The sequence below is a fragment of the Acomys russatus genome, chromosome 23 (assembly GCF_903995435.1).
Source record: "Acomys russatus chromosome 23, mAcoRus1.1, whole genome shotgun sequence".
NCBI lineage: Eukaryota > Metazoa > Chordata > Mammalia > Rodentia > Muridae > Acomys > Acomys russatus.
The window spans coordinates 33,625,001-33,769,179 of NC_067159.1; the positions used below are offsets into that span (position 1 = coordinate 33,625,001).

Here is a 144,179-nt window from a genome sequence, read left to right on the forward strand (position 1 = left end):
AGATGACAGGGATTAAAGAGTAGGAGGGACTTTGAGTTGAGGGGTATTTAAGACAGCTTGAAGAAGTAGAAAGGGTCTTTTGTGCTTTTAGTTCTTGGGCTTTTAGCTTTAGCTCTTTAGCATTTAGCTCTTTGGCCCTTAGAGCTCTAGCTCTTGAGATCCTCAGCTCCTTGGACTTCGGCTTTTTGGGCCTTGAGTTAGCATCCTTTGTCCTTGGGGTTGTTTTTTTCTTTTCTCCTGGGCTGTCAGCTGAGCCTTTTAGGCCTTTTCCATTGGGATGTGAACTGAATAGGAGGTTCAGCTGGGTGCTTTCTCTGACTCTCTAAGCTAGCAAGTTTTTCGCTACAACATCTGGCTCCTAAGTCTTTATTGGTAAAATAGAAGGATCTGGAATTTTCAATTAAACCAACATTAGACCCCTGGCAATGAATTACTTCTTCTTTATATGCGGATGGTAAAGAGTAGTTTATGTCTCATCAGGTCTGATGAATGTTTACCTGTTGGGTATGTGTAAGTTATGCACTTTGCTTATGGTTCACATTCTGTCTAAGTAGAGGCTGCTACCTATTGCTACATACATATTTTAGATATAATTGCCCTAAAGGAACCAGTCTGATATTCAAAAGTTTTTTTCTTGATGTATCTAGGATAAGTAAGTTGAGAATACATAGATTTTCTAATGAAGTCTCTGCACTATTGCTTTTGTTTATTCATCTTAACTTGAGAATTTGTGATAAAGATGAGAATAATAAGTTAAATGTGAATACTATTTATCTCTTGTTTTCAGTGTGTGTATTTAATTTTTCCAGGTATAACTTACTATTTTTTTAAAAAAGATTTATTTTTTTCTGTATATAGTATTCTGCTTGCATGTACACCTGCATGCCAGAAGAGGGCATCAAATTACATTATAGATGGTCATGAGCCACCATGTGGTTGCTGGGAATTGAACTCAGGACCTCTGGAAGAACAGCCAGTCCTCTTAACCTCTGAGCCATTTCTCTAGCCCATAATTTACTATTATGTTAGCACTTTTTCTGATAGCCATAAGACAGAGATGTCCAGATAGATATGTAGGTAGATAACTAGCTGTAAACATACATTTCACAACAAAATAACCAATGATATGGCCATATATTAATGACATCACTAAAATGCCTTTTTTCTACATTTGAGTTGGATAAAAGGACAGAAATGATTTTCACTATATAGAGCTAAATGCTTTTGTAAAAAAAAAAAAAAAAAAAAAAAAAAAAAAAAAAAAAAAAGTAAAATAAAGAAGTATTTTAAAAATATTTAAAAGCAGGCAGACCTCTGTGAGTTCAGGGCCAGTCTGGTCTACAAAGCGGGTCCAGGACAGCCAGGACTATCAGAGAACACCTGGCTCAAAAAAAACGAAAAAGAAAAGAAAACGTTATTTTTAAAGTAAAATGACGTCACACTAACACATTGTTTCTTCAGTGGTATGACATTTTCAGTCACTTTGTAAATTCATAAGTTACGAAGTTTAAAGCAGCCCTAATGTCAGTTGTCATTTTAATGAAGAGATGTCACTAGTTGCATAGTGTCTCATGCCAAGTTAGGAGCAGAGTTCTCTTGACACAAAGGACAAGGCCTGTTACTTTTAGGTAAATAAATTTGGAAGGCACATTAAGCCTTGCATTGTGACATATCTCACTGTTTTACTTATTAACCACGGAACTTTAAGTAACAGGCTGTACATTTGGCTGTCAAGATTTCTGCCAATGGCAATCTTTCTGTTTAAATGCAGAATGTCACTAGTTTCCAGTTCCTTTAGTTCAGTAAACAGTTTTAGCATTGTATGCATTGTGGCTATCCACTGAGCACACCCACATCGATGGCATGCCCACTGTCTTAGAGAGGAACTGGACTCACCACACATTCTTAGGCGGTAACAATTTTAGAGGGCTGTACCACGTCTAGCCTAAAGCCTTCCTGAAATTATTGCTTTCAGAGGAGTCTCCTCCTGCTGTGCCCTACTCACTCAGGACTATTTTTATTTCTTCAGCTCCGGCAGTGTTTAGGTCACTTGTTCTCAGTCAGTTTCCTCCACTTCACTAGGACTTGTACATTTTTAAAACATTGTTTAAACACTGTTACTATTGGAAGTGTGTTTTAGCCCTCCAAAAGCTGAATGCATTGCTTAGCAATATGAAATATTATTATTGTGATATAGAATCATGATATTATGTTCAAATGAAGTGCCGCCATAAAATTCTGGTATAGTCACTTTGCTTGGTATAGTGATTTCACACTGTTAATGAAGGAATGTGTCCTAACCCTTCACCCCCCTATAAAGGGCACATGGATTGCATTGGAAAAATATATCCCCTTTCTCAGAAACTGGATTTCTATCCTTTAAATATATCCGTGGTGGTTTTCTGAAATGATTATTTTAATATTCACCCCATAGAACACAGGGGCGGCTTGACAGGAGTTTTCTCTTGAGGTTTGTTAGTTTCCTGACTTATCATTCTGTATATAAGGAAATTCCAGTCTCTCAGTGTGGGGTCTGAAACCTTAATCTTTCTTTTTTTTTTCCCCCATAAGATTAAAAAACCAAGGGACACAGGTAAACAACACCTGCCTCAATGAGTGAAAGCTTTGATGCTCAGTCTATTTCTGAACTTTTAAAAAGTCCTTATATGATTTAGTGTGTCTGGTTTTAAGTTGAGTTCTTTAATGCACTTGGATTTTAGTTTTGTGGAGGGTGAAAAATATGGATCTACTTGCATTTTTCAAAATAAAGCCATGCAGTTAGACCAATACCACTTGTTAAAGAGGCTATCTTTTTTTTTTTTTTATTGTATGGATTTGGTTTATTTGTCAAAAATAAAGTGTCCATAGGTGTGTGGGTTTATTTCTGCATCTTCTATTGAATTCCTTGATCAACCAGCCTATTTCTATGCCAGTACCATGTCATTTTTATTACTGCTGCTCTATAGTACAGCTTGAGATCAGGGATGGAGAATCCTCTGGAAGATATTTTATTTTACAGGACTGTTTTAGCAATTCTGGTTTTTTTTCTATTTGAAGTTGAGAATTAATCTTTCAAGATCTGTAAAGAATTGTGTAGGTATTTTGATAGGTATTGCACTGAATCTGTAGAATCCTTTTGGTAAGACAACCATTTTTACCATGTTAATTCTCCTGATCCATGAACATGGGAGATCTTTCCATTTTCTGATATTTTCTTCTATTTCTTTCTTCAGAGACGTGAGGATTTTTTCCATACAAGTCTATCACTTACTTGGTTAGAGTTACACTAAGATACTTTATATTGTGAAGGATGTAGTTTTCCTAATTTCTTTCTAAAGACCTCAACATAAATCTAGATGCACCAAATCTGTTAGAAAAAAAAGTGGGGAAGAACCTTGAGCCCATTTACACAGGAGACAACTTCCTGAACAGAACACCAACGGCCCAGGCTCTAAGGTCAACAATTAATACGTGGGACCTCATGAGGCTGAGGAGCTTCTGTAAGGCAGGAGACACTGTCAACAGAACAAAGCGACAGCCTACAAACTGGGAAAAGATCTTCACCAACCCTACATCTGACAAAGGACTAGTATCCTAAATATATAAAGAACTCGAGAAATTAAACACCACCAAACCAAATAACACAACTAAAAATAGGGTACAGAACTAAACAGAGAATTCTCAACAGAAGGAGGTCGAATGGCTGAGAAACACTTAAGGAAATGTTCACCTTCCTTAGTCATCAGGGAAATGCAAATCAAAATCATCCTACCCCTATCAGAACAGCTAATGCCAAATACTCAAGTGACAGCACATGATGGCAAGGATGTAGAGAAAGGTAAACACTCCTCCATCGATGGTGGAAGTACAAGCTTGTACAAACACTTTGGAAATCAATCTGGAGCTCTCTCAGAAAATTGCTAAGAGTACTACCTCAAGACCCAGCTGTACTACTCCTGGACTTATACCCAAAAGATATTCCACCACACAAGAAGGACAAATGCTCAATTATGTTCATAGAAGCTTTATTAGTAATATCCAGAATCTGGAAATGACCTAGATGTCCCTCAGCCAAAGCATGAATAAAGAAACTGTGGTACATTTGCACAATGGAATACTACTCAGCTATTAAAAACAAGGAAGTCTTGAAAATTGCAGGCAAATGGATGGACATAGAAAAGATCATCCTGAGTAAGGTAACCCAGATACAGAAAGACATCTTTGGTATATACTCACTGATTAGTGGACATTAGCCCAACATAGATGTCCTCTGAGGGACTCCACTCAGCGGGGAATCAGACCAGATACGGGGACTCACAGCTAGACTCTGGGGGGAAGTACAGAGAGTTGTGTGGAAATGTGTGTCTGTAAGGGGAGGGGAATGGAAGGACCTGGAGGGGTCATGAGCTCCACAATGAGACCATCAAGGCCAGCAGATATGGACACAGGGGGCCTGCCCAACGGATGCACCAACCAAGGACAGTGCATGCAGAGAACCTAAACTCCCTGTTCAGATGTAGCCTAGGGGCAGCTAACTCTCTACCTGGGGGCAGGTAAGAGGACCAGGGACTGCCTCTGACATGAACTCTAGTGCCAGTGATTTGATCACTGCCCCCTGGAGGGGCAGCCTTGCTGGCCAACAGAAGAAGGGAATGCAGGCTATCCTGATGAGACCTGATAGGCTGAGGTCAGATGGTGGGGGAGGAGCTAGTGGAAGGGAATAGGGCAGAAGAGGGAGGGAAGGTGGGAACTGGAAGATAAGAGAGAGGGGATAACAATAGGAATGTAATGTGAATAAATTATAATCAAAAACTTAAAAATAAAAGTCAATAAATTTCAAAATAAAAAAGTTGCCAGGCAGTGGTGGCACACTCCTTTAATCCCAGCACTCACAAAGCAGAGGCAGGCAGGCAGATTGCTGTGAGTTCAAGGCCAGCCTGGTCTACAAAGTGAGTCCAAGACAGCCAAGACTACACAGAGAAACCCTATCTCGAAAAACCAAATAAATTAATAAGTCATATTAATTTAAAAATATTCTCAAGTTCAATTTTTGAATTGGTTTATGAATTAAGATATTATCATGAGCACCTTAATAGACTGGGAATTCCAGACAGTGTGAGAAATCTATAGAATTGTAACATATGTGCTATGTTACATTTGTTCATTTCATTGACTCTGATACATCAGTTTTCTCTTTCATCTTCGGAAATGGCATCTTTAATTCCACAGCTTCATCAGTACTCTTTTTAGTAGAGATTATTTCAATATGTCACCCTTCAGAAAAAACAGATCTTGGAGAGCTTGAAATTTTTTTTTTTTTTTTTTTTGCTTTTGTTTCCTCCAAAATTGCTTTGTATATTAGGTCATAAAATTTTCCTAAAGCTGAGCCAGCCACATTTGGTTGTGTATAGTTATCATTTCTATGATTTAGATAAAACTATCTGCAGCAATAGGAATATGTTTTAAATTATTTATGATGTCTTGAAAAATAATATCCACTGTAGAATCAAAGACAATTTGGGGTTTTTTTTATTGATCTGTGGATTAATCATGTTTTGCCTTCTCCCCAGCCTTCCTTGTCCTGTCTGCTAAAACTAACATCTCTAAACAATTATCAGAGTGCATGTGTAACGTCTGGGTTGTTACTAAAGGCTTAATTTAATCCCAACACGTACACGTATACTTTGCATTTCTAGATGCAATAGCGTTAATACTGTTGATTTTAAAATTTATAAGTCACAAGGCATACAATTACTTCAACTATGTCTCATGAATCTTTTGAGATACTTACACTTTATTTTATCCTACAATGCAAGCCAAAGTGCTCACTGGAATACATTAGCCACAGTACTCTTTCTAAAAGGTATTAGTATTATCATATACATTTATTTGTTTATTAATTCATTCAATTTTTGTTATGTGTTTGTGTTAGGTTTGGTGGCAAATGCCTTTACCTGCTGAGTCATATTTCTGGCCCTCTGCAAAACTTCTTAAAAGATGAGTTGATGATGCCTTCTTGATTTTTTTTCTCAATATTGTCTTGTGATTTATTCTGTCTCTCCAGGGAGGATGTCTTAGTGTTCCTGTGATAATCAAAATAGTGTTATTACTTCGTCCAGTTAAATAGCATTAGCCATTGTCTTCCTGCCTCCACTGTTTCTATAAAGCACCTTTCTCATATATATATATATATATATATATATATATATATATATATATCCTAACTCTTAGCATCCTATTTGTGTCAGGCATCCCTGCTTCACTATTGAACAGGTCATAAGCTGATAACAAGGAACTTAGACTTTAGAATGATTGGTTGAGTAACTTTGTTGAAACCCGAGTCCTAAGATTATTAAAAGCTATGAATGAGAAAACAATCAAGCTGAAGTTAAAGTCACAGAGTGAAGAAGCAAGGCGAGGTGATGTTTCTGAGGGAGGCGGCAGGGTGAAACAAGTACAGAGAGGAGCCCCAGTAGCCCCTGTGGGCTAGAGCTGGGGCCCCAGGAGCTAGGCTGAGCTGCACTTAGTCCTTTGATGCTCGGGAGCCTGACAGCCATGCTCTTACCGAAGGAGTTTTTTCATTACTCAGTGCAAACTCATTATGCAAAATTCAGAGAAGTTTTACCATGTAACCCTATGAGCCACACAGAGAGATTTATTAACCAAAAAGAGAGACATAAAACACAACCTAATAATAGATATTAAAATTACCATATTCAAAGTATGTGACTAAGGAGACATACAAATCTGTAAAGGAACTGTCCTGTCTTGACATATAGATCTTTACCAGGGAATGATAAGCCTTTGTTTCTTGTCATATCTATCCCACAGTAAGTCACATCAGACACTATAATAAATTCTGAAACATCTTCTCTGAATCACACTTGGATTCTCTCCTGCTTGTTTTCCCCTATGAATGAAATCTTCACTCATACACTGTCTATTTTTTTTTTTTGTAACTCACACCCATCCAGCAGAGATAACTTGGAAGCTCTAGGGACTGAGCCCATGGCATTATGAATACCATGCAAGCACTCTTCCACAGAGCCACACCCCTAGGCCCTAACAAAAACTATTTATTCCCAAACATTTCCATCAATATCCTTCCTTGCTAAGAATCAACTTTGGGGCCCATTATAGAATATAGCATATTTTTTGTTCTTTGGAGATGATGTTGGTAGGAGGTAGAAGGTTGTTCTGTAATGGGAAAAAAAAACAGGCTGCTTTTGCTATAAGGGAGTTGCATGGTACTTGGAAATCAAAGCAAAAGTAGCTCCTATTTCTTCCAAGCTTTCAGCCATTTCTATATTCTTTGGAATTCTAGTGCCTGCCTCAATTTTAACAGTTTTGTTGTTGCCATGGGTTATTGACCATAATGATATCTTCCAGGTGGGATTTACCAACACAGACTCTTTTATCCTATGATGCCCTCGAGAGCTAAAACTTCATGTGTGACAAGACTCAGAGAGTGCTTAGTTTCTCAGACTGTACGGAGATTCACTTGTTTAGTTTGGAGGGTCTAATAGATGTCAAGCTTATTTCTTACTTTATTTTTAAAAGAGTTTTTATTTTATGTGTATGGGTGTTTGCCAGCACACATGTGTGTGGACTGAGTGCCTGTTTGCCTTTGAGGCCAGAAGAGGGCACCAGATCCTCTGAAACTGTAGTTACAGGTTGCTGGGAAACATGGGAAATCAAACCCAGGTCCTCTGTGAAAGCGGTCACTGCTCCTGATCATGAAGCCATCTCTCCAGCCCCTCAAGTGTTTTTTAAATACAAATACCCCCTAGAGTCATAACTTAAGCCACTGAGAGTCGATGTTCTACCAGGGATTACTTGATGGCTCATGATAAAACAATTTTCTGAGGGATGCTGCCCAACGCAGACAGACTATTAAATACCCTTCATTGGCACAGCATCAAAGATTGACCTTCTAATGACATGGTTTTAGTTATAGTTTTCCTGCTTAAAACATTTTTCACGATGCTTCAACTCTAATAAAAATATAGGTGAATTATAAATGAAGAAAATGACAGAAAATGATGTCTTAGTCACAGGAAGTGAGAGAAGTGAAGGGATTTCAAGTGGCAAACCACAGGGAATATAAGGCAGCTGACCATCAGCGCTGGAGTGCATTAAGACTCTTTGTTGGGGAAAGAAAATGGCATTATCTTTATAAAAACACATGTAAAAACAGCAGATGTTGAGATTATAGAGCCATTATTAAAAGTACAAAGCAGCTATATTTACCGTGTGTATTTGAAGAAGATTAAGTCTTCTAGCATGAGATATCGTCTACATGGCAGATACTCATCTAGCTAGGAAAAAAATTGAATCTGGTTAGAGAGTAAACTACATAGAGGGCAGAGGAATGAGCCCATGTAAAGGTGACAAATGAAGAAACAGAGAGAAGGTTCAGAGAAGTAAAGTGCCTCTTGGTTTAGAAGGCTCCAAAAGGATACTCAAGAGCATAAACCCATAGTATATCATTGTATATTTTATATCAAAATGTGTTGTATAAAATGATATTATCCTCTGAGCTCCTAAAAATTTAGCTACTGTGGTTTCTAAAAATATAATTTGGGGAGCTCAGTTGGGAGAATGCTTGCATAGCATTAACAAAGTCCTGGGTCTGATCCCCTACATCGTATAAACAGGGCATGATGGAACACCCCGACCATCTTAACAACACTATGGAGGTGGAGGCAGGAGTATAGGAAGTTCAGCTACTTAGGATATTTGAAGCCAGCCTGGGTTATATGAGACCCTTTCTAAATCAATCAATCAATCAATCAATCAACATTTGCTTTGTAAATACAATTAGTTAGCAATGTCTACGCTATGGTTTGCCTGTGGTAGATGCCCCTGTCTATGTTAATTCCTTGATTTTGATCCCCATTTATAAGTAGCTGTGGACTATTTCCTAAGCTGGTGTTTTCCCTATACATGGTTCAGGAGTAGCCATGAAGAAAAATTTATTTTGTGATGAACGACAAGATGCCTTGCAGTCCCCAACCAGAGGAAGACAGAGCATGAGCACCTTGCTCCAAATATACAAATATGCCTGGAAGTGGGTGAGTGCAGACAACCTCCCTCTAGTGTCCAAGCAGGAAAATATGCAAAGAATATTGCTGGAGCTGGTTGGAAATGTGCTCACAGGCAGTTTGAAATTTACCATTGATATTGGGAGTAATGTGGACCGTTGGTCATCCGAATCTCCAGTACACTCAGGGGCTTAACATACTATGTACTAAAATTCATCTGAGATCAGCTGGCCACCTTGTGCATCTTCCTGTCACCTGCAATTAAAAGGATTTATATGATCACCTGCCACATAAGCATTTGTCAATGCCAAGTTCTCTGTGTAAATCTAAAGTATTCTGGAAATAATGTTTAAGGACAGAAAATCAAAGTTCCATTTCTCATATGTTATAATGTATTTTGGATTTTCTGTTGTAAAATTTTCATCGCAGCTCCATCTCTATACCTAAACAACACAATGTATAGCTTCTGTTTTCTGGGACAGAGTTCATTTCCTGATAGCCTAACTGCAGCATGACAAGGCAAGTCTGTGACAGGAAATAACATGGTATGCTCCCAAGTAGGTGTTACACCATTTCTTCTTTGAGTACTCAATTGAGAATGGGAGAGGACTTTTTTTTTCCCAGACAGGGTTTCTCTGTGTAGCCATGACTTTCCTGGACCTGCCTTATAGAGCAGGCTGGCCTCAAATTCACAAAGATCTGCTTGCCTCTGCCTCCTGAGTGCTGGGAACACAGGCATGCACTACCGCACTTGGGAGAAGAGAAGTTTGAATTGATAGATACATGGGCTCTTTTACTTGATTGTTAAAAAGTCAATCTTTTGTTCCCTCTGGGGCCTTAAGTTATGAGTCAGCATGTACTAGATATTAATAATAAAAATGTTTCAGCACTCAAGTAATATTTATTCGAGTATCCTAACATCAAAACAAATAGAACAGAAGTAGAAAAAAAAGCTGCAAAACATTAAGTACTGCTGAAACATCCACAGTAAAAGGTTGAAATGTATGATTTACTGACCTAAGCTCCCGCACTCCTACCTTCCTGCCATCACAGACCGCTACCCCCACACCCTGCTGTTTGTTATGTGTGCTAGGGATATGATCTCAGGTCCTCACACCGTAGCTGCAAGTCCTTTATCTCCTGGCTTGAGTCATCTCCTCAACCCAGAGGTTTGACTTTTATTCTAAAGTTTGCACTGGGAGCACATATACAAGCATAATATAGCTGGGCTGCATTTTTAGGCATTGGGTGTTTTTAACATTGGAACTAACTGCATGTGGAAATTATTTATTGCTCACTTTATCTCTGTCTCCTACAATTATGCACCTGCTCGCCTGCCTACACATTTGTCCATGTATCTATCCCAGGCTTTCACACTATGTGTTTTACCTCATGTCTTCAACAACTTTCTTCTTAATCTCTTTGCACCTGTTGCGTCATTCTGCATCTTCTTTTCTTGCTCAGTAGCTTGAAAATCCTCCAACCTAGGGTGTCTACATCTGCTTTTCTGTCAAGACCCTAGAAAGATACACTGTTATTCTCCACCAAATACGTGTCTGCACTGGCCTTATGGGATTGGGTAACATGTGTCACCAAACCCATCTTTTGCACTTGGAGAGGAGATAGCATGCTCAAAACATGACAACCAGGCATATTGATCCACAGTCACAAGTACAACGGAATAGCGGGACTCAGGGGAAGTGGAGTTTTCTTAGCCAAGGAATTTTCTTTTGCACATTCAGTGGTCTAACTAGAATACACTATTATATTCAGCTTGGGAGATATGTTTCTGTGAAAGTTTATGGTCTTCTGTAGTTTCAACTCATTCTGTTGTTCTAGAGAAACCTCATAAATTATTGCTTTTTATATTTCATCTTCTGCATTTTAATGGTCAAATACGTTTTTATCTTCTGCATTTATTATTTAAGGTACATCTCTTTCTTTGCTCATGTTTTACAATTTTCTTGTCCTGCTTTTCATTTTTCATTTCGTTTACAGCTTTACACAATTCTTGTTTTTCTAGTTGACTATTTCTGTGATAATTCTTTCATTCTGGTTTGAGGGTTTACTTGTTCTTGGAGCCCCATTGATTGCCCTCAAACTTCTTTCACAGAAACTGTGATCTTGAAATTCATGATTTGATTTCCCTTATATTGCCATAAGGGTTTCTCTTTGTGTGCGGTCTTAGTTCTGTTACCCTCGTGCCCCTTTCCTGGCTTTATGCTGCCCATCACTGTGGAGGTTAGAACAACTATGCCATAATGTGTTCCTATGTTCTAACCATCCCTCCCCTCCCAGGCCCGGCCAGTCTGTGTTCATGCTGCATTCCTAGGTGTTTCCTCTACAGCAGGTATAGGCAAATGGTGTGAGGGGAGGGAAAACTTATTCGAGTTGATTTTCAAAAAGCCAGGATACGAGGATACAAACATCGTGGGGTGATTGACAGCTGCATTGGCTACAGCAGGGTAGGTAGGCTGTGGCCGCTGCTGGATTTTGTTTCCCCCATCCCTGCCAGTAGCCAGAGGAAGTCATCATAATTTGAAGCATTTTCCAGTGTCTCAGGAACAACTTTAGCACAGAAACATTCTATCTTCTGTCTGTAAAGCTTCTTGAGATTAAGGCTGATCATCAATTATTTGAAGACTATTTCAGCTCTGTGTGTGGGAGGAATAACTGGATTTATTCATTTACTCTTTGATTACTGTGATATAGGAATGACCTTTAAAGCACCTTTCTCCAGAAAAATATGACTTGCTCATAATCTCTTGGCATTCCTGCCTTATCTTCACGGGAGATCATTAGTGCATAAACCTGAGGTTCTCACAGCATTTCACACTGTTTAAGGAACTGACAATTTTTTCATCATTACAGTTACCAGGAACTCCTTGGATGCCATAGAATAATATTATAAAGTGTTGCTGCAATTTCCAATCCCAACTTAAATGAATTTACTTAGGGGCATCATATGCAATGAATTGTTTCTCATATTCAACACTAAATGATTACTCAAAGAAAATCACATGACCATGCTATATTTATGAAGAGTTTTCATAGTAAATGTCTTATAAATTAACATAATTTATGAGTCTCAGGATTTCTCTGCACTTGGCTAAAGGAAATGGATGTATTTGAGCTGTTACATAGCTTTTGGTTGGATCTTACATCTATGGAAGTTTTAAATAACCCATGAAGAATCACGTAGACTTCAGTGGTAAATAAAGGAGAAAAATTATTTTCAAGACTAATACACAAAAAGAGAGCTGTTAAGCAGGTCACAATAGCTAATCTCTTTGACCTCAGCACTTGGGAGACAGAGGCAGGAAGATCACCGTAAGTTTGAGGTCAAGATCATGTTCCAGTGAGTTCCAGGACACCAAGGACTACACATCGAGACCTTGTTTTTAAACATCAAAATTTAAAATTTTTAATAATTATATTATGTTCTATGATTGTATTTATATAATTTGAAAGATAAAAGCCATTGATTAAAGATTTAAGAATTTAATTTTCTTATTTAAATACACAAAATTGCTATTGGAGAACAAGGCTGATGTAATTTTAGCAATAATATGAACAGTTGCTGTGTAGTGAAAGATATTATTTGATCTTTGGCACATTTAAATACGCACATGTACTCTCAACAGAAACAATCAACATGCATTTTATGAATTTTAAATGGTATCAGAGCACAAGAACCTAAACTCAATTTGAACTTCAGATTTCTTGATAATTTAAAGACTTAATGGTCAAATGTACATTTGTTAACAAATGATTTCAAGAACAGATTCAGTGAAATTAGATATTCCCCTGGCTTTCACATATTTAGCACTGCCTTGAACTAATTAAAGGTGCTGTGATTCCAAGCAACTATTAATTTACTCAGTAAATTGAACAAATCAAATTAAGTAACTGCACAAATTAAGTTAGTAATAGAATGGCTTGCTGATTGGTAGATCACTCAGTTTCTGATTGCTGCTTCTCTATTCTTTGATCTGCGATGATTTCATTTTTGTATCATGTACTGCTGTTTTATTGTTTCCATCTTTCCTTAACTAGGTACTCTTTAAACAATGTAGAAATGACCTTATCTTCTTAGCAAATAGTTTTCATTATCTTGATTTCCTTTTTAAGGCCCCACTGGAATCTTAAGACCACACTTAGACTCTGCTTGTTGAATTCCAATTTAGTCATACGTCACATACAGAAGGAATCTGAAGAAGTTAACATCAACACTGCTCTAGAAGTCAAAGGGCAATAGAAGGACATTTAACACATGTAGATAGATATCGAACAAAGCCTCTCTATTACATATAGGAACTTGGGTAGGTTGATACATGCATTTTGTATGGAAATGTGAGTTTTCCCTAAGTGCTTTAATATGTCCCATATTCATAATTCCATCTGTTATGGCCTGAGTTGTGTTCTCATCTCCTGAAACTTACATGTTGAGGTTCTAGTCTTCAGTATGTAGTCAGGCTTTGAGACAAGGTTGCAGAAGAGGCAATTGAAGTGGACTCTTTAAGAGAGACCCAGCCAATGTAACCTGCATGTCCTAGTATGAAGGAATTTGAACAAAGACCAAAGCATGAGCATTTCAAGACACAGAGAGAAAGTGATAATCTAAAAGCCAGTAAGAAAACCCTTCAGAGAACTAAAGCTGTTGATCAGGGTCCTTAAATGCTAACTTTTAAAAGAGTGATGAAATAAAATTCTGTTGTTCAAGCAACCATAGCAACTAGAATACTGTATTAGTCAGGGTTTCTGTTGCTGTGACTAAATACTATGACCAAAATGCAAGTTAAGGAGGAAAAGGTCTATTCATTTTCTATTTGCAGATCACAGTTGGAGGACATCATTGGAAGAAGTCAGGACAGGAATTCTATCAGGCCTGGAGCCTGGAGGCAAAAGCTGATGCAGAGGCCATGGAGGGGTGCTGCTTATTGGCTTGCTCCACATGACTTGCTCACCATGCTTTCTTAGACCCCAGGACCAAGAGCGCAGGCATAGCACCACCCACCATGGGCTGAGCACTCCCTCATTGATCACTAATTGAGAAAATACCTTAAAGTTAATCTCATGGAGGCATTTCCTCAACCGAGGCGCCTTCTTTTCTGATGACTCTAATTTGTGTCAAGTTGACACACAAAACCAGCCAGTATAAATACTGTGTTATGGTCATGTTAGTAACTAATCTACCATCCTGTAGCTAAAGGGCCTTTCCCTCCTGTGCATTATCATTTTGCTCTAAGAGTTTTACTACAGTAGGCAAAGTACAATGCTTGTGCTTATCTACATAGACATATGGAGCTTTCATAGGCTGTTACAAAGGCAGAGTCCTTATTTTTCTCAGAAGAACCCATGTTTGGCCCTGCTGTAAGTATACAAAGGCACCAGCCAATATAGCTGGGTGGATTTTCCTGTTTTATGCTCATTTCCACTGGAGGTCATACTCTTTGCTCAGTACTATTTTAACATTGGTTTATATACTTATTGTTTCTGAGGCATGAACTACACTATGGGACATAATTAAGAGATTATGCATATCAGGTGCTTATATTATTTTCATTATTATGTATTCTTAATCAGTTACTTAGAGAATTCCACAGACTAATTGGTGTTATCTTGAGTCTGCCACATTTCAAACCAGTTTTGAGCTTCAATGTTAATAATATATATATATATATATATATATATATATATATATATATATATATATATATATATGTTGTTATAGTTTGAAAAGCTTAGATAAATTTTAAGATGATCAAAGACAAGTTAAATACATTTTATATTTTCTGTTACCAAACCCAGTTATGCTTCAAATACAGGTATTGAGTTACCACTTGGAAGGTTACTAATTTTTTGAAAATAATCTCATTATTTTTCTATTTGTCTATTTTACGTGCAATATAAGTGTAGTCAAGGTATTTCTATACTCCTTACTCATATGTCAGATTACTGACCAGTAACAAACACATTGTCATGGCTGGCTCAACTAAACTGCCTTCCTTCTCTGCTCTTCTCTTCTCTTCTCTTGCCCTCCTTCCTTCTTTTTATATTTCTTACTACAAATGATCAAATAATTTCTTACAGAATAAACTTCCAGTTTGATTAGTTTCCCCATTTGACTAATGTTTGTTTTGGAAACGACTTCTGTAGCAACAGGGCAGAAATCAATCTATCTTGTCACTGACAGATTGAGTTTAGAGTATTTTGCTTACTCACCATGGTTCCTAGATCTGAGCAGTCAATAGTTTCTGGCTAAAGCCACCATCCAACATAGTCCTCCTCCAAAAGAAACAACAACAAAATCAGACATTTAAAACCTATTGCTGCTTCCTCTTCCTTCCTTTCTTTCTCTTTGATACAGGGTTCCTCTGTGTAGCCTTGACTCTCTTTGTAGACTAGGCTGGTTTCAAACTCACAGCAATTTACCTGCCTCTGCCTCCCTGCGTGTTGGAATTACAGGTGTGTGTGACCGCCTGCTTCCTCTTTCTTTAATTGTATAAGAAAGTTATAATTCTTATATTGGTATAAGGTATAGGTATAGGTATAAGTCCTACCAATGAAGACTGACAATCTCAGCTACTCAAAAGGCTAAGGCAGGAGGATCAGAAGTTCAAAGCCTTCCTGAGATACAATTCACAGTCAACCTAAGTTGACTCAAAATAAAAGATAGAAAAAGTGAGACTGGAGATGCGTCTTGGTAGAGTGCTTATGTAGCATGTACTAGACCCATAGGCTCAATATCTGTACTGCACACAAAATAGAACAGATGATAACTCCTTGTGTTTTTGCATAACCTACCAGAGGCCCTGAGTTCTAATGAACTGAATCCAGACTTAATCCTGAGTATCTAAGAGTCATTGTTTACCAGCATGAGATTTCTTACACTGAACTTCACTGAAGAACAGAGTGGTCTTCCTTTTTATATCAAGTCTTCCTTGATACTAATACTTCCATACTGTTTCCTTTTCACTGCTGCTCATTGAAACAAGGTTTCATGTTTAGGCTAGGATAAGTCAGAACTCACTATGTAGTCCAGGCTAGCCACTGAGCTTACAGATGTGAGCCACCATACTCAGCTATAGTATGGTTTCCAAAGATGAGTCTTGAACTAATCTCTGAGAACTCTACAGGAGTTCCACAGGATAAGTGGATTACCAGGAAGGATAGATATGTGGTGTATATAACCAACAGAAAATGCGTATGAGAAGGAGAAATGTAGATTTGAATGTGAGGAGGTTGTTTCTGATTCCAACCTCACTTATGGCCACTTACATGCACAAGAATCAGTACAAGTTTCTCTGCTCCAGTCTTAGAATTTATTGTTTGGATTTGAAAAATGTGTGTGTTCAGGCTGCAAAAGAACAAACTGCACAGTGGTTTTCTTTCATTTGGATTCAGGGAAAACACTGGGAAGATGACTGACATTTCAAGGTTCAAGAAAGTCAAACATTGGCCACGCAGTTCTTTTACTGCTTCACTGTGTAATCTCCTGATCATTTCATTTGTACATGTCTGTGTCAAGCCTGGGTCAATGACTCACAAGTATGTGTGGAGGTCATTTTTTTAATTATTATTATTAGCTCATCGTTTGTCCATTAGATAAAGGCAGGACAAAGCAGCATAAGCTAAAGCAAGCATCAAATGTGAGATTCAGGGTTTGTTCTCATATCTGAATCTATTTTCAAAACTGTTAGTGCTCATTTGCATCTATTAAAATGAGTCTAAACACAATTGATGGGAACACATGTTGCTGTTGTTTAGACAGGATGAGTAACTCCATATACCTATGTGTTAAGAACCCAAGTGTGGGCCCGGAGAGATGGCTCAGAGGTTAAGAGCACTGTCTGTTCTCACAGAGATCCTGAGTTCAAGTCCCAGCAACCACATGATATTTCACAATCATCTATAATGTAATCTGATGCCCTCTTCTGCTGTGCAGGTGTACATGCAGGCACAGCACTGTATATATAATCAATAAGCAAATCTTTATAAAAGAAAGAACCAAAGTGTGGACCACTGAGTGATAGGATCAAGTAGTGTCCAGGTTCACTGGGCTGTAAGGAAACTCTAACCATATTTACAGCTCCTTAGCAACCCCCAAGATTCATCTATGTCACAAAGGTCTTTCATATCCATCTCATGTATGCAAGGTGATTTGGAATCCTGTGGAGCCTGCAGGATTGTAGCCTCCTTTGTTCTTAATGACCATTACTCTGGCCATTTGTGTGGGTTCAAAGTCAAATACGGGGGCAGGGCATGTTGTGTATGTTGTATTGTGTTCTTAAGATATACATGAAAGTACTGTGGGAAAGAAAATCTCTAGGAGATGTCTTTAATCACTTTTATTTCTACAATCACATGACTTTGCCAGCTTGCAAGCAGCAGATAAGCTAGGAGAGACTGAGTACAAAGATTCAAAAAGTTTGACAGTGGGCAAGAATAGAAAAGGGCTCAGAGCAGCTACTCCTGATGGGTAAGAAGCAGGTATCTGGGAGACAAGGGTTTGACAGTGGTCTATAAGGCTCATCAAGCCAGGGGCTCCAGCCTCTAACCTCTGGGTTCACAAGGCCCCACTCACACTTAATGAATGGGTAGCGTTTTTCATAAGAAACTGCTGAAGGAACTATTATAGGAAATACTATGATTGTGGAGTGAAACAGTAAGGAGCTGCAAATGAGAATAAGAAGGGTAAATCCTGTTTCAGGGCTAAGTACTAGAGGGAAATCTGGTTTCATCACAACTGCTGGGGAAGTTGTTTCTTTTTAATGCGGCCAAAATTGGCCAGAGTTCGAGCAGGAGGGAGACGTGGGAATGTGCAGCCTAAGACCAAAGTGTCCACATGCACACTCTTCTGGACACCACAGACTGGATTTTGCCTGTGAACAATCTCCTTTTTATGTATTTGATCTCTAATTATGTTATTGCCAGTGATCTAAAACTCAATCCTCCTGAGTAAAAAAACACATGTGGATTTATGACAGCAGCCAAGGCAAGTGCCTATTCAACTATGGATTTTGTTGGTGTGTATCTCTGCATATGTATGATTTATGCATCCACCAAATAATTGTATAGACAGTGTTTGTGTCATCCATGAAACCAATTTTTCCTCCCTTTTCAGCCTAAAGTGTGGTTGTTTATAATTGTGTTTGATGCCACATATTTTATTTTTGCTTAACGTAGGAGAATACTTATAAAAGCAAATTTTATGTAAACTTGGTTTTGACATATATATTTTTTAAAGACAGAGTCTGACTGTGTATCCTTGGCAGGCCTGGAACTCATTATTTAGATTAGGCTGGCCTTGAACTCACAAAGATCACTTGCCTTTGTCTCCTGAGTGCTTGTGCCACCATGCCATGTGACCATGTGAACATGAAGATTAACTGCATCTTTAAATTTGTTCCTGGAGTTTATATAGTGGTGTTGGCTTCTAGATGTACTCATTATTATGGTCCTATAGGAAGGATTCATTCAATAAGTATACTGTGATCAACACCAATTTTTTTTTATCAAAGTGCATTTAGGAGGTGTGTGTGTGTGTGTGTGTGTGTGTGTGTGTGTGTGTGTGTGTGTGTTGTAATTATTGGATATAAAGCCTAAAGTGATCAAAACAGACAAATATTCTTCACAATTTTCTTCATTAATTTGATTTTTTCTTTCTACATATGGTCAAATTCTATTTCCTTCCCAATGAATACATGGTGGTTTGTTGCATAGGTACTACACTTTGCCTTTTTTTTTCTCAGAATATTTGTCATGGGTAGTTCAGCTAATAATAGAACCCCTGTGTAAGTCTGATGACCAAAGTTTGATCCCTGGGGCCCATGCAAAGGTAGATGGAGTGAGTTAACTCCATAAAGTTCTCCTCTGACCTCCACACATACCATGATACATCTATGCTCCTTACACCTATCCATGTTATTCTTATGAATTTTTAAAAAGTTGAACAACCATTAACTATGAAGACCTGAGAAGAGCAATGGCAGCTGTCTGTAATCTCAGCACTTTGTGAGATGAGAAGGATGAAGATAAGGATGAAGAGGAGGAGACAGGAGGAGCCAGTTTGGGCAACATAAACAGAAAGTGCCCTCAAAAATAAATAAAGAAGCAAGCAAGTAAAATAAATAAATAAACACATTTTATTGTAAGGCAATTCAAAGGTAAAACATGTTTTATTTCCTGTTTGGTTGTGTATTAAAAAAACAAAACAAAACAAAAACAAAAATCAAGGCCACCACTGTCTTGTGTACATAAAAAGTTTCAGAACAGGCTGATTCACAAGGTCAGGAAAGCAAAGTGCATAGCTTACTCTGCCCAGGACATCCCAGCTCTGAATGCACACCTTAGGTCTTGGGCGTGTTTGGTGGAAAATACAGGAGTAGCTAACCTTCCCCTTAGTGCCATGTGAAATTCGGCTCCAGAACAGGCTTGTATACGCCAGAATCAGGTGTGAGAGAGGGAAATTAAATCCAAGAGTTCTAGAGTGTGCTGCTGGAGTCTGCCCCTTCCAGCAGGCCACCTTGTCCGACTCCAAGTTGTGGCTCAAAGACGCTGCTAGTGGCTGCAGCCACAAACTCCTACTAAGGAAACACCCTTTGCTCCATCTCCCGAGCCACCAAACCTCTCCAAAGCTTGTCTCAGGCAGTGTTTACGCTCCTGGCTCACCGCTGCCACTGGCGCCCCCAAGTGCTGCAAGCCAGCCAGCGCGCCCCTAGTCCCTCGCTCAGGCTATCCAGGCACTAGGAGGGAGGGAGTCGCTCAGGAGGCAGGACCAGAAGTTTAGGGGCCACTTCGTCACTCACCCGGTTCCCCATTAGGCTTTTTATTCCTGCCTGGGATTTCCTCTTTGCTAAGACGACGCTTTGGCACCCTAAAGGTGCCTCAGCAAGTGGTGAGGTTGCGCAGCTTGATATCATTCCCTTATTACCGTTCCTTGCTTAGATAAATGTGTACTATGTGTGGGGTGGGGGATGGGGGGAGTGGCAATGAGGAAACCAAAAAAATCCAAACACTTCAAAGGGGGAGGAATGATCTCTTATCTCCCTTGTTCTTTGGTTCTCTCTCCCTTTCTACAGCCCCCTTTTCGTTGGTTCTCTTGGCCCACTTTGTACCCCCCTCTCATTCGACGTGCACCCCAATGATGCACCTATAGCGGGGCAGCATCACACAGCACATTCCCCGAGAGGCGCGGGCTAAAATCAAACTATGCTGTACACCAGCCACCAAGTAAACTTACAGCGTTTTTCCAGCGCGCTCCTAGTTGGAGACTGGAGCTGCGTGGGAGAACTAAGAAGTAGTAGTAGTTGGTGGCAGTCACCACAAACAGGGACAACTTTTCCTCTTCATTTCCGCCTGTTTCCAAACTCCCAATCACTCTCCCAGAGCTGTGATCACCCATGAAGAGCCCCTCTCCCCCGCCACGTCCCTCCTGGGGAGAACCGCAAGCTTTTAGTTGCTGGATGAGGGAGGGATGGGAAGGTAGGAAAGGTGGGGAGCAGGAGGGACAGCTTCAGAAAGAGCGCCTGCTGGGGGAAGGGGGAAGCTGGAGCGTAAGGGGGGGTGGGGAGTGAGAGAAACGTTTTCACTCTTTGTCACTCTTGAATTGGGGGCGGAGGAAAACCCCACTGTGGAAAGCTATAAAAAGCAGAGAGGGCGGGGGAGAGCAGAGAGAGAGAGCGAGTGAGCGAGCGAGCACTGGCCCTCCTCGCCCACGCATCACTGGGTCGCTGACAGTGCTTGGTGGCCTGGTGTGGACCAAGGGACAACTTTTCACCGCACTAGCGGGGGTGCTCGCCTTAGATCTCCAGAGTCCAGTTTAAGGGTGGGCGACTCTTGATCTTGCTGATCTGGAAAAGGGGCTTGAGGGGTGCAAAGGTTGGGAGCTAAAGCGCAGGAAAGGAGAGAACAGCGGAGACGGAAAGAAAAGAAGCTGGGGAGAACCCTCTTGAGCAGTTAAGGAGGAGGATTCAATCACAGAAAACCGGGCGAGAGCGCAAAAGTTGCTGAACACCAAGTAAAGCCAGCGGTGCGATCTGCAGGGCTGGGTCTTCCAGCACCTTGGGTCACGCCTCCTTGGCGAGAAGGCGTCTGGCCTTTGATTGCTTCCAGGGACTGCAGAACTTCCTGCCCGCCACAGAAGCGGGTCTCGCTAGGGTCGCGTTTGCTCTCGGCTGGAGGCTTGAGACTGAGTTCTAAGAGTCCCGGGTGTCTGATCCGGGAAAGGTTGGGAAAATCGTGTCTGTGTGGAGCCCACGCGCCCCACGTGAGGGGTAGAGTGTCGGCGTCCTCCTCTCCTGGCATTCACATCTTTCCGGCTCCACCCCACTCCGGGAACCCCTCACCCGGAGATGGCCGCGCTGATGCGGGGCAAGGATTCATCCCGCTACCTACTCCTACTGGCCGCGGTGCTGATGGTGGAGAGCTCACAGCTAGGCAGCTCGCGGGCCAAACTCAACTCCATCAAGTCCTCTCTAGGAGGGGAGACTCCTGCTCAGGCTGCCAATCGATCTGCGGGCATGAACCAAGGACTGGCATTCGGCGGCAGTAAGAAGGGCAAAAGCCTGGGGCAGGTAGGAAACCCCCCCAAACACACTCTTCAGCCAGGAGAGGTAGGGACCAGAGCTTTTGCTTCAGCAGTTTGCCTTTGCGTCTTGCAAGAGTCAAAGCCTTACCCAAGCCAGGTGTAGCTTTTCTGGCTATTGTGGGGGGAGGGGGACGGGGAGGGGGTTGCATGAGCACCAGGACCTGAGTGATTTGCTGGTCTCCGTACTGCATGTTTGGAGGGGGAGGTCTAGAGGTTGGTCTCATCTTTGCCTTGAGACATGGGTACTTGTAAAGATCTAGTGCGTTTCTTTGGCAAAGCGGCCAGAATGGTCCCTCCATCTAACACGCGAATGGGATGCAATGGATGAGAACAGGAGCTGACATAGCAGCTGGGATGCTTTAGTTATGGTTCTAAGCGCTTTAGGTGTCCACTTCTTTAATCTTCACAACTTTGGAAGCTAGGGCCCGTCGCTTCCCCATCTTCAAATGAAATGTTTGTGTGTGCCCCAAAGTCACAACTGGTTTTAGTGACAGCACGAGATGTGCAGTGAGAATATGCATCACAGGCGCCCAAAACATTTTACAGTGCATAGAAGAGGATTTCCTCCCTTTTGTGCTGTCTGTCTTTCTCTGCCAAACTCTTTGCATGGGCAGGCGAGCTCTCCAGTAGACTGGCAAGTACCACTCAAGTAGAACTGGGAGTAAATCAACTGGGAGGAAGAAACTAATGAGGTGACAATGACAGGATCTTAAGTGCCTGCAACACAATAGGGATACCAAAGCCGATTTTGAGAGAGGGTACTTACTTCCCTTCCCGCAGGCATCTTTATGTTTGTCACACTGGCAAACAGATTGACAGTCATTTACAAAGGCTTACAGCTTACACAAACACCGGGAACGAAGTGAAGCAAAGCGCTCGCGCAAGCACTGGGCACCAAGTGTGGTCGGTACTCTGTGGCCAGGAGAGGGGGCTCTGTGGGCACTGGGAGCCACCACAGCTCCACCTTCCGTTTCTTTGTGGGCAGCCAAAATCGAAAGCCAGTTTGCCAAAACAGCACACGCACCTCTCACAAGTGTCAACCACAGGCTGAGTTCCACGCTCAGCAGATGCGGGTTTTCTGGTTCGCTCAGAGTTGAGGCTGCACCCGCTTTCAGCGCGCTGTCATCAGCTGCAGCTGCCCACAGTCCGGGAGACAGAGGGAAGGCTGGCAGCGAAGGCTGGACAGCCAGGGCAGCCTCAGGCCTGAGCTTGGCCCCCTACTGCCCTCTCATGGTCTATGTGTAGTGTGTGTGCCTGTGAGTGTGCGTGTGCGTGTGCGTGTGTGTGTGTGTTCTCCTGACGGTGCGAGCGTGCAGCTTTTGCAATTTGAGAATGCTTCCCAGGGTTTTGAAATACCAAATGTTTCAGCTCTTCTCTCAAAAGACTGAAAAGTCTTTAATCCCAGGACTTTAAAGAAGTTTAAGGAAAATAAGAATATATATTATATTATATTATATTATATTATATTATATTATATTATATATATATATAATGTTCACATGCATGCATACATACATAATCTTTGAACATCCTACCTCTCACACACACCTCTACACTAACATAGCCTCCTCTTTTGCCATTTCTATTTTCTTAGGAGACACCCCAGCATTTTCAAGAGCAATTAACCTAACTTTCTCCTGGAGGCCCCTCATGAGCTGAGCTAGGGCTGAAAAGACATTTACACATAATCTAATTCTCACTTCACCTGGGTTTCAGAGAGCTTTAGTTCTCCCAAGAACTACAAGGACACAGTGTGCCTTCAGGCTCCTCTCCATCTAACCAGTGCTCATCCTAGCAGTTCCCTCAAGGTGCTCCTGCTTCTGACATAACTGTGGGCCCCAATATTCCCAACCTTCTGTCAACTCACCAGTTATGCTAGCAGCCAGGAGGGCCTTACAGAGCAGACGACAGAACACATCTCTGAGTCTATCTTATATTTTATGTTTTGCTAACACATATCTAGACAGAACAATTAAGTGTTATCTTTGCTGTCCTTCTAAAACCTCCTTAATTATTTTTTTAAATAAAGAGTTTACAACCACACTTGTGCTCTTCAATTTGAATATGTAATTATTTATTTTACAAATAAGTTGAATTCCTGATATTCTCTTCAGAGCTTAACACATAAAATATATTTCATTATAGGTATTTAAATATAATTAAGAGATTCTTAAAATGTGACAGTAGGTTTGTGAGAAAGGCTAAAACACTTGAATTAAGAGTAAACAAAAAAAAATGTCAAGGTAAGTGGCAGGAGGATGGACAGCGTCTAGGAGGACTATGTTGGATCTATTCTGTCTTCTCACTTGTCGTTCAGTCGAACGCATATATTCTCTTGAAAAGCACAGTGCTCCTTCAAAGAAGAGAATTTAATTATTTGAACACGTATTATTCTATCTTCCTTGTTCCATTGGATACATGGTCTTCAAAAGTATTAGTATTCATAATTTCACAAACATGTGTAAGTTAGAAAATCAGTCCAAGAGAAATGATGCTACTTTTTGGAGAGCAAGAGCGAGAGTAAGAGCTAGAACAGAAATGTTGATGCCCAATTTTTTTGCTCATCATGCTAACAAATTTCAGTTGAGAAGAGTGAAAGGAAAGTGCCATTTGATGGAAGCAGCTGCTTATACAGTAACCACCCAAGGCATACAAAGTTTAGTTCTGTCTGTTGTCTTTAGTTGTGACTGATGGCATTGAAACATCTGTCTTTAAAAATACAGAGGGTAAATCTCCAGGATACAGACTCCTATTGGGAGATTAGAAACTTAGAGTTTGGTCTTCTTTTTAGTAAACTGAAGTGTAACAACTATCTATTTAAGAATTTTAGACAAGAGAGCTAAAATAAAAAAAAATGTTATTGCCACTTCAGAAATAATTTTTGTAGAAATTTAATTATTTCTTGGTCCACAAAAGTGAAAATAATCCTAAGTAAGCTCCAGGGTTTCCCCGAATTGCTGTAGCTTGGTTTCAGGGAAGGGAAGCAGTCTTAACATAGACAATTTTCCTGTTCTGTAGGAAAGGTGGGTGGGTTGTAAATTACTCCTAAAAATACACCCTTACATTCTCAGAAAGAATGAGTACAGAGAGAAGTCACATTGCTGAGCGGAGGCATTGTGAGGCACTATTATGGCTAATGGTGGGAACTGACATGGAAAATACTTAGGTTTCCTTTCAAAGACACCATGAAGACCTACGGTGGGACATGACAGAGAAAATTGAGGGTGGTAGCTAGTATGAAATTAACTAGGAAAGTGATTTTGATGAGTTACTCTGTTTTGTTTACTTTAGCTTTCATTTCTGACATTGCAAATGGGTTTTAAAAAACCGTGCATGCTGTCTATGTGTACGATATAAATCAAGTTCCACAACTGATACATATATGATATTTATGTATTTCAGTTCCTAAGGGAAGTATTTAACATATTTGAAACCAAAAGTAATTTTAAATACCATCTTCAAAATCATGGGAGTAAATATATTTTTATGCCGTGGCCTGATAGCGTCTCTAGAGTTTTCCATATTGAATGTTATGGACCACCTTTAAAACAAACTTAATACACCAAAGCAATTAAACAATTGTTTTAGCCTTTATGGTCCACAGTGTTTCTGTTATTTGCATCTCATTTGGTCTTTTTAATAGATGTGTTTAACTTGAATGTGAGCTATAGAAAATTCAAATACTTCTAAAAGTGATAAGTAGATTGATTTCTTAAAAAAATATAACAAATAGTTATATTTAAGATGTTGACAAGCTATTTGGAGCATGTCTGTACAAAAAATCTCCAGCTAGTTTAATATAATCCTGATTCTATAACTTTCTGATACAACTTGAATACTTCAAGGACAGTTGCTTACATGAAATTATGTTTCGAGTAAAGAATCATTGAAATTGACTGAACTTAGAACTTGAGAGACTTAGTTACTACTAATATTTTTAGATTTCATTTTCCTTAATGAAAGAGTGATATTAGTTTGCACTTGTCAAAATTCTTGAGGGCACTCACTAAGATGAACTACATTGTCTTTTCTGTCTAGCCGCTCGCCTCGTTTTCTGAAATTATTCAAGATTTATTTTAACTCTAGGCCCACTTGTCCCTGCTAAGAAATAAATAACCTGCTAACACTTGTAAAGGATCACAGTGTAAGTGTATCATTTTATAGTTAGGGTTTCAAAAACAATTTGAAGTATTTTGAAATAACCTACCTTTATATTCCATTGCTTTCATAAGTCCTACAGAATGGATCACTGACACAAGTGGAAGGGTTACCCATGACTAGCAGGAGAAACATTTTAATGATAATCTAAGTATAAGCATCCATCATTTTGTTTTTATGCTAGACTAGAGAGAGCAAGAGGACAAGGTGACTTAAATTCAGTCCAGCTGTGACTCTGACCGAGTGTAGACTTTTTTATTATTTCCCTCGGATACAAACTTCTGCCCTGTTCCCTCCTTTCAAACTTGTGGTTAGAGTTACATCAGTGTCACAGAAGGGTAGCGTGATGTTCCGTTTTAGGAGGGTATTTGCCCCCGATCTTTTTTATGTATGCAATCATTTAGAATGTATGCTCAAATTAGCTGTGAAGTTTTAGAAGAGATTTATACTAATTAATATACTTACCATTTAAAGTCAGCCCTCTCATGGGTAGTTATTCTTTAATATAAAGGCAACGTAAGGTGAAATACAGTTTTATTCCTCCCTGTGATTCCCTGAAAATGTATTAAAGTTAATTTGCCTAATTATAGCTCTAGTTGCTTGTGTTCATCTATAGAAAGAGATAAACCTGCCTCGTGTAATTTATCTGATCATTGATAAGATTTATGTCGTATATTGTCTGCATGAATCTCTGTCATTTTTATTGAACTATTTTCACATATTTTAGTCATATTTGTTCCCTTTCTCCAATTTCTCCCAGATTCTTTTCAACTTCTTACCCTCCCAACTTGGTGTTCTTTCTCTTTCTTTCTCAACCCTCGCCTAAAAACCAAAGATCCGAAAATCAAAACAAACTGAAACAGAGACTCAAAAGTAAGATGAGTAATAATTAATAGATTGCATTTTACATTATTTGGCATTGCACTTTGAGATTGCATAGAAAGATTTAATATAGAACGCATGACAACCTTTAGCATTAGTGTTTCAGGTAAATTATCAATATTTTCTTCTTTTCCTATCTACCGTGGCCAGCAACTGGAACAGGACATCATATTTCTCCAAATTTTTTTTTTTTTTTAAGAAAAAAGCTAAGCCATTTTCTCAAACTAAGAGGTCAGTTGATACAAAATTTGGGAAGTTTTTTTTTTTTAATAGGAACATCTGTCCATGGGATGAAAAGTCACCATCCAAATATTTAAAATAATGGCTTTTCAAAGCGTGTCTCATGACAACTTTGGGTCACTGCCTATTCTGGTTCCAGGTCAATAACAGGGAGGCCACAAATAGCACCAGAATCTCCAGAATCCTTTGGGAGAGTGAATGCTGTGAACTATTCTCTGGATAATGGTAAATTGAATCAGAGAGATCTTTGAGATTGGTGATTCAATCTGATATTGAAATTACTGTACCATTAATTAGATAGTTAGTTTAAACTTATACCAGTGTTTCACAACCATTGAATCTATATAGCAGATTAGTTTTTGTGGGATATTAAATTAGATTTGATTTAATTGTGGACTACAAATTAGGAAGACAGAAATCAAATCAATAAGACATCATGAAAACAGTAAAATTTTATGAGATTATTAGTTGCCTTGTTCATATAGTAAAATAATGGGACCAATGTACATCAATTATTCTTTCAAATCTTTGGCAGCATCTAATTTAATTAATGTGTTAATATATTATAATTTGGTACACATAATAATTTAAATTAAAGTATCTCAAATTTACACATTAAATATCTCTATCGACAGGGCCCGTATAAAACAAAAAATTTAAAAACCAATGCATGAATCAGTACATTAAATAATTAGGTGAATCAAAATGCCATAACAAGGGAAAGATACAGTAATATTCAATATTATGATTTATTGTGTGGATAAGAAAAGCTTATATTCTTTCTCTTAAAGACAAGAAGAGCTAGTTGTCACCAAATTAATGACTTCCTTAAACAAGCTTGCAATCACTTAGAACACATTATTACATTTTGCTAAGAGATACTATTGATTGCCCATCGACTTTATGTCAAACATGACTCCAAACTCTTAGTTGCATTAACTCTTTTGGTCCGCTAGACAGCCTGTGAAGCTAACTTTAATATCCTTATTTTCTAAATAATGAAGTATTGATATGTGAATAAAACATGATGCTGGAGCAGTTAAGAGTGGTTGGTGCCTTTCAGAGACCAGAGTTCAGTTCTCAGCATCCAAAGCTTTTTTTTTTCTTTTTTTAAGATTTGTTTTATTATTATGTATACAGTGCTGTCTGCTTATTTACCTGCAGGCCAGAAGAGGGCACCAGGTTACATTATAGATGGTTGTGAGTCACCATGTGGTTTCTGGGAATTGAACTCAGGACCATTAAGAAGAGCAGTTGTGCTCTTAACCACTGAGCCATCTCTCCAGCCCCTCAGCATCCAAAGACTTGTTTGGCTTTAGCATTAGTTCCTCGGGATCTGGTGCCCTCTTCTGGCCTCTTTCAGTACCTGCACACAGGTCATACATAAGCACACAAAAATAAAAATTTAAACATTGATTTTCCTGTACCAGAGATTACACACTTTGTACAGTTCATAAAGTGGTAAGTGCAGAAAGCAAAAATCCTGGACCTAGCCTGCCTGATATTTGAGCCAGCATATTTAAATAGAAGGTTCTGATATTAGTATGATAAGCTTATTCTGTATTGAAGAAGAATATGTAGTTGCCTTCCTCCATAGTCTCTTATGTTGTGTAGTGATGTGAGTTTACACACAGTTGTTTTAAAATACACAATGAAACCAAACCACCTATGGCTGCCAACTATTATGCTAAGTGCCCAAAGCTTGTGACTCTAAGGGCAGGCAGCATAGCAGTATATCTCATCTCTACCTCTACTTGCCTCCCCACTACAGACTTCACTAGGAAGGAAAATATATTCACACACACACACACACACACACACACACACACACACATCGCATCACAACACATACCTACATCTCTCCCACCTACTTATAGTGGTGCCATCAGTAGAGCGGGATGTTCTTGAGGAGATCTTATTTTATCATGCCAACAGCACATCTCCTACACACATGTCTCAGAATCTGAACATGTCCATGAAAACAGGCCTCTTCCATGGTGTTTCTTCTAGGGTATCCCTTACTCTCATCATATATGGAGGAACTGTATGTATTTAGACTTTTTATTGCTTTTATTTTTTCCATTGGCATTTCTCTTCTAGCTGCCTGTCAGATTATCAGATGGCCCTACAGTTTCCTTGCTGGTTTTGAGTGGCAGCTCACCACTGCCTAGCTGAATATCTTTGCCATTTAATGTCTCTAGCTCATTTAGGTGTGCAAAATAAGCATTATGATAAAAACTTCCCAGGAATAATAACTATTATTGATATGAATGGGCAAGAAAAAAATCTTAGAAATACAACCACTTAGTTTGCTAATTACTTCAGCCTGAAAGTAACAAAAATAGATGCAATCAAGTGTCCACACACCAAAGATGGGCCTGTTTAATCTTCTTTAACAGGTCAGGAAGAAGTGGCTAAGCTATATGATGTGCATGGAGGGAAAAATAAAACTCATAGAAGACCAAGAATCACATGACAGGACCAAATAAACCACTTCAATATTTCCATGTTTTTCTCATTGAATGCTGACATTGAGCGATGGCACGTCACTGTTACAGAAGGGAAGTCAGTACATTACTGGTTAACTGGTAAAATTATGTAATGAATACAGAAGCAAGAATAGCTCAGACTTCAAGAATACAATCATAATAAGCTGGAGTTTTAATACCCAAGGCAATATTAGTTGCTTAACCACAGGAACCAAAATAATGGAGTATATTTGTAGAGTGTGCTCCAACAACATTAATCTGATGCTGTTTAAAGTTAAGACAACCCCTCAGGAGCAAGACTCTCAACTGCTTTTGAGTGTCTGGGCCCACATGTTGTGCACAGAGTTCTCAGAACACTGACTTTTTTTCTTTTTCTTTTTGCATATCTGTTGTCTCTTTGAGAAGGATCTTAAGCTGGAGCTATATTATTTACACCCCATCTCCTCTAGTTTTGACATTTTTGCTTTCAATTATGTTTTCATAATTTACACAAATAAGAAGTATTCTAATAATGTTGAGAATTAAGTTCATCTCACAGAAGTGGGCAATAAATTTCTTTTAGCATGGAATGTTAGAAACAGTAGTATCTGCTGGTAGTGTTTCTCTCTGGTCAAGGATGGAATATAAGCCTTCATCGAATGGGAGGACAGGGGAGATTTTCAGTTTCAAATCACTTGAAACTTCGTCATCTGCAGATGGTGGTTTTCATTTGCACACCCTTTAAAAGGAGCTTGACCTGCATTGTGGTCTTTTCTTGAAACTTGAAGTCCTTGTTCTCCCATTAATCATCTTTGCACTCTATGGCCCACTGTTAATTCCTTATGCCTGAGTTTTCCCTCTATCCCTACTATTGTGCCATTTCTGGGTTTTTCCCCTCAGCTGATTACCTACTAGAGTCATCTACCTGGAAACATGGGCAATTCTCACAATCTCTTTCTGTTTGTTTCTCTCATATTCCCACTTTCCACTCAATGACAGATAGGATTTTCCATTTTTTTTTTTTTTTTTTTTTTTTTAGAATCATGCACTGCTTATGCCAGTATCTACATTTAAGATGATGAACCCCTTGAGTCACCTCTTTTCCACAACAGTTTTGGAAATCATGCCAGGAATAACAGCAACAAAAAAGACCCCTCAGTAACAGAACACAAAACTTTCACATGTAACATCAAACTGTCAGAACTTAGGCAATCAAGCCTCTGCACTAATAGAGGCTATGAGAATCCACTGTGACTGCCCAGAGAGTTTCTTGTGTTCTGTTCTGTCTTACCACATCCTGGTGATGAAAGACAGCTATAGAAGTACCTATGAAGACAGATGTGTTATTTGGTTTTTAAAATCTCTGCTGTTTTCAAATCTTGAGACTTAAAGGATTTTTACAACTTTTCTCTGTGGTACATATGGTATCAAAGTGTTCTTATGTTTGATTCAAATGCACGCATAGAATTAATTTTGCCTATAAAGTGTTACATATTATAAGTTGTTCAAAATATCTTAAGTAACAGATTATTTATTCTGTATGGCTTGAACTAGATAGTAAAAAAAAAATGACTATTATTTTTGCTATGTTCCAAAAGATCAGTTGTTATTTTTAGTGGAAAACTCTCAACTTTTAAACCAAGTCTTAAAATACGCTTGAGTATTTGATTACCAAATAAGATCATTCTTATGTGTTTAACCATTGTTAATTTTTGATGTCTTTACAGAAAAAAGATCAAAAGAATCTTATCATATACAAACTTAAATGTTTCAAGAACTCACATAAAACATTAAATTAATACCTGGGAGGCACATTGACAATCACTTAGTTTTACTTCCTTATCTTATGGTTGAGGGAGTGAGACTGAGACTTTTGTTAAGATGGGTGCAAGCATCTTCTGACTCTAATATAAGCCTTTCAAATAACTGGAAGCTGTGCTTTCACTGAACTCTGTGTCAGCTTGAGCTCTGTATAAGAATTAAACTCATTGTCTTGAGTTGATTAAAAAAAAAACTGATGGGAGATAAATTATGTGTTTTAGCCGCTGGAAACTTGTGCATGTTCAAATGTGTTATCAAAGATCACAGTGTAGTGATGACAACTATATCCGTGTGTCTTAAACAAAATTAATGAAGGGAAATGGCTGTGACTGTGTTGTCGTTGATACTTTCCCAGGCCTGACACGTCAGTGATTAGCAAGAAGCACTGCCCTAGCAGGCATCACAAAGGAAGGGAGGAAGATGGAGGCTGCAGAGAATGTGGATTGCTTGACCTTGGTCCAAGCCTCACTAGGATAGGGGCCAATGGCTTTAAAACTTTTTCTGCCAGAGTCAGAAATGTATTGCACATTGTGATCCAGCATGACCTCCCACTGTCACACTCCCCCAAAATGTTTCAAGTATAAATCCTATTATGACTGGCAATGAAACACCTTTTAAATTTTCGATCTGCCCCTTTCTGCCCTATTTTTTTTTTATCAGCTCCTCCTTCTTTTCTTTTTCCTCCTCCCTCATCCTCCTCTTTTAGAAATGCTGGTCATTATTGCTTGAATTAGTGAGTAAACCCCACAATTTGAATAACATTGAATGAACGAACCAATGAGTTGTGTTCAGCGAGGATCTCAAGTATTATTTCTGGCAGTCAGCATCACTTTCTGAAGACATTGAGAACGCACCTTGATGGTGTTAGAGACAAAGCCTTGTGAAGAGAAACATCCATCTTGCAAGCTTCTTCCACACTCTTCTGATTCTGCCACCTATTGGTCAAGATACGTTGGATCAGTCACTTACAGATGTGCTTAATCTCCTCCTTTCTCACTACCAGCAAAATGTGAGCTATAGCTGTGAGCCTTTGCTATTTCGATGTTCCTGGCATCTGTAAACCCTGTGTTAGCATCTTTATTGCTATGTACAAGTCATCTGCATTACCATACACTGTTCCCTAGAATTTTCTATTGAAGATGGTTAAAATTCCTTCCTAGGATATCAGGTGAAGATTAGAGAGAAGATTAAATGCATGTCCTATATATTAGCTATATTTGGTAGACCGCAAGGAAATCAGTTAACAGTCAGGGCTTTTTATCAGTACATTTATAGAAGTTTTCTGTTCTGTCTTTGTAAACTAGAATGTGTTGCTTCTTTGCAGTTATAACATTAAAAGCTGTTTTACTGAAAACCTTTTTGGCTTAAAGGTACGAATGTCAACTCTGAGTTAGACAATCAAAAAACCCAAGAGTAACTTCTGATTCTGAAACCATGGCTATAGTTTTCATGATGATATTTTTACTTTTTTGTCGGGCGGGGGGGGGAGAAAAGTGTAAGTATAGGAGATTGGGAATGGAAAGTATTTCTAGGTTTTCAATATATTTGTTTTTTAAATTATGGCCTGTTGGTTTTGGTTTTCTTTTGAAATCTCAGTATCAGAATAATACTTTTACAATTCTGAGAGACATGTAGCTGTTCTTTTTTTTTTTTTTTAATTTTTTTTATTAATTTATTCTTGTTACATCTCAATGTTTATCCCATCCCTTGTATCCTCCCATTCCTCCCCGCCCCCCCATTTTCCCATTATTCCCCTCCCCTGTGACTGTTCCTGAGGGGGATTACTTCCCCCTGTATATTCTCATAGGGTATCAAGTCTCTTCTTGGCTACCAGCTGTCCTTCCTCTGAGTGCCACCAGGTCTCCCCCTTCAGGGGACATGGTCAAATGTGAGGCACCAGAGTACGTGAGAAAGTCATATTACACTCTCCACTCAACCGGATTGAGCTAGAAATGATCATAATGAGTGAGTTAACCCAGAAGCAGAAAGAATCAAATGGTATATACTCACTTATATCTGCATACTAGCCCAAGGGGCATGTCCCACAAAAGCCTTCACTTACCAGGAAACTGGGACAGAGGGGAGGGCATCCTATTGGGACTCTAAATGAGAGACGCATGGGAGAATAGCAAAATAAAAGGATACAGAGGGTCCTAGAAATCTACAAGTAGCTGTTCTTACTCTTGTATCCTACAAGCAGCTCCCGCCTGACGATACAGTGCTCTCTGCCTGTGACGTTTGAGAAGACCCCATCCTTTTCTCCCCGTCATACTATAGCTATAGCTCAGACCTGCAATAGGTCAGAAGGGTTAGAACGCATAAACACCAGAGAAGTGACTCCTTGTAAAGCTGAGCTTCATTAATGTGAAACGGCATCATTGGAGACAGAAGAAATGTGGGTGGACTGAGAAGACGGCGTTTTTCAAAGGTTTTAAAAATATATTACTCTGTTAAGCAGGAATGTTTTCCTCAATAGCCTAATAACCAAGTATGCATGTTTCATGTGCAAGAATCTCAGGGTCATAAACACAGTGGATACACACACGAGAATACCCAGGGTAAAATGTATTTTTAGAAAAATCGGTGTGATTCTTTAAAAAAAATATATTATTAATTTAACAGACCTTACCTTCAGAATGATTTTAGTGTGAAAGGAAAGTAGAGCAGAATATAAGGTGACAATAGTCCCCCAGCCTCTGCTCTCTCCAGGCCATTGCATTTTTCATTCCTCCCCATCCCCTGCCAACTAATATTAACTTTGTGGTTTCCAGAATCTCGTTCAATTGGAATCATACAGTAATTTTGCCTTCATTTTTTCAACCTATAGTGTTTTTGTAAGTTAAAATTGTTCTTGAAAATAAGTAAACGGTCCTAATTTAGTTTACTCTGAGCATAATTTATGACTTCTGGTTTCCTTGTTAAATGAGATCATGTAATGGCTTTTATAAACACGATCATTCTTCAATAAAATGGAAAAAAACAACTTGATTATAATCTACTGAAAATGTATAAAATTTAGATGCTACAGAGGCACAAATAGAAGAAAGTAACAGACTATCTGGTTACATATTTAGATTTGCAGACACAGATCTATGACTTTATTTTCTCAGGAGTTACATATATTTGAACAGTTGATACATGACTTTTCTCTGACAAAGACTGCTCCATCTTATTTCTGATTACTTTTGCTGTGTTCTGTCATCTAGATGCTGCCTTGATTCACAGAATACGAGTATCATTCTCCACCAAATATAATCAATGTTTTAAACTTCTGCAAGATTTATCTCTGAAGTGAGTTTTCTAAAGTGAAAACCTGGTTCTCCATCATCTGCCCATTTCTAGAGCATAAAAACTAATCTTAGTAGTTCATGTAATTATCTTATTCCCCCCCACTTAGTACCTCAGCTTACATGGTACATGAATAGCAAAACTGGAGTTTAAGATCCAAGCAGTCTTATAGCTGAGAATGTATCCAGTAGCTGGGCCTTAAATGCACAGGGTTCTGGGATCAGTCCATAGCACTGCAAAAATTAAACAAAACAAAAAGCCACACCATCTTGTTTGAGTCTGTTCAGTTTATCACTACATCATCCTAGCGCATCTGCTATAGAGGCCAGAGACACCAACTAAACATCTTTTTTCTCATACACTTGAAAATTCAGATGTAATTAAATTCTTTGGATAAATCAGTCAACTTGCTAATTGCTTCCTTTTTAAGTGTATTAGACACTGTGACCCCTGTTAGCAAGCATTTATTAGACGCATATGCTATGCTGGGACCTTTGTATATGTAGCAATGAGGCCAGTGTAGTGCTCTTGATGAATCTGTTGAAATGTTGAGGTTCACAGTGGCTCACAAGATCATGCAGTATAGTAGTGGGGCTGGATAATGTGATAAGTTTTTCATCAAGATTTCTAAGGATGAACACTTAAACTGAAACTTTTAGTTATCTAGCTCACTTTAATGATATAAAACTAAAACGGTTATCTTTTCTGCTATACAGAAGTGACCCAAATCTAGATATTAATCACTGTGAGTAAAAAGACCCTTTAATAGAAGTGAAGCCATGAATGACTAACTGGCAGTGAAGCCGTTATAATCATTCTTGAGAGACTGCATGCAGAGGCGTCAACGGACAGTCAGAATGACCTGTAGGAATAAGGCTGCCTCTGTAAGCAGCTGTGAAAAGCTCTGATCGTGCAGAGTGCTACAGTGAGAGTGTCAGGGAGGGAGCAAGCCCTGGCCATTTCCCAAACATTTTAGAGGAGTTAAAGTTTGATTGTTTTCCTCTCTGTAAATGTTTCACTCTTCCCCCAAGAAAGTCTGATTCTAATTTTATAATTTACAAAATACCAAAGAAACATCAGTGGGAGGAGGCAGCTCACAAGAAATTAGAAACATGGAAAGAAATAGAAAAGATGGAGTGTGGATTTGTTGGGGGACTCAGCGTGGAGCAGTGGAAGCAAGGGCTAGCGCAGGGTCCAAGATCTGAGCACTGAGAAGCGCAGGAGGAGAACTGTGTGTCCGCTGGCTGGAATGCAGTAAAGAAATCAACTTGATAAAAGGCATGTTTAAAACATTGTCACAGATTTTCATAATGCAATTTCACATGTTATTTTGCTAAGTTGGTCACTATGAAATTTCTCTTTTTAATGTAAGAATGTAGGCCTTCGTTCTGAAACTGGCTTGAGAAGTTATCCACGTGTTTATTTTTTTCTTGGCCCTAACTTGTAACTATAACCAAAGTCATGCATATTGATTAGTATATAACATTCAAAATACTTGGCACATGGTGCCTTTTTGTTGTTATCATAAACTCAGTGCTCATACACAGTGAAGATGTATATTTTAAAAAATATAGCATTGTTTCCAAAACACAGTATCAAAAGGTTCCCCACACTATCCCAAATCAAGGCAGTATTATAACTGTAACCCTTTCAATGCCAGTTTATGTTAACTGTACAAAATCTTAAATCTCTGGTATGATCTTTAAACTGGTCTCCATAAAAACAAAACAAACAACAACAACAACAACAACAACAACAAAAACCCTGAGAAGAATGTTTATAATATGGCTTCTATTGCTGAAAGAATCATGATGTTCAAATGTAGGCTGGAAGTATGCTCCCCGCCCAAAGCCCACTCTCCCTTCAAAGAAGTGTCAAGAAGGCACCACACCCAATCTCACTCCCTGGAGTCCAAACTGGTGACACAGGGTACTTCATGTGTAACTGGTTAGTTAAAATGCATGCACTAAGACAAGGAAGCAATGTCTGTAAGGAGGCTTTTTTTTTTTTTTTTTTTTTTTTTTACACAGACATTAAAATTTCAGAGAAAATTCAAACTTTTTGGGCAATTTTTAAAATTATATTTCTTTTTTATATATACATTTATATTATTATGCATAAATAAAACAAACTACTTCCAACAAGAAGAACCACGAAACAATCAGGAATTATATAAATGTTGCATTCATAGTGCTTTTGGCATTTTGTATTTGGCAAGATGGGAAAATTTAAGCTCTTATCGCTGTAAAAAAATATCTTTGCAGTTGCTCAAACTAATATGAGTCTTTCAAATACTTTGGAAGTCCTCATAGAGTTCCTTGTCTGCCGATCTGCTCTACTCGTATCTTTTCCCAAACATTTTTAGAAGGAAATATCTTTCAACAAGAAAAATCTTCTTGAGGTGACATTTCCAAGGACTCTTAGTCACAGCAGCTGCAGGGAACTGTAGCTGAATTTTAGTGTCTGTTGGTTGTTAAAGGCATGAGTGGCCAATGTGCAGGTCTTAGGGCCCAGGCACCTATTGCTTGATTTCATGTTGAATTGTAGTGGATACTGTTATTTTTCTCTATAGAAAATATAAGCTTTTAATACCAGTGAACAACTGTAGCTGATGGCCGAGAGCTTAGAAAATGAAGGAAAAAAAATACAACAGCCATTCATAGGAGACATCAAAAAAGAATAGTGTAGCTCAACCACACCAATAATTCTATTTAGAAAAAAAAAATAGTTCACTTCTGGGAAAGCCAAAGACTGGCTGGAGAGGATGCTTTGATGGTGGGAGGAGTAAATTCTGGAGCTGCAAGGACTTTTGAAAATCTCTTAAGAAAGTGTGCAGCCAAAGCAGTAAGCAGATGATTGATTTCAAATCCATGCTATCAGATTTAGTAAAGTGCCAATAGTAATCATTACAGCGGTCTTGAATGCAAGGATCTGAAGGGGTAATCGTCTGCAGCTAAGCTACATAAAAGGGGAAGGAAGAAAACCACGGACAGCTGCTTGTGACTCAAACACACACAAATCAAATAGAGTAAATGCAAACCATAGTAATTGTTTATCCATGCATAAAGCAGCCTGGTATTAAATGTGGTTTCACTAGAAAAAATCCTGTATATTTTTAGCAGCACCCTCCATCTAGCGTCAGTGTCGTCAGATAGCTGAGAAGTAGATGATGTCTTTTTCTAGAAGTTGTACACAACTAATAGTGGTTGAATACCTCCATTTTACCAGAAATTTTTTCTTTAAATATTGCTTAGTCTCTCTGTGGTTTATTAGTTTCTGGGTGTCCTGCAAAGCATTCACTAAAAATCCAAGGGAAGACAGAAGGAAGGGGCTATTATAAAAGTGACCTTGTAGGTGACATAAAAGCTTACCCTTTGGTATCTGTGGTACTATGGAGGCTCAGCCTTATGGCTGGAATTATTATTTTTCCATTAAAATATAAGATGGTTTTGCTTTCTTGGGTTAAATGGGGAGACCACTTTGTTTCTCAATTTTGTAAAAGTGAAAAGGGTTGTTTTCAACATATTGGGGCTTTGATTCAATTTAGAAATAAATAGCTTCATAGAATTTTGCCTGTAAACTTTGAAAATTATTAAAGTTCCTGTCTTCTATCTCTGCAGACAACTAGAGCCCCCCCCTCTGTCAACTCTGCCAGCAATCTGCCTGCCTCTGCCTCCCTGAGCATTGGGATTAAAGGCATCCAGTACTATGCCTGGTTTGCAGACAATTCTAAAAAGGATGCATGTTCTAAATCTCCATTAAAAATTAGAACAAACAAAACAAAACACCCCAAAGGCTCAATAAATACATAATTACTAGAAAACAGATTATTAAATACAGATATGCTGATATATTGTAGCAAACTAACTCTTAAATTAAAATACATGTATATGTGTGCTGTTCCATGTGTTAGTGTCGTGTATGGTGGGGATTGGCAGTAAGCAGTAACGATTCTGTGGCGTCTGGGTTGTCCGCCATTTTTATTTTTTTCTGAACTTGAAGGTGTGGGCCAAAGTCTTGGTCTGTATCTGAAGAGCTAGAGAAGAGAGTGATTCCCTTGCTGATCTGAGTGCTGCAGCCTCAGCCTCAGGAACACAGAGCATGTTTGGAATGTGCACGTGCTTAACACCTGGAATTTTCCAAGAGTACGGACATACTTCATCCGTCACCAGAGTGAAAAGCCAAATGCCGATCTGAAGGAGGACTTCTGAGGCAATGTTTCTGGAGCTCACAGTATAGCCTCCTTGTCATCTCTCAGACATAAGCCTTTAATCCCCTCTTCCTAAAATTGTTTATTTTAAAATGTGAGAAAGTTTAAGGATGTCACATCCGAGCTGTGAGCTTTCTCTTTAAAGACTCTCATCCTTCAAACCCATCTTCAGCAAGAAACTGGCACTTCATGTGCTGAGCAGATGGAGTCAGGCAGCGCTGGACGGCCCTCGGTGCAGCTGGGCAGATCTGGCACACAGGTGTCCTAATTTGGACCTTCTTGCAATTCTGACACCACGCTCCCCTCCATGGGGAAGCTTGAAGATGATATTTTCCCTGGGACAACAACTTCACCTCCCTTAACCAGAACAGCTTGGACCGACCTAGAGGTCAATGTAGTTCTCTGACTTAGATGGAGGACCGACAGAGTATGTAAAGGGTTTGGTCTAAGACTCGGGGCCAAGTGTTTGGTTTTGATTTCCTCGTTTATTTTTTTGTATTGTCCTTCATGGTTTATCCATTCACCTCTTAAGAGTTTGGGGTGCTTCTCAGAAGGGTGGGGCCATCTCACTGAGAGAAACAATACTCCAGTACTCAAACCAGCGGGACAAGCAAACAGACAAAGCTGAAAAATTGCAGTGGCATGGGTGGCTTTTGTAATCTTGTTTGACGATTGAGCAATCACATGCCCAAGTTGGGAACTCTGCAAGGGTTTCTAATAAGGCTCATTTTTAAACATGGAAATCAGGACAGGTCTGTTAAACATATCATAGCATTTGACTAAAGCTACTGTGAAAGTAAAAGTTTTCATAAATAGAACAACAAAGAGAAGAAGTCTCTTCTGCATAATCTTTTACATAATCACATCAGTCTTACCAAAACTATTTCCCAATGCATCAGAGCCCAGATGTTCTGAACTTTGGCTTTCCTTTTTTTTTTTTTTTTTTTTTTCTTTTAAAGCAATATTGACGAACTTTCCCATCTTTGCAAGAGTTGCTAAATCGCGAGTACGGCCAAGTAGCAAAAAACAATTTGGAGATGCAGAAGGGAGTGGGGGAGCCGATCACAACACAGATATGCAGACCGTGCTAATGTCCTGCCCCTGTTTCTCTCTCTCCTTCACCAAAACACAGATTTGAAAGATACATCTCCTTCTTTAAGCTTATTTTCATTCAGTTATGCCACACAGTCAAGTGACCCTCCTTAAACTAATAGGCAGATAATCAGCCTGTTGCTCTGTAAGGATCATTTACTATTGAGTGACTGGCAATCTTGTCCCTCAGAAAGTATGGGTTGTTGAATAGAAAGATGACCTTGACATTCATTCTGAACCACATTACAGAGTACAGCTTTGTTTTGCAACTTGAGCGCTAAGGGAAATGGAAGCCTAACAGAACAACATAAGCTTGCTCAGAATAAACCAGGACAAACTCATTGCATTTACCATTTCTTGTGACTTAATGATGACTTGGATTTAAATCCTGTATATGCCAAGGACTCTCCTATTTGTGTCTCTAGGCATAGCTCCTCTCCTTTATACCTACGGAGCCACATAGGAGCTACATGAATAGACAACCCTTTCTGAGCAAATCAAAAAGCCATCTTTTTCCTTTACAATCTTGTGCCTATGATTTTCTCTGTCTCAAGTGATGGAAGATCTCCTTTGGTAACTGCTCTGTAAGAATTGTAAATTCATCGATACCCATCACTCATACTCAGCCATTAGGGAAGTCCTTTAGCTCAGTATTAAGGTAAGTCTTGTCTCTGTATCTTTAAAACACATCCTTGGATTTAAAAGGGCGACTATTAGGGTGTGAAATCATAGTAGGCCACAGGAAGATAACCTAGGGATTTAAATTAGGCTGAATGAGAGGCAGACAGGACAAAGATCATTCCTAAGAAAGTAGCCTCGTATAGATGTGAGAAATATCTTTATTTTACAGTCTTGCATCTGTTCTATTGTTTATATTTACACAATTTAAAAATGGATATTCTAGAAACCAATTAAATCATCAACTTTACCACTGCAAAGCAGAAAAAAAAAACCTGAAATATCTTTTGTTAACCATACCCTATAAAAGGGAATATGTGTAAAGCTTGCTCTGAGGTAGTGAGAAAGGGGCGTGTGAGTCACACCAACACCAAAACTCATGCACAATCACCTTCTTGATATTTTCCCAAATCGGTCCTTATTATTTTTATTCTTCTTTAGGTTTTTTTTGTTTTGTTTTGTTTTTTTGTTATGTGTTTTAGTTTCTCTGTATCCTGGGCATACATACAGCTAATATTAGCAGCTACACAATGGTAATTATTCATTGCTAGACTAACACCATGCAGTATTATGGTAATATATGTCTCAGATCCTAAACCGAGATTTTTCAAATGCCTTTGCTTATTTTGACTCATTCAATGGGCAAGGCTTAAGTGCATTCTTCTAAGCATAACCCAGACGAAATACTTGAATATGTTCAGAAGCCAGTGACCAAGGTTGACTACAGAAGAGCTGCTTCTAGTATCAACACAGGAAACTACCTAAAAGTTCACTGTCTACGATGAGAGAGTGTCTACACAGGTGTTGGTAGAGTCACACCAGGCTGTGTTAGGAAGGAGTAAAGATGTATCTGTGAGTTACAGGTAGAACTGGATGTAGTGAGAATCAGAAATACAGTGGTTAAAGCACTATATTCATATAGTATCTTAAAAATCTCCAATCACTTAAAGAAAGTTGACATCAAGGGTAGTGTTCATTTCAGAAGGAGTGCAGGGAGTTGGGATGAGGGATGTTTTTTTTAATTGATACAAGGAGCTGGCACACTCTTGTTCTTGGGTTGGATGTCAGTCTCATAGTCACACTTGATAACCCAAAACACTTCAGCATACTTTCCTAATTTAAAAAAAATCAGCATAAAGAAAGCCTCCAAGACTCACTGGGGGACATGGGCACCTTCCACTCAGGTGAGGTAAGTGCGGATGGGAGTGAGAGGCAAATATCTTTGAGCACACCCTTTAAAGAGTAAGGTCATTGTAAGAGTATGTTAGAGGCCATCAAGCAAGCATGATAAGCGGTGTTAGGGAAAGTTGGGTGAAAGAACTTGGATTTTAGAGAATATAGTTAAAACTTTTATGAGTCTCCTCCCTGGCTAGTGATGAATCCCTTTCTCATTCCCACACACCCCACCCTCTGGGACATTTTCCTGACATATAAATCTTAAATGCCTCTGATTCTTCACTATCTCTGTCAAAATTATGTCCTATTTCCCACTTACCGTGGAAACAGTGGTTTTTGTTTGTTTGATGGTTTGTTTTTTTCACAAAGGCATTCATGGTTCCCAGAAGCAACCCCTTCTGTAAGGCATGTCATTGCCCATTTGCTGTTGTTTCCTCGGAAACAATATACACATAAAATTACTTAGAATGAGTGAAGACAGTGAGGAATTCTGAGCTCCCAACACTGAAACTGACATACATGTACTGAAGTCTATGGAACATGTTTATGAACAGTGCTTCTGAACTGTTGTTCTGCAAATGTTACTAAACCTGTTTCTTTCTTTCTTTCGTTCTTTCTTTCTTTCTTTCTTTTTTACAATGGATACTAATTCTTAAGTTGCAGTAAAATAAGCTAAAATGTTTTAAATAAACTTTAACATTTATATGACATTATATTATAGCGCATAAAGTATTTTCAGAATCAACACTTGAGCAGTCAGCTGAAATGGTGCTTTCTCCATGGTCCTCAAACGCTACCTGAAAGAATGTAGTCAAATACGTTATGGGTGTCTAGACTGAAATATTCAGGGAATATTTTCTCAGAAACAAATAAAGCAAATCTATCACTTCAAAAGCAAAGCAAAACAAAACAAAAAACAGTTTGCAGTATCAGCAGCTTGATTTGGGTTTTCAGGCTTTATACAGTTATATGAGCCAGTCAGCAAATGCTGACAAAAAAAATCATACTGAAATGTGGAAAATAAGATTTTACTCACATGTATCCTCTTGATATTTATTTAGAATTTCTGATGGGATGAGGATTGTCAAAGAACAAGTAAGAGAAAGTATGCAAATGTCCTTTTAGTAAGCTTAACCATAATATGGCATTTTTCTAAATTTACAACAGTGAAAGTTTCTATGAAAACAGTAATGCACCCTGAGCACTCAGGAGGCAAAAGCAGATGGATTTCTATGAGGTAGAGGCCAGTGAGGACTATATTGCAAGTCCCAGATCAGCCAGGACTATGTCATAAGACCCTGTCAAAAAAAAAAAAAAAAAAAAAAAAAGAAAGAAAGAAAGAAAGAAAAAGATGGAATAAAGGAAAACACTGGTACATATTTAATACATTACTTTGATCTATAAAAATAACAGTAACACAAATAGCCTATTGCCCCATGTTTTTCATACTTAGATGTTTTGTTAAAGGTTAACCTATACCTTGAAAAGAAACCATTGAGCATTGTATGATATTTTGCTAGACAGAGATTTACTCAAGAATCATAGTTGTAATTTAGATAGAAGTTAATCCATTGGTTACATACATTTAAGTATTACTATGTCCTGCTTTTCAAGAAAGCAGTTTCTTGATAGGTAAATCAAATAATATATATATATATATATATATATATATATATATATATACCATTTGAGTTTTTAAGTTGATGGCAAACTTAACAGATGGCAAAGTGTTTCAGGACTCCTGAGAAAAAGAAATTCTTTTGAAGTACAAAATCGAGAAATAGACAAATATTCACCATAGGCTAAAATGTTATTCCTCTATAATTCTAAAAGAATTCTCACAGATTACAGAGATTGAGAAAATGAATAGCAAATAGTCATTTAAAGAAATACATCTACTTAGCCAAGGAGCCAAAGATTGCTTTGTTCAACAGAGTGCCTGATTCTACTTTGATCCAAACTCCAGAATGTCCTTTCCAATACTGTGTCAAAATGAGGGCTTGGATACTTTATTTTAGTTAAGAAATATCGCTGTCCCTTTGCCCTCCCCCAGCTGCAAGTTCCATTGTTGAAGTGTAATTTCATGAATTTATTCTGAACTAAAATTTGTTCCCTGCATTTTCCAGCTGCAAGCTCCTACGCAGCTTTGTTCAATAATTAATACATATGCTCAAAATAAGGGCACGTGTTCTCCCCGATCTCCTCCCAGCTGCACATTTCTAGTATTTTTATGGATTTTTTAAAAAAAGATTTTTTTGTTTGCAATAATATTTCAAAAATACAAAAATAGTTGAGATTCTCCCATCTCTCTTTCCAGGCCCATGCTGCTGTGCCAATGCTCAGTGGTTCTGACAGCTGCCAGTGGCAATTACCTCAGGCCTTCCTCAGTCGCAGCATTGCTTTTGAATCCCAATGTTTTGTTTTGTTTTGTTTAACATTTCAGATCCTAAAAAAATGACAAAATATACACTAGCCAAAGAAAGGCACATTAAAACCTTCTTGTGGAATGAGGGGAACTTTTTTGTTTGTTTGAATATAATAGTAGAGTTTATCTTTGCAATTAGTGCTTAGCTACTTACAAGTCCTTCACTTTAGACATGCGTCCTGGCCATAAACATCTTACGTGACAGAAAGATATATTTAGTTCATCTATAATATGCATAATGTGTATGATTATTTTCTTACTTATTAGACTTACATGCAGAAAATTCCTTGTTGTTTAGTCAATTCTGTAAAAAGAATTTCTAATTATCAAGTGTTTCTGATCACTGAAAAGAATTAATATTTCTGTTAGATAACCGAATATTGTTTATTAATTGCTGTTTTACTTGCCATCATATGTAGATTTATGACTAATAAAATAGCAAATCTATGATATTCTTCTATTTTATTAATACCAAATAATTTTATTTGACATGAAATTTTTTTAGAGGTGTAAGAGTGAAACCTTGGCAACACATATAGGTCTAAATGGATTGTGGAGACAATTATCTTGATAGTATACAAATAAAGTGTCTGAATTCCATGGAGGCTTTATCCCCAGCATCTAATGAGTTAGGATGCTGAAGGTTCCTGCTACCACAACACTTCACTTGGGCCCATGCCTTTCTGAGTTCTTGTCTCTTGGATTTGAAGAGCTTAATAGAAAGAGTGAATGTGGGGCTCCCATCTGGCAGGACTGGGTCCCCAGAAATGTTATAGGCTGCTCATCTGGGGGCCATGTGTAGGAGGAAGGCAGACATTGCTGGGGCATGAGGTCAGTTAAGTTAGACCACCCATAAGATGCTCAGGTGCCTCCACTTAACTTTGGTCCTGTCCTCAACTTAACAACCTCACGCACAGCTTTCAGGTAGGGGGTGCTCATTCAGATGATATAACAAGAAACCAGGAACCAGAACTCTCTCCTGGTACACCCAACCTGCAGGAGGGACATTTTTAGAACTGCTATTTTGTAGTCCCTGGCCTAACTGAGCATTTTTAATCACTAGTTCTCATTAATATGAAGTCTAGATAGTGTTCCATTTGAGTGATTCTCTCTCTCTCTCTCTCTCTCTCTCTCTCTCTCTCTCTCTCTCTCTCTCTCTCTCTCTCTCTCTGTGTATGTGTGTGTGTGTGTGTGGAAAACATTCAAGATGCCAGGCCCTCTCCCTCAATCCTCCATATTGTGGCTGTGAAAACACAGACTTACTAATTGATTGTTTCTCTTTCTTTTAAGATAAAGATTTAGTACCCAGCTGGGTTTGGTGGTGCACATCAATAATCCCAGCATCAGAGAGACAGAATCAGGCAGTTCTCTGAGAGTTCGAGGCCAGCCTGCTCTCCAAATCGAGTCCAGGACAGCCAAGGCTACACAGAGAAACCCAGCTTCAAAAAACAAACAAACAAACAAAAAGATTTAGCACCCTAGTGTGAATTATAATCCCTGAATTTACAAGACTACTTTACTTGTAATCTTTACTAGGAAAAATGTTAGTTTTGTTTTTTCCATTACTGATTTTACTGATAATTGACAATTTTTCTTATTTTCAATGTCTGCCAACCTACATCACTTTCTCCAGCAAGTGTTTCTTAACCTCGTGCATCAAGAAGGTATTTTACCAGTACCTTGTCTCTATTCTGGACATTTTGGATCAGTATTATACTTCAACCACACTCACATGGAAAGACCCTATCTTTTGCACCATAGCAGAGTCAATGTTACTGATACACATTCTTTGTGTACACACAGTGGCAGCCCCATAGGAAATGCCTGGTATTACTTGAATAAATGAGTGAGTGGATATTGAATTACAAATCCCAAATCCTTTTTCATGAGCCAGATAGTGGAATTTATAAAACCTGAATGGTTAATCAACTTTGGGGTTGGTGGTTGTCATTATTTCATTTGGCCTTATGTTTCAGAGGCTGAGGCATCAGTGGTGCAATAACTTGTAGAGTTCTGGAGTTGGCTCCAGCAGCATTCTACGAGAACAGGAGTACTGCTCAGGAAGTAATACAGGGCCAAGTTTGGGAAGCTTTCTCATTCTCATAGTTGCTGTGTCCTAGAGAAGCAGCACACCTGTGCAACTGTGACTAGCTAGGGTCACCCTATGCCCTCTTACTCCCGTCCTAGTGACATCAAATGTGTCGTTAGATGCAGGTGTTCATCACATGACACGGGTCCACTGCATGCCATCAGATCCAGACGTCATTCATGTGAGATCAGATGTGCTTCAGGGTGGCGGCTGAACTGCTGGTTTGAAATTCCAGGTGCCCTTGAGTTAGAAAGATCGTTTCTACCTGTGCTCCATAGTATGTCACACCTCCAATACTGAATTCCTTTTCGAACCATTCCTTGCTTTAACACAATTACATAGACACTATTTGTATTTTAAAGCAACCTACTACTTTAATGCCTCATCTTTAAAAAAATCTATAGTAACAATGAATTTAAAATTTTTCACAAATGAAATAAGAAAGAACACAGCTTCTATGGCTCTCAAGTCTCTTGGCACACAAAGGCATAGAAATTCCATGCAGGAGCCTCAGCTTAAGCAAAACTTTAAACATCAACACAGACCGTTATCTATTTCTTGAAAACACAAACCATTGGTCATTTATTTTAGAAGAAGTATCATTTATCTAAGAAAAGCAAAGTTTCTCTGGTAATTGGTCCTTCAAGGCATAGGCAGACATCTATGACATCTATTAACTTGTATTGAAGAGAAGGGAAGGGGCATGGGGAGAGGAGGGGAGGGGAGAGGGAAGGACTGGGAGGAGAGGAAGGGAGGGAAGCTATTATTGTGATATAAAGTAAATAAATAATTAATGGAATGAAAAAGTAACGAAAAGAATATCTCCTTGAACATTTGAAAACATTGAATTCCCCAAAAGATTGTTCCATTTATCCATGTTTGACATAACTGGCATATTAATATTCATTCACTAGTTCACTTGACTACCCAACTTGAAAAATGGCTGCCTTTCATCATCAGGAAACTCTCAGCTTTCATTGAAGTAGTGCTTGGACACTGTGTTGTCCTCTTTAATCAAAGTCTGGGGACAGCACTTTGAGCTCGTTTGACATTGTCTATTTCCTCAACGTTCATCTGAGCCGTATTGCACTGACACAGCACACTAGCCAAAGATTGTCATCTGACTTCGTTCTTCACTTGAGCATGATGGAGTGATGCAGTGGACAGGAGGACAGAAGAAAAAATTGCAAATTCAGCTGCTGTGTGACTCGTATGGAATTTAAACTTGACGAGTTAAACGCAGTTGACGTGATCTTGGAGTCAGTAAAGATTTCAAACAGCTCTGAGAAAACTGGCCCACACAGATAAACTTTCATGGATACCAAAAGATTATTTGATGAAAATGCCCCCTTTTCTTCTCACGGCCATGTGCTGTGAAGCATGCACGCGCGCGCGTGCGCGCGCGCGCGCGCGCACACACACACACACACACACACACACACACACACACACACACAGGATCTGAGGCCAGGGAGTGCTTCCTTCCCAGACCTTAGTCAAACACCCAGGAAAATTAAACATTTTGAGTACTTAGAGATGTTGGCATCCTCCTCTGCGTCATGCTGTGCCTACCAAAATCCTATGTGAAAATGCAATTACCATTACCAAGACAGGGAAGGCTACCATCTTTGGAAAAGCCATTTTAGTGTGCTTCTGGTTCAATCTATAATCTCTGGCTCTTTCATTCTGACTTCTAATATTTACCTTTTAACTCATTAGCTGCCCTTTGGGTCTTTGGTCACTTGCTAGCACTTTAATTTTTATTTCTGGTGTGTTCTTGGATATTGCTACTGGTTGTAGAAGATGATAATGGATTTTTAACTCTCAATGTCATTGCAATTCTAGCTTTTGAATATAAGTTGTTTTAAAATAAGGCTGTATGTTTCTCTTCAGAATTTCTCTCGACATTCTGCTGCCAGAGTTAGGGACCTGCTGCTCTAGAGAAAACATGTTGTTTTAGGAGGCATTGAATAAGATCCTCCCATAGGATAACTCGGTCTGTGAAAAAAAATCATTCATAGGGTTCCCTGATAATTGGATTATAATGGTCTAGTTTGTTGCCTTATGCAATGGAAAAAGTCTTGTTAAAAATGTCAAAGCCAGCATTAGCAGGTTGACATCTCTTCAAACTCTATTTCTTAGTAAGATCTCGTTTTGGCTCTAGTTTGGAAAGTTCTTCCAGTTTTAATAACTATTGTGATTACACTGGGTATATTCACACATCCCAGAACAGCCCTTCCACCTAGTCTCACCAAAGTCAATAATGTCACCAAATCAGACGTACAAAATCCGTCCTGCCATAGGAGGCATCACATTCTTGGCATTCAGATCAAGTTTTGAACATCTTTGAGGGTGTCTGTTCTGCCTACCATATGTGACATTTAAGTGGTCATTTTGTTTGACATATTTTCTATAATTTCAAAGATTCATATATTTTGAAACTAAGTAAACACAAAGGTTTTATTATTAGATATTTTAATGATTTCATCTGCAGTGAATTAGCATGATTAGGTTGACTTATGGTACAATGCATGATATACACTCTTAGCTGAAATTCAAAGTCACCACTGAATATTTCTTGGGAACACATTATGTAATATAATATATTAATATAATATTGCTATAATAAAGGATATAATAACGACTGACAAAGTCATCTGGGGCAGATTATCAGAACAATAATCTGCCTGTGCAGTAGATGAATTGATTTACAAGTATTGATTTACAGTGAAGTTTGGAACTTAGAGAGAAACATCCAATAGCACACATTAAAGTCTTAAAGATAGTGAGTTGCTCCTGGGTAGTAGGATCCAGGAATAAAGTGGTGGAGGTCTGCAGTGCTGCTGATGGACATGCTGATGGTCAGTCATTTAAGCTGAGGATTAGATTAAAAACTGAGTCCTTTCTAGCTAGTTTTCATTTAGCACACTTCGTGATAACTGACATGCATAAAAAAAATAATATGAAAATGTGAAGGCAGAAACCTATAAACCTGTGGCCAACAAAGATTCTTAGCAGACTATCAGAAACTGCAGTGATGTCACAGGCCAGCTTCTCCCTAGGCTCCATCAGAAGGAACCAACATAGCCACAGTTTTTTTTTTTTTAATTTTAATTTAATTTTTAAAAATGTATTCACTTAACATCTCAATAGTATCCCTTCCCTTGTTTCCTCCTGGTCCCACCTTCCCTCCTCCTCCTCCTTCTTCACCACCTCCTTCTCCTGCTCCACCTCCTCCTCTTCCTCCCTATTACCCTATCCTAGTCCTCAAAGAGGAGGAGTCTTTTCCACATATCAACTGACCTCAGCCTATCAAGTCTCATCAGGACTGCATGTATCCTCTTCCTCTGTGGCATGGTAAGGCACCCCGCCAGGAAGAAATTATCAAAGTGCAGGCAACAGAGTCCATCACAGGGACAGCCCCTGCTTCCTTTACTAGGGGACCCCTATGGAGACTGAATTACCTATAGGGTACATCTGAGTGGTTGGCCTAGGTCCTTTCTTTGCATGGTCCTTGGTTGGTGCATCAATCCCCACCACCACCCCACCCCCCAGGACCAGATTTGTTGGCTCTGTTGGTCTTCTTGTAGAGCTCTTGTCCCCTCGGGGTTCTTCTATCACCTTACTTATCCCTAGAACTCCCTGTACACTGCCCAACGTTTCCTTGAGAGACTGAGATTCTGCTTCAATCCCCTGCTGGGTGGAGTCTTTCAGAGGATAACTATGGTATGCTCCCATCCTGTTCCCTCTTTTCAAGCACTTCCAGTGTCTATTCTATTTGCCCTTCTGAATGAGAATTTAGCATCCTCCTTAGGGTCCTCCTTGCTACCTAGCTTCTTTAGGTCTGTGGATTGTAATATGGTTATCCTATATTATACAGCTAATATCTGCTTATAGATGAGTATATACCATGTGTGTCCTTTTGGGTCTAGGTTACCTCACTCAGGATAATCTATTCCAGATCCATCCATTTGTCTGCAAATTTCATCATGTCCTTGTTTTTAATAGCTGACTAGTATTCCATTGTGTAGATGTACCACAGTTTCTTTATCCATTCTTTGGTTGAGGGACATCTGGGTTGTTTCTAGTTTCTGACTATTATATATAAAGCTGCTATGAACATAGTTGAGCAAAATTAGCAAGGTTCTAGTGAACTCGAGCCAAGAAGACTTTCATTTTCTGCCTACCCACAATTCTGTAACAAATGCCACAAGTTAAGTGTCATTAACCTCCTATAGAATGTGATTATCTGGCACTCTGGGATATACTTTGCGCATGTTATCTAATTTAATGCCCAATTATAGTAACAAAAGCTGAGCACTGTCCCCATGTTACAGAAAGGGAGGTGAAGGTGACTCAAGAGATCCATCTATGAGCACACATTTCTTTTTTTCAAAGCAATCTCATTTATTCATATATATATTAATTTATTCATATTACATCTCAATTGTTATCCCATCCCTTGTATCCTACCATTCCTCTCTTCTCCCTGCTTTCCCCCTACTCCCCTCCCCTATGACTGTGACTGAGAGGGACTTCCTCCCCATGTATATGCTCATAGGGTATCTAGTCTCTTCTTGGTAGCCTGCTATCCTTCCTCTGAGTGCCACCAGGCCTCTCCATGAAGGGGATGTGGTCAAATATGGGGCAACAGAGTTTGTGTGAAAGTTAGTCTACACTCTCCACTCAACTGTGGAGAATGTCCTGTGCATTGGCTAGATCTGGGTAGGGGTTTGAAGTTTACTGCATGTATTGTCCTTGGCTGGTGTCATAGTTTGAACAGGACCCCTGGGCCCAGATCCACCCGTCATAATGTTCTTCTTATAGGTTTCTAGGACCCTCTGGATCCTTCTATTTCCCCATTCTCCTACGCTTCACATTTCTTAAGTGGTAACTGAGTTTGATCAAACATGTCTATGTATTTTAGGAGCCATACTGTTTGTTAATCACTGGGTGATACTAGTTATTTTGATGGGAATTATAGGCATCACCCTGGGACAGTAGGTACAATTGTATAATAAGATTGTTTTTGTAGTTTGCTATGCTATTCATAGGCTACAACAAATTTGCTTTTGACCCAACGTTTCTTCAGAGACTAGCTGTTTGCCTTTCTCTCTCTCCCCCACCCTTCTCTCTCATTCCCTCTCTCCCTCCCCCCTCTCTCTTTCTCTCTTTTCCTTTTTGTCATGAGAACTCATGGAGCCAGTAAAACAAAAGCACGTGAAGCCCTCCAGCAGATAAACATTTTCCATTCACATTTTTTCAGAGAATAAAAAAACCAAATTAAAAAAAAAAAATAACCCTAAATGCCAAACACAGTAAAGCCATTCCTTCCTTCGTAAAAATAAATGTTCAGTTAAGAGGTCTTTCATTTGGAAATTAGATCCAGCTTCTGCTTATGGGAAAAAGCAATGGCTGAGACAGCCAGTGGGTCTGCTAACTGTAGAGCCATGGGATGGAACGAAGAAGTTCAGCAATACTAAAGTGAGGGCTTAACGGGGTTGAGCAATTTGTTCACGTATCTCCACACTGTGAAATTGGGTGCTGTGAAGGAAGAGTTGCAACTAGTTCAGAAAGATCTAATTCAGGACAGATTCCTCCACCCCTACCCCCCAACACATGGTTTTGAAATCGAAGATTTCTTTTCTTTGAAGAAAGATGGAAAAGTCATTATGTACCAAGTGCAAAAAATTAAGTTCAGACTAAGATTTTCATGGAATGTAACAGTTCACATCCTGCTTAACTTTGATGGAGCAACTCTATTTCTTGTCAATAAAGACAAGGGAGTTTTCCAGGTCTGAAGAGTACAGTAGGTGAATGGAAGGAGGAGTTGAAGTTATGAAGATTTAATTTTAAAGGAAAATTATTTAGTTCTGTCTAAATTCTGAAATATTTTTTCTAATTATCTCAGAAATGGTCTTTGAGGCATTATTACATGCCCTTTCTCATAAAACATTTAAATGTTCTTTATCTTCTGCAAATCAGACACATATTATGTGATAGACTAGCCTTCTATGACTTTAAAACCTGCAACTAGGACACAACAGGCAGGGGGAAAAAATGCCATGCTCTGTACTGTGCCCCAGACAGAATTAATTGGTGCACAGAGCATTAAAGATGCTGTGCTACGTAGCCCAACAATCGGTATTCAGTTGGTTTGAACACGTCTGTGGTCTGCCCCTAAAACGTTCATCCTCATAGGTGCCTCTGTCAGGATGATTGTTCTCCAGCTCCTGGTGCTGTTTTGGGAGGTTTCAGAGGCAGCCTAGCTAGCTATTGCAAGCAGTCCTCTGAAGGTTGTACTCAGCAGAATTCTGGTCTAGTGCTCTCTGCTTCTTGATCTGGCTGTTTATGTGAGAAGCAGCAGCCCTACACTTACCCACTGCAAAGACACTCACTGCCTTCGAGTCCCTGGCACAATGAGTTGTATTTCTGAAACCATGATGAGCTGTGCCCTCCAAAACCATGAGCCAAAATAAGCCTTTCATTGTGCAAGGTGCTTCTGCTAAGTATTTTTTTTTTTTTTCACAATGATGAGAAAGTAAATTAGCATGAACTCAAATTCTGTTGCTTGCAAAACTATTTTGGTTTAACCACGAATATCATTATATGAGAGTTTGTTTGTATAGAAATTCTTATAGAGGAACAGGAGAGATAGCTCAGAGTTTAAGAACACTTGTTATTGGTTTTTTTTTTTTCCAGTAGACTTTCACTCAATTTCCAGTATCTACTTGGTGGAATACAACCATCCATAACTCCAGTTCCAGGGGAACTGATTCCCATTTCTGACCTTCACAGACACTGTGCACATATATGGCACACACACACACACACACACACACACACACACACACACACACACACACACACACACATATATATATATATATATATATATATATTTCAAACACTCATACATATACAATGAAGTAAATGGATCCAAAAAATTAAGAAATTCTTGTAGAAAAGAAGCTTTAGGATTATTTAAGTCCCTACAAACTTCATGTGGTTTAATTCATCAATATATGGATTTTCCTATTAGTCTGGGGCAGAAAAACCAGACATCATAGTGACACTGTAGCTCTGCAGGTTGCGGGACAGGATCCTTGCTTGTTTCCACTCACCATCTCATGGTTGTAGGTAATTTTTGGCATTTGATGTTCTTTTCCTGTTGTGTGGATTTGTGATGCAGGAAGTCATAGTGTCTGGCCTAAGTGAGGGTTAAAATGAGGGGAGAGGGAGGGAGGGAATGAGAAGGGAGGGAAGGAGAGCAGAGAAGAGAGAAGAGAGAGGAGGAGAAAGAGAGGCAGACAGGGAAGGAAAGAGAGACAAAGGGAGGGATGGAGAGAGGGAGGGGGAAGAAAGGGGAGGAGAGAGAGAAGCAGAGACAGAGACAGAGAGATATCAGTTTGGAAACTAGTTACATCTAATTTTCAGAGGAAGTGTCAACTCTGACATTATAACCAGTTACCATTAGGATCATTCATGTAGCTTTGGAGTTGAGAATATTTACCTCATCTCAAGAGTTTGAAGGGAGTGAGACCTAAACTTCCCAGCTGTGTGGCCATGGACAAGAGCTATTCACATTTCAGTCCCATGTGTAAAATAGAGATATAAACCTTGTGTGAAATTTTATGAGACGATGCATACGGTCTGATGTCATCCCTGGCACACAATGCACCATAGAAATCCTTTGTGTTTTGGTTTAGATGGGTGCGCTGCATTGCAAAGAGGTCACCATTTAGGAATCTTAAGACAAACATAGGACAGGAAAAGGAAAAGATTAGCACATAACAGACCAAAAAGGCATTAACTAGTTACCAGTGTTTCTAAAAAGTTGAAATATGAAGGTTAAGTTGTCCTTTGGCCCCGTGAGTGGAAGGTTCCAGTGTGAGTTATGCCTCAGGTGGTCAAAGTGCTTCAGGGTCTAGTGAGCAAAGTTTGACGGTGTAAATTTTGTTTACCTTATAAACTCATAATCATTTTGTCCAAATGTTATAAACAACATTTTTATTCTAATTGAAGTAAATGGTACACTGTGGATGAATTAAACAGAAACACTCTAATTTAATCTCCAGTCATTTACATCATGTAAAAACTAGTAGCTGTGGTTTTTAAACCCATAATACCAGCAGAGAAGAGTCCACACTAAACGAAAATAGGACCATTACTCAACACCTGGGCTTTTATTCTGGCTCCTCATAAAACTGTGTTGTTTGTGATATAGGGGCAGTTGTTCTCCTCGCTTTCATCCCTGTGGTGTGCTTTCCTCCTGGTGCAGGTACTCTTATCATCGCTTTCTGTGTGATATGCTTCCCTCCTGCTGCAGGTGCTCTTATCATCGCTTTCTGTGTGGTATGCTTCCCTCCTGCTGCAGGTACTCTTATCATCGCTTTCTGTGTCGTATGCTTTCCTCCTGCTGCAGGTACTCTTATCGCTTTCTGTGTCTTATGCTTCCCTCCTGCTGCAGGTGCTCTTATCATCGCCTTCTGTGTGATATGCTTCCCTCCTGCTACAGGTGCTCTTATCATCGCTTTCTGTGTGGTATGCTTCCCTCCTGCTACAGGTACTCTTATCATCGCTTTCTGTGTGGTATGCTTCCCTCCTGCTGCAGGTGCTCTTATCATCGCTTTCTGTGTGGTATGCTTTCCTCCTGCTGCAGGTGCTCTTATCATCGCTTTCTGTGTGGTATGCTTCCCTCCTGCTACAGGTGCTCTTATCATCGCTTTCTGTGTCGTATGCTTCCCTCCTGCTGCAGGTACTCTTATCGCTTTCTGTGTGGTATGCTTTCCCCCATCTGCAGGTACTCTTATCATCGCTTTCTGTGTGGTATGCTTTCCTCCAGCTGCAGGTACTCTTATCATCGCTTTCTGTGTGGTATGCTTCCCTCCTGCTACAGGTACTCTTATCATCGCTTTCTGTGTCGTATGCTTCCCTCCTGCTGCAGGTACTCTTATCGCTTTCTGTGTGGTATGCTTTCCCCCATCTGCAGGTACTCTTATCATCGCTTTCTGTGTGGTATGCTTCCCTCCTGCTGCAGGTGCTCTTATCATCGCTTTCTGTGTGGTATGCTTCCCTCCTGCTGCAGGTACTCTTATCATTGCTTTCTGTGTGGTATGCTTTCCCCCATCTGCAGGTACTCTTATCATCGCTTTCTGTGTCGTATGCTTCCCTCCTGCTGCAGGTACTCTTATCGCTTTCTGTGTGGTATGCTTTCCCCCAGCTGCAGGTACTCTTACATCGCTTTCTGTGTGGTATGCTTTCCTCCAGCTGCAGGTACTCTTACATCGCTTTCTGTGTGGTATGCTTTCCCCCAGCTGCAGGTGCTCTTATCATCACTTTCTGTGGTATGCTTCCCTCCTGCTGCAGGTGCTCTTATCATCACTTTCTGTGTTTCTTTTCACAGTGCACATTTGCTTATCACCTTTATTTATTTTTCTAATGATAAGCTCTCAAAACCATCTCCTTCCACTCACAACACAGTCATTTCCACCATAATTGCTTGAAGGGTTGAAATCTTAAACAGATTTTAAATACTCTAGAAGGCAATAAAAGTCACAATCAAATGTGTTTATAGAATACTAACAGTTGAAAGAACGGTAAGGATAGAAATTGGACTTAGATTATTTTAATTAGCTATTTGTTTCTTTACACAGCATTATTTCTAACTAAAGAAGCAAAATCAAATCAGAAATAAACTTTAGTTAAAATGATAGATACATGTACACACATTTATATAATTTAAGTAAAATATCTTCTATGAAATATGGACACTACTATGGAATTCTGAAGACACTATGTATAATAAGTAATGATCCAGAACTTGCTGGGCAATCTTCATGTATCAATTGAAATGCTTGTAGGAGTCCTAGAAGGTAGGCATAGAGATATGAGGGAATAAAGTGAGGTATCACTGAGCACAAAAACCAAGCTGTAGATTGGGGCTATTAATCTAGGGCTTTTCAGATTCCAGGGTCTGTATTCTTTCCTTGACAATAATCCTTTCTGTTTACTTCCCAAAAGAAACTTACGGCACATGTTTCCAAGAAGAGGCCTATCATATTGCAGTGGTTGAGTCAGTGGTGCCACATTAAAAAATTTTGTATGTATGTAGTACGCATATATGTGTGTATGTGTATGTATGCATGTATGTGTTTACTTATTTTTTTCAGTTGTTGTTTTTCCTGTCTCTGTCTATTTTAGAGAGAATTTATTATGGAGCACAGGCTGTCCTCAAACTCACAACTTTTCCTGCCTCATCTGCGACAGGCTGAAGATAGAATATGACTTTCTGGCTCCCAGTTTTTAGTGCCTCTGATTTTTCTTGATATATTTCACAGAACATTCAGAAACCTATTTCTATCAGTTATAAAAATCACATACTTATAAAGTGCTTAATCTGCAGGTAACATGAAATTAATTGGAAACTCGTTGCCTCAAATATAAACTCTTTAGTATAGTCTTCTGTTTTTGCATAAATAAACAGGTATCTTTTTTAAAAAAATACTGGGTACTTATTTCTGACTTGCTGTACCTATTCCAATATGGCTCATCTTAAGAGACTCTGACAGCACGTTGATTAACTATGTACTTTGGGGATGTATTGTAAATACGTCAATGAAGAAATGTGGATACACCTTAAAAACAAACAAACAAACAAACACCAACAAGAAACAAAATGGTCTCACTATGGAGCTTTGGCTGACCCAGAATTCTATGTAGACACTATGTCTACTATGTCTGTGATTTATGATTTCTTCATATTTGTCTCCCTTTGTATTGCTCCCCCATCTCCTCTGTTGCTACCTTTCTGGGTTCCTTTCTTAACCCAAGTAGTTCTTTGTTTTCTTTTGCTCTCATGCCACGAATTCAATAACCCTATCTTTTTGTTTTCTCCCTTTCTTCCTCTTGAAAGAACTATTTCCTCCCTCTCATGGCCTCCCCTTTCTGCTTTCACTGTGGGCACATGTACTGGTGCACTCATGCCACACATACGTCCACTCTTAATCTTATTAAATCAAGTCACACGAAGGCAACTCCTGCTCCACTACATTACCTAGAGCATGCTAAAGAGATGCCATCTTTTGAAGTTGGAACCAAATACATTTAAAATAAAATGCCTTCAAAAACATATTAGAAGAATATGATCCATTTGTTTTGTGGGGTGAGCGGGGGCAAGACAGAGTGCCTTGTCACCAGAGAAGAAAGGCGCAAGTCCCTTTGCTTGGGTGTTTTCTGCCCTCCTCACCAGTCATTTAGCCTCATATACTTAGAGGTTCACCACTCGGGTGCTTCATCTGCCCAGCGAGCCCTGAGTCCTCCTGGTTCTTGAGCAGTTCTGACAGCTTTAAAGCTGTAATTCTAGAAACAGGAGCTTACTGCTAAGCATCTGCATGTGTTCTCCATTACGTCCTTCCAGAAGAAAACAATAGTGGGGTAAGGTTACACCCTAATGGAATCCGCTTTCATTAAATAGGTACATTTAGTCAGTTGTAATTTGGTAGACCATAAAGGAGAAGAGGAAGAAGATATTTCAAACAAGAAAAGCAAGTGGAAGCCTATTAAAATGTTTTGGAGTGACTTGTTTTATTCATAATCGTAGACCCAAATATTTATTTCAGTGTACCTGAAGTCTGGGAGATTGTTGAGAATGAGAGTCAGATTTAGGTTACTGAGAGGTTTATCGTGGGTATTGTTGGTTGTGGGCTTTCTATGTTCCTGTCCCAATTATGTTCTTTTCAGATGAAATTATTACAAGTTTTCATTTCACTTGCCTAAAAGAAGAGTCGAACTCAAACGAAATTTGTAGATGTATCTCTTGGGCATCCGGGTAGTTGTTTGTCCCCAAATTGCTTTGTAGATGCTATGGCTGACCTCCTATATTTGAGGAAGGCCTTAATCTATTTGCATATTTGGTTGGTCTTTATTCCACAGTCACATACAGAACTTGGTTAGTAATAAGTCTAAAAATCACTTTACAGGATGTACGAACAATTGCACCTTTTAAACAGGAAGGACTGTCTGGCAGTAATAAAGTTTTAGTGGGAAATAACTAGTCACTCAGCACTTACTCACTGAATAAACACAAGCTGGGGCTGGTGTTGGGTGCTAAAGTTATAGAAAGGGCTCTCTCTGATTTGCTTTATAAGGATGATTGGAATAGTTATAGAATAATCTCTACAGCTGGAAGAGCCATGGCCAGTTCTGGGCATTATAGAAATTCAATATTCAGCTTTGCATATGTAGAAAATTTGTAATTATTTCATAAAAACAAGTAAGCTATTTTTATTCACAGAAACTACTGGGAGTATGTGAACACGCTGGAGGGGAAGTTATTGCTTCCACTCACTTCAATGACTATTTTCAATAATTTATTTTGGGCCAAATTAAAATTAGATGTTCTGAGTTATCCTTGCACTGCAGAGATGGGCTAAGCTACACACATGGCAGATAGTTTTCAGAGTCTGAAAACAAACGCACTACCGGCATTCCTGTCACAGCTACCCAAAGAGGGAAAGAGCCAAGCTCACACTGCAGTTCTTTTTCCCTCTTAAGTGTTATGCAAGAAAACAGGGCACCAAAGGAACTATGGGAAGCTGTCTCTGTGACATGACCTTGCAATTTTGTACATGAGGTTAATCACCACATTTTACCCTTTCTTTGATGTCTAGGGCCCAGAGTGGCTGTGGCTTCCAAGGTCTGTCAAACTGAGAATCTATGTGATGTCATAGAGTTTACCTTAGAACTATAAGATCAAAGGGGCTTCATAAAGCAACCGCCCCTCACAGCACACCGATCTCACAATCTGCTGTCTGTCAGCTACAAGTGTTTGGCTACCTTCCTGGAAAGAGAGGAAATCCTGAACAGAACAACTGAAATAAAGCATCGCCCAGTTTATACCATTTTCCCTTTGAGCTGTATATTCTCACATAGATTAAATCTTACACCACTTCAAACTGAATGACATGTGTTGTGTGTATAGACAGTCTATGATTCTGAAGATGCAAAAACAACAAATAGACATCATTAATATGTACCATCTGGTCTTCGTCACAAATGAAATCCCTCTAAAACAGACTTAAAGGAAGTAATTCTTGGGCTGGAGAGATGACCCAGGTTAAAAGTGCATACTGCTTTTGCAGAGGACACAAGTTTGATGCCCAGCCTCCACATCAAGCATCACATAACAGCCTGTAACAAGAGCTTCGGGAAAAACTGATGCCCCCAGCCTCCCCACCTACAGTCATCAGTCATCACACATTAATTCCTCCCAAACACGTACTTAAGAATAAAAATCTTAAAAAAAAATTCCTCATGACAATTTTCACCCTTTAAGCTCCCTTAATATCACATAATTAAAATTTTAGGATAAATATTCACATGCTCAATGAGATTAAAACATGTCCTGCCTTCAATGACCTCATTCTACATACAAGATTGGTTTGTTTTCTCTGTTGTTGAAATACTGCAAATTCGTTTTACTGAATTTATTTTCTGAATTTTTGTTCTCATGAAGCAAGAGAACACCCATTGAAAATGGAGAAAAGGACAACAAATTAATTATTAGTGGAATTCTGAGATAAAGTTAATTCAATTTGTCATTCTTATAATAATATAGCCCAAATAGGAAAATGAACTTCTGTGCTCAAGTCCATTCCATCATTCTTTGTCTATAGGTGAAGAGAAAAAGAAAAGGATGAATATGCTCCCCACTTTAAGTTCTGACTCAGTTCTCTAGTTACCCTAAAAATTGATGTTAGAAGTATTACTCTTACTTTTTTCCTTACTGAAGCAAAAATATACAACTGACTATACACACACACACACACACACACACACACACACACACACACATATATATATATATATATATATATATATATAATTTTCATGTTACAGTGTTGTCTGGAAGCTGTGAAGTTATATTGTGATAAACCACTAATCACTTTTTTTTTTTTTTTTTTTTTTTTTTTTTTTTTTTTTTTTTTCTTTTTTTTTTTTTTTTTTTTTTTTTTTTTTTATTATTAATTTATTCTTGTTACATCTCAATGTTTATCCCATCCCTTGTATCCTCCCATTCCTCCCCCCCCCCCATTTTCCCATTATTCCCCTCCCCTATGACTGTTCCTGAGGGGGATTACGTCTCCCTATATATTCTCATAGGGTATCAAGTCTCTTCTTGGCTACTTGCTGTCCTTCCTCTGAGTGCCACCAGGTCTCCCCCTCCAGGGGACATGGTCAAATGTGAGGCACCAGAGTATGTGAGAAAGTCGTATCACACTCTCCACTCAACTGTGGAGAATATTCTGACCATTGGCTAGATCTGGGAAGGGGTTTAAAGTTTACCTCCTGTATTGTCCTTGGCTGGTGCCTTAGTTTGAGCGGGACCCCTGGGCCCAAATCTGCCTATCATATTGTTCTACTTGTAGATTTCTAGGACCCTCTGGATCCTTTTATTTTGCTGTTCTCCCATGCGTCTCTCATTTAGAGTCCCAATAGGATGCCTTCCCCTCTGTCCCAGTTTCCTGGTAAGTGAAGGCTTTCGTGGGACATGCCCTTGGGCTAGTATGCAGATATAAGTGAGTATATACCATTTGATTCTTTCTGCTTCTGGGTTAACTCACTCATTATGATCATTTCTAGCTCAATCCATTTATCCACAAATTTCGGGAATTCCTTGTTTTTAATAGCTGAGTAGTATTCCATAGTGTATATGTACCACAGTTTCTTTATCCACTCTTCTACTGAGGGACACTTAGGCTGTTTCCATGTTCTGGCTATTATGAATAAGGCTGCTATGAACATGGTTGAGCAAATTTTCTTGTTGTGTGCTGGAGCATCTTCTGGGTATATTCCAAGGAGTGGAATAGCTGGGTCTTGAGGAAGCCCTATTCCCATTTTTCTGAGATAGCACCAGATAGATTTCCAAAGTGGCTGTACTAGTTTGCATTCCCACCAGCAATGAAGGAGTGTTCCTCTCTCCCCACATCCTCGCCAGCATGTGGTGTCGCTTGAATTTTTGATCTTAGCCATTCTGATGGGTGTAAGATGGAATCTCAGAGTTGTTTTGATTTGCATTTCCCTGATGACTAAGGAGGTTGAGCATTTCTTTAAGTGTTTCTCAGCCATTTGATACTCCTCTGTTGAGAATTCTCTGTTTAGTTCCAAGCCCCATTTCTCAATTGGGTTATTCGGTTTGGTGGTGTTTAATTTCTTGAGTTCTTTATATATTTTGGATATTAGACCTTTGTCAGATGTAGGGTTGGTGAAGATTTTTTCCCAGTCTGTAGGCTGTCGCTTTGTTCTCTTGACAGTGTCTCCTGCCTTACAGAAGCTTCTCAGCCTCATGAGGTCCCATTTATTAATGGTTGACATTAAGGCCTGGGCCGTTGGTGTTCTGTTCAGGAAGTTGTCTCCTGTGCCAATATGTTCCAGGCTCTTTCCCACTTTTTCTTCTAAGTGAGTTAGTGTCTCTGGTTTTATGTTGAGGTCTTTAATCCACTTGGATTTGAGTTTTGTGCAAGGTGACAAATATGGGTCCAGTTTCATTTTTTTACACATAGACCTCCAGTTAGACCAGCACCATTTGTTGAAGATGCTATCCTTTTTCCATTGAATGGATTTGGCTTCTTTGTCAAAAATCAAGTGACCATATGTGTGTGGATTCATATCTGGGTCTTCGATTCGATTCCACTGATCAACCAGCCTGTTGCTGTGCCAGTACCATGCTGTTTTAAGTACTATTGCTTTATAGTACAGTTTGAGATCAGGTATGGAGATTCCTCCGGAGCATCTTTTATTGTACAAGATTGTTTTAGCTATTCTGGGTTTTTTGTTTTTCCATATGAAGTTCAGAATTGAACTTTCAATGTCTTTAAAAAATTGTGTAGTTATTTTGATAGGGATTGCATTGAATCTATAGATTGCTTTTGGTAGGATGGCCATTTTTACTATGTTAATTCTCCCGATCCATGAGCAAGGAAGATCACGCCATCTTCTCAGGTCATCTTCAATCTCTTTCTTCAGAGTTTTGAAATTTTTTTCATACAAGTCCTTCACTTGCTTAGTTAGGGTAACTCCTAGATATTTTATATTGCTTGTGGCTAATGTGAAGGGTGTGGTTTTCCTAATTTCTTCCTCTGCAAGCTTGTCATTTGTGTATAGGAAGGCTACAGACTTTTTTGAGTTAATTTTGTATCCAGCCAATTTGCTGAAGGTGTTTATCAGCTTTAGGAGTTCTCTGGTGGAGTTTTGAGGGTCACTTATGTACACTATCATATCATCTGCAAAGAGGGATAATTTGACTTCCTCCTTTCCCATTTGGATCCCCTTGATCTCCTTTTGTTGTCTTATTGCTCTGGCTAGAACTTCGAGTACTATATTGAAGAGATATGGAGAGAGTGGGCAGCCTTGCCTTGTTCCCGATTTGAGAGGAATTTCCTTGAGTATCTCACCATTTACTTTGATTTTGGCTATTGGCTTGCTGTATATAGCCTTTATTATGTTGAGGAAAGTGCCTTGTATCCCCGATCTCTCTAAAACTTTAAACATGAATGGGTGTTGAATTTTATCAAATGCTTTCTCTGCATCCAAGGAGATAATCATGTGGTTTTTTATTTTCAGTTTGTTTATATGATGGATTACATTGATGGATTTCCGTATATTAAACCATCCCTGCATGCCTGGAATGAAGCCTACTTGGTCATGATGAATGATATCTTTGATGTGCTCCTGTATTCGTTTTGCAAGTATTTTATTTAGTATTTTTGCATCTATGTTCATAAGAGAAATTGGTCTGAAATTCTCTTTCTTTGTTGAGTCTTTGTGAGGTTTAGGTATCAATGAGACTATGGCCTCATAGAATGAATTTGGTAATTTTCCATCCATTTCTATCTTTTGGAGTAGCTTGAAGAGTATCGGTATTAGCTCGCCCTTAAAGATCTGGTAGAATTCTGCACTGAAACCATCTGGCCCTGGGCTTTTTTTGGTTGGGAGACCATCGATGATTGCTTCTATTTCTGTCGGGGAAATGGGACTATTTAACTTGTTTATCTGTTCTTCAATCAACTTTGGCAAGTGAACTTGATCAAGAAAATCGTCCATTTCCCTTAGATTTTCAAATTTTGTGGCGTATATGCCTTCAAAGTAGGATCTTATGATTCTTTGAATTTCTTCAGTGTCTGTTGTTATGTCTCCCTTTTCATTTCTGATTTTGTTGATTTCAATACTGTCTCTCTGCCTTTTAGTTAGTTTGAGAAAGCTTCTGTAGCAGAATAACAGTTGATTGCAATAGAAAACTGAGTGAGGATCTAATCCCACTGTGTTCTGGAAAGTGCTGGTGTAGGCACATCCTATGATGGTTAGTAATGCCAGTTCTCCTCCAGTGTCAGCTGTGCAGAGCACACCACCATAGGCATCAGGATTCCAGAGAGAGCAGAAGGGACCAGTAGCAGCTGTGAATGGGATCATCTCAAATTCCTTAGCAAGATCCTCTACGTTTTCCCTGGTCACTGCCCTATTATCTATAAAAAAGCTATGGTACTGAATCCTAAAACAGAAATGAAAATCACTTAGTGCTTCCTTATGTCCATCGTCTTCAATAGCAAATCTACTTATTGTAACCACCCTTGCAGTTTTATTGAGCCTTTTCTGTAAACATAAACTGTGAACTTGTTCTGAGTACTGCTATACACACATGTGATTTTTTGATAGACTTCCTGGAAGAGAGGGGAATGATTCTGTCTAAGACTAACATATAAGAACATTCTGAGCACAGAAGTGGACAGGCGTGTACTTCAGAAACAAACACCAGGCCGGGTGTGGTGGTGCATGCCTTTAATCCCAGTACTCGAGAGGCAGAGGCAGGTGGATCTCCATGAGTTCGAGGTCAGCCTGGTCTACAAAGCGAGTCCAGGACAGGCAAGGCCACACAGAGAAACCCTGTCTCGAAAAACCAAGAGAAGAAGAAGAAGAAGAAGAAGAAGAAGAAGAAGAAGAAGAAGAAGAAGAAGAAGAAGAAGAAGAAGAAAAAGAAGAAGAAAACGAAGAAGAAAAAGAAGAAGAAAAAGAAGAAGAAACAAACAAACCAACATCAATACATGGGTATCCATGCATGCTTGAGATTCTGAATATTGGTAGCAGCTGAAAGAGAGAGAGGGGGGTGGTTAAGGTCATGGCCCTCCCTGGTGAGAAGAGGAAAGGACTTGTAATGAACCTAGCCATAGAGAGCCTGCTAAACCCACTGTCTGTTAGCAGTTTACAGAAACCACAAATGCTTTTTAAGTCCTTCAAACGAAGTTACTCCAACCACTAGATAAGGTTATAATGCGTGACATTATTATGCTGCAGGCTTTTCCCCCTCCAATTTAATATCATTGTTTTGATTTGGGCTGGAGAAGTTCCTTTGCTGGTCAGCCACAACATTTCCATTCACTCACATAAATTCCCCACTTTGCTGCCCCTGCTAGTTCTCTTCCTGCCCGGGCAGGCTAGATAACATTAGAAGTGTTGTGTGAAACATCAAAAACTGGTATTATTTTCCCACACCTTCTGACCCCCAGATTGCCATATCTGAATAAAGAAATTTCCCTGCAGATACACTGCCCCCAGAACATTAGCACAGATACTGGAGAAATGTATAAAATCTATTTCAGATATGGCAGTGCTACCTACCATATTGTCTTCTTACTGATTTGCTTTTATTAGCACAGTAAAGACTCTGAGAAATTCTGCAAAAAATAAGCTTATCTTTATTTTTATCCAGTATATCTGATTTTTGTTTTGGTTTGTTTCTCTGTATAGCCTTGGCTGTCCTGAACTCACTTTGTAGACCAACGCTGGCCTTGAACTCACAGAGATCTGCCTGCCTCTGCTTCCCTGAGTACTGGGATTAAAGGCGTGCACCACCATGCTTGGCTGTATCTGATTTTTAAAAAAATGTATGTCTTCTATTTCACTTGGGATGTGCCAATATCACCTAGAACACACACTGAAGTCTGTTGCTTCAGAACTTCAATGATATCTTGGATCCAGAAGTGAAATGTCAGTGGTTAGGAGGAGAGGGTGGCAATAAGTCATGGAGGAGTGTTGACACTTAGACCTTCACAGCCAAACATCATAATACAATGCATGGTATATCTACCAATGTGGTGGCTACAGGAGTTAGCAAAGGAAGCCTCACTCATGTGGCCTCTAATGACAGGACAATTCTCTTCAAGTTGTATATTAGCTTCTGAAGTGATGCTCCTTCCTGCCCTGCTGCTTTTCTTGGAACTTAAGCAAGTGACCTTCATTCAAACATCGTACCATGTTCTAGGTATTGGGATCACATTTAGAGCCTTGTGGTATGATCGAAACCAGAGAGACATGTTGGGAAGCCCGTGGGACAAAGGGAACAAGGATCTGACTGGCAAAATGAGTAAGACTTGGCTTTCCCTGTTGACCTAAGTGCATACCTGGTGCTTCCTCATGCGATGTGCTTATGAGAGCTTCAGAGAGCTGGAGTTTGAATCCCAGTAACTCAGGGGTTTAGAAAACCAGAGGCAAGAACAGTGGCATGTACACACACACACACACACACACATACACACACACACGTACACATATACACATACATGTATATGTGTGTGTGTGTGTGCATAGATGTGTGGGTGGAGAGTGTGAGAGGCCATAAAAATGAAATAAAGCCTTATAACAAATTGAGCCTGAGCTGTAATTTGGCTTTACTACATGGCTGTTGCTTATTTGAGATTTCAGAAATATAAGCTAAATTCAAGTTATAGGGTTTACTGAAGGCCAGGCTAAGAGTTTGAGCTGGTTTCAGTAATGGAATCGGGAGTCATTGAACAAAGAAACAAAAGGTTGGAAAGACTATATGGAAGGGAGACAGCATTTGAACTCAGGTGTTCAAACACCTAGAATCTTGTACATGTGTAGTTCCCTAGTTTGTCAGCACGCTGAATATGGACACACTATAAGTAAACTTATTTTAAATAAGATACAAAGTTCAGTATATTCTAGAATTATTTTCACAAAATTTCTGTAGTGGAAGTCAGATGTCTGCTTTAGTTACCATCTTGCCTTCTAGCTGGTGTCATCAATTTCGGCTTCCTTTTGGCAGTCATTTTTCTCCATGTGAGCAGAAAGCAAGGAGAGTTGGATAAACAATTCTTTTTTAAAGTTAATTAATTAATTCACTTTACATCATGATCATAGCCTCCTCCTTCCCCCCTTCACCTTCTTTCCCTTTTCCTCCTATCCCTTCTCACTTACTCCTCAGAAAAAGGGGGTCCCCCACCAACTCACCCCAGCACATCAAGTCACATCAGGACTGAGAACATCCTCTTCCTATGTGGCCTGGCAGCCCCACCAGAGAGAAATGATAGAAAAGCAGGCAACCGAGTCCATATCAGAGACAACCCTGACTCCCCTTACTAGAGGACCCACATGAAGACCAAGCTGCCCATTAGCTTTATCTGTGTAGGGGGTCTAGGTCCAGTCCATGAATGGTTCCTTGGTTAGTGCTTCAGTCTCTGCAAGCCTCACTGGGCCATGGTTAGTTGGCTCTGTTGATCTTATTTTGGACCTCCTGTGCCCTCTGGGTCCTTCTGTCCTACTCCCATCTCTTTAAGCTCTGCCAATGTTTGGCTCTGCCTCAGCATCTGTTTCAAACCACAGCTGAGTGAAGTCTCTCAGAGGACAGTTATGCTATGCTTCTGTCTGCAAGCGTAGCAGAGTGTGGTTAATAGTGTCAGGGGTTGGCTCTTTCCCATGGGATGGGTCTCAAGTTGGCCTGGCATTAGTTGGACATTCCCTCAGTCTCTGCTCTGTCTTTATCCCTGCAGATCTTGTTGGCAGGGTAAACTTTGGGTTAATGCTTTTGTGGGTAGGTTGGTGTTCCCCTCCTTCCACGAGGAGTCCTGTCTAGTTAGAGGATGTCCTTTTTAGTCTCCATGAACCCTGCTACCAGGAGTCTCAGCTAGAGTCACCCCTATATTCTCCCAGGACCCTAACCTGTCATAGGTCTCTAGATTACCACAGAGATGCCTCTGCCCATGGTTTCTGTTCTCTCTGAAATCCCTCTGTCCACCCATCTCAGCTCTCCCCAAGGTCTGATCTCCACTCTCATTTCTCTATGCACTCCCTCTCCTACCCTGTTCCCTCTCTTCAATTGCTTCCACTGTCTATTTATTTCCCCTTCTGAAGGAGATATAAGCATCATCTTTTGGGTCCTCCTTGTTACTTATCTTCCTTGGGTCTGTAGATTGTAGTATGTTTATTCTGTACTAGATGGTGAAAATCCACTTATAAGTGAATATATACCATGTGTGTTTTTCTGGGTCTGGGTTACCTCACTCAGGATTTTTTTTTCTCATTCCATCCATTTGCCTGAAAATTTCAAGATTTTCTTGTTTTTAATAGATGAGTAGTATTCCAATGTGTAAATATACCACAGCATTCTTCAGTTGAGGAACATCAGGGTTGTTTCCAGTTTCTGGCTATTGTGAATAAAGCTGCTATGTCCCTGTTGTATGGTGGAGAATCTTTGGGTATAGGCCCAGGAGTGTTATAGGTGAGTCTTGAGGTATCACTATTCCCAATTTTCTGAGAAAGTGCCAAATTGATTTCCAAAGTGGTTGTACAAGTTTGCACTCCCACCAGCAATGGAGGAGTGTTCCCTTTCTCCACATCCTCACCAGCATGTGCTGTCACTTCAGTTTTTGATCTTAGGCATTCTGGTAGGTATAAGATGGAATCTTAGAGTTATTTTGATTTGCCTTTCCCTGATAACTAAGGATGTTGAGCATTTCTTTAAGTGTTTCTTGGCCATTCAAGATTCCTCTGTTGAGAATTTTCTGTTTATCTATGTACCCCATTTTTAAATTGGGTTATTATGTTTGTTGGTGTTTAGTCTCTTGAATTCTTTATATATTTTAACTATTAGCCTTTTTTCAGATGTAGGGTTGGTGAAGATCTTTTCCCAGTCTGTAGAACACAAGTGTCTCTCTCACCTGCTTTTACCCTTCTCTATCATGGTCAGTGCTCTGGGAGATCTGCCTTATAGAGACCTTGGAGTTGATGACAGGTTTCTGGCAGGAGACTAACACTGTTTTGCACATCTTCCAAGAGTCTACTTTCTACTATGCTGTTAGCTACCAAGCAGCCATGGTGCATGAATTAACCCCATGAAATACTACATGAACTTGGATGTGGACACTTCTTCCTTTATTTCCCCCTGGTTGGATGGTTGGATATCTAGGATGGTAAGTGGCAAAGGCACTCAGCACCGAGGCTGCACTCTTCAAGATTCTGTGAGCACACTGCACCAGATCCCACATGTTCTAAGGTGAGGTCTCAGCGGTGGGGGGGGGGGGGCAGGGGGAGCTCTGCTCACTTTAGGCTGCTGCACCTTCTGGGTTGTACCTCTAACCCTGGATCTTCTGATATGAGAACTAAGAGGTTCATGCTGCCATTCACTCTGATTGTGGTATAATCTAGGAACTGGGTTTTATTTTTAATTTAGCTAAGATCAATTATTTTAAATTTACATAAAAACATGATTTTCTTTTACAAAAAGTACACAATATTTTTTTTAATCAAACACAACCTCATTATATTTAACAAAAGTCATTGGTAGGACTATCTTGAATTCAAGATTTATTATTTGAACAGAGGTGAACTATAAATGCAAAATCCATACCAGATTTCTAAAAGTTAATGTGAAAAAAATGAAAAGCAGCTTACTAAAAACTTTTCATAGTTACATCATCTTCAAATGACACTTAGGTTATATTGGTTAAGCTAGATCTATTACGATGAGCAAAATAACTTATTTCTTTAAAATAGACAAATTGCCATTACTATGTGGTTTCCACTATGCAATAGTCCAGCTTTAGGCTTTGCTTTAAATCTATAAGTAGCTCTTTATAATGCGTATTAACTTCCTCTTTGAAACACAGTTGTGGCATGCTATGAGTATTGTTCTGAGGCCCTAGTGACACAGTACACACGCGCGCGCGCGCGCACACACACACACACACACACACACACACACACACACACACACATACATGCTCAGCAATCAAAAAAACCTCCCAAAACAAATCAATCTCCTTTACCAAGGCTATTTTATTCCTTGTGGGTTAAATTGCCACTCTGTTCTTAAAGGAAAGGCAGTTTATTCTCCAGGAGACTTACTGAATGGGTACTATTAGCTCAGGAACACTTGGCTTCTGGTGCTATTTCCAGAAAAACTGGTAGGATTTTTACAGTGTGATATAATGGAATATTTTCTGATATTTCCAGAGTAGGGAGGAAATATTACTATAATTAAATAGTTATCACACATCAGATAAAAATTGAATATGCTCTTCAACCTTCTTTATAATCCTGAGGGACGGCAGTGCTTTGCTATGCTTTCATTTTACAAACCAAGAAACTGAGGCAGAGAGAAATTACTTGATTGAAGTCACACAGCTGGTAAACATAGAAGCCCAAATCAAAACCAGGCTTGCTCATTTCCATTGTCCACGATCGTTCTGGCACACCATACAATAAATATCCCCACTCCAAGGCATTTTAAACACAATTTATGGGGAGACTTGTTGAATTTATTGGATTTTGATTCTAAAACTTTCTTGAAGAGTAGGTGGTCTTTGTCATGCCTTCTACCTCCTGCACCAGTGCTCAGAGTACATTCCATTTCTTCCTGGGCTCCAGGCATAACTGCTTTGAAACAGGCCTAGAAAAGACCAGAGCTCACCACACACTTCCATTAGAAGTTGCTTCCAGGGTGGCTTGTCAGGTCAGTTCCAGGAAGGGAGAGGCAAAGGCTCACTGGAATCTGTCCAACAAATCCAGCATGCTGCCTGCAACTGAGCTGGCCCCAAACCCTACCACAATCTTATTCAATCTCATCTTCTATGTTTAGTCCCTTTAGATAGCATTGTGTTCCTTCTAAGTCACTGGTCAAGAATGAAAAGGGCACCTCAATAAGGGAAACAGTACCTAAGTTACAAGTGGCCTGGAGGTCCTGGACTTCACAGTGTGCCTTCTGTTCTTATTTTCAATCTAGAAACAGTTTGATCCTCTTGCACTTGACTCTGACTTACTACCAGTGTGGCTTTTCACGGGAGTTTAAAAATGATGTTTACACACGTGTTAACATTCTTTGCTCTAGACTTTGTGTATCCCTTGCTAAATGAGTGGGCAATAAAATATTTTTAAGTACAGGTAGGCTCTGCACTTGAACCCATGTTACCTCCGGAACTATGTACAGCTGTGTGACATTAAACACTGAAAGAAGAGTGACAGGAACCTCCAGGGTTATTGTGAAATTTGTCATGGTTTAGCAGTATTTATTTATTGCAAGGAATCCTTTGCATTCATACTAAATGCTGACTGTTTCCTTGAAAATCACAAAGCAAGAAGTACTTGTTACTGAATGTGTTTTAAGTTTTGTGTCTAGCCTAATATTTCCTCTGCGGTGATCTAGATAAGCTCACTGTGAAACACTTCTCAAACAGAAAATGCCAAGGAATAACTTCGTGTCAGTTCAGTTTTAAGCTAGAGGGAAGAGAGATCAACTCTTAAGTGATCAACAATTTTTTTTTCAAGGAGAATCGATTATAAGGATATGAAGTTCATATAGTTCAGATAGAAAACCAAACTTGCCTTCGAACGGACATGTATGCATGGAGCTAAAGAAAGACCAAAAACATTGGCATTATTGGAATGCAGTTGCAACCCGTCTCTTTACTCAGCACACAAACTCTCCAGAGTCCTAGTGGTGAGCTGGCAGGTCTTATGTGCACCCCTTGGTCATGGCAGGAAAAGATAGGGTGCTCCACTGATACTACTACATTTCAGTCAAGGCTAGAGGCCAAGTTTTCAAAGAATCCATCAGGTTATATAAGCAAGGAAAGGGATTCTGGACAAACAAAACAGAAATGTTTGCCAGGCTCCATATTAGGTTATTAAGATGTTTAGATGGATAATTGACTTAGACACACACAGTGACAATACCAAGTTGCCCACAAAGCTAACTTTTAAAATATATTAGAAAGCTTTTATCATCCATCAGTTCTTCCTAAGACTGACCATGTCTTAAAGTAGCTGATTCTACACATGGGTGAATATACATGACAAGTTTTTATTCTCAGAGTATATTCCTGGATTATGTAACTGAAGCAAAATTCCTACCAGAGCACTTTAACAATTTGATTGCTAGGTGAAAGTATCCGGGAAACAAAATGAGTAATAATTATGTTCCACACAGTTAGCATGCAATTATTGAATTCAAAAATCTGCCTTTGCTATTTCCAACATAAGCCAACAATAAATCTCACACCATCTATTTTAGTTGTGGTAAATCATAGTCATATGTGGTCATGATTATGTCTAATTGTGGGATAACTGATTTAATTTTAGAGCATGAATGAAATATACTCTTGATGTTATGCATGATTGTCTGGGAATAATAGGGAAAGAGCTCACAGCTATGTGATAATAAATTCCCTTATGGTGAGAACGATGAGGAACATTTAAATCAAGGATTCTGATTCTTACTGATGGTTTTAAAAGCCTGGTTCTCCATATTTAGAATGTACCAGCTGTTTCCAATTAGGAAGACTGTAGACACTTCTGACATGAGTCAATTGACAACAATGACAATGATGTGTGTATGTGAGTAATTATTTGAGTTGTGTGTAAATAGAAAATCTAGAGTATTTTCCCAAGTCATTAGCTGATCGAGGAATATGTTCCTTAATAAGCTTATTCCACAAAAATGATTTCCAATTTATACTGAAAACCGTCATCTTTTACATAATAGGAAGAAGGATTCTATCAAATACTTTGTCTGAGATTGCTTAGGAACTGACTGTAATTCTGAAACTTTCTTCTTTTATTCTACAATAACACACGTCTTCATTAACACTGAACAAGTACACTGCTAAAACAATTTTCAAACTTGTCAAGTGAGACTCAAAGATGTCCCTTCTCTCAGAGATTTTTTTTGTGTGTGTGAAACAAAACTATTTATACAACATGAAAGATAGGAACAAAACCTGCTTCCATGGGATTTCCAGCACTGATCATCTCAAAAGAAGATGAGATGGATGTCAAATTCTAGGGAGGTCTGTTAGTATTTATGAGAAAATTCTATGCCCTGCCATTCTTTTTTCTTTCTTTTTTTTTTTCTGAGACAGAGTTTCTTTGTATAGCCTTGGATGTCCTGGACTCACTCTGTAGATCATGCTGGCCTCAAAACTCACAGAGATCTGCCTGCCTCTGTCTCCCTGAGTTCTGGGATTACAGGTGTGCACCACTGCGCCCCGCTCCCTGTCATTTTGTAATCACTGAGCACACAGTACCCTGTAGGTCTTCAAGTCAATCAGAGTCACCACCCTTTCCATTCTGTGCATACGTTGCATATGAGACACCACAAGCAGAGCATGAGTAAACAGCATACCAGGTTGGGGTCCTAAACAGACTTCTGATGGGAGCCACTATTTATTCTTTCATTTGTTAGTTTGTTGGTTCCCTCCACCCTCTTTCTTTACTCCTTGGTTAACTTTTTACTTTGATGTTATTGTAAGTTGGGGTGAGGTTATAATAAATAATTTGAAGCAACTGGTGTACCCTTATTTTGGTTTCCCCCTTTTAAAACTACAGGACAATAAAAGAGTAGGATATTGACATTGAAATGACAGAATGTTTTCATCTATCAGATTGATATCTACACTCACACTCACTTCTCTTTTGTCCCAATTTTGTCATTTCAAAAATGTTGTACAAATGAGATTATGCCATATATAATCCTTTGGAACTGACTTTTCTTATTCAGGACTTTTTAAATGTATATTATAGGCTGTGGGGTGTAGCAGTAGTTAATTCTTATTATTGTCAAGTAGTATTTCACAGTATGGACATAAGTTTGTTTAACCATTTACCTGATGAAGGACATGTACATTGATTTTCAGTTTTGAGCTGAATAAAACTGCTTCAGGTGCTTGGATATTAATATTCACAGAAGGATAATTTATACTAGATAAAAAGTGGGAACAACCCAAATCCCTCCTTTCAGTTCTTTGTACTCAGTTGGGCCACAGTGCCAGTGTTGGTGTCCTTATATCTCTGGAACCCTTGCTCATGTCACTTGCCCCTTTTAAGTGGCAGATGATGATAGTTCTAGCTTCATAGCGCTGTTGGAAGGGTAAGAGGAGGCCATGTGTACTTCTGATGAACAGCCAATTGTATATCTTTAGTTGAAATTAAAACACTAATTCAATATCAGTGTGATTGAGAATGCATTAACATAATGATAGATATGCCTACTTCTCCAAACATTGTCTTGTTTAAAAGAAAACTTCCCTCTTGAGCTTTTGTAGCCTCCTTGAGAGACCCTTTCTACATTATAAATTGACGGATCAATAATCATAATCCATCCACCAAGATGGAGTTTCTATGCCTAGGTTTGTGGATGAGTAATTTAAGACTTATTATAGTCAACTATTATGCATGATCTTCACTATGAATTAGCTTTGATGGATCAATGGGACTGTTGACAAAAAGTCCTATGTGGCTGGATGTCAAGGTTAAACAAATAAACACCTGGACACCGTGATATATGAGGAAAGACAGAAGTTGGATTTGTGCAGGAGTGAGGTGAGCTGGAGGAAGTCAGTAGTGAGGCTGACATCTGCATGAGGGTTGCACACTTAGACAATGATCCTGAGCACGTGCAGGCCCTCGTGGTTTTGGCCTCAGTCAGCATTGCTGTCCAGCCATGATGTGGGGCTCCTTTTAGGATGAGTTGTGAGTGTGTAATTTACCATGGAGTGGCCTATTTATGGTACACTGGAGGATACCTTGCTGTTTTTCCCCCCACAGCTATTAAATCTTGGCGGCAGTTAGAATCCAGGATGCAGAATGACTCTGTGCAAGCTGACAGGGTGCTTCCTACACTCTTCCTGTCTGAAAAGAAAAAAAAAAATGAGATTAACTAGACTGATTAGAATGTGGGGAATGGAAGGAATGCACATCTTGAATCTGATGAATCTGCCTTGAAATTCTGGTTCCTTGTTGAACCTCTGTTAGTGTATGCTTTAATTTTTACTCAGCAAACTTAACCGTGTAGACACGGCCACTTTGAGTACTTAATAGATGCAAATACACGCCCACTTCCAGTGCATGGCTACATTCTATCACCTTCTGATGCTACATCTCTTCTCAATTCCATTCACGCACAGAGATGTCAAGAACAGCGAAATTAGAGTTATGTCAATTCTAAAGTGGGAATGGCTAGTGGGAATTCACATCACATAACAGCTTCACACGCAGCAGTGAATACAGAAGAAGAGTACTGTTGAAAGAAATGTACATTATGCTGTGATGTTAACATTCACACTAATAGGAATACTAACCGGTCAATTTCATTACAAGCATTTTTACAGATATGTAGCATAATAATAAGAGGGACAGTATCAATATACTTTTATGTGCTTTATAACCACTGATTAATCAGAATGCTGGCCCTGTGAGAATCAAACCCTATCTTGGAGGTCTTATACTTCCATGGCAATTTACTCTGTACTTGAGGGGCAGTCTAGCAGCATCAGTGTTCTTGTTTCCCTTTTTGGGGTGATATTTTCCTCGCTAATAATAGAAAGATGATAGCAATCTGTAGATGCTTCTTTTATTACAGCACTCACCAATACTTGATCCTAAAGATTTGTTTAGGTAATAAGCCGAAGCAAGAGATTTCCTTTGCAACTCACGAATAACTTTGGAAATTGTGTTTCTGTGAATTGGTCTATTTGTTTATGTAAAACTGTGGGTGGGAAGGAAAAAGAAGGCATGAAGGAAGAGGAGGAGAGAAAAATAAACTTCTTAGTTTCAAATGTGAGAAAATAGTTATGAGTTATCCTTGAAACAGTACAATTTTACCTCGGTAAGTTTCACTACAAAAATGCTTTAGAAAGAAAGCATGCACGTCTACTTACCTGGCTTAATTAATCAATCAGTGTTAGAGCTAAGTGAATGCTCTGTGCCCATACACTAAGAGGAGCAAAGGAAAAGGGTCAGGTTACCACATCTGTAGTACTTGCAATGGTGGAAAATAAAATAATGAGCATGCCAACTGGGCCACCCACTGCAAAATGTGGGTGACCAAATGAGCCGAGGGAACCTCTAATGAGTATTTACTACAAAGAGCTTTGCATGCAAACTACTTCCAGACTGATGTAATGCCAAGCTTAAGGGATTGAGTGTGTCCATGGCTTTTGCTGATCAGCAGCCAAGGCATCTAAGAACACAGGAGGGGCGGGGTTGCTAAGTAAGTATATCAAGAATATTCTTTTCAGGCAAAAAGAATGCAAAGAATGGATCAATCAATGCTACATAAATAGATAGAAAAAAAGTAGGAAAAATTAGTAAGAGCAACATTCATATTCTAAATGGAGAAGGACTTAGTGTGTTTAAGGCATTAGTTTTCAGACTTATGAGCTTTATGTGGTCTGGTCTGTTAAAGTTCATGGTATGTAATTCATTGATTTGTGATTTCAGGAGTGGATATTCTTTTTTTAAATTTTTTATTATTAATTTATTCTTGTTACATCTCAATGGTTATCCCATCCCTTGTGTCCTCCCATTCTTCCCTCCCTCCCCTTTTCCCCTTCTTCCCCTCCCCTATGACTGTTCCTGAGGGGAATTACCTCCCCCTGTATATGCTCATAGGGTATCAAGTCTCTTCTCGGTAACCTGCTGTCCTTCCTCTGAGTGCCACCAGGTCTCCCTCTCCAGGGGACATGGTCAAATGTGAGGCACCAGAGTACGTGAGAAAGTAATATCCCACTCTCCACTCAAGTGTCGAGATTGTTCTGACCATTGGCTAAATCTGGGTAGGGGTTTAAAGTTTACCGCCTGTATTGTCCTTGGCTGGTGCCTTAGTTTGAGAGGGACCCCTGGGCCCAAATCTGCCTATCATAATGTTCTCCTTGTAGGCTTCTAGGACCCTCTGGATCATTCTACTTTGCCATTCTCCCATGCTTCTCTCATCTAGAGTCCCAATAGGATGTCCTCCCCTCTGTCCCAGTTTCCTGGTAAGGGAAGGCTTTCGTGGGACATGCCCCTTGGTCTAGTATGCAGGCCTTAATGCCAACAATTAATAAATGGGACCTCATGAGGCTGAGAAGCTTCTTTAAGGCTGGAGACACTGTCAAGAGAACAAAGCGACAGCCTACAGACTGGGAAAAGATCTTCACCAACCCTACATCTGACAAGGTCTAATATCCAAAATATATAAGAACTCAAGAAGCTAAACACCACCAAACCAAATAACCCAATTGAGAATGGGCTTGGAACTAAACAGAGAATTCCTACACAGAGGAATATCAAATGGCTGAGAAACACTTAAAGAAATGCTCGACCTCCTTAGTCATCAGGGAAATGCAAATCAAAACAACTCTGAGATTTCATCTTACACTCATCAGAATGGCTAAGATCAAAAACTCAAGCGACACCACATGCTGGTGAGGATGTGGAGAGAGAGGAACACTCCTTCATTGCTGGTAGGAATGCAAACTAGTACAGCCACTTTGGGAATCTATCTGGTGCTATCTCAGAAAAATGGGAATAGGGCTTCCTCAAGACCCAGCTATTCCACTCCTTGGAATATACCCAGAAGATGCTCCAGCACACAACAAGAAAATTTGCTCAACCATGTTCACAGCAACCTTATTCATAATAGCCAGATCATGGAAACAGCCTAAGTGTCCCTCAGTAGAAGAATGGATAAAGAAACTGTGGTACATATACACTATGGAATACTACTCAGCTATTAAAATCAAGGAATTCCCGAAATTTGTGGATAAATGGATTGAGCTAGAAATGATCATAATGAGTGCGTTAACCCAGAAGCAGAAAGACTTAAATGGTATATACTCAGGAGTGGATATTCATCCACTCTATTTTATCACTGTGACTCCTATCCTACTGTCCCTTTACCCTTCCAGTGCCAGCAGAGGGAAGATATAATGCATCTTGAAATACATTGAATGAAATTAGGTGGCTAATATGGCTTTGGTAATACATGAACTATGAAGAATATAATACTTTTGTTTTAGGAGAGGTAAGTGTGTAATACAAAGGCATGAATTTGAGAAGTGATTGCCCAGTATTATTAAGATAGTTAGTGTGGCTGGAGTGGGTACTAGAGAGATGGTTCAGAAGTTAAGATCACTGGCTGCTCTCCCAGAAGACTTGGGTTCAAACACCTCTACCCACATGGCAGTTAGTGTCTGTCACTCCAGTTTCAGGGGGGCCAACACCCTCACACAAGCAAAACACCAATGAACATAAAATAAAAATAAATAAATTATTTTTTAAAAGTTAGTGTTTGAAATTAAATTGACTAGCAGATCCAGTAGATTTCACTCTCTGTATGTTTTACCAGAGAGAACATCAGGCAGGAAAACATTTCTGTACCACGAAAAAAAAATCAGTCTTGGGAGCAATTGTAAGATGGCCGCCAAGTAAATGTTTACATCAGTACAGCAAAACAAAGCCAAACAAAGTCTAACTTGTTGTATTTGAAAAGTTTAAAACAGAATACAAGCAGTTCTTTGATTCCTTATTCTGTTTCCAGATAATTGCTTTGACATTTGGGAATTTCACTTCTGGTCCTTCTCAAAGAAGTGTTCACTTGCATTTAGCAGCAGGATTCCATAGGAAACCCTGACAAACATGAATGCTAGCCACCGGTTTCCCTCTCTTTAGGAACAAGGAGAACACATAAGTTATGGACATAGAGTTTAGAAGTTCATTACCTGGAAGACTGTCCCATAACTGCTGGAATTTTTCCAATTCCACTGGTTGAATGAAACAAAACATTTGTGTCCACTAAGAGGCATTCACAAACTGGGCAATGAAGTAATAGGAAGATTTAGTTTTAACCAAAGTCCATGCACACAGCTTGGGTCAATCATTTGAGAGGCTCTGTAACAGCAAAGTGATTACCTGGGGCGATCTATTGATGCATGTGCAAGAAGGGGAAGACAGCAGGATCACAGGGTTTTCACAGCAATGACAGTGGTAATTACAGCTGTGGTTAGGGATCTGTTCTATGCCAAACAGGGAAGTCACTGACACGTAATCCAATCAGAGGAAAGTAATAATGGAAAACTAGATAGCCCTGATTCGCTTCTAGAAAGACTGTACTTGACACATACACACACACACACACACACACACACACACACACACACACACACACACAGACACACGCTCATAAAGCTCAGATCATAAATGTGTATTGTCTTTATACTTAGACAATCCCATATAATGCTAGAAAATGTTTTCAGTTCTTTACAGAAACTAATTAATTTGGTCTTCACAATAGCCTGTGAAGTAGATGTCCAGGGTCTTTTTTCTATGCAAGTGGGAAACTGAAGTCCAATAAATGGTAAAGATTATGCATTTTCTAATTGGTAGAATTGGGAGATAAATCCAGGCTCTTTGGTGTGAGTTTACTAAGTTTGACTCAAAATCAAGATGCCTGATTCAAACAACAATGATGGCGCTGAACATAGTTGACCTTGCTTGTGATGCTAGGACACTGAAGGCTGAGGCAGGAGGATAGAGATTCAGATGCCAAGATGATCTGGGTAGTGAAATCCTATCTTTAAAAGCCAGTAGTTGGGGTTTCATAAGGGTTTATTTGACTCACACCAGTTCCTGAAATTAACATGAAGTTTCCCCATTTTTTTGTGCCTCACTCATGGGGAGTTCTCCAGGTCTTCAGTTGCTGAAGAAGGTGACTCTCATATCTGAACTGCGAAAGAGGAACTATGATTATGAGGGGAAGGAGAATGAGACCAATTATAAATCCTGGGATATTTCTGTGCCTTTGAGGGTTCCATGTTTTCCTTTTGTTTACCCTCTTCCTCTCTTTTACCACTTAACTGCACAAGATTATTTGTTTTCCTTACTGTTGAAGTCCAGAAGCAATACTGCATCTGAAACAGTCACTCCAATTGAGTATTAAAGCTTTCAAAGTTTCTATCGTCAGACAAAAGAAGCCATATTATCTCTTATTTTAAATACTGACCTTCTGGTCTAGCTCACATTACTTGCTGATTTTCAGAAGAAATCATTCCATGTAGTTCTGGAGTTGAAATGAGTCTGAATTTCTGGAGTAGAGGGCCAGAGAAGATGACAAGTGACAGAGCAAGCAAGATAGAGAATGCTGGTTACTCCTGGGATAGTTGATTTAGACAGTGGAGGAACCCAGGAAAAGAGTTACAGATCGCGAGAACTGATAGTCCCTGCAAGTAGCTCTGTGAGATGGGAAAACCACTGGAGTCCCGAGCTAAAGCCTGAAATTTGAGCAAAAGCAGAGTACCATGCAGAAATCCCAGATTCTGAGCAGAGATCATAAAACTGTTTTGTCGAGGCAACTGATTCCTAAATTACAAACAAAGGAAGAATGTAACTCATCTGTGTTCTCCAGGAACCACGCACTCGATTCCAGAAAGGAGATGGGGTTTCTTTAGGTCAAACTCGAAGAAGTCTCCTTGAATGCTTTTGTTTGAAACTGGGCATTTCTAGAAGTTGAGCAGTAATGCTTTTGTGAATCCATACGGGGAATGTGGGGAGAAAGAAGAGGGTTATACACTTGAAACAGTGTCCTTTTACCCGCTCTTGCTGTAGGGAGTCAGGGATGATGACACCCTCCTTCTGACATGAAAGTTCTGCTGCTCTTTAATTCTTTTGTTTTTGTTTTCAAGACAGGGTTTCTCTGTCTGGCCTTGCCTGTCCTCGACTCACTTTGTAGACTAGGCTGGCCTCGAACTCACATGGGTCCACCTACCTCTGCCTCCCTGAGTGCTGGGATAACAGGCATGTGCCACCAGTCCTGGCTGCCCTTCAATTCTTAGCAAGCCCTAGCAGCTCAGCATTTATGTGAAATTTACACAGAAACCCATAAAGAAATGATGGGTCAGTTACTTTCTCTGCCAGGCATTTTGCATACCAATAAAATCTCCACTTTCTATTAGATCTACCTTCACAGTAACTTAGCTGAAAGCACTACTTGTGATAACTCTAAGAAGCAGAGACCCATTGTTTTGATTCTTTTTAAAATCTTAAGGATGAACCTCATTAGATGGAGAGCGAAAAGACATCATCTGCACGAAATGCCTGTGCCCCTGCATGCTTACAGCATAGTTGATGCCAGAGAACAGACTGTGTCACCATAAGCAAGTTTCTTAATTATCTTGTGTTTGTTGTCCTCAAACATCAAAGAATAGTAGTAACTTATGTAAGTCTACCGTGAGAGTTCTGCAAAAACCCCTGTGCATCCAGGCCAGAGTCTGAGCTGAATTTGATTTGGACCTCTTCAGATCTTAGCTCTTTTCTTCATCTCATACTCAAAGAGAAGGTCTCTTGCTCCTTTCCCATCCCTCCCTCCTTTCATCCCTACCATTTTCCTCCTTTCCTTCCTTCCTAACTCCTGCCCCTTCCCGTTTGGTTTGTTGGATATTTATCAATCATTGTGTCTGCCATAGCTACCAGGTTTAACGAAGCTCCCGATGAAGAAGACTTCTAGAACCAGGACCTAGGATTCTGTGATCATCATCTTTACAATCCTTTTGTAACTCCCTGTTGCCTCCAGGAGAGACGCTAATGTCCAGAGAGTGATGACCAAGCAAGCCACTACCCAGTGCCTGCACCTTGGTCCTCCCCAAAATCACTTTACTGTTTTTGTTTTTGTTTTGGATCAGTCAGAAGGAGGTCTCAGATGCCATTTCCACTTCCTTAAGTTTTTCCTCAGCCTATTTGTTCTTCAGTCTACTGCTGGGCAGCCTTCAGGCACCCTAACTTTCAATTCAGGTTTTGTTTTCTCTGACCCAGCCTACAGAGATCCTTTTGTTCTGTTGGGGCTAAGGATTGTGTCCGATTTACCTAGAACACTGATCTAAGTGTCTCACATGATTACTGTGCATTTAGGCATCAGTGACTGCCATAGGATCAGATGTGCTTCTCTGCCTATTGTGCAGCCCATATCTAAGGCAAGTCCTGGCCAATGGTCAGGGCTCAGTGTTCATTAGTTGGCCAGATAGATGAACGGGGCCACTGAGGGCCTTTGTTGTCATGGGTTCATTTTCTGATCAGTTATTATGAAGCTTTGAATGAGTCAGTTCTTCCCTTTAAATTAAAAATTTAAAAACACAAGAGATACTTTAGGTGCACCAAGATAGGAAAGATGTCTTCTTCAAGGCTGTCAAATTCAAACAGCCAAAACACTAAGAATATAACATTTATATAATTCCTGATTGTGTCTTCTTGCCATAGGTAATCTATTGCATATTATGTGCAATAATATAAATGTATATGTAAAAAAATAAAATAATTACTATAAAAGCCCATGGGGGGAAAAACAAAAAAGATGCTTCTTTAATACACAGATTATATCAATGAAAATAATTCTTTGAAGGCAGTTCCTTGTGACCATCCTACTTGCACTCTGTGATAAACCAGAGGCCTGTGGCTGCAAAGCCTGGAAGTCGTGAGGCTGCCCTCAGGGGACGATGGTTTCCAGGCTCCTCACTAATGATGCATGTTGTTTAAGGAAAGGAAGAGCCCAGAGGCTCACAATCTGCTTGCTAAACATGACTATTTGCTAACAAAGGGCAAAACATCCATGTGCTTTCTAACAGATGAGATTTAAATAAAAAACACAAGTACATTCTTAGAAGAATTAAAATAGTTAAAATTTGAGAATGGATGGAGAGTCTGTACTAATGGGAAAACGCTTGGGAAATTGGTAAGGCTGTGTCCTCAGCCACATTTGTGACTGGAATCTGGAGTTGATGCTAAATGCGTCTTGACCTATCAGGATTATTCTTACATAAATTTCACTGTGTGAAAAGTTCAAGAACAGATCCACAGATTGCATTCCTTTCTCCAGAGGCCAGAGTCTGATTCTGAAATGACACACGTATTTGACCTTCTGTGAAGGCATATTAACTCACAAAGGCCATTTTTTTTTCTAGAAGTACCTTATTGACTACTGCTAGGTCACTCTCTAGGAGTTCCCATCACTCAGTGGGTGTAAATGAACTGTCCGGGATGCAGTGCCCAAATCTAAATTTGGCCAAATCATCATTTGAAATCATGAACTTAAAATCCTTTACAGATTCCCAAACTAATTTCAAATCTTACATTACTACACTTGATTTTCACTGGATATCAAAACAACAACCACAACAAAAAGCCTCTTTTCCCCCCTTAAAAGAATGACTTTTTGTAGGAGAAAACTGAAGAATTCCATAAAAGATTAAAAATGAGTGATGGGTTCTATGTGCACTCAGTTTTCCTTCTGGAAAAGTGCTATTGTTTTTGCTGCTTTTTAATTGAGAAGATTTGTATTGAAGATTGGATCTTTTTCTCTTTCCTTTAAAGAAAACAGATTTTCTTCTAACAATATATTATGATTATGGCTTCCTCTCCCCCACTCATCCCAGTACCTACCCATCTCTTCTTCCATCCAGATCCATACCCTTTCTGTCACTCATTAGAAAACAAGTAAGTATCTATATAATAATAAATACAACAAGGTAAATAAAAACAAACAAATTGAAATATGACAAACCAACGAAACAAGAGAATGAGTCGAAGTAAAAACTCATGAAATTCATATAGACATAAAGATACACATGATCACTCACACAGAAATCCTATTTTAAGAAAAAAACAAATCCAGAAGCCATAATACAATGCAAAGTATCTGTAAAGGGAAAAAGAGCCCTGAGTTGACATTGTCAGCCAAAGAACCCCCAGTAATTGGGTTGAGTTTATTTTCTGTTGGCCATCTCCTGCTGGGCATGCACCCTACCCTTAAGCCTAGTTTGTTTCCCCACTGAAACTCCCTTGAAGGAAAAACAACTTTTCCTTTGCAAGTGGCTTTCAATTGGAGGTAGCTTCTGGGTCAGGGATAGGGGCATCTGTCCACTTCTCCTTTGAGCTCTAGGACCTCACCTGGGGCAGACCACTGCAGGCCCTGTGCAAGCTGCTTCCATCTCTCTGAATTTGTTTGCCAACCCTTTTGTGTCTGGAAGGCCTTGATTCCTTGGTGCCCTCTATCACCTCGGGCTCTAACAATCTTTCTGCCTCCTCCTCTGCAGGGCTCTCTGAGCCCTGAGGAGAGAAGCATTTGATGGAGACAGAAGACTGAGTTTTCCAAGGTCTCTCACTCTCTGCATGCCTGTCTTCAGATCTCTGTTTTTGTTCATATCTGCTACAGGAGGAACCATCTCTGAGGATGACTGAGCATGGATCTATGGGTATAGCAGAGTGTCATTAGCCATTTTATTGCTATGTTCCTTAAGTAGAATGAGAGTATTGTATTTCCCTACGTCTCTGGCCTATAGAAATATGAAACAACAATATTATAAGACATAAAATGAGAATGTGAGAACAATAAAACATAGAAAGAGAATATTTCCTCTGATACCTTTATTTGGTTCAAAATCAAGCAGTCCTCAATTTTTTAAAAAATGATTTGTCCCAAGTTGGCCCTTCAAATCACAGTCTTAATTTTAATTCTATACCGGGACAGTTTAGAAAATTCTAGTACTTGGTGATAATTGCAACTTTTCTTCCATTAGTTGTCTGATTAGTTAGAGAAGAAAGAAAATAAAGGTTGGTAGATGAACAACAAGAGCTCAGGAGTCTAGTTATGCTTAAAGACTGCGTGTAAGCTATAATAATACTTGCACAAAATAATAGATTAAGGAAACATAATATAATTAGACTTGATACTGCATATCCATTAAGAGGCTCTACCTGCAAGTTTAATGGGTGCCTTAACTTTAAATGGTAGTGAGAGGGGGAAAAGATCATTACAAAATTTTAAGAGGAATAATTCTCCAAGAAGAAAAAATTAATTTTAGAAGTATGGGCATCTAATAACAAAGCTTTAAGAGTAATGCAGGCATTTGCCTAAATGCTGGGCTAAATTGGTAGAGAAAGTTTTGTCAATAAATTATTATACAAATATAAAATAAGCATGTAGATGATTTGACAGCCTAAAAAAACAGATTCAGAAAGATTGAGAATGGTGCAGACACTCATAATCTCTTTTGCTGATGATGTCTCAAGCAGCTCTGACACAGCAGTGACCCATTCTGCAGGTTCAAAACTAAAGAGTGTGGAGCTAGAGGGTGGCAAAAGTAATCATGTCACAGTCTGTCGAACTCAGAGGCTCGAGGTGAGGGATCAGACTGACGTTTGCTGTGCCCAGCTGAGACCTGAGGGTCGTCCGCAGGTTTTCTCACATGTGCCGTGATGATGAGAACAGCAGCAGGAGCTGACACTGGGCTTCTTAAAGGCCACTGTTCAATGTGGTTCACATCCATTACAATCCCCTCATTCTCAAAGAGGCTCCACTGTTCTAGATGCAGGGAGAGGTGCAGCAACTAGTTCAAAGCCACACAGTTTTTTTAAGGGGTGGAGACAAGAATAAAGCAGTAGTCTATGGTCTTACACCTTTGCAGCTGACAGCTGGTTTCTTTGATTATCCTGACTTGTGTAGCATATTATACACCTAGTAGAATTATGCGAGCATAATTTGAGTAGAAAAACATATGAGGCACATTTTGAGTATCTATGAATTTACATGAGGTGGTTATGATTGTCTGCCTAACCTATGCATGACTGTAACCGAATTGTTAATGTCAATAGCACCAGGAAGGGAAAAATCCTCAACCATGTGCTTACAAATGAATTCTGGGACTCTTAATGATTACCAGATTTTTTTTTTTTTTGAACAGTCTGTTCATAGCTACAGATACCAGCACTTGAAATTATTTATAAAGCTAAACCGCTTTAAAATTTATTCTCAGATCGTCATTCAACTCTTTTGAAATTCCAATACTATTTTGCTCTGAAAATGTCAAGGTTTTAGAAATTTAAATAAGATTAAAAATTGACATAGTGTTAAGACATGGTTACTATAATTAAATATTCAATATTGTTTAACTCTGAAAAATTTTACAAAATGCGCAACCCACAAAATGTACCAACTTTTCAACAGAGTCAGAACATTTTTTTTCCTGAAAGATTTAATGAGTGTGGAATTACTATTTTAGAGCACACAGAAAATTACTGATTCTTGACTTTCTAGAGAAAGAGGACGCTCAAGATATCAAGAGCATTTCTTTCTCATGTGACACTGAAATTTGTCTCTAATATCGGAACATAAACACTCTACCAATATATCAGAAAAATAGATGAACTATTTTAAGAAATTAACTCTTTATGTGCTAATTTATTTAAAAATATTTGAGGAGATACAACCCCCTAAACTTGTATACTTACAGTGAATAATAAACACACATGGTGACCCTGTCATTAAATTATCCTCCTTAGCCAGAATGGGCCCTGCCACTGTATGAAGAAGCCAGCGAGACAGAACGAACAGGAGAGTCACCCACTGCACTGTTCTTCTACAGTTTAATTGCCAACTGTTTTCAGAGAGTGAATTAGGAGGACAGGGGAATTTAATTAATTACGATTATTTCCTCTAATTATAACCTGTGGTTACCACAAAGGCAAGTGTATTCATTTTGCAACCCCCGCGGCTGTGATGGGAAATGTCCGGGAATGCCAGGCACTGTCTCAGAGTCAGCTGATCACTGATTTGGGAGACACGAACCACTGCTGACAATGAATTTATGATGCACAACTAGAGGTTCAAGTGCTCTTTTCTTTGCAGTTTTGTTGATCTTGGTTTAGGTTTTGGCCTTCCCATTGGGATGCCAGTGAGAAAGTCGATGACATGTGAAGCAAACTCAGAAACAGCTTATACACTGCTGCTCCACTTAGTGCGGGCTGCGGTCACAGAGCACCCACCCGTATATTTTCCCTGTAGTAAAAGCGCTAGGGTTTCCCCAGGGGAAAAGGGGTGTCGGGGAGTTAAGTCACCAGTGAATGTGAATAAATTGAAGCAGGGAGCTTTTGCCATTCCTAACGGTTTTTTTTTCTTCAATATCCGTTAATTTTGCATACTTTAATAGTGAGAGACTCGCTCATGTACTCAAGTTTTCCTCTATTCATTTTCAAGCATAATCCATACTAAAAATAAAAATAAACCTTTTGAAATCCCCATTAACGTCTTGATCCTTCTCACTCAGACCTAGTTAACTCGTGGGAAATTTCAAAACCAAGAGTCTGGGCCCCGCTTCGTCTCTATAGCCTCTTAGGAAATACAAAATAAATAAATGCATGTAAGAACCAAGCTTATTTCTCGGGTAAATGAAAAGATTTAGATGAAATGGAAAGGAGTAACTTCCTTGCATTGAACCCGGCAGCCATCTGTGTTGATGGGACGGAGAGCCGCTTTCTAAAGTCCCCTAGAAGGAAGAATGGCACCAATCCGAACAGAAACGTACAGGAGGCGACCGGACTGCCATAAAAGGAGCTTAATAAAAAGGATTTTTTGTGATGTGGAGACCTGGAATATTTCATTCCCAGTCTGCTAGGGAAACCATTTTATATGTCTAAAATACTTTCCCATACAGGTTAATAAAATCCCTGCAACATCTTGTGATTTCAAAGAATCAAACAGCCACTGAGCTCATGTTTTATTTCAGTTTTCCAAACGAACTGTCTTCTTGGTAGGATCTAAGTATTAAGAAATTTCAAGAGGGTTTGTATTCATGCCTAATGTGGTTTTATCTCTTAGAGTCTTTTTTTTCTTTTAATCCTGTGGGGTGTGAGTGGCAGGCGTGTTTATCCTGTACTCACATGCAAGGGCCAGAGGTACTTAGGTGACAGCTTATTCTCTTACTGTATACTTTTTTGAGACATGGTCTCTCCCTAAATCCAGAGCTTCCGGTTCGTAGCTAAGCTGACTGGCCAGTGAGCTCCATGGATCAACTGTGTCTACTTCCCTGGTGCGGGGCTTATTGACACACATTTCCAAGCTTTGATTTTTATGTAGGGCTGGGCTTTCAAACTCAGGTCCTCCCGCTTGCAAACATAGCATTTTGCCAGCTGAGCCATTTCTGTACTCTCTCATAGGTTCTGAATCTCTTTGCCTCTCATTGGTATTTTACTTAAAGGACAAGACCAAACACTAGGAAAACAGACTCTTCTTAGGAATTAAGGCAATTGGCTGGACTGGATGCGAAATATTAGTAGCAGCTGTGCTCGAGTGCATAATTTTGCCCTCCATTGTTAAGATCTTACCAACTGTACCATTTGAAAATGTTGCCAGGCATGTGGCCATGCGCTTACAGTTCATGATGCTAGCTGCACATCCAACGTGGTAGGATTTTATATGGTATCTAGGAATAGCTATTAATCATGTTATAATTTGTTCCTTGAATACAGGCTCTAATTTCATAGATGCTGGTGATGTGCAGTGTTAAGATTACTCTTATACATCTTAGGATTGCATCTATTTTTGGTTGATATTTCTAGAAAAAGATGTGGTTACGCTTGTATTTGATCCTCAAATAGTCGGTGTTTTGCTGATCAAGCTACAGTAACAGCTGCACTTTGAGACTCTGTAACACGGTCTTTCTGGCCACGACACATAATGTACCTTTTAAAACTCATCATAACATCAACAATAATTTTTATTCTGGTAAGAAGGTGTTGCAGAATGTTTGCTAAGCAGATAATTCTGAATAAATTATCAGATATTATTAAATTCTTCAATTTTTTTGAGTCTTGTTCATCATAACTTCCATTTATTGAGGCAAGGATATCAAGAAAATTTACATTTCACTATTAAGCTCTGAATGCAAGATATTAGTGGTGTTATAGACATTAGGAAGCACTGCCAGCAAATAAATAATGGTGAGAGTAGAAAGAATAGTTATCCCCAGGGAAAGACAAATCAATTGGTTATCCAATACTAAAAGGTCACCCCCAAAACATAAATTCAATTTAATTATATAGTTTGACCTGGTTGTATGTAAGAATATATATGTATATACTTGTACATATAGGCAAGTTATAACAATTAATAAAGAGAGAGGCCATGAATTTGAAAGAAAGGGAGAAGTGGCACATGAAGGTTTTAAAGAGAGGACAGGGAAGGAAACAATGGCATAATTATATTATAAACTCAAAAATAAAAGAAAAAATTAAAAATTCTAGTATATTTTGAATATAGGAGCAAACTCATTGCTTATACATTTTTTATGTTGGCCAATAAGACCATTTTATTGGACATAGTAATGAAATAGCTTAAGGTATTTTTGATTAATTAATGTGCATGCACGTATGCATGCACACATGCATACACATACCATGGTTCAAGTATTGAGGTCAGAGGACACATTGCCATAGTCAGTTTTCTTAGCATCAAATTCTTTGATTTTTATTATCAGGTAAATTTTCTGAACATTTTGAAAATGTGGGTAACAAATATGGGCAGTAATTTCTAACTTCAGGACAAATTATCTTTCGGGTTCAGTATTCCTGTATAAATTCCATAGCTGTGTACTGAGCCACTCACATGCAGAGACATTATACGGATGTGAGACAAACACTTAGCTATTGAGGGGAAATTTTGAAATGCTGCAGGACATTGTGCCAAGCACTGCAGCAATGGGAAGACAGATAGATGGAAACATGGGTTGGTATCCTATTTCTTGGACTGAAGATATGGAGAAAAGAGATGGAATGGAGGATTCCACAGAGGGCAGCTGTATTTGTTTTGTTTTCTTGTTGTTTCAGCCAAAGATAAAGTGATGAAAGCAATTTATGGAAGGAGGGTATATTTTAACTTGCTGTTTGAGGGTACAGTCTACCATAACAGGGGAAGTGTGGTTGGTGGCAGAATCCCAAGGCAGACAGTCACACTGTATACATGGTCAGGGAGCAGGAAGGGCTGAGCAGTGGAGTGCAGATACCTTTCTCCTTTTTTTACATCCCAGGACTCTGGGCCACAGAATGAAATTGTCCATAGTCAACATGGGTCTTCCCACCTCAACGATTCAATCTAGAAAAATCCCTCACAGGCACGTCCAGACATTTGTTTCCTGGATCTTGTCAAGCTGACAGTCAACTATACTGTGACAGTCACTTAGATCCTCACTGTGCTGTGATATGGCTTACATGTAGTGTTTCATCTCAATCAGCATTCTTAAAAAAAAAAAAAAAGCTAATGCTGAGAAGTGATGTAATTTGTTTTCTATATTTCCAATTATGGAAAATAAAACCATTAGTAAATCCAGATTTAGCCACAATTTTGCCAAAGGCTTCCTTGGGATGTCATATATTTTGGGACAGTGTTGGGAATCGTAATAATTTTATCCTTCCTTTGTGCTAGTAGGTGTGAAAAGACTAATTGTGGTGAATTCATGGGTAGTATGTTAAACTCCACTGGGCGTGAGTCCATTGGATGCAAACTTTTACTCCAGTGAGTGTGCCTTGGGCAGTCCTAGGGCTTCTCAGGCTCAGCTCATGCTTTAGCCTAGCAGACGGACCAAACAAACAAGCTGATTATAAATGTTTTCAGTATGAGATACTTTATCTTGCTTCAGAACGACAGGCTGAGAATTGAGTTAGGAAGTGCTGTCAAAAACGACTTAGGCTTCAGCTCTTTGGAGGGATTCAGAATAACATTAGAGGAGAAAAAAACAGTCCGTCACACTTCCAGTAAGTTGTTATTTTTAAGATAATTAGTATTAAAATCTAGTACACTGTGTCTTGTTCTTATTACTTGATTTATGAATAAAACAAATTTCCATTGAGAAGACATGTGAAGTTGCCTCACTGAACAGCTTCCCAGGGTTCTTCAGTGGAAACAGGGCACTGTTTCCAATTATGAATGTGTGAGGTCATTGTCCAGAGTGAAGAAGCTTTCCGCATTGTCCACGAATGCCTCCAGTCTCCTTGCATGGTCTTCTGTCTAATATTGATAGAGGCTCTGTGCATACATATCATGAACAGCCAAAGCACCAAGTTTCCTGACACACAATAGTGGACAGTTTTCAAATCTGATTTAGACTGTTATTCGAAACAGTAGAGCAGCATTTAAAGAGTAGTTCCCATTAAAATGCAACAATAGCAGTCATCTCTCTTGCCTCTTTGGTTTTCTGTGAAAGAATAAACAGGTAGACTAAATGTATAATAGAAGGCAAGTGACAATATTAGGCCAGAAAAGATGAATCAACAAACAACATTATACCACTTCAAACATACAGTCCTAGAGCCCTAGGTGTCATCTTGCCTTTTAAGTGTTTTGCTTGTGACATTTTTGATGGTACATCAGTGGCAACAACCACATCTGAAGAAGGGGCAACTTTTCAGAACTATGGGCTAATTTGAGCATGGTGACACTTATAAATAGATTGAAATAGTAACTCTTTTATAGCACATTATGACTCACATAGCTCAGTTACTTACTGAATAGTGAAATGCACACATTTTGTGTTTGTAGAAATCTGAGGTTTATTAGTAATTTGCAATAGATGCATGATACTTGGATTTTCCTCACCACACCACACAGTACCTTTATGCTATAATATATACATGTGTGTGTGTGTGTGTGTGTGTGTGTGTGTGTGTGTGCAGTTCTGTGTGTATGTGTCCCTGGTGGCATAAGTCTATAATTCTCACTACTGGGGAGGCTAAGACGGGAGGATCAGAAGATCAAGGCTAGCATGGGTCATAAAACGAGTTCAAAGATAGACTGGAAAATTTGGTGGTATCTTATCATGAAAAACAAAATAGGGTGGAGTTGTGTGGTTAAATGCTTGAAGCTTGAGGGTAACATATTCAATCTTTAGTATAAAAAATAATTATGCTAGATGTCAAGAGCACAGCCACGATTGGCATCATAAGGCAAATAAATGAGTAGATGCTCAAAGGCCAATATGTTTGCTTTTCCTTATTTGAAATGTCTTTCTGTTCCACAAAATACGCTGGGTTATTTTAGGGTCTCTGTCCTATCATCTTTGGCTGCAGAAAAGCAGAAGAGGGCTTTCTCAGGGGAACACCATGAGTCTTAGGGCTTGAAAAAGAAGGAAGGGTAGAACATCACCAGTTCTCTCTTCATCTGGGTAGGGAGATGATGAGCCTCAACCTTGAAATTATCTAAATGTAATCCATACTTTGGGTGGCGATGATGAAAACACTCTCTGCTTCCCACTCCATCATGTTCTTGATGCTTTGTTCTTACATAGAGTGGAAAAATAAGCCATAGTAGAAAGCAAGATGCAGCAGAAGATACTTTGTATTTACTTTGTATTACCATAGTGCTTTCATCTTTTTCATTTCCACAGAGAAAGGTGAGCTGCAGTTCCCTCTTTAGATTAGCAAATGTAATAATGAACAAGACCCTGTGCTCTGTGCTGGTTGCCCTGGAAACAGCATCTCAAATCTTAAGCTAACATCTGGCATTCTTAAGCTTAACAGCTGGTTATCCACAGAAAATGCAAACAAGGAGTTGAAACACAAATGGGAATACCACAAAATAAAAGTGGTTACCTAGGAGGGATACTAAGAAATAACTAAGCTAAAACAGGAAATTAGATGAAACTTGCAAAAGCATATCAAGGTTCATAAAAACAGATAAAAGAAAATGTTGTCTCTAGAATATAAGATGAATATTCTGTGCTTATGGTTTGAATTATTTTTATGAGCAAATTGACTACGACATCTTATAAAAGGTAGTGATAAAATTTTAGAGAATTTAGGCTATCAAAAATTTGATATTGCTTTAGATCCTATCGAGGTAGTAACTGTGTATGTGTGCACATCTTTTAAACCTATTGACCATGCATGAGAAAGTGTTCAGAGATAAGAAAATATCCAGATCCTGCTCTAGAAGTGATTGGCTTGTAACTTTTAACTTAGATGCGTGAAATTATGCATACTGACACTATATTTTAAGGTTTTGAGGCTTTTTAAATTTTTGATAAACTTGTTTTATTTTGGTGAGTTACTGAGCATATTAACATTAAGATAACACTCGTCAAGATCATAACTTTAATACAAATAAAGAATATTTCCCTTGATAGTACTCATCATTTAAAAAATAGGATCTGATTATTTTTGTAAAGCTATACATAAAGAGGCATAAGTGAATGCTGTTGGCCTTCATCTCTGTTAACTTGGCAAATTCATGATGTTGCCATTTTTATAAGCCAGAGGGAAGTCCTATTATTCCCATTATAACAGCAGGTGACATTAAAATGCCAGAATGAAAGTTTATTTTTTTCCTATAGAGAAGAGATTGAAACCATGAGGAGATTGTCTTGTAATTTCAGACAAATCTATGTGATTAAGTGTTAGGAGTTAAATGCAAGATGTATTCTGAATGGATTTGCTAGGGACAAATAAGACTCCAAAGGGTTTGGACTTTTATTTTATTTAGAGAAGAGCAATCAGCTATGAGATTTGGGAACGGGATGTGCAGCCCCTCCAAGTGATGATTTCCTGCCTTAAGCCAACACTGGAGCAGCACACGTCAAGGACTGAGTAACAGAGAGAGTCAATAAGGATGAAGCTCACATCCACAGTGAAGACTCTGCAGCCTTGCTTAGTCAATGCTATAGCAAACACACAGTCTTGTCCAAGGGTGTTTGTTTTTAATGGCACTTTAAGAAATGAACAATTGACAGTGCTATTTTTATTTAATAAAAATGCTTTCTAAAATAGTAGAAACATCTACTATATTTGCTTAAGCCATATTTTAAAAAACTTAATGCTACATATTTTTTTAAAAATATCCAGGTCCCAGCCAGGCATGATGGTGCATGCCTTTAACCCCAGCACTCGGGAGGCAGAGGCAGGCATATCACTGTGAGTTCGAGACCAGCCTGGTCTACAAAGTGAGTCTAGGTCAGCCAAGGCTACACAGAGAAACCCTGCCTTGAAGAACCAAATATATATATATCCAGGTCCCTGTTTTTGACTGGGTAGAACTAATATCTTTTAATATTTTGCCATAATTGTTCAAAATGAAATGTTGAGAGGTTAATATGTTTAACTTTCTCACTAAGAATACTCTGAATTTGGTTTCTCTACCTCTCAACTCCCTTAGCCACTTTCTTTGTAGCTCCTTTTGTTCAAACCATGGAAAACCTCCCTAATTTTTACCTCTTGAAGGATGTTTAGAAAGTCACTTCTTAAAAGGTGGCTTTATCCTAATCTTAGTGAATGTGTATGTAGGTGTACTGCATGTGAGACCCAAGGAGAGGTCCATAAGATGCTTGAATGTGAATAGAAAATAGTCAGAGTCCCGAGAGACAAGGCTTAATTCTTGTTTACAGTGTCATTGTCACAGCCACTGTTAGAATTCTAGAATGAAAGCTTTTATAGTATAATAAGAAATAAGAGACTAGGACTGTTGAGAAATACTTTTCTGGGAAGGTGAGAGGAAGTGAAGGACTCATCTGAGGCAGGAGGACAACAAGGGTGTTATGTGCTGGAAGCCCAGAGAAGATGGCTGTTTGTAAAGGAAGTCTTGCAGAAAGGACAGGAATACCACCAGCCTAAGGGACCCCTTACACTTAGCCATTAGATGGTTGAATAGAAACAGGGTTGAAGAAAGCATTTTCTGTTACCCATATTGCCATTAATTTATAGTATTTTGTAGTGCAAAAGAAAAGCAAATGAATAAATAAGTTGTTCCCCAGAAGGTGGTAGTTTCCCCCCACAGCACTTGCACGAGATAGATAGCTTGTTGAAACAAAAACAAACCAAAACCAAAAAAAAAAAAAAAAAAAAAAAAACCCAAACCTAACATTTTGAAAACTGCTCTTGATTCTAGAGAAGAGGAAGAAGCCAGGAGCCCCCAAATGTTCAACAGTGTGCAAAAGTTCACATATTAGCTGATAGCAATCATAACTTGAACTCCAAATTCTGACATTCAATTGCATAGTGAGTTTGACCACAAATTATTCTCTTGTTTGAATCCGCAAACCATTTGCACAAAATTCCTACTAGCTTGCAAGCCACTATTTTTATACTCATAAGCACTACAAAGTTTTCGTTTTTTCCCCCTCTGATCATTTGTGATTTTATTGGATATATGTGAAGGAAAGAAATAGAAGTCATAGCACTGTGACCAGAGCTATCATCCTTTACCCAATAGGTTTTTTTTAAGGTTGGAATTGCCACCCACATACAAAGCAGAAATGTAGAAATGTGTGTGTAATTCAAGTCACCTGGTTCCAGGGGCGCTGCAGGTGTTCATAGCACACACACCCTTTACTGGAAAATGATTTCCTGGTGTTGCTTTGGTCCCAGTGTCACTGCCTAAAGAAGGAAATCTCAGACATCAAAGGAAGAAAGATTAAAGGATCCAAGCACTTTAGAAACAAGACATCATCAGCCCCACTGTTGACTCCTGCAATGCTCCACCTCACCCAACCTCAAGCTTAGTCACCAGGAGGGCACAAGGCAGATCTGCTGGGCAGATGTTGGAATTTCCATCTACACACATACACACACATGGGTGATTGTCTTGAGTTGATGCTAAAACATTGGCATCAGCTTATTCAGGAATCCAAGGGAGGAGGGGATGCCCCTGGCAGTATAATCGGTCCCTTGAAGCAAATCTCTTGGTGCTATTAAACTATGATGCCAGCCTGAGACTTGGCTGAATGTGGACCAGTGCAGAAATCCCTGCCCCAAACACAAAACACAGAGTTTGCTCTGTGGCCGTGTACTTGGAACAACTTCAAATAATACTAAAAGAAGCTTACTTTTAATTGTTACACAAACGGGTTCACTTACCAGGTAGTTAATGACAATGGTATGCCAGGCACTGTGTCAGACTGTTATGCAAAATGACCTACAAACATACAGTTTAAATATTTTCCCCCTGGATATTTGAGAGAGAAGAGCTCAGCTGTTTCAGGGAAAGTTCAGCCTTCAGCAGGGAGTACAATTTTTATCTACCTGGCAATTTTTAAGCTGGCAAAGTATGTATACCTCCAGTCTCTTGTCTGAGTGGTGATTTAGCCATTAAAAGAAAAAAGAAAGCCAAAATGAAACTTTTACGGCACAGAGGAAGTAAGTGCTTCCAATATGACTGCTTCGTTTAAATATAGAAACCTCTGGCTAAATTTAGCAAAATCTATAATTAGGAAATAGGGACTGAGACCACTCACCGAAGCTCACCCAAAGTGTAGCTCGGGGACAGTGACGTCAGCATCTCTTGAAGTCTTTTGGCAACATGAACTTCTAGCCTCCTGCAAGCTTAGAGACTTTGAAAGTGAAAGCTTCGTTCTGTGTCTGATGCACCCACTAGCTGCCTGGTGGAGGCAAATATTTGAGAACCTCTGGTGTGCTAATAAATTTAGAGTTTGAAAAACTGGATTTGCTTTCTAGCTTTTATATGAACTAACCTCAGGCCATTTATATAGACTCTGAGTTAGGCCTCCTCACCTGGCCAATCAAGATGTCTAGTGTCTCCCCAAACTGCTTAGTGGGCTTATTGTAGAGCTATGAAACATGTTGCAAGCAGAAGTGGGCGTTGAACAACTGTAAGTGAGTGTGTGAAAATATTGTCCAGTGTAACCATTCATCTTCAAGGGGATAATTTTATGGTATATGACATTTATATTAATACCATTGTAGAAGTCCAGCTTAACTCTCTTTCCTATTTCCATGGGAGAATGCATGTGCCACCCACAGGGTGCTGTATTTCAGGGGTCAGCTTTTCAGAAAACACAGACACTTAGCTGCTGGCTTTCTGTTTGTTTGTTTTTGTTTGTTCATTTGTTTTTGCAAGTTCTATCAACAATGCAACATTAAAAACCACTTTTTATAACGGAATTATCACATGATGAGGATAGTGGAGGAGAGCATGGGCTGTAGGGACCATGTTTATTGTCTGCATGTTGTGATATAATCCTGGTTATATCACATGTTATATATAGATATCCCAATTATCCCCAATACCTACAGAGGAATAAAAAAGTCAAGACACTCCTCATGCTTAGATTATCACTTGGCTTGGTCATATCAATTCTTTTCTATGTCAAGGTAATGGGGTTCTTGTGCATTCCATGAAAGGATGTATTGAGCGTGTCTCAGTAGTACCGGGTTAGACTCTCCACAAGTGCAGTGTCTTGATTCTTTTCTGTGTTTTACCGGTCTTTGTGGGGCCCTGACCCTCTTTTAATCTTCTTTACTTCTGCTGACATTAGACCTTAAATTTCTAGAAAATACAAAAGTAGAGGAAATAATATATTTGAGCCTCACATATTGGTCCTGTAGCATTGACCATTCTTAGGTCATTGCTAGTCTTGTTTCATTCATAGTCCCCAACTGCTTCTTACTTCCCAAGAAAAATATAAATGCAATAATAAAATATATCCTATCAATCATATTATTTCATCCACAAACAGTTCATCCATTTCTTTAAAAGAAATAAACTTTTAAAAGACAACAAAACACCACCACCCAAACCAAGAGTTAACAATAAAACCTCCATGCTCCCCCACATATGGAAAAGGGACTCAATAAGCTTTGGTAAGTTTGGAAATTACAAAAGAAAAAATGATTACAATTAACATTTGCAATTTGTAATGAAGATTAGAGATTGCCTTTTATTTTCTATAAAGCAACACACACACAATAAATGTCCAGGAAAGTTGTGAAATCATTTTGTGAAAGGCACATCTGCAAAATATCTGTAGTCTCCAAGTCTTGCTATTGTCAAGGTCTCTGCAGTGAGGCTGTGTGACTGGGGCATCTGTTAGCAGGAGGAGACTGTTTGGCCTGTGAGATGGTGGATTTCCAGGTCTGTGGCTGAGCTTACATGTAGAGTTACAGAACTCTAGTAAGAAATGGGGAAAGCTCATTGCTACCACACCCAGGTTATGCACCCAAATTCCCAGACAATTTCTCTATTATTTTCATTTAAATTTGCCTCCAATGAAAACCACACCATTCTATCACTCCAAACATGTTTTCTGCCTTAGCATGGGTCTGAGTTGAGGATTCATTGCTGGCTGAGGCAGCCAGATGCTGTAATGTTGGGATGTTGGGATGTGGGTGCGCTGCTACCCCATCTGTGTACATGCAAGAATGTTTATTAATATCTAACCATGTAGGCATCCCACTGCAGGCATGACAAGAAGACACACATGGATGCTAAAGTTCTTGGCGTTCTCCAAACATGTGCTGCTAGTTTGTGACAGATAATTAATTTGTTAGTATTAACTTAATTTTGAAGGCAGAAAGGACTATGTACAGTGGCTGTTAAATATTAATTGCTGTTTTATAATCAGTAACAGGCTTGTTACACCTTGAACTGATCATTCTGTGAAACTGGGTTTTGAAATAGTCTCATTTTGTCCCAGAATAATGTCCTAAAAGCAAGTCTAGGCTTTTTTTAAAAAGTGAGTTTGTTGATCCTTATTAATGTTTCTATATACAAAAGGCATTCTAATGTTTCTTAGAAGCATAAGAATTTCATGACCTGTTGGTAAAGAAAGGATGGCTCTCTCTGCTAAGGGATGCTCAGTCTATCCCTCCAAACATGTTTTGGAGAGTTCCTGGCATTTCAGTCCATCCTACACCTAACGCAGGCAGGATGTGATCAGCGTGTATAGTGCTGTGCTCCAGGAGGGCAGATGAAAAGCAGTTCACGAGCACATTGTTATGCTTTTGATCTATTCTCAGACAGGAGCCTGGCTAGTGTTGGGTTTTATAATAATAATAAAAAAATCACTTCATCTAATCTTAGTGTGGAAACAAATTCACTTGTTTGTGCAAATGAAGTTCTGCTGAGTGCATTTAAACCCAGGCAATCTAATAGTCAGATGCAACCCATCCTGTCTGATACCTGCTGTGCCCAGGTGTGACTGTGTCTTTCCTCTTCCTACGGAATGAAGGAATGCAACACTTTGGTCTATTCTGTGCAACCCGAATGCGTGGGATCCTTGTAAGTGTTCAACCTTTTCAAAACCAACTGGCCTTCTGTGTAGAACTGATGTGGGTGGAAGGCACCTAGGAGACAGAGTTCTTATTTCTCACCCCTTTGTCCAGCCAAGTAGTCTCGTAGGATCTTTCTGCAAGAATCAAATATTAACTCAGACAAAGATGAAAACAATCTTTTGCAAACTTTCATAGGTTGTTAAATTTAGACCCAGGACCCAGAACTTGCTTGGGTTTTTCCTAAAATTCAAACAGATATAGACATGACTATGGAAGTTGAGTTCATGTGAACAAGAATTACAGGCAATATTTGAAGAGCATTTTGTTCAAGATCTATAAGCACTATCGACATGTTTGTTGAAAACTGACACACAAATGTGATTTCACTATTTTAATGTGTCTTATAAAGTCATGTTGTACTCAGTTTGTTTGATATTATAATTAATGGTTAAATAGGAATTCTATCGGTTGCAAAAACACACTTGGATAGGGTCTTCCTGCTTTGTACTGATTTCTAAGCCTTTGGAATTAAGATTTTGTCACCACTGAGATCTTCTAAGTTTGCATACCATTAAAATGATAGAGAATGCCATCATGGGTTATCTTCTTCTTTGCCACAACGGTAGTAGTTAACTAGGAAGCAATCACGTGACATTAACTTGATCTTCTTTGCCACAACGGTAGTAGTTAACTAGGAAGCAATCACGTGACATTAACTCGATCTTCTTTGCCACAATGGTAGTAGTTAACTAGGAAGCAATCACGTGACATTAACTCGATCTTCTTTGCCACAACGATAGTAGTTAACTAGGAAGCAATCACGTGACATTAACTCGAAAGACAACATTTAGAGACAAAAGCAAAGAAGCTATAGAAACAAATATTTAGAAAAGGTCAGTAACCAGCTCTCTCATCCAAGAATTATTCATTGTGAGTATTTCAACACAGCAAAAATCTTAACTATTTCCAGAGGACAATTAGGAAAGAGATCAAACACAATTACAGCACCAGATAACTATCAGGGTTATCATTTTCCTGGCAAAGAAAATCTACAGCTACTTAGAAGTGAAGGGTTCTAACTTTCACTCTAATAACTTATACATGAAAAAATAGGAAGAAGAAGCAGAAGATTATAAGGTGAAGCATTAATGACAGCACCAAAGAAAGGGGAGTCTAGTGGCTTAGGACAGAGACTTTTGGAGAGAATTTAATGGCTAAATTCCTAGCCCCATTATCCAATTTCCTTTTTTTCTTAAACATATATAGTGTTGTAGATTATAAACAGGTTTAGTAGGATTTTACTGACTTTCAAAGCCAATACAAAATACTTACAAAGTCATCATTAATTTTTTGAACCTTATCTTATTATCATTTCTGGTTGAGTATAAATATTTGGTCATTTTAATTCTCATTAACTCAAGAGAAGGCATGTTGAGGGATGTTAATACATTCTGTATATTGTGTAACCTCTGTGGAAACAGAGATAAAAAATAATGTCCTTACTCAAAGAACATAAAGAAGGTAGAAGAACACAACAGAGCATGCTCTGTGCCCTGGTATCGACTAACCCTCTATCAGAGATATAAATGCCATACCTATCTCAACTGGAGGTGGCTACCCAACCTGGAAAGTTGCCAAAAAGTGAAGCAAGTTGATGTCATCTTTGAATGATGAAATAGAAGTGCTCTGATGTGAATTGGGGTGGAGGAAGGGTGTTCTTCGTAGAGGGAAAATGTTTCTAAATGCCTAGCCATGGATTGGGACTGGCTAGAGGATATGCATATAGCCCAGTTTAGCTGGAGTGCATGACACAAAGCCTAGAGTTGTAGATAGAAAATAGATTCTTCACTCACACAAGAACAGAAATATTTTCTGGTAACCTTAATTTCAATACAGCTTCCTTCTTCTTTGGTTAAAATGAGCAAACAATACTAGACAGATTTTGTGTAGCATTCTAAATATTGCTCTGGACATATTTGAATATATGGTATGGGATGCAGAATTTTTTTTAAGTGAAAGGCTTTAGAATGATCCTAGCATCATTGTCTAAAAAGTGTCATTAGCCTTTTTCATGAACTTCCTTATGAGTAAGAATGGCACTCTGGTTGTGTTGAGCCAATACAGACTCATCTCCTGTACTCACATTTTAAAATTCTATGTATATATATATATGTTTTTTTTGCAAAGGCTGCTAGAATGTAAGGTCAGACAAGGAGGTTTAAAAAAAATCCAATGTCAGCACATTTGCACATATTTAGTAATGCCCAGGGGCCCACAAATAGAAGCTGCAAAAATACAGAGGAGCATACTTTTTGCACAGAAAGAGCCAGTAGAATGAGAGGAAAGTGACTTAACCCCAGAACAGGACTTTAAAAAAAATTAATCTGGTAACAAATATTCTGACCCTCTTTGCTCTATTGGGAATGCTCGGGTCCCCGCACCAAAGCAGATGCACTTGGATGTGGGTGGTGTTGACGGGGTGGGGGGGGGGGTGGGGGGAGGGGCGATGTCCTCAGTATGTTCTCTTTGGGATAACTAACACATTGCGGATGTCATCACAAGATGTACCACATTTCTGAGGTTGATATTTGAACACTGGGGTCACCAAATATCAAAACATCCATCATCTGGATTATAATTTCCTTCCTTTCCAAAGTTTTTGAAAGAAAAATTTGATAGAAATTGATGCTAACCCAGCGAGTGATGTCTCCCCAGTGAGTGATGTCTCTATAGCATGCTGTTCTGGGGACACATAACTCCTGGCCCCATGTGTGCTGGCCTTCCTTTATTTTTTCTATACAGTAAGAATGTAAATTGGTTCACAAGGGTATGAGGCTGAGAACTAAGTCCATATGTATACTGAGATACTGATTTTTTTGAAAAGTTCTTTATTTTAATAAATAACATGTGGTGATATTGCTATTATCAGGAACTAAAACTATTCTCCAATCTAAGACTTTTCCACTCAGTCATCTTAAAAATGTCTCAAATAAATAAGTGACCTTGGCCACTGTCAAATTTCATCTGTCAGAAAGTCAAGCACTCCTCCACTGGGAGACATTTACCCTAGCATGAAGTTGACACTCTGAAATTGCTTCAAACATCCGTAGTTGTCATGGATTTTGGAATTCAGAAACAATTGAACTGATGGTATAAGTGTATACTTGGCATGTATTGTGCATAAATTGCTATGTGACATCTCATCTGCCTTATCAACCGGACATCGAAGCACATCCAAGCAACAGAGGAAAAAAAAACCAAACCAAAACAAACAAACAAACAAAAAACACAACAGGAACAGAGAGTCTTGGTTAGCAAGCTACAAAGGACAGACTAGAGATAACAGACTGAATTCTATAGATACCATAAATTCAGGTATCAGGATGAAAATGCAAATAATGAGGCTGGTAAAATTCTCATCAGATGTGGTAACTTCTGTTTCTTTTTCTTCTTAATGGACAAGTGGCTTATTTTAGTCCTTCATCCTATGGATGATAGGACAAAGCATCTACATGCTCCCATACATTGGCTAGAGATGTCATAGTTCTGGTCCAGTTGCTTTCCCCAGAGTTCCTTGTGATGAATTGTGAATCACATCCTTGTCCTATGTTTGTAACAAAGCACTTCTTAGCGCAATCTGATGATAGTTATAGAGGACAGAGCTTGCCGGAACCCTCTGGATAGACATTGGGCCAGCTTTCCTGACCGCATTACCTCTCCACCTGGAGGGAGAAACTCTGCATGTCCTATTTACAGCCTCTGAGCTCTAACAGGAACAGTTTATAATTTTAAAGCAATATTTACTCATAGAATTTTTTAAAAGATGTGGAACGTTCTCCTGCTGAAAAATGAACATAAGGCAGAAACTTTTCTGGGTTTTCTTTTTATCTTTTTGACCAGAAATGAGCAGCCTTTCGAATTTTATCTGCTTTTATCAGCTGTTTCCTCGAGATCAGAATAAAATGTAGCCAGTGACTGCTTGGCTTTGTCTGGCCTGATTCCTGGAAGAAATGAAGGAGAATTCAACAAGGGAATAGAGGTGTTGCCATTTGACTGGTCTGTATCACGAGAAATCAGCCAAGATAACAACAAACAGCCTAGTTAAGTAATTGTTAGAGCAACGCATTGTGTGGAGATGCATGCATCTGATAATATGCTTTTGAATGTTTAATTGATAGCCTTATTGTTCCAAGGAGGTGAAATTTATGAACTCATTCAGAACAGTTTGCTTGGGGAGCCTTTACTTGAACCTCTTGCAGGAAGCTTTGGATTAAGGAAAATCGCTCTTTCCTAAAACAAAAACATACGGCGTAAGTTAACGACAAACAAGAAACTCTGTTTTGAATCTTGACATACTAGTTCTTTAAAAATTATATTAATTTTAATTAGAGATGTTTGTATCTACGGTAAATTATAAAATGCTTTAAAGGCTTACATGTATCCTAAATTTTCTCTTTCCTTCTACTCTCAATAATAATTTTGTCTGCCTTCTCATGGGTAAAATATACCACATATTCTTGGTATGTTTCCTGAGATAGCTTGATCTAACATCTACACACTCACTCACATGTCCATGGATATAATAACATGCACAGCCACAGCAAAAATGCCACTATTTTCTAAATTCATGATAATATAAGCAAACATTTGGTCACAAACTCATATAACATTGAAATTACCAAGTCTTTATATTTTCAACTCAGAAATATGTACCAACCTTGGCTAGTTTTATAAGCATAAAACTCCTTTTAAAGCAGTAAATTCCACGTATATGTTTTCATAGCTACCTAAATATCAACTTGTGAACATCAATGTACCTTTCATTGAGAAATGAAAAATGAATGCCATATTAAGAACACAAATTGATAGAAGCTCACGTTATCTGTCTTTCGTATATTATATAGGAATGGAAGCTGTTTGTTTGGTGGATACCCTCAGGCTATAAGATGCAAAGCGAGCTGCATAGCTATCCATTGCCAACATGTCACGGGTGTATACCATGTGAGGATTTGAAACAATAATGGATGTGCTGACAGCTCCAAGTCCACACTGTGCTCTTCGCAAAGCATGATGATGTATGTGTGTGTTTCTCTTCCTTTACTTTTCACAGAGCTCCAGAAAGTCCCACACTATCCCTCAAGCACAGTGGATGACTCCTAGGAATGGAGGTGAAGCTTTCTAGAGATAGCTGTTGCTAGTGGCTCACTTTCTTAGACTCAGTTGTTGCCATGGAAACAATCTCCATTTAGATCCTTGTCTGTCCAGGGAAGGTGTCAGGTCTATAACTTGCCATCATCTGTATGATACGTACGAGAGATGAATCATTAATCCTTGCAACTTCTCTAAAGCTATGCCTCTCTATCTTCCCTTATTGTGTGTTCACCTGAACACAATTTATTAAAAGACAGATTCCTGGACCCCATCCAATCTTATGGAAATAGAATATCTAGGGAAAAAAGTATGTGAATAAGTAGTTTTAAAGAGAATCCATGGAATGTTTATGATTAACTAAGCAGGTAAGCACTACTGAAGTTAGGGAAATATAGTCCATTCTATCAAGGGACAAATGAAACTCACCAACTTATCATAGAGTCATAAAACAGGTTAATATGGAGGCATAATCCAAATAGTACATGTATAAACTGTGACTCACTGTGGTATATTTCTAAAGACATAAAGTCGGGCAAATTTGTAAAACTATGATGACATTTTAAAAATTATGAATATCAACCCGAATTTTTGAAGAAAACATAAAGTTGAGCAGTATGCTCCTTTTTTTAAAGTTTGGATAATTATAACCAGTCAGTCACAGAGTTAAAAAAGGACTTGGTCATAAAACCCACCAAATCCACAGGACTTCTCTCACATAAGCACATGCTCATGCCCTGCTTGTGACCATAGATAGGAATAGGATGTTCTATACATTTTAAGTGAAGGAGAATCGCTAATCATACTCATGGGAAGAAGGCTAAAAATATACAACACTAGTGAAGATCTGGGTAAGCCTAATTTAGCTTTCCATAAATTTACTGATCAGATGGGAAGTTAGCTCTCCCATTCACTCTGTGATGGGTAACTGGGTAACATAAGCCACGGTTGAGAACTTGGGCTTGAGAACAAGTTCCAAAGAGTTTCTTAGAATCTCCTAAAAGTTCTACTTAAAAGAGCAGTGGGTGACTAAGAAATGCTAGGGTTGGAGAATAGTCTTTCCCAAGTGGTCAGTCCTGAAAACATAAGTAATGTCATACAGACTGAGAAGGTTATATTTAGGTATATATGTACACACACGTACATGTATACATGTAACAGTAATTGATGAAAAAAGAGACCTGAATTTGAAAGACAGCAAGGAGGGCTATGTGTAAGGGTTTGAAGGGAGAGAAGGGGAAAGTGATACAATTTTATTATAATCTCAAATGTAAAAGAAATTTTAGAAAAAGGACAGAGTAGATCACACAAAAACAGGTATTTGCCTACCCTGCATTCTATAAAATTAACTTTTTCTTTTGGGACTTAGTTGGAGTTCCTAAATTAATTGGGGAGCTAATGAATTTTAGGATACCAGAAGAAATCATCATTCTTAGTCTGTATAATGCTACTTGTCTGTATGTTCTCTGGAGTGATCATTTGGTATTTTGTAATTACCTGGGGAAGACTATTTCTCCCATTCTGAGAATTACTTGCTTGCCTGTCACTCCTTGAGTAAGGTTGAAGGCTCATGGTCTTTCCCCCTTCCATTTTAGCAAGTCTATTGTTGTCCATATTGAGGAAGTCATGTTGATGATATTTTTGTAGGCATGGTTCTAAATCTTTAGACAGAAGTGTAGGCTTCGCCCCCTCATGAAGAAACTTTTCTTTGTAACAGATGGAAGGCATTATAGAAAACCACGACCAACAATACCACACCCAACAGAAATGCATAATTGTGCAACCAGTCCCAAACCTACAAACAAATCCTGAACCCAATGCTCAGGGAACATCAAGGAAGAACAAGCATAAAGACTGTAAGAGCCAGAGGATGAGAGAATATGCTGTGAGACTATGCCTCCTAGTAATGCTAGAAGCATACATTATTTTAACTAATTTAGCTTCCAGATTCTGAATATCCATAGTCCTTTCTTCTTGAAATTGCCTGGGGTTACATCTAAGTTGATGAGTATTTTAACACATTATAGATGAAGATATAGGTAAAATTCTTAAACATTTTAATGTGTGTGTGTGTGTGTGTGTGTGTGTGTGTGTGTGTTATAGCATTTCATACAGTCTGGGCTGACTTTGAATTCATTATGTAGCCAAAGTTGGTCCTGAGCTTGCCTTATCTGTTGCCTTGTCTCCTTATTGTTAGGATTACAGATTTTTAGGATACTAGAAGAAATCATCATTCTTAGTTTATAACCCAGGCAACATTAACAGGTATTCTCTGGCCTTTTAAACTTTGTAACTTCCTATCTGGCTAAAGCTTTGGGTTGAATGGTTTTATTTTGAATGTTCTGTCTTAAAAATCTTATCTTCTTTGTGCTATCATTGGCTTTTTAAAATATTGATTACATTTATTTGTTCATTTACTGTATGTGTGAATTGGTGTGCCATATCGTTCATGTATATGTGGAAGTCAGTGGACAGCCTGGGGGAGGCTGTTCTCTCCTGCCATCATGGATAGAACCCAGGTCATCAGTCTTGGTGGCAAGTGACCTCACAAGCTGAGACATCTTGTTAGCCCTTATCCTTTATTATTAAGTGAAAACATAGAAAATCTAGGAACAGAATATTAAAAGTTATAATAATGTCTTCTGCATTTCAAAATTTAACTGAATGCAGCCCATAGTATTTAATCGAAAAGGAAATGTTCATGGGAAAATAGACTGAAATTAATTTTATGATGAATATGCTGTTTTATATCTATTTTATTGCACCATATTAAATTACTGTGAGGTTAATATAACAAAACATTTAGCATAAGCATTAACAAAACAAACACATGTTGACAAATTTCAGATGTTAAATATGCAAGAGTATGCACATTTTTGTCAAAAAAAAAACCAAAAAAAAACAAAAAAAAAAAAAACCCAAACAAACCTTTAGAGCAGCCAGCCAAACACTTGGAGATCACAGAGCTAGCTTTTAAAAGTACCTGGGAGATAATTGGTAGTCAGGCCAAGTAACTACTGACTGCTGAGTCAATAGCCAAACAGCTGTTTGAAAGAACCTAAACATTCATATCCTACCCACCATGAGAATCTGAGATATCTCTCAAATTTAATAAAGCTCCTACCTCCCAGCTTGATGTCCATGAGTCTGCAAATGTGTTTAACTAGTGGTAATAGTATGCAAAGGACTTGATGGGCACTCTGCACATAGCAGACTGAGGTATAGTGCACATAGCCCTCCCGTCACGGAATTTTCATGTGCAATTTTGAAGTGCATGCCTTTGGAGCAGTGTACTTTATGTTCTTGTGGAAATCTATCAGGTGGAGCGTCATAACCCAGGAATCTACCCTTCCATCTAAGGTGTTAGGACAAGGCTGTGGTTTCCTAAGTGTGATGGCCAGACTGCCTCTGCTTGGACACCAGTGCTCCAAGATATGTTCCAATCCCCAGCCATTCACTGTTAACAACCTTGGTCCACTCAAATGTTTTTCATTCACACAGCTGGGTTGTCCCCCCTCACCCCCGCAGGCTGTCTTTTGCTTGTCCAGCTGATGACGTTTTCCTGGCTCCAGCCAACTTCTGTGTTTGTTACAAACAGTGCTCAAGGGGACAAAGAATTGTCTAGATTAAAACAGCAACAAAAGTAGGTCGATCTTGCAAGAATCCGGATGGGTGGCCGGCCATCCTACATGAACAATGTGTGATGTTTCTGTCTCTTTCTCTCCCCTCCTCCATCACAGGAAAAATATAATTATTTTGAGAATGTGGGAGGCTTGGTAATGGCCAAAGGTCTATTCATCGGTCAGTGTTATAGAGAAAACTGAAGCAATATTCCTGATAATTCCAGGACATAGTGGTTACATTTGCGTCTTCAAAAGATGGGAAGCCTTAGAAGAAATAGAAAATTCAATCCTATATGTAAAACTAATTAACAGACTCTTTCTCTTGGAAGTTTTGACTATTATTGATAAAACAAAGACATAGTTGTTTCAAATAAGATGGACGAGGCTGTGTTTCATTTTGCTTTGCTCCTTAGAATTCTACTTGTTCATTATTTAAACATCAGGCTTCTGCTTATAATTCTGATTTACACATAGTTAAAACTGTTGTCAAGAACTGGAATCCTTGTCACAGCTTCGGCTGTGTTTCCGTCCAGTTTTGTGTCTTTCCAAAAAGGGCCACAGAACAGGCTGTAGGCATTAGAAAGATGGACAAGTTTACTTTCCTAGTCTCTGTATTTAGCACAGAGCTCACCAGTGAACAGTCTTGTCTCTATGGATGCAAAATCCTCACCATGACACATTCTTGGTCCTGATCCCTCAGGATGAAGACTGATGCCAAGGCAGAGCTCAGCATACTCAAATTCTCTGCCACTGATTATACTATGTGTTTCTAAAAGTTACTTAATGTCTCTGCCATTTTATCGCTAAAACTGTAAATAATGATTCCATGCTAGCACCATGAAAAAGGACTTCAAACTCTATATACTAAGAAGAAATGTTGATTTTGGGTAGACTTCAATTCAAGCTGTGTCCAGTATATTTCTCTCTCTCTCTCTCTCTCTCTCTCTCTCTCTCTCTCTCTCTCTCTCTCTCTCTCTCTCTCTCTCTCTCTCTCTCTCTCTCTCTCTCTCTCTCTCTCTCTCTCTCTCTCTCTCTCTCTCTCTCTCTCTCTCTCTGTCTCCTCTGTCATGGTTATAATGATCACCAGTGTAGCTATTTACGGAAATAAACTATTAAAGTTATAGACTAGAAAGGGGATAAGACAAATGTCTTTGGTCTTTTTGTTTTTGTTTTGTTTTGTTTTAACCTGATTCTGGACAGCTCTCATATTTATAGCTAATCATGTTAATTTATGACTAATCATCTCCTCTTATTAGGTGTTCCTAATTAATTTAGATCACAACCATGCTTGTGTCTGGGTAGTGAATGACTATGGTCGCTGAAAAAAAAATGGGATTTCTAATGAGTTCTGGAAGTTTTTAGTGGACAAAGAATACAGGTCTCATTCTAGTTCTTGCACTGAGACACTGTTTTTCCAGTACACTGCCACTGGTCTTCACACACCACAGGTATCTAGTCTCTTGACCAGTGACTAAGTCAACAAAGTCACTAAATCCACTGCTACTAATTGTTATTAATAAGAAACAGACGAGCCTTTTACTTTTAAATCTCTAAAATAAGGACCAGGTGGGCATGTTATTAAATTAAAACTTTGGCTAGGGCTTTCAAACTTACTTTATGTTTTCCATAAGCTACCATCGAGTGGCAACCAAGTAACAGCCTCTTGAGAGCAAATTACATGGGAAATAAAGATCTTTTTGTGAAAGTTTCTAAATGAGAGTCTTATGTATGTTTATTTTTCTCACCAGGAGCACATTCATTCATTACTATGCTTATCACTTCTTCAGGGCCTCATGAAGTAGGCCCTGTCTCTTGGTTTTCTTGTCTCTTTCCTTGCTTTCCTGCTGTGACATAATTTAATAATAGAAAAAAAGCCCACAATAGAACAACAATGAAATGACAAGTGGCCAAGCCCTCATGTTGGTGTTGAAATATCTTGTCTAGAATTCTTTACGGAAACGTGATGCATCAATGCTGTAACACATGCATCGCTGTTCATAAGTTAGGCTTACATTTTCCTATACTTTGTGGAGTTTTTATAATAATCAGGTTTAAAAGGATTTATGCCTCAGTAAATCTGTGCTGGAGACACTGATTTTTAAAGCCAAGGCATGTCTCCAACTACCACTTGCTTCCCTCAAACTTACTTCATTCAATTGATTGTGTTCCTTCTTGAAAACATACATGTAGTTTGCAGTAGACAAGAGATTTTTGTTTTGGTTTGGATTTGGTTTTTTGAGACAGGGTTTTTCTGTGTAGCATTGGTTGGTCTGGACTCCCTTTGTAGACCAGGCTGGCCTTGAACTCACAGAGATCCACCTGCTTCTGCCTCTCCTGAGTGCTGGGATTAAAGGCGTGCACCACCAAGAGTTTTATAAGCTTAAGAGAAGCCATGTTTGTATTTAAAATTATTAAACTTCAGTTTCAAATTTTCCTACTGTTCCTTCTAGAATTTTTATATGGGCACACAATATTTATAACATTTCATGCTTTAAAAAATTCTAAATACTGTCTTTGCTTGTGTCATTCTACTTCAAACTAAGCAAAAAGCATATAGAAGCATAATAAAACTGTATATCCAGCCACATATTCTGTTTTAGACAAGACTGAGCTTCATGTACCCCATTTGAAATGATACTATATGTGAACCACCTTATTATATTTTTTAATAAATTTTATTACAAAAAAATTCTGCAAATAAAAAAGTTTGCACACCAAAGTTAACCAGACCTATCTCTATAAACTTCTATACAGGTATAAATTGCCATTTAGAATGGACCATTTTTTTCTAACACCATCTATGCCAATTACTTCCAAATTATAATAACTGAGGATAAGGAAAAATTATGCCCCCTCTACAATTTTCTGAATAAATAAACTACATTTAGCCATGAACTTGTCTCTCCAGTCTAGTCTGTTCTTTAAGGATGGGCCTGTGTTGCTTTTATTCAGAACTGATGGATAATTTGCTGAGTCGTAAATAGCACATGATGTTTTAGGTGGCACATGTTTGTTTCTGTTGAGAGAACATGTCCTATTTTGGAGGAAGGAAAGACTTGTAAGACATCAAATGTTTCTTGCAAAACAATTTGATGAAATGAATGTAAATGAACCGGAAACATGTGAATTGTGCTTCAGTTAAAATTAATGAGTTTAAATAGAAAAAGGGTAAATTGCTTGGGGGAAAGAGTGTGGCAAGGCGGGAAGTGGCATTTGTTTTGTTTTCATCAGTCCTGGGATCTTGAAAAACAGCCTACTACTGTAAATTCAGCTTCATTCAGATTCTTGAAAGTCAACTTACGAGGGTAAATAATACACTATAATGACGATAAAACCTATTTCCCTCCACATTCAAACATAATTTCATCTTTCTTTCCTCTCTCTAGTTGAAGATGATCAGACATACCTGGCAAACATGTGGTAGAAAGGAGAGAGAGAGAGAGAAAAGCAGAGAAAGGGGGGGGTAGAGAGAGGGAGAGAGAAAGAGGGAGAGAAAGAGACAGACAAAGGGGGGCGGAGGGAGGGAGAGAGAGGGAGAAAGAGGAAGAGAGAGAGAGAGAGAGAGAGAGAGAGAGAGAGAGAGAGAGAGGGAGAGAGGGAGAGAGAGAGAATAAGCAATGTGTGGAGCCAGGACATCAAGTGGGATTTCATAATGGAAACACCCAAACCAGAATAATTATTTTTGAGACACAAACATTTTATCCACAGTTTCATCTTTATATCATTTATGTATACTTCAAAGTAAAAATCAAAGCTTTCAAAAATATGATTTTCATTTGTAGTTAAAAGTTAATGTATTACACTAATAAAAAAAAAAAGTAGAAGTAGGCTAGGCCTGGAATTGCTTGCTCATAACCCCAGTACTTAGAGACAGAAACAGGGAGAATTGTCACCAGTTTAAGATTCAAGACCAATCTGGTCTATGTGGTAAGTCCTAGCAAACATAGCAATATAGTTATACCTTGTTTCAAAACAAAATAAAAAAAAAAAAGAAACAACAACAAAAGAGGACCTACCTCAATGCTCTAATCTAAGTGCGCTGGGTGACATTACAGTCTCTGAACAGGTATGTGTTAAATGTTCCAAGAGCCTCCAAAAGGCAAGGTGTTTATAAATAGAGTCCGTATTTTACTTTTATCTTCTGAGTCACAATCAAATACAACTTAAATAGCTTTCAAGACTTATTGCTGGGTGGAGAAATACATTACTAAATAGCCTTTCCTGAACAAATTGAAGGCATAGTTACTGCAGGAAGGATGTGTGAGAAGGGCCTCTTTGGGCTCTGTGAGAGTTGTGGAGATTTGGAGTCCGGCATCTTTTTAGCTCTGATGCTGCTCTCCGGAGGAAGCTGAAAGGAGGGTCTTTTGTTCTGCTTAGGGGCAGGGATGTTGTTTTGTGTGACTATCAGGTTGTTTCTCAAAGTATTCTGGAAATGTTCCTTCTGACCTTTTCACAGGCAGAGATTGTGAGAAGATTTTCTTTTATTTTTGTTAAATATTTTACTTTTATATGTACACTGGTGTTTTGCTTGCATGTATGTCTGTATGAGGGAATTTCATCCTCTGAAACAGGAGTTACAGAGAGTTGAGAGTTGCCATGTGGGTGCTGGGAATTGAACCCAGGTCCTCTGGAAGAACAGCTGGCTCTTTTAACCACTGAGCCATCTCTCCAGCCCTAGAATTTTTTCTTAAAAGCTCTTGTTCACTGATTGGGAAGATTAACACGCTTTAACTTCTAGCACAAAGGTCCTTCCGTTTTACTATTCCTCCACGTTCAGTAGCAGGTGGGAATGGGAGTGTGGAAGCTGCTCTTATGTTCTGCAAGCAGTGACAATACAACTGCCTCCAAAGTCACTCTCACAGCAGGTACCTATTGGTATGAGGTATAAATCCTGACTCCAACAGTGGCCAATAGAAATGCACGGGAACTGTTATTTTCATGGTGCCTTTTACTTTAAAAGTTTATTGTCAGTTTCAATCTTTGTCATCACCAAAAAATAATAGCAAAAGTCATCAGCTAAGGGTCACCCTAAGGAACCAACATTTCAAACGCCACACAATGGTATAGATCATTCAAAATAGGACTTAGTTTCCCTTAAGGCTTGCTGCCTTGGTACCTTCTCAGTGTCCCAAGAGCTAACACTCTGCTTCCTGTGTGTTCTATCTGATGACAGGCCTACCCTTGCAGCAGTGACAAGGAATGCGAAATTGGAAGATACTGTCACAGTCCCCATCAAGGATCGTCAGCCTGCATGGTCTGTCGGAGGAAAAAGAAGCGATGCCATAGAGATGGCATGTGTTGCCCTGGTACCCGCTGCAACAATGGTACGACAGCTCCCCAAGTGTTAACGGGCCTTTTTTTCTCATCGGCTTATGTGGAAGGGTAGTCACCTGCTTTTCCATCCAGGCTCCAGGCCTATAAACATTTTACGATGGGGAACTATGAGATATCAGAGTCACCTTCTGAATTTTAGCTTTTCCATGGTCTGGCCACTCTCTAGACTATGTTCTATGTTAATCTAGGCTACTGCGAGATAGAAGTGTTGTGTGAAAAAAAAATCTCTGGATCTTTTCTTTGCTAAACATATGACTGCCAAGATAAGCAGGGCAGTTGTGAGTCTCTTGACCAGGTATTAATTATACCCAAGATGTCCTGGAAGAGCCTTTACAGATAAGGGATGATAGGCCTGTCCAGTGCAAAGGACTCTAACCTGTAGCCTGACTGCGCTCTACCCTGTAGAAATGACAGGCAGACAGTTGTTCAGCACCAATAATGAACTACAATCACAAACACCCAATTAAGTCATTGCAGAAAGTGCTTAGAACATAAGTTTAGTCATAAACACATGACAACGTCAGTCTCATAATGTCATGCCTGCTCTGGCCTCTAGGCACAAAACTGCTGCGAGTACCATAGAGAGGAACAGATGGGAGGCAGGAAGGCCTCACACCATTTGAGAAGTGTATAGGCTAGACCAAGATTGTTTTTCTCATGAACAAAGAGGAGCCCGGACAGGTATCTTGCCAAATGACTTAAAAAAATATAGCAGACACTGGTTTAATTTTTCACGATGTCACTATTCTAAATGCTATTCATATGCTTACTATGCATATTCAATGATGTCAATTCTGTTTTTATTCCTATTTTGTTATTTGCACAGTGCCATTTGATCCTGAAAGAGGCAAAATTCGATCAAGGAAGCTTGGCTTCAGAGCCAAAGTATTCTCTCTTCAGTAAGTGAGTGAGTAAATTAATGAGCTAGCAGACAAAAAGACAGTAGGTAGATGAGGAAATAGGCACATGAATGTCTTCCTAACACGGATCAGGATGACCATCACAGGTTATAGACTTAAAGGGGTCTGTTTCCATCCTCACTTCTAGGCATCTGCATCCCAGTCACTGAGAGTATCCTGACCCCTCACATCCCAGCTCTAGATGGCACTCGGCATAGAGATCGCAACCACGGTCACTATTCCAACCATGACCTGGGATGGCAGAATTTAGGAAGGCCACATACCAAGATGCCTCATATAAAAGGTAGGACCACCTGTTCTCCCATGTTTGTTTACTCTTTCTTTCTTTTATAAAGAAGCAAAAGGAAGTATATAGATAGTTAATTCATTTTAGTTCTACAAATCCATCATTGATATGTTCATTCATGGATAATTTTGACCTGAGTTTATAGTCTTTTTTAATTTTGAAAATGCTAGAGATTTCATCGTACTGCCAGAGAGAATATATTATGAGAAAGGCAGTAGCCTGACCTGCCATGCTGTTTTGTAAGCCTGCCTCTTTTCACATGAAAATCGAGAAAAAATAATCTAAACAAACCTGGTTGATTTAAACCTACCAAAGAGTGTGAAAATGAATGAGGAAATATTATTGTTGATAATTAAATTTCCAGACATTTATTTTACCTTTGCAGGTTTAGGAAATTGATTTCACTAAACAATCAGGTGGCATGCTATCCATAAACCCATCTACAAGAAGCAGCTGGATTATAGTGCAGTTATGCAATGACTATGATGTTCCATTCATCCCATCAGAACATTTCAGAATTCTCCTGTCACCAATGACAAATGAACAGTGTGAAATTAATTTGCTACTAGTAAAATATTGAAAGCATGAAGTACACGTAAACTCAAAGACGGTCTCTCCTAAATGTATCTCTGTATTCCTCATATCTTCTACATGTGTGTAGTTTAAAAGGCCCAGTGTGGAAGAATTGGGGGATGGAATGTCCCAGAGGGGCCAGGAGTGCCATAAGAAGACCATCAAGGCTGGTGGATCTGGACACATTGGAGGGCCTTCACAAACTGCTGTATCAACTAAGGACAATGCATGCAGTAAACCTAGACCCACTGTTCAGTCCTAGCCAATAGGCAGCTCATTCTCAATGGTTGTGGGGAGAGCAAAGACTGCCTCTGACATGAACTCTGGTGACATGGATTTGATCACGTCCACTTGGTGGGGAGGCCCAGTGGTACACAGAGGAAGGGGAAGCAGGCTATCTGGATGAGACCTGGTAGGCTGTGGTCATATGGTGAGGGAAAAGGTAGGTCCCTTTCTGTCAGAGGTGTAGGGGAGGAGATTAGGGCAAAAGAAGGAGGGGGCAGAAAGATACAAGTGAGGGGATAACAAGCAGGATGTAATCTCAATAAATTATACTTTTTTAAAAAATGCCCAGTGTTCTAAGGAATTTTGTAATGGAGCATCTCCCTGTTCTTGGGAGTGTTTATTGAATTAAACTGCTCTGGGAAGCCCTGATGTGAAAACCTAGTTTCCTTTTGTAAACTTGTTATTTCCATAGCTTGTCTCATGACAAAGCTATTATCCCAGATCTTCATCTTCTAATGAGCCAGTCTCCTCCTCAATGAGAAGATCTGACCCATTGCTATAGCTGGAATGCTAGTGGCTCTCTGCATACTGCTAAAGATGTTGGTAGATACTTTCTCTTTAGGTATCATTTCACTGTACGAACCAAGATCCCAAATTATTTCCCATAACTCTTATTTCTATATCAGCAAATTCCTATCTAGTTGGCATTATATGAGTGCCTTTCCTCACTCCAACAGATTATCTAAGTCACAGCATTACTCAAAATCTTTCAATTATTGCAGTATAACTACACATGAAATGTGCTGCGTGCAAATAGAAACACCTGTTGCGTTGAATGCCTTGTGAGTTGCATTAAAGTCTGACAGTGAAAGAAGTTACATCTAGAATGACAGTGAACCCTTTCGACCACAGATGACCACATGATGGCCTTTGAGCCTCATCTGCATCACCAGATTTAGAAAATAATGCTTCATAAAACCACAGATGGACACATTCATTTAGGTCTTTTCTGTGGTTGGATTTTACAATACAACACAATTGAGGAGCTGCAAAAGCCTCACAACCCTAATGCGTTTGCAATCTGGCAGCTAAGGCAAATATTCGGCAACCCTCGCTTTCTACTGAAACACAAAGCAATGCAGCCAAGATGAGTGTAGGAGGGTGCTCTTTGGCAACAAAATCTTTCCTGTGTGTGCACACAGTACCCAGATTTGTAATCTCACATATTTTTAAACTAGCTCTTGGTTACTCCTGAGCTTGGTGGCTCTGAGCTAGGCTGGCTGCCATCTCTCTGCTCTGGTCTGTCTCACAGTTCCTCGTAGGCTGTATTTCCTACCACTCTTTGTCAGAAACATTTGGCTGGCTTTAAACAGCTTACTACTCTCACTGGTATTCTGGCATTGCTGTGTTTCCTTGAGTCTTCGGCTGCTGTCAGGTGAAGCTATTAGGTTCTGGCTAGTGAATATAGCCCCTAGTTGCTGACATCACTTGCTCCTTGGGGGTCTCTTTCCCTAAATGTGGTAGTGAATTCCTGCAGCTGACCAATCTCTCATAATTCATAGTTCAACCACCACACATGTGACCAATTCTCTGAACTAAACAGCGTGTGCTATGAATTCTGCTTTCACAGCTGGACTCAACTGATAAATGATATCAAGAGAAAATCTCTAATAAAATTAGAGCTATTAACAGGTGAAAGGAGAATGACATAGTATGTTTTCAATAGATGCCAAAAATATATTTGACGAAACCCTAAGTTCAGTACTGCCTAAAGAGATAGACCCTTGAAATGTATGAAAGCATGGTTTCATACATACGAATGTGCATAATCACTGTAATACTTTTCCAGGGAAAAATTACTGCTTAATTTACCTCAAATGAAGAGAGCAATCATATACTGAAGAATCAGTTCCAGACTCTTGACCCAGTAGTCTTATTGCAATTTCTTACCGGAGTTCTTCATGTTAAAACACACAGGAAGGGTTTGTGAGGATCTGGGAAGAACTTGACTTTGAAGATAGCCTGGTTAAAATAAGTGCAGAGAGTCACAACTGGTCAGTGTGCTGAGGACGGGCAATGGTTGCATGCTCATCCCTAAACGGGACATCTATGTTACTCTGCCCAAGGATCAGGGAATCACATGGAAGAAGAGTAGAAGGAATGGAAGAGGCTGAGCATGGGGAGAAATGGTGATGCTTCTCTGGCTACAACATGGCCATTGCATCCATGAACTCACTGTAGCAATGGTCATCTATGCAAGACCTGACAAGACTGAGCACGTCAACATTCCATCAGGAAATGGAGGGGCTGATAAGGTTATCCTGTTAGCTAAGGAGCTATTGTCAATTAATGGCTGCTAGGGGGGTTGTTATCTTTCTTTGGTAAGTAGTGGCTAATGGCAAATGCTCCAGTAAATTACCTCCCACCCATGATCAAGTGCTTTCCCCCAAATTCTAACTCAACAGTCTCAGATGGTCTCTGACATTCTGCTTCTTTAAAAAAAAAATCTTTGAAATTTGCAGCTTTCTTGAATCACAGCTTTGTTTAGACCTGTTGAAAAGACATCAAGTTAATGAGTTTGAAACCGACTTTTTTTTTTCTCCAATTCACCCCATTGAAGAAAGAATCATCAGGAAAATATCTGAAGTTATACTACGACTGGGGCACTGAGCCTGTGGTTAAAGTGCTCACCATGCAAATATGAAGACAGGAGTTCCAATCCCCCTCGCCCTGTAAATTCTGGGTGGTGCATGGTAGCTTCTCTATGGCTGCAGCCACAGAAGGGAGAGACAGGAGATCCCCAGAGCAACTGGCTACCACTAGGCTTGAATGAGAGATCCTGGCTTAGAGTAAGGTGGGACAGTGATGGAAGGTGATTCCCAACTTCAGCCTTGGTCTTTTCACATTTACACATACACATGTACTTGTGCATACTTACACACACACACACACACACACACACACACACACACACACAGCACTCCCACATAACCAAAAAGCATGCATATATGTACAATACACACATAATCACACAGAGAAAAATGGACAAAAAGTAGACCATGACCAATTGAACATGAGCACAATCTAGCTTTTCATTAAACTTCATATTCTGATGGTAGATAACAGAAAGAAACAAGAGTAGACTTATAAAAGTAAAGAGAAAACAAACTGCTATGAATCCAAGATTTTTCATTATCAGTGGCAACATAATGCAAGATAATGTGAGTAAAAGCATTTTCTGTGATTCTGACTGTAAAGTAGAAGTTGTCCTCAGGAACACTTGTAATCCCTCTTGGTCATGTTTTCTGTAGGACATGAAGGTGACCCCTGCCTGAGATCATCAGACTGCGTGGATGGATTTTGCTGTGCTCGTCACTTCTGGACCAAAATCTGCAAACCGGTGCTCCATCAGGGGGAAGTGTGTACCAAACAACGCAAGAAGGGTTCCCATGGGCTGGAGATTTTCCAGAGGTGTGACTGTGCAAAGGGCCTGTCCTGCAAAGTGTGGAAAGATGCCACCTACTCCTCCAAAGCCAGACTCCACGTGTGCCAGAAGATCTGATAAGCACTGGGAGAGAGATCGCTAGCAGACTGTGAATTTGTGTATTTAATGCATTATGGCATGATGGGAAGTCGAGTTCCGGATGCAGAAGAATGAGGAATATGGGCACAAGAGGGCAGGAATGAATTAAATAGAGACAGTGACAACCAAAGCACAACCAGTGTTTCCATTATGCGACTTGTTTATGTAAATAATGTACACATTTGTGAAAATGCTATTATTAAAAAGAAAACACACCGGGGGACTTGCTGGCAAATACCATGCAATTTCCCAAGAGTTCATCTTTAGCTGGAGGGGACACTTCCTTCAGATTGGCAATGGCTATAAAAAATAACCTAAGGCCATATTTCTACTCAAAGCTACAGTTTCATAAATTACACTCACTGTCCCTTGACATAAGATAATCTTTAAAACATGGGAAAACTGAATAAACAAGAAGTGAAGATATGCAGCATCATTAATTTGCATTAGAAAAATAATCTTTTAATTTGGAACTCTCCTTTGACTTCTCAAATAAAGGCCTTGGTAAACAAGAAGAAAAGGCAGTCGATATTTTCCAAATCACCTCAAGATACTGGCATGCCATTTAGATATTAGAAGAAGAAGGTAAACATGTGTCTCCTCAGACAATTAATTTTTTAAACAAACAATTACACCTGAATTAAAAAGACAGATAGAAAACAAAAACAGTTCCTGTGAAGGAACGGCATCTCAAATGGAATGCCTTCTCAAGCTAAAGCCATTTATTGTGTCTAGTGCAATTCAAGCCACAGGACAAAATTTTCACAGATTTCAAAAACATTAAAGATGTCCAACACAGGAGGGGAACTGAACAATGGAGTAAGGACTGTTTTGCCAAAGCTTTGACATACCCTACAGGTGACAGAATTAGACTGCTAAATACATTTATCTTTGCATAGCTGGAGACCAGTAAGGTGAAGCAGACACTAGAGACTTGAGTAATAGCTGTACTGTGTAAATCACAGTGGGGGAGTAGAAGAAATCCTGTCGTTCGCCCAAGCTTTAAGGCCATGTTCCTGAAGCACGGGCTGAACTTTCATGGCTGACACGAGAGGCTCCACAAGCAAAGTAGAAACTCTCCATGGGATTTGCTGTCCTCATGTGGATGAGCTCAGAGTGATACAACATGCCCTCCCTAGCCTCAGAATACTTCATGCCTTTGAGGTCGTAAAATAATCTCACTATGAGGGCATCATACAGGTTGGGTTCTCTTAAGCCAGGTGGTACAAACGGAACCTATATCCTCCCTAAGCTTTAGACTGATGATGTCATCAGAAGTTTCTGTACTAACCTCCCGATGGAGTAGGTATTTCATTGCCAAGGACGTAGTTTCTATTTTCTGCAACTATTGAGAGTTAAGAAATAGTAACATGTGAAATCAACATATGTCCAATCTACAGAAACTCCCAGAAATCCCTTCCCTAGTCTCTGACTTGACACAGTTCTAAATATTACATCTAGAGTATAGAAGGAAAAAAAAAAAAAAAAGGATATCACGCTGTAGCTTACACTTTTGTAGCCTCCACACCACTTTCTTGTTTTATTTAAATCCCACCTGCTCTCTCAAAGTCCAGCCCCACGAGTGTCAGCTTCTGACACACATCTTGCCAGGATGATGATGGTTTGTGCTCTGCATATGTCTGCTAGAGCAAAAATCGTAGGTTAATTTATCCAAGAGCAAAATTTGTGGTTTAAGCTTGGTGGTGTGAAATTGGGAACATGTTGGTCAGAATTTCCTACAGAGCAACAACACTTACAATCCAGCTTCCACATTATTTCCCTTATATTCACCCTCTCAAAAATTATTATTTGAAATAATTTATTTACAGGAAATGTTAATGAGATGTATTTTCTTATAGAGATGTTTCTTACAGAAAGCTTTGTAGCAGAATATATTTGCAGCTCTCAACTTTGTAATTTAGGGGAAATGTATAAATAAGATGAAATATATTAAATTTTTCTCTTTCAAAAAATTGAGTGCAAAGTGACTTGTGTTTTCTTATGGGAAAAAATGTTCATGGAATCCTGAAGTTTTAAAATTTGGTATTAGTCTTCAGCCTGAATAAGAGTCATCTGGGTGTCAGCGCCATGAGGTGACCCAGCTTACTGTTACCAAGACAGGTCATTGTACAATATTATTATGGCTGTAATTGTTATTTATAAAGTTAAACCAACAAATTTCCACTTATGATTCTTCCTCCATTGATTCTTCCTTTGCCCTCAGGAAGCTCTTGAAAGAAGTCTCTAGAAGCTTCTTCAAAAACAAATTAAGGGTGGGCACTATGCTCCCCACAACCTTCTCTCTTACAAGAAATTTTCCAAAATGGAGACGCAGCATTATTAGTGGATTTGCTTATTTCCATCTTCTATGAAATTACTACTGTTAGGTTTCAAACCTTGAAGGAATGACTGAAGCGCCTATTTAACATATTAAAGCAAACACTGGCAGCTAGATTCTTCCTGTATCTCTCAGTCCCCTGCCTACTACAAGGGCCATCCTGGCTGGTAGACTCCACCTCTCCCTTAGTCCCAACTCTCCAGCCCTGGGGGCAGGCATGCTTTTCCCTATATTATCCAACTGTAGTACTCTTTAAAAAAACAAAAAACAAAAAACAAAACTCTATTTGTGGTGTTTAGGCCTCAACCTCTCTTCCAACTTCCCAATCCTACCTAGGAAGGAAAAGGCTGGTGGAGAAAGGCGGGGTGGGGTGGGGGTGGGGGGTGAGGCTTTACTTCTCCTGGATGTTTAGCGTAGACAAGTCCTTGGGGTTATACCAGTCTCCATCAACAACAGAAACAGCCAGCAGTTTCCTCCAAGCCACTGTGCCCTGGAGCGTTTCTCTCCATCTGTCTGCTCCAAGCTGCCACACAGTCATCACTTGTCCCTTCGAACTGCCACATGCCACACACCAACACCACATACCACACACCCACAGCAACACCACCAACACCACATAACACACGCCCACACTCTCTGTCTCTCTCTCTCTGTCTCTGTCTCTCTGTCTCTGTCTCTGTCTCTGTCTCTGTCTCTGTCTCTGTCTCTGTCTCTGTCTCTGTCTCTCTCTCTCTCTCTCTCTCTCTCTCTCTCTCTCTCTCTCTCTCTCTCTCTCTCTCTCTCTCTCTCTCTCTCTCTCTTTCTGAGCTCTCACTAATAGCCTCAGAGCCCTAGGCCACGCCCTCTCCATGCTGTGGGAGGAAGGCCTTACCAGCTGGCAAAAGCCACGCCCCTTCAAGAGACAATTAACAGCTGCAGACAAACTAAAGCTCAAACTGAAACCCCACACGTGGGATTAGAACAAAAACATATTTACATAGCACAACTGAATTTACAGAGAAACCAAAACTCCCATTACATCCAACCATTTTGGCTACCCGCTCTTTTTGTACCTTTGGTCTCCTGGCTGCTGCACCTGATTTCCCTTTCTCCCTCCTTCGTTCTTCTCTCCCCACATATCTACACTGGACTCTCCCAGATGTCCCTGTCTCTCTCGCTATGCTCTTCCACATATCTATAATAAACTTTTTTCTTCACATACCTAGGAGCACTCATTTCCTTTTTATTTATTTATTTATTTATTTATTTATTTATTTATTTATTTATTTTTATTCAGTTACAAGTGTTCATAACTGTGGAAGAAAATGAATCCATTTATTTGGGTCTGATTCACCCCAATCTACTCCCTGGAAAGCTGGTTTACTGCACTCTGCTCCTTACCGGTCAGGAGAGTTTGACTGACAATGCTTATGCTCAGCATGAGATATGGGTGGATGGAAAAGCCATGTGGTATTGTGTGTAGAAATGCAAAAAGCAGATATTCTGTGACAAAACGGGGTGAATTGCCTGTAGCAGCTTAGTGAAGCCAGAATAGTCACAGGGATACAGTAAAGAGTTAAAGATCTCCTAAGCATGGCTGAACCATTTCCACATCATTTTAATCAGTCACTTACGGTATTTCTTGTCATTCCTTCCCTCAAATTGAGACCATTTGTATTTCCTTGTGAAAATGTATTTTTAGATTCTAACAATCCTATGAGTGACTTTTTCTTTCTCTTTTCTGCTGCACTAAATGGCATGCTCTGAGAAGTGACAAATGTCCTTTCCTGCCCCCCTTTTAACCAAAAACGTATTTAAATATGCTCTCTATCATTTGGTGAACAATTATTTAGTTACATTTTTTTTTCTTCTTTCAAATTCAGGCTAGTTAAGAACAAAAGTCTTTCAGAAGGCCAGATAACCAAACAGTACTCTACTGTACTGTAGATAAAATTAATATTAGAAAATATACCATACATCTATGGACAAAGATATTTCCATGAACTAAGCAATAGTGTAAGATTAAGAACCTGTGACCCTGAACTGTATCAGGGTGTGCTGTGTGAACTGTCCTTTCACATTTCCTACAGGGACAGGCAGAACAGAATGACACACTTCCTCTTCAAGTCACTACTGAAAGCGAAGAAGGAGTAACAAAGTGTACAATGCATTTCCCACTCAAGAATTTTATTCAAAATTTCCCCAAACTGGACAACTCATATCATAGGTGTGAGGGCTGATGTTATTACGAGACTCCATATTTAAAAAGTATTCAAGTTACAAGATAAGACTCTATCTTATAGCACACCATTATTCATTCTATACCACTGTATAAAAGCATTCTTATGTTATTAAGATTTTAGAATAGAACGTGACCTGTTATCTACCAGTGCAGTACCACGGCTTGAGTATGACTTGTGTCCCATCTAAGATCCATGTGTAGACAACTTGATCCTACTGGAATACCCATGAGTCACTTGGGACACGCCTTCAGGAAATAGAGTAGGACCCAAATCTCTCTCTGTTTCTGGTTTGAAATGTAACAATTTGTTTCTAGATGTATATCCACAATTATTACCAATATCATAAGGCAAAGTATCCAAGAGAACCCTTACTATTTGCTTCTGTTATACTATTGGACTTTCAGCTTGCACAATGGGAAAAATTGTTAATTAAATCAATTCCAATATTACTCTGTTCCCGGATCTGGAGAATAACTCCCCATTCTTTTTTAACATATCAACTCTATCTGCCATATTCTCTAACATAACCTATCAGAAAAATTTCAGTAAAAATAAGTGCCACCTTCAGTATCCAATAATAGAATGCACAAATGTATTTCAGTAATAATAAAATTTAATATGGAGAAACCTCATATTTGAATACAGATCCTCTCCCATTAAAATTCCTTAGAGAGAAGTAGAACTTCAAAAAGTAAATTATCTTGCATGTTAAACTAAGTTAAAACAAGTTGAAGTTCAAAGGAATTAAATTGTGCAATCTTTATCTTCCTCTTTAAATGAGTCCCAAACAACCAAACTTCAAAATCTTCAAGTTAATAACAAAACGGTCTCTTCATTCTTCTGTACTCTGAAGGGTTCCTGCTGTCTGAACTAGAACTCCTTGAGCAGCTGTGACCAAGGTGCTCTCTTAGCTGACTATAGACCCAGTAGCACATCAAGGACTTATTCACTCAATTTCTAAAGTAACTACCTTTTTTAAATGTTTGGTGAATTTTGAGGATAGAAAATCTTAAGACAGAGTGTGACGACATTAAGAAAACATGTTGATCTTCGCTATTTAGACCTGTTGTCATTGGCAAACATTAGTCAACACATGTAGGGCTTAGCAGTTGTTAAAAGCCCTAATCGAGGCACATGGAACTGAGTGAAGATAATTCACTTATATCATAGGATGTAATTTTTTCCTCTTTACTTCATAAAATTTCCCATCAGTTTAAAAAGGAATCTGAAACTCTGATCTATGATCTGAAATCTATGGGGACAATGTTCCACCAAGAAGTTAGAAATAGTGCTTTATCATCTATCTATCTGTTTGTCTGTCTGTCTTTCTATATCTATCTCTATCGCTCTCTTCCCCCTCCTTCTTTACTTTTAAAAAATATTTTTATTTTTTGAGATTATAATACAATTGCATCAGTTACTCCTTCTGTTTTTTCCTCAATGCTCTTTCTCAAATTCATGGTCTCTTTTATTTGTTAAATATAGGTATATATGTATACAGAGAGACACATACACATATACATATATACATACATATATATTTTTTATATAATCATATATAACAGATTACAATATTGCATATTATATATTACAAAATACAATGTTTCTAAACATAAATATAATCTTTCAATCTATACGTTACATATATATGCATATATATGTGTATATATATATTATATATATATATACACACACATACATGTTTTCAGAGATGGCCATTTAATATTGGATACTATTGAATAACCAGTTGTCATGGTTTTCCTTGGAGAAGAGTACTTCTCCTGCACTCTGCATTTCCTTGTTGTCCCTGAGCTGAATCTGACCTGAAACCCTTCATGATGACCAGAAAACGCCATGCAAGCTACCAAGGAAGGGAATCAACCAACAGTCTTATCTTGCTATGAAACGTGAGAGCCATAATTATGTCCAGCATGGCATGATAACACCAAGGAGGCAGTAGTGGCACACATGCCTTGCCAGTCAGTAATCAATAGCTCTCTAATTAGACTTAAGCCTGACTCACCATGAGGGAAATTATGCCTGTACTGGAAACTAATTATGCAGGCTGGTGAAGTCACGGATGGTGGAGGTGGGCCTACAAGTGCCACTTTACTAAGCCAGCAGAACGGCTCTCCAGTTGAACACATGGAAGGATGGGAAGAGAATCAACCTCCATGTTCTGTTTTCTCCTACAGAATAAGTAGTGTTTTTGAGTTACTCCTTCCATTATACAAGACTGGTAGAGTTTAAAGGTTTGCCGTGGTGTTAACTGTGTTCATGTTTCTTTTCTCTATGTCTGGCATATTTGGTGCTTACCCAAGAACAGGTTCTGCCAAATGGCATATTTCTGAACTAAAGCTGTTACTTTTACTTTGGAAAACCATTTTCAGAAAGGACATATTCCAACAATCCCAGGGTGTATTCTTTCTGGAGATGAAATATGGTTCACACTCTCCAGAGGATTATGTGCTGGGAAATTTGGTCTTTCACGTGGTGGTGTGGGCCATGACCAGGTGAGTCTTAGTTGGAGGTCCTTAGGCCATTGAGGTTATGCCCTGCAGAAGGAAGGCACTGATTGTGAGATCCTCTGTGATTTTTGGAGGCCACGTATTGTCAGGCACTCTGCCATCTCCATCTGCCCTTTAGCACAAGGTCTTTAAACTGATCTGAGGTGACACAGGCACCAGGTGAACTAATGAAGTGAATGATTTCATCTTTAGGTCGCAGTTAATATTTTAACAGGATGGATAGGTAAATAACCTAAATAACCCATGTACTAACATTAAGAGGAGATGAGAATGGGCACTATGAATAAAGCCAGAGTAAGAGAGAGAAGAAAAGGGAAATGGTTGGTGTTTATATTCTAAGATCACTGACTGAGGAATGGCTCTTTGGATGAAGTTAGCACAAAGCTGGAGTGAACTGAAAACGTGAAGATTTAAGGTCTACAGGAACAGTGAGGCAGCAGAAGAACGAACGCACATGGCTGTCAGTGGGATGCAGCTGACTAGAGCAGCCTGGGGTGAGATGAATGAGACAAAGACAGAGCAGGACTGGGGTCGGATGGTAGAAAATTGGGTGTCATATCAGTTTTATTGTGAAAGAGATGAAGCCGGTAGAGGCTTTGGAAGGAAAGGACATAAATGGGCATGTTTTGCAAGGATTGGGCTGCTGGTTAGGGGTAGACAATAGGGCGTATAGGCAGGATCTCATGTTGGTTCCAATAGTGAGGAAAGGTAGAATTCATGAGAAGTGGCTAGATTTAGGCTATTGAGAATTAACTGAACTAACTGTAGGCTAGATGAAAATTATTAATTAAAAAAGGGAATCTCCGAGTCTAGTATGATAATCAAGAGCATAGGACGAGGAACTGCTCTTAAGAGAAGTTAAAAAAAAAAAAACCCTTTCTACTGCGTACTTAGTATATAAATAGTCTGCATATTTTATATATATATAAATAATTGCATTAGTACAGTACAAATAAATGTTTAGCAAGCTGCCCTTGGTAAATCTTTTACCAGCCATCCTGACATCTTAAAAGATTCTATGCAGAATGAATGGATCACATTATCAAGAAAGAATTTGTTAGATACACTGTGGGAAGTAGTTTCAGAGAAACAGAGGGCTGTGACTCAGGGAACACAAGAAACCCAAGCTAGAGCACTGACCACGCAGAGTTTTAAGTGAGGACATAAACAGAGACGCATCAACTAAAGGCTGGAAATCCTGAAGGGCGCTAATAAGGAATTTCAATTTGATACAGATGTCAAAGGGTGTCAAGGAACACTCACAAGGAGAGACTAGTTGACTCACAGCGGTAGGTTTAGAAAATTACTTTAGCAAAGGGTGTAGCTCAGGCAAAATTCCCATTGACATCGGGCCAATGAATTGCATTAAAGGCCAATTTGTCAAAGCAAGTCATAGCTCTCTTTGAGCATTAAGTAAGTGTATAGCGCTGGGCCTGGGAATTCTAAAGAAATAACAATATGCAAGTAATTGAAGTACTTTCATGAGAAATCCACTTGCCATCGGGCCTCTCACACATACGTCATGAATACCACAACACACAACCTTTTACAGTTTCCTGGGGGTCGCCATTTCTTATAGATGCCAGGGCCTTATTTTATTTGCTCCACACCTTCCCACTTCACTGCACCTGTTACAGCAGTCCTCATCCTGTTATTTAATGGCCAGTCAGCCTCCAGAGCCTCATAACAGATGGAGACCATCAGATCAGCGTAGCACATGTAAGAGATATTCTAAGTCCTACTTAAGTGTTTCAGACAAACATTGAAATTGAGATCATTTTGTCTTCCATTTCTTTTTCTGCCTTATCTATCATTCCTGCCAGCAGTGCTCTTTCTGTTCCAACAGCCGTTGATTCTGTGCCCAGTTGTGTGCCATTCTGAAGTCTGATTTAGACATCAGTAAGACCAAGTAATGTTTATGGGAATCTCACACTTGATTGGTTTAACACACATCCATGCCTTGCAACTTTTCAAGATCCCTTTATGATGTTTGAGAAGAAAACACAAAGAGGCTCTCTTTTGCATGTTCCAAGGGATCTGAAATTCTCCTGGATAAAAATCAACCATGACTATGGAGATGGGGGGGCGGGGCCTATGCAGGATGCAGGTTAAAGGTATTTCTGAACCTAGTATGACGTTGCTCAAAAGGCTGCTTTCAGGTTACAGAAGCAGAACGAATAGGTACTACAGAAAGAAGTCCCACAGCAAAGCTACTCAGTTTAACAGTAGAACAGGTCAAAGATATTGACCATCTGGAAGGAAGGGGAAGACAGCAGTCAACCAAGAAACTAGTCAAGCATGCAGACTTTCCTTATAGGGACAAAGGTTTGGTACCCTTGAACAAGCCAAGTAAAAGAAGTGCTAAACAAGACTGATGAGGAAATACTGCCTACAAGGACTGGGGTCATAGGACATCCTGTGAGTTAAGGGCTTCAGAACAACATTGTTATAGTTCAACGTGTTTTTCTGATTCCAGTGGTCATTTACTGAGATGCCAACTCTTCACTTTCTAGGAACTAGAAAGTGTTGTTCTAAGGCCTCATCTGCAGGAAACAGGCACAGGGACAATGACAGTTACCGTACATTCATGTAGCAGTTTGTATTTTGCCTCAGAATGCTGCTATGTGTCTCTCCACAGGTGCTTACAATGAGCCTATCATGCTTTCTGATGACTTCTTACTGTGTACCATGCTGCTAGGTTCATGGTAAAGCTGCAGCATTCCATCCTACTCTTCACAGCAACCACTCTGGAGTTAAGAGAAGTAGAGTTAGGGTTTGAAACCACGGTGCTCTTAGGCCATCCTTTCCATTTTAAACTAGTAGCTTAAGCTATTTCCAGTGGAAGTAACCGAGCCTTTTGTGATTTGTGTTGTTTTTTTGTGTCTTCCTTGCCATCACAAAGTCATGAGTATAAGATCAGATGACTAAGGCTGTCTTGGGCTATCACTCTCACTGCACTACACTAACACAATTTCCCAAACCATCTTTCTTAACTTCAAGAACAGACGAGCTATAGCTGTAATTATGGGAAATATACCTTCCTCTTTTTCACCACCCAGTAGATATTCAGCCCTCATGGTCTCTTTTCAGAGGGCAAATTCAACCATCTTTCAATATTTTGGACAGTGTTAACCAAAGTAGGTTATGCGTATTAATACTCTGCAACTTGCAGTCAATTGATATGAGCACAATTAAAGTACAAGCCACAAAGCTAATGAGAAACAAGAGTAGGATTTTTCAAACAGGACTTCTAATATGCCACTAGGACTAGGCTAAGACCAAGACTCTAGGACAACCACTCACTCTCCAGGCCACAACAGTCTGCCTTCTGCTGTGACATCAGAATTCCGAGCAGAAAACCAAATTTCCATTTAAAAAGTATTACTTGAAATTAATTGAAAAAATCCTGGAAGATTTTTCAAATAGTCTTTGAAAGTAATATTTTTAGAAAATTTCCATGAGTATACTACTTTTCCCCCCAAAAGTCAGTATATGATTCCACCGATCTCATTCATTGGCCTATGCCCATCTTCAGACCAATATCTGTTTAGGGAACACAACAGATTTTCTAAACATAATAAAATTATTTGCCTGCATATCATTCTGTGAGGAAAACTGAAATGAAGAGCCTGCAGAATGACTAGCCAAGGTTACTGGCTTGGAGGCCAGAGGAAGCAGAGACGGGAATGTACTCAAACTGCGACCAATAGGCTTAATCGTCACCATCTTGCTTTACCCAAGTCTGCACTCTCTTCTCAATGTTTTTCAGTCATTGTTTCTTGTGTACTGTGCTTAGAAAAATCCATCAGTTTCTGGAGAGCTGGTGGTTCCTTCTCTCAGAAACAGCCCTTAGTTGGCATCATCTCATCATCTATCAGGTCAGTTCAGCTCCAAAAGGAGGAAAGTGGGGCTAATTTTACCAGTTTAGATGTTGCTTCCTCAAATGCCAGGGTTTGGGGCATGGGAAGATGGCAGCTCAGTAGTTTGAAAGATGTGCTGCTTTTGCAGAGGACTGAAGTTCAATGCCCTCCCTCATGCCAGACAGCTGGAAACTACACCAAACCTCAGCTGCAAAGTGCCTGACACCCTCTGGTTGCCTTCTGTGAGCACGTGGCATTATATGCACATACTCACACACAGGCAGAATGCACACACACAACTAAAAAGTAAATAAATAAAAGTAATATATTTGAAGACTAATTTTCACTAGAATCTGAAAGGTGGGACATATTTTGGTTTTTGCTGTGTTGCTTTTTTGTGGGTGTATGTGTCTTCTTTCCTTCCTTCCTTTCTCTCTCTCTTTCCTTCTTTCTTTTTATTTCTTTTTTTATTCTTCTTTCATTTCCCTTCAGGAAAGAGCAGGCCTCCTAGGGATATCAACGGAACACGGCATGACAAGTTACAATATAACTAGGGACAAACCCTCATATCAGGGTTGGGTGAGGCAACCCAGGAGGAGGAAAAGAGTCTCAAGAGCAGGTAAAAAGAAGTCAAAGACACTCTCACATCCACTTTTAGGAGTCCCGTTAAAAGACCAAGCTAAGCAACCATACCATATATACACAGAGAACCTAGCACAGACCCGTGTAGACTCCATGATTGTCACTTTAGTCTCTTTGGAGCCCTATGTTTTTGTTTTGGTTTCTGTTTGTGTGTATGTGGAAAAGACCAACTTGAAGAATCACTTTTGAAAAAGGAAAAAGTTTTGTATTGCTATGATTTTCCAACACTATGCATGTTAAGTGAGGACGACTTTAAGCTGATTTTGGCCAGTTTGTAACTGGGTTCTGGGGGTCGATGAGGAAGCCCAACTGTAAAAGCTCTTTATTTGTCATTAGGGTCATATCATTTTCAGAGGTATCAGTATCTTTGAAATCACTTGGACTTGAAACATAAATAATAATGTGGACATAATAAAGGCATCTGGATTATCTACCTTTAACAGTTATATCCTGGGAGAATGAGAGGCACCTGCTTCATGCTCTGGACTCCCTGTTCAAGTTTCTTACTGAGTTTGCTAACAGGAGATGCATCTGACAGTGAGACACAAGGATTTAGTATCCATGTCCTCTGAGCGTTAGCCCTGATTATGTGTAGTTTGGTGGAGGCTGCACTCCACCTCAGTACAGATTGGGCTGTGTAGCACCAATGGAGTGCCAACATGGTTTTCTCTGGGTCCAGTGGTGGTACGTCCTGTGTTCCCAGTCCTCGATAATTCAATCCTCCTTACTTCCTGTTCCAAACCCTTGTACCATCATATAAACAGCTCTCTCATCTGTCCCTCTGCTCTCACTCTGTCCCTGTCCATCATGCATTTCCTGCCTGATACCACTCTGAAACCTGACTCCCCTTCTCATTCTTCTCCTTCACCATCTATGAAAGTCAGGATATAACCTCCTAAGGTTGATAAATAATCAAAACCAGGGCTCTGTCTGCTTTCCAAGATGTTCAAGTTTGTCTACAGAGTGCTGGCTTATGTGCCAATTGTAAGAAACTGTATCATTTGACAAGTTAGAAAACTGCATGTTTATTCTATAAAATATAATTTTTAGATGCGTCTGGAGAACAAACAAAACAAAGCAAAGCAGAAAGTCAAAACAGAATACTTTGTGCTACAGGAGAATTCTTGCCCTGAATTGCTGCTTAGCGTTAATTGGTGCTAAGGGAGAGCAGAGTTCTCTTACCTTTCCATTCTTCCACCACCTGCCATTCCTCACACCAGCTTCCTCTTTTCTTTTTAAATATCAAATGCAGGCTGTTGTTGCTGTTGTTGCTGTTGCTGCTGCTGCTGCTGCTTCTATTCCTTTTGGAACATTAAGGAAAAATTGTCACTTTTCTGGGAGGTCAGGAGTACGCCACAGTGTCCCATTGCCTCTGACTGGCTTCCACATACTGCACTCTCTGGCCAATCCTTCTGACCTCATTTCCTGCCAGTCTTGCTCTCTTCTTTCTCTCTCTATTCATCCATCCATGCTTATTTCCCTGGATCTTTGAGCTTCAAACTCTTCTTTGCTTCAGCATTTCTGCTTGATGTTTCTATCTAGACATGAACAACAGATACTGTGGGCGCTCTCTGCCTTTCTCGGGAATCACCAGGTGTCACCTTTAAAAGACGGTGGTCCTTCGCACTCTGACACTCTCCGTGTGTGAGGAGAAGCTCACCTACGCACATACAACTCCCATGTCTTATTTTGGTCTTACTTTTTACTGGCTTGACTGTCTTTTTCTAAACTTCCACATCGCTGCCTCCCAGCATCATCCAGCAAATCCGTAAACTGTAGGACCAAGAGAATGGATCCTGCATTACCTATATATGGTCCAGATTGTCACTGTACCTTCAGCCCTGGGATTAGGGGTCTAAGAGTTATTGTGCCCTGTGAAAGCCAGCGGATGTTATTTTAATTAGAATAATGATGCTTTGTAACCAGGAAAAGTGCAATAATAAAGTGAGGCTATATCGCTATAACCATTAAAAAATGCCAAATAATTGGAAAGTCACTACATTTCACTATCCTTTAGTTTTTTGTGTACTAACATTCATTTCCGTTAACGTACTTCTGAGCATTTCCCTTTCATAATCTTGTATTTTTCTAGTCCTTTAGATGAGGAGGCAAAAAGCATAAATGTCTTTAAAAGCACATAGACATAATTTGGAACATTCATTACTGGGATTTGTAAAAGTGCGAGAGAGAGTCAGTGTGTTTCCTATGTGTGTAATGTATATTTTCTTAAAAGAAAATAAATAAAAGACAAATCCTCCCTCTGGAATGCTACTCTCAAAAGATTCCCCGAGGAGAGTGAGATTTAATTTGGGAGGGATGAAGGGAGCAAGTTCATCCCATAAGCAGTACAACATACTTAGCTGTGCTCTCGCCACTTTAATAATCCACGCCCTCCCGTTATCCCCTCACTCCCTTGCATTTTAGCACTTCCCTGTCCATCTCTGGGGACCTGAGCATTCTTTCCATGTTTCCAACACTTGTACCTTGGCCTTGTTCCTCTCTCATCCATTAGATTTTAAATTTATGGCCCACCAAGAACTTTATAACTTCCCACGCCACTTAGTAGCCCCAAAGATGAAGATTTAACAACTCCCCCTGCAAACTGTTCAGGCTGAGCCCGGTGGGCCTCCCCTTCCCCACATGCATAGTGCACTTCTCCCTACAGTTTGCTTTCAGCTAGTCCCTGCTGTGATGACATGTTTGCCGAGCACTTGTTCTGTAACACACTTTGTATGTGCATACATTCGTTTAACTCTCACAATGACTATATGTGTGTGGCCCTTACCCGACAATTCAGTAGATAAAATTGAAACATCTACTACAAACATTAGTAAATGAGAGTACTCACTCAGATTTCTGAATTTGGAGACTTATTTTCCCCTTTGGACTACCGTTTTGGTCACATTCTTCTTTCTTGTGCACACACTGTTCGTTCTTATGTACACATTATTTTCAATCTAACTAATTTTTGTAGTAACTATTGTCCAACTTAAGCTAATTCTGTTTTACCAAGATAGGAAAGCAACCCAAACTCAAGAGAAATCCTACTTAAAACTTTGAACCTTTCTCCTGTACAAAATGAAATTTTTGATATAATATTTGCAGTTGACAGTGGTTTCATAAATACACAAGTATAGATCATGTTAGTTTCACCTGTTAATGATATCTTATAAATTTACTGAATCTATGACAAATTTCACCCTACACTTACTATCTCAGTGTTCAGGTCAGTCAGTACTCCAGGAAGCAATACATCTACTTTAGAGATGTCAGAAGCTACAGTTGGCACTTAACAGCTTTCATAAGAGTCTCTGCTGCCTCATACCCGTTCACCAAAGTCAAAGGAGCTGTGTTTTCCCACTCTACGAAACATGTACATTTCTATTTTGATAGCGTGGGAGTGCTGCAAGCACATGAAATCACAGCACGCAAGTGAGATTATTATTTTCAGGGTCCAATGAAGCTAGCCATACACATCACTTCTTTTTATCACAGAATAACTAACTGATGGGATAACAATGACCTTAATTTATGATGGTAGAGGCAGTAAGCAAGAAGTTTCATTGAGTTTTGTTGATCCTTGAACTTAAAAAAAATTTTTACCAAGAGTTAACCTGTCTCATTGTCAATGAATCTTTAAAGTAATAAAAACATTTTAAATGCCGTATTCTGCATATCTCTGGGGTTTTTTGAAGACCTTGTATTTCTATAGTCATATCTAAGATGTATATTCTTGTGATAAAAGTAGACTAGTAATTTATATGACCATGATTTAATCTATTAACATTTAATTTGTATAACTTATTTCTCCTAAACAGCTTGATAGCACTTTCAAAGCACTGGAAGTAAACCTTGTATTATAATTGAGTTATATGGGCACAATAACTCATATTAGAGTAGAAATATATATATAATGTGTGAAGAATAATCTTACATTTGAATTCTATGCCACTGTATCTAGAACTTATTTTACATCTGTATACAAAATTCTATGTCAGTGAATTAAAAATATCTTGTGAGTGACAATTTAGGCATTAAGTTGAGGAGGAGATTCACTAATCTACTTTTTGTTCCATCTTCCCCATACATTTATATAGTCCCCCTTCTTTCTTTTAAACCACTTTCTCCAAACAGGAATACTCAGATAATCAAGTTTACTCCTTCTCAAGTCTCTGAGGGAGTTGAAGTCCAGGTAGCTTAGTTTTACAATGAAGCTTAGTTCTTCAGGGGTTAAGATGTTTTTAGGTCTAGATAGGTGTTCTAAGTTGATAATGACAATATGTGATGGAGATTGACTTACATTCAGAAATTTAGATGCACCAAGATGGATAAGATGTCTTCTTCAAGACTGTCAAATAGAAATAGCCAAAACACTAAGAATGTAACATTTATATAATTTCTGATTGTGTCATGGTTCTTCTGGTCATAGGTAATTTATTGTATATATATGTAATAATATAAATGTATACGTACAAAAATAAAATAATTTTAAAAATGAAAATAAATATTTTCCTTGTTTGTGTATGTGCCTGAGTACATGTATGTTCACCATGTTCATGCAGTTCATGAAGGTCAGAAGATGCCACTGGATCCCCTGGAAATGGAGTTAGAGATGGTTGTGAGCCAACATTTTGGTGCTGGAGACCCAACTTGGGTCTCCTGCAAAAGCACAGACTTCTAGTAGCCGCTGAGTCATTTCTCCAAGCCACTGGGGTGCTTAAATTTTCTATTTTATATGATTTATTTTTAATTAAAAATAGATTTGTTTCATAAATTATATTTTAATTATGTTTGCTCCTCCCCCATGTCTCTACTCATCCAAACCCATCCACAACTGTCTATTCTATTTCCTCTTCCTAGGGATGTCCTTCTTGCCATCCTAGTTCATCACTCCATACCTAACCACTGCGGTTGTTTAAAACAATGGGTATGCAAAAGTGGACGGAGGAAAGCCTAGGATACCTCAACCCTATACAGAAAACCACAGGCAACTAAGGAATGCTGAGAGTCTTCCGCAGTGAAGAACATGCCAATTTGCTATCTAACACCAAACAGTCAGCCCTGAAAGCATACATACAAGTAACATTTTACAGGCCTAGCAGGTTATAATTGGAATATATATGTATATAATATATGTTTGTAACAACGATTAATGAAAAAATGGTCATGAATTTGGAAATGAACAAGGAGAGAAATATGGAAGGGCTTGGAGACAAAAACAGGAAGGAGAAAAATTATAAAATTACATTATAATATAAAAAAATTTAAAAACATAAAACTGTGTTGTAAAGCAGTTTAATCAAATGATTCTCAGGACAAGGATAGCCACGACACTTTCCCTCTTCTCCTGGAAGAGGTCTCAGATCTCTGATATGAACAAACCAGCCCTACACTGTTCAAAACATTATAGAATACTCTTAAGATTCTGTATGTTCTTTGTAAAAAAAAAAAATGCTTCAGATTTTAACATCAAGAAAGTGAAAATAAACAGAATGTTCACACTTGGAAAGGACCCTTTTACATTCCTGAAAATGACTGTGGTGCTGTAGAGGTGGCTGAGTGGTAAAGGCCTTTGCCACGCAAGATCAACAACTCACTTTATATTCCTGAGTGTACAGTGGGCAGAGGGAACCAACTGTAGAGTTGTCTTCTGCCCCCCGCCCCCGACACATATATCTTTATACACACATGACAATAATTTTTTTAATTTTTAAAAATGATTGCAAGCTTCCAAGTGTTTTATTTTTATTGGCTACACTTCTTGATGCTTACAGTAATGAAAACTGAAACAGAAAAATTATAAAGGAAACCACATTCCAGTACATGTAGACTGATGACACTAACATGTGCCCTGTGTCTTCATGAGAGCTCCACCATGTAATTGTGAGGCAATGAGATTTAAAAAACAATCATGGCTTTTTACTATTGCAATTTTTTTCTACTTTATAACCTCTAGAGAACAAAGGTAATATCATGTATTCTCCCAGGCACATCTTGAGAATCTTAAAGAAATTGAAATCAGGCCACAGGGGTAGCTAAGTGGTGAGGCACATATCCTACTCTTACAGAGGACCAATTCTTGTTCCCAGCAGCCACATGGCAACTACTAAGTATTTACAAGTCCAGTTGCATTGGATTTGATGCCGCCAACTCAGCACACATACTTACATGTAGGTAGTCACTCATATAAGTAAACTGAAAATAAATAAATATTTGTTTAAATGAAGAAACGAACTCTTGTCATTGATACCGTTTTCTTATTTCTTTCTGGCTTTTTTTTTTAGAATATGAGATCAAATTGTGAGACTCATTTCTGGAAAGCAAAGTCTGAGGAAATAACCCAGCTTATACAGTGTTTGCTATGCAAGATGAGGGTCTGAGTCTGGATTTTTAGAATTCTAACAACATCAACAAGCTGAGTCTGGATGTTTAGAATTCTAACATCAACAAGCTGAGTGTGTAACATGAAAGTGTAACACTAGATGGGTGACAGAGAACGGGGGAACTCTGGGCCTTATTGGCCAGCCAGTCTAGCCAAGTGGTGAGCTCCAAGATCAATGGCAGGCTCTGCCTTAGAAAACAAATAAGACGGAGAACTAGGAAGACGTACAATAACGCCGCATACATAGTCCATGATGCATATACATATGTACCGTATATATCCATACCAAAAAAATAGAAGGAAATAATAATATCAAAAAACACAAAATCCTCAGCAGATGCTGAGATGGGGACTTCCTAAGCTAATTTATTTTGAAACACTATTTCCAAGGTCCATGCCACTATTAGCCACTATTCATACTTGATAACTTTTAGTAGGGAAACACTTGTGCAATGGAGTACTTTTAAAGCTAGCAGTTTTTGTGTTTAAACCAACTGTGTTTAACAATTGAGGATAAAATAACACTATCTTTGCTGCCATTTCTTCAATTATTACATGTGGATTTAAAGAATGGAAACTCTAAGTTCTTGACACAGAAATTTCATGGATATTTAATAACAATTTTATCATTCACTGTGATAAACATTTTAATAATTATCCAACCAAAATGAGCTATGGCACTACCCACCGTGTGATTCGGGTGGAATAGCTTATGTGTGTACATCATAGAAGTGGATTCCACAGAGGAGCCTGTACCTTTGTCTGGGTGCAGTCCATCATCGGCAACACACACATACTTTTATGTGTGACTGGTAGCTTTCCTCCTCGCCAGTAGCCCATTATTAAAGACAAATGTTTGAAAACATGAGATTTCTCCCATGAAAGCATAAATCTGTGTTTGTGGTATGGTCTAATCTCTGTTGTGGGAATGGATGTGACATCATCATCTGAAAATTATGGCTTCTTTCAACCCAGAACAAGGATGCAGACGATGATGAAGAAGAATTTCCTCTTTCAACTCAGGCAAACGTCGCATTTGTGTATAATTCTGTCACCCATGCTGAGAGGCAAATGGACTTAGGGTATACAATCCTTTAATCAGAATTATCTTTCAGGAAATGTCATGCTTTATGCATTCACTTAAGCAGTTCAGCTGAGCCCTCCTTTCCCTCCAGATAATCCTGACTGGAGAACGCAAATGTCATCACTGTAATGTCACACATCATGGAGATGGCCCAGAAAGGAGGATTTTCATCCAAGGGTTCAAATCAAGTCCATATTTCCAGGTCCCCAGTCACTTCCCTGTGTTCTTTCATCAAACATTTCCAATGCACATCACATCTTGCTGGAAATCGTTTTTAAAATTCTACTGTGTCAGAATGACATGACACAAAATGTTCTATTTTATGTTAGGACAACTGCCTGCCACCTACTTCTGCTCATCCCTTCTTCAATACCTGGAAGTACTGTTATTTTAGCTAGCCTCCTTGTTTTGACACTAGAGTATATGATGAAAGCAAAGACATCATGTGCTGACCTTCCTCTCTTCAAGAGCCTATACATTCTAGGCAGGATGTTTGGACTAAACATTAAGCTTATGTCTTGTCTTTCCTGCTTTTGGTTAGCATTGTCCACAGTGCCACAGAGAGGTTGGGTTGTGGAAGGTCACTCTGATGTCTGATGATGCAGCTTGGGATAGGAGACAGAGAACCCACACATAAGTAATGTGTCCTAGCTAGAAAATGTTCAACTTGTTTCCCCAGGGAAGGAAGCATTCTTTGAGAAGAAATGAGAGATTTTCCTGAGGTAGAGAATAGTCAGGGCTTCCTTAGCTCTGCATGAGCATCCATCCCTTCAGACACCCATACAGTGGTTCAGAGGTGGGTCTCACTTTGCTGAGAGATATTTCTATCAGGACAAAGACAATTCCGCTCAGTATTTGAAAATAGAACTATGGTGGCAAGACTCATGCCCCAGAAAAGAAATAGAAATGGATGGAGAAGTGCCACTCAGTCCAGAAGATGCCAGACACAACCCCTCTCCTACAAAGTAAAAAGAACAAACCAACAAAAAGTGATTCTGGGGAAGGTACATTTGGCTTCATAGTTAAAAGCACCATCTGCTCTTGCAGAGGACCCGGGTTCCATTCCCAGCACCCATATAGAAACTCACAACTATCAGTAACTCCAGTTCTGGGGTATCCCAAGACCTCTTCTGACTTCCTTGGGTACTAGGCACATGTGAGGTGCACATACTACATGCAGACAAAACACTCATACACATAAAAGAATAAATATGATTTTTTAGCTTTCAAGTGTTAGTTATTGATCTATTTCAACTAGTTTTATCTGACTCTCAATTACTAACATTATTATTTCCCTGTTTTATTCTTTACACGTATTTATTTTATTTGATTTTTAATTAGAATATATTTATATCACTTTTCCCTATCCTCACTTTTTCCCTCCAGTCTTTCCTATAGCCTTCCCCTCACTCTCAAACTGATGGCCTCATTTTGGTTATTGTTGTTACTGTGTGTGTGTGTGTGTGTGTGTGTGTGTGTGTGTGTGCATAAAATATATATTCATAAATATATAAATACAACCCTCTGAGATGTTTTCAAGGATGACCACTTTATGTAGAATGACCAGTTGTGGGGTCCATTCCTGGAAGAGAACAGTCTTTACATCTCAGAAGTCATCAGTTGCCTATAGTTCTTTCCTTACACATGGGAGTGTCTGAGATTTCCCTCCTTCCTCCTTAGCATGTCAGTTGATGTTATCACTGTCCATGCCCTGTTTGCGCAGCCATACTGTTGAGCTAGTGTGAGTATACTTTTCCTGCAAAAGATACATTTCACATTAATTTTTCCATCTGTATTTCCAGTTGGGATATAAGTTGTCAATGAATATTTGCTAAAATTTATAATAAAAATAGCTATTAAAATCCATGCCTATGGAGAAAGTTAATTTCCTATGCTTATTTGGTAGGAAAACCATGTGTACAGAGCAGCAGTATTTCTTTTTTCTTTTTTCCCCAGACCAATGTTTCTTTATTCCTAGGGCTTCCAGATATGCCATTACAATGCTTGTATGAGATGTTTACAATCTCTTTTTTTTTTTCATTTTATTATTTTATTCATATTACATCTCGATTGTTAGCCCTTCCCCTGTTTCCTCCCATTCTTCCCTCCCTCCCACTTCCCCCCTTCTCCCCTCCCTTATGTCTGTGATTGAGGGAGACCTCCTTCCCCTATATATGCTCTTAGAATATCGAGTCTCTTCTTGGTAACTTGCTATCCTTCCTCTGAGTGCCGCCAGGCCTCCCCATCCAGGAGACGTGGTCAGAAAAGGGGCACCAGAGTTCATGTGAGAGTCAGATCTCACTCTCCACTCAACGGTGGAGAATATCATGATCGTCAGCTAGGTCTTGGTAGGGGTTCAAAGCTTACTGCCTATATTCTCCTTGGCTGGTGCCTTAGTTTGAGGAGGACCCCAGGACCCAGATCTGCTTGTCATAAAGTTCTTCTTGTAGGTTTCCAGGACCCTGTGGGTCCTACTATTTCCTTATTCTTCCTTGTTACTCTTGCCTAAAGTCTCTGACCCACTTTCTTGGTAAGTAAAGTTTTTCATGGTACATATCCCTTGGACTAGTGTTTTGATATAAGTGAGTATATACCATTTGTCTCTTTTTGCTTCTGGGTGAACTCACTCATTATAATAATTTCTAGATCAATCCATTTGTCCATCGTGTAAATGTACCACAGTTTCTTAGTCCATTCTTCTACTGAGGGACACTTAGGCTGTTTCCATGTTCTGGCTATTATGTATAAAGCAGCTATGAACATGGTTGAGCATATGTCCCTGTTGTGTGATAGGGTATTTTCTGGGTATATTCCAAGGAGTGGGATAGCTGGGTCTTGAGGAAGCCCTATTCCCATTTTTCTGAGAAAGCACCAGATAGCTTTCCAAAGTGGTTGTACTAGTTTGCATTCCCACCAGCAATGAAGGAGTGTTCCTCTCTCTCCACATCCTCGCCAACACGTGGTGTCATTTGAGTTTTTGATCTTAGCCATTCTGATACGTGTAAGATGGAATCTCAGTGTCGTTTTGATTTGCATTTCTCTGATGACTAACGAGGACGAGCATTTCTTTAAGTGTTTCTCGGCCATTTGATACAGAGCAGCAGTATTTCATGAGACACAAAAGAATTATTTGATAGCTACACAAAATATTTTGAGATGTGTTAATATGCAAAGAGAGGCAGATGCCACTGTTGACTTTAGAGTGTCATTAAATTCAGTTAGATATTTTCATCCCATCAGCATTACTGTAGTTAACTGAAGCAATAAACCCATGATAGCTCTTTCATTTTTCAGAAATTCCAGTCTCAATAGAGAAAAACATGAGAATTTTATTTCAAAGTTACTTTTTAATTCTAATTTGAAAGTTTCCCAAAAAATAAACCCTCTTAAATAAAATTGTAAGAATTTAAGTTAAAGAGCCATATGGAGCTGAGCAACCATTTGTCAACCAGTAGCCTGAAATCCAGTATACAGTGACATAAACTTGTGCTAAGGAGCGATAAACACAATTTAATTACTGAGACAATGGGAAGTAGAGAGAGACAGAGAGAGAGAGAGAGAGAGAGAGAGAGAGAAGAAAACAAGGCAATCTTGAAGTTGGTAACCTTTCACCTGACTCACATTGGTCCGATTCCAATGTTGGCCAGAGGGACTGGAGCTCATTCTGATGATGTGATGGTAAAAATCTGCGAGCTCGATGCGTCTGGTGGTCTTGGCCCCTTTCCCAGAGAAGTAAAGCTCCCACTGCATTAGTAAAGACCTCAACTTTAGCCCAAATGGAAGTCTTTGTTCTTTCAAAATAGACCCAGCCTGGAAATGGGCTATGGGGGACACAATTTTTCCTCCTTACTGACAGGCCCCATCTCCGAATGAGTGGAGGGGACTCCGGTGGTCACTTCTGGAGAAGTGGTGGCCAGGACCCCAGTCTCACTCTGACCCCGGTTGTGGTGGAGGTGGACTTTGAAGATGTCCTTCTCGAGCTCTGATCCTATCTTTGGGGAGCATAATGGAATATAAAATTTATCGCTTGGGAATATGGAGTGATTGTATGTGCAGCCTTCCTATCGGAGTCCTCAAGGAGATGTGATGGATAAGCTGAGAAATTGTGTTCAGCAGAACTGTCCCCTTGGGTATGGGGAAGAGGGAGCCATACTCATCTTTATTAGAACTTAGGCACCCGAAAGCTCCCAGACAGAGTGAGAGGGTACGCACGACCCCACTTTAAAACAGTTTTAGAGAATCTTTAGAATGCATTAGTGCATTAATACACAGAGGTTTGGCTCTGATTGCCTGATATGGAAATTCCAGCTGCTCATCTTTAAAAAGTAACACTTTCCACTAGAGTGTTCTGCTCCCTGCAGGGGCTTTCTTTTCTTTTAATGTATGGATTTCATCTATAGAGTTCTTGTGTGGTTACTATGGTTATTGCGATTCTAAAAGAAGAATCACTTCCCTGTAGTCTTTGAAAGTGGCAGGTGCGAGTGATTTCTGTTCATTTATCACCTGTCCTACCCATCTTCTCTGCCTCCAAGACATTACATGTATTACAAACTAGGTTATGGCAAAGCGATAATGGTCTCTATCATTCCATTAATATGCCAACCCAAACACGTTATGGAAAAAGACTAGCAAAAATCTCAAGGGGTCTGTTACTAGTGTGTAAAGCTACAGCTAGCCAGGAAACAAATCACAAAATGCCATATATAAGAGAGGAGTGAGGGACCTAGAAAATCTTCGTAAAAGGAAAAAAAATTGTATAATGAACAAGAAATTGTGATCTGCAAATTCGGTCGGTTCTGTAAATGCCTCTTGTTTGACTTCCTGGGACAGTGTGGAGTGGTTTGGGGTGTCTTTTCTTAGAGCAGTCTCCTCCCCTGATACTTTGTGTTCTATCCAGGTTTCTATCCTATCTGCCAAGCCCAGTGTTTCAAGGACTTGTGAAACTTCATTCTTCCCACTCTGAAGACTTTCTGAGGAAATCTTGTCCGGTTGTTTGGGTTTACATTCTGTCTGTTTGATGAAAAGTTCTTGCCTGGTCAGGAATATGTCAGAAGCTAATAACATCAATTCAAATTAAGAAAAAATAATTTCAAAGTCAGATACATATTTGATTATCATCTGAAGAAAAAAATCTAGCTTTAAGTACATTTAAGGTTCTCACTGTATCCATTTGTTTGACAATTTTTATTTTAAAAAAGATTTATTGAAATAAGAACTATTCTAAAACTGAGGATGGAAACATCTAGTTAACAATTCCTGATGCCATTAGAGAAGTAGTTTATTAAAACTACATATATAAAATTTAAGTATACAAATAAAATAGATGTTAGATATGGAAGGCAAATAGAGCAAAAAAGAAGATACTGGGTGGGCAGGGACAGGTGAATGTTACTAATTTTAAAAGATGCCTCATTAAGAGCATTTGAGTAGCAGTTAAGGTGATGAAGGAGGGCCTTGGAACTGCCATAAAAGAACATTTTAAGCGAAGGAAATGTCAAATGCTAATGCTGAGGCTACAATAAACTGCAAAAAATGTCAAAGGGATCAAGACTATCTCAGAAAACTGAGTATTTGGAGTACTGGGTGGTAACAGAGAGGTACCTGGCAGCGTTCTTTGTGAGCTTCTATAAGAATACTGTTTTTATTTTGAATGAAATTAAAGCTGTACTGTTTGATGGGAAAAGTGTTATATCCTAACAAATTTGGTGAGATTATCCTAGTATCTAGAATAAGTGTTGAAAATTAGAATTAGGAAGACCAATGAAGAGGTAACTCCCACACAGGTACTTTCAGGTCATCTGGATGCTTCGTTCCTTTTCCTTGGCCAAGTCCTCTTCCGTGTATGTTTGGCTGAAATGTTCTGTTGACTGTGTCATTTCTCCAGATTTTGAAGATTGACAGACCATAAGCTGAGCTTAAATGGCCAACTCTGGGACAACTGAGAACTCCCTTCTGTGCTTTCATATTGCATTGCAGATCAGTATGAAAGGTTCATATGCTAGTAGCAGGGCTTCAGCAGACAGCAGTTATTGACAAAGCATCTGTACCCTAACAACACACAGGGACAGGCACCACTTTCAGATTCTGGTGGACAAAGTAAGTTCCAAGACTAAGCAAGAATCCTAAGTAGAGGAAGATCTTGTATGCTGATAGGAAAAGCAGCAAAGCCACACTGTAAAGGGTAGAAAAGGATAAGTGGGGACCAATAAACAGTGATAAAGTATTGTCTCTAAAGAAATTGTTAAATTTGCCACATTGAGATATTTTATAATTTCTTCTTTAATTATGTCTTTGAGAATTTCATAGACATCTTTTGATTATATTCACCCAGAATCTCCAACTCTTCTCAGATCCACCCTTTCCCCTACCCTCCAAATTTTGTGCACTCAAATATTCTTGGATATGCAGTCAGCCATTGGAGTGTGTTCAGTGTCCCAGGGGCTATATAGACTCCGTGGGAAAACTGACCAGCCCTTTCCCAGTTGCCAACAGTTACCAATAGCTTCACAGCTAGGGACAGGATTGTGAGCCCAACTCTCTTCTTCATGCTGAGATTCGGTCTGGCTTGAGTTTGAGCAGATCTTGTGCACTCCGTCCCAACCACTGTGAGTTCATAAGAGCAGCCTCCCTGCTGTGTTCAGAAGACAGTTTCTTTGTAGTCAGCCACTGCATCTGCCTCTTAACTCTTTTTACCCTCTCTTTTGCAATGGCCGCTGAGTCTAAGGGAGTTTGGCATGTGTTCCTTTAGGGCTGAACATTCCGTACTCTCTTATTCTCTTCACCTTAGTCAATTGTAGGTCACCATGTTAATCACCATGTACTGTAAACAGAAGCCTCTCCAATGAATGCTCAGAGATGCATTGACCTGTGGGTATAAAGATAAGTGGCTATAAGTAAATTTCATAGTAGTAGGTTCCCCCTAGGGCCTAGGGCCTGTTTAGCCATGAGTTCTTAGCCTAATGATGGCTCTGGGTCTGGGTTTCATCTTGTAGATCTAGACTCCACCAAATGGTTATTCCCATATGCTCAAGCTCCTATTGCATCGTTGGGTATGCCTTGCCAGGCTAGTCATTATTGTAGCTCATAGTTGGGTATGGTTTATGATGACTTTTCTCCTCCATTATCTTACATAGAGCCTCCCAGTACTCTATCTAGTAAGGGTGAAACTTGCAAGTCCATATCAGCTTGATTTTACTGTCTTTTATAACTGAAGTATGCTGTGTCTTCAACAATAGGGTCTTGCTGTTAAGTACTGAAGGATAACCATGAGTAGCAGCAATAGCCTCTAATTTCTATGGGTCTATAGGACCCCACTGACCAACAACCCCCAAAAGAGTAACACATTCCTGACAC

The 144,179-nt window shown here is 39.2% G+C and overlaps 1 protein-coding gene across 2 annotated transcripts; it reads left to right on the top strand.

Moving 5' to 3' along the window:
• The first annotated feature begins 20,847 nt into the window (after positions 1-20,847).
• On the top strand, positions 20,848-117,844 carry Dkk2 (dickkopf WNT signaling pathway inhibitor 2). 2 transcript variants are annotated; one of them, XM_051165631.1, is made up of 4 exons: positions 20,848-21,661; positions 112,023-112,173; positions 113,231-113,386; positions 117,499-117,844. In XM_051165631.1, the coding sequence occupies exons 1-4, from the start codon at positions 21,401-21,403 to the stop codon at positions 117,747-117,749; spliced, it is 819 nt and encodes a 272-aa protein (XP_051021588.1). In that variant the 5' UTR covers positions 20,848-21,400; the 3' UTR covers positions 117,750-117,844. The 2 variants fall into 2 exon arrangements, with proteins under 2 accessions (XP_051021588.1, XP_051021589.1); XM_051165632.1 differs by having other exon boundaries at positions 20,848-21,622.
• Positions 117,845-144,179: the final 26,335 nt, after the last annotated feature.

What these genes read in the sequence shown, in the direction of transcription:
- Dkk2 (XM_051165631.1), top strand. Translation starts at nt 21,401, where the DNA reads ATGGCCGCGCTGATGCGGGGCAAGGATTCATCCCGCTACCTACTCCTA. An exon ending in TGGTACCCGCTGCAACAATG is followed by an intron (nt 112,174 to 113,230) that starts GTACGACAGCTC and finishes CCTCACTTCTAG; the next exon opens with GCATCTGCATCCCAGTCACT. An exon ending in CAAGATGCCTCATATAAAAG is followed by an intron (nt 113,387 to 117,498) that starts GTAGGACCACCT and finishes TGTTTTCTGTAG; the next exon opens with GACATGAAGGTGACCCCTGC.